This window comes from Camarhynchus parvulus, chromosome 5, assembly GCF_901933205.1.
Source record: "Camarhynchus parvulus chromosome 5, STF_HiC, whole genome shotgun sequence".
NCBI classification, from domain to species: domain Eukaryota; kingdom Metazoa; phylum Chordata; class Aves; order Passeriformes; family Thraupidae; genus Camarhynchus; species Camarhynchus parvulus.
Window position 1 is genome coordinate 46,989,257 of NC_044575.1, and position 121,896 is coordinate 47,111,152.

The following is a 121,896-nucleotide window of genomic DNA, read 5'->3' on the forward strand; positions in this document are numbered from 1 at the left end:
TTATCAGCACTTTTAAAAATTAACTGCAGCTGCAGAAGAGTTAATTACTGTTAACAACAGCAATTGCACACATTATAAGCTTGGTAGCTATCCAGGTGGTCCTGCTAACTTGTCATCTCAGTGGTTGCAATGAGTGGTCGCAATGAGCATCCCAATAGATACTCTCAGAGTTTCCTTTTGTAAATTCTTGGGAGTTATTAAACCTTCCTGGCAGTCTGGAATTACAGCTTTCACTGAGCAGAGTTCAAGGTGTGCCTCTGCACCTTATCAAGCCTGCTGCACACACAGGTACTCTTCCAGCTGCCCTCTCTCTTTGAACACGAATCTGGTCAAAGGTGTCAGCCCCAAACCCAGAGCACAGAGCTGAGCATCCACCAGGAGAACACGTCCAGTATCAAAGGCCAATCCACCCTGTCAAAAATGCCAGTTGAAAGGAAGCTCCCAAAGCCCTCTGCATGGACTGTCCTTTGGAGCAGTCCAGTTTGTCACTGAAGCAATGAAATCATCATCCAGGTGCTTTGAAAACCTCTCATAAGGTCTTGCTTCAATCAAAACACACTCAGTTCACAATGCTGCCTTCTTTTGTGGTGGCAGAAGCTGTTTCTCCCTCCAGTACACGGATGTGGATGAGATGTGGTTCAGCAAGAATAGGAGCAGCCTGTGGTCCACAAGTTCTGCCAGTCCAAGTGGTGGAAAATGAAAACTTCTGCTCCATACCTGGCCAAGCTATCTACCCAAGTTATGGTACCCATGGAGAGATGGGAATATCGAGCCGCTTTCCTGTTCAGAAGCCTTCAATGTTCACAGCCCAGTATACAAACAAAAATATCAACATCTATTTCAGTTTCTGTTACTGGGCTGGTCTGGGAACTGTCTCAAAACTCCCACCAGGTGTAGCAGGTCTGCTTGACACAGGCATCATTCAACTGATTTCCTTGGCCACCACAGCCTAACCTGACAGGGCTTGTGAGCACTGAGAGGGCATGGTGTCTTTTAAGCCTTCCCTGGAAGGGAAGACTCAGCATAGGTGATGTCACACAGAGAGCCTCTGGTGATCTGAGTTTACAGCTGTGTGGATGCCCCACCTTGGTTAAGCGCAAGTATTTCAGTAACATCTCCCAGACAGCTCTTGTACTTTCAACTCATCAGAAGAAAAATGAAAGGTCAGTGTTTATGTCTTTGATGTGATACAAACTGGAAACCCCATTATGTTTTAAACTACTTTGGCACCAAGCTAGAAAAGGTTTTTGGAAGAGAAATTCCACTGTCAGGTGGGTCTTATAGCTCCTCACCACAGAATGTTTGGATGTGACAAAGTCATCAGATCATAACAGTATCTGTGGCAGTCCCAAAGGTCCAGGCAGAGCCATGTCCTATCTTTAGCACCAACTAGTTACATTTTTCATAACCAAAATGCTTGCAAAACACTTTTTAACTGAAACTGGATTTTTGCATTCCTTGTGTAGGACACTTAGAAAGCACAAGGTACAACCTGCCCTCCACACCACCACTGTGTATTGGGAGCTGCTGGTGCTAAGAAGCAGAAAGCTGCTGCTATGGGTCCCAGGGTGCCCAGTGTGAGCCATGTGACCATCCACACATTCTGTGTCTTAATCATACATTTGGAGGCCTTGCCTTAGGGGAGGCTTCCATTTTTGCTTTTTTGTCAGAGATGATCAGTGTTTAGTGCATGTGCAGACACACATGGCACTGCCTCCAGATTTGTGTGGAACAAAACCATAATTCTCTGAGAGAAGGCTGTTCATTTGTGCACTTAGGGATGCTGCAAGCCTTGCTTTAGTTATCCAGCCTCAGCTTAGGGGAGCTAATCTATCATCTCCTCACCAAACAGGAGACACATCAGCAGAGACCCTGAAGCTGAACTGGAAGTGTTCCTACAAGAGAATGGAGCAGAGATGTAGATGGAGGGGACAGAGATACAGGAATGTAGGTGGAAGCAGAATTGGGACCCAGCTCATTTATAGCACCAAGTTAAGGCAGTTCAGAAGTTACAGCCTGAGTAAGACACCTGGGTCTTTGCATGGCCATTGATTTTTTGTGACCTATGGAAGTCACTTGGCTTTCCTTAGCCTTACATCCATAAAGCTGGGATTACCAGTGGGACCTTGCACAGCACACTGACAATAACTGCCCAGAAGATGTAAATGAATGATGGTAGCAGCCATTGTGCAAGCAGAATGGATATATCACATTTATTTTTCTACTAACACTTCCCACAATAATACATTGACATTTATAATTCACTTTCCTGAGTTTTTCTCTTGCATAATGTGCAGCATTATAAAATCTTTACAGGCTGAGTACCATTATATGCACATTTACAGACAGTGAAGGAAAGAGAGCTGGAGCAAAATCATGAAGGACTGGATGCAGTAAGGAGCTGAATGCTCCAGCCCTGTTCAAGGAAAGCAAACGCACTGGTCATGCTGAAGCCAGTGAGTCCTTTTGATTTCCATAACATGCTTAAGTGTTTTTCAGAAGGGGCCAAGGGCCCTCAGCACCCAGTAGGGCACTGCATTCCCAGTGTTCCCTGAAGCCATGCAGTGAAGCAGCAGCAAAGTGGTCATATTGTGGGAATATCTCGTCTGGCTTCCTGAATAGGACAACTGAGAAATTGAAGCTAAGAATGAGAGTCTGTCCCAGGTTTTACACAAAGCTCTGTGCACTCCAGAGAAGAATTTGGAGAGCTTAGTTACTGCTGGCTCAATACATATTCAGAGCAAAATTCTTTTCTGCATGCACCTGGTTTGCATGAATGCTAGGCTTGTGTATGCAAGGGAGGTGTGTGTACAACTGAAAAGAGAAGCCAGAATAAAAATTATCCCTAATTTCATATGGCTCAGCAAGGGGAAAACAGCAGCTCTGCACAGACAGGTGTATATGGCTTTCTTTAGGTTCAAAATCTGGTATAGGACCCTGAGGTCTGATATGGTCTCTCTGGTTAACTGGAGTGAGCCCTTTCAACTTGAGAATGATCCTTGTCCCTTTCAACAACAAAGAAGGAACACATTGCCCACTCTATCTGCTAAAACAGAGGGAGGAAAATAATCAGTCATCAATTCTTAGATTTTTTTCTGTGTAGTCCTGCTAAATCCTCCCATTTTTGGGGAGGATAAACCATAACTTTTTGGGGAGTAGAGGGCTATCATGACACGTGGAAAACACGCAGAGCTGGAGAGCAACATTTGGAGATGAAGAGAGCTGACCGTGGGACCAGCAGTCCTTGGAGCTGCTGACAGCCCCACTCAGGCATCCTCTCCTCCAGGGCTCCCCAGAGCAGAGTCAGGTCCTTGAACAGGGCCTGAGCATGACGTGCAGGCATTCAGCAGCTTTTCATACATCTTTATCTCTTCTGCTGTAAGATTCAGTGCACTACACAGATTTATGGGAATTCTTTCCATGTTCACAACTTATAAGTATTAATAACCCGTCCAAGTTGGAAAATAATACACCATTCCTAACTCTATTAACTACAGAAAATCTGGCTTCAGTTAAAATAAGATCCCCTTTAGCAATGCCCAATATCCAATAAATATTATATATAAAAAAAGCCAGGCTGCATCTTATCTGACGTGTGGTAACAGCAATGTTTTTGCCTGAGGCACTGCAAACTTCAGGCTTAAGAAGTCAAAATGACAGGGCACAGATGATCACTTGAAAGTTATAAATTTTAACCTAAAGAGTTACCTTTAAGTCTTTTATTTTTTATCTAATAATGACTACAGACAGGCAAATTCAGCAGGCTCACAAATCTACAAAGAGATACTAAAGTCGTAGATAAAATTCAAAAACTGTTTTCTTAATACCTGGGGTTCTGCCACTGACCTGCAGGGGAAAATGGCATTAACATTTGTATCACTGCTATGTAAAATGGGCTCTGAGGTTTCCAAACAAGCAGTTCCATCCAGTTGGTGATGGTTTGAAAACTATTTGACTTCAAAGTTAAGACTAAATCCTTTGGTCCTCACTCTGACAAAACTCCTGTTGCTGTTAGTGAAGGTCTTTCATTCAGTTAAGTCTTCTACTTTCAGATTAAGGTGTTCTGAGGTACTTAAATGACAGATTTACGTGTTTTCAGTAGATATTTCGTACTTGAATACCCAGGTCTGGACCTTACTGGTACATAAAAACTACATTATTGTGTTAGAGTATCTCAGTATCTTTTGGGATTAGATATGCCAAGAGATGTCCTCAGAGTTATTGAGGAGTCTTTAAGCTGGAAAAGCTTCAGACCAGCACAGCCTAACTAGAGCTACAACTTTCACCCTGCTTTAAACTAGCAGAAGTGACTTGCAGCATACCCTGCCTTAGCAGAAGTCACTTGCAGTCAGCTGCCAAATCTGTCCTATTGAAGGCTGTTGGAGAATACAAATTCCTCCAGCTATTTACTGAGAGCAGCCTGTCTCTGGCCTCAGAAGTTCAATTAACCTGATAGACAGTTAATTAAAAGTTAAAATCAAATATTGTCTCAGGTATTCCTCAGATGCCCTTCACTGAATCCCGTGACCGTTACCACACTTCAGCCTTTTCTCCTCCCCTTTGCCCAGGGAACCTGCAATGCCAGCCCCAAGGACAGTGCTGGGGCAATGGCCTGTCCAGGAGCTGTGTCACAGACCAGGTACAGAAACCATCAGTTAGCTATGATTACTATTTGCTCCACTTCTGGCATCCTCAAGAATTCGCAGTATTCATTCATTCATTCATTCATTCATTCATTCATTCATTCATTCATTCATTCATTCAACTACTTTCTTGCTTTGCTTTGTGTATTAGTCTGTAGGCTAGATGCCATTTTGAAAAGTTAGGACCAAAATGACCCAAAATTTGCTTTTATTTGAGAGTGTGGATGAAACTTTTTTAAAAGGAAGCAAGCTAGTGATGCTATTCATGGCAGCTCATGGACTCTTCTGCACCTATGGATGTTGAATCCAGAACATTATTTGATTACAGTTTTGTCATTCACATTGCAGTACTGGCTGTCTCAGTATTGCTTATTTTAAGGAGATTTTTTCTGATCAGAGAAAGTCAGAAAACTATCTTTTCAGTGAACTTATTTATCATCTTTGTCTGAGAGAGCAGTCTAGTAAGATTAGAATGGCTGAAAATTAAAGTCAATTGAGAAACTGAAAGGTCTCACATGCATACCAGAAAGGAAACTCATTTTCAGAATGAGATCTGGACAGTTATCTCACTCTGAACATGACCTCATGAATTTGGCAGCTCCCGCCCTTCAGCAGACTTTGAACTCTTTGGTGGATCAGTAGCCTAATCTTTGACTTTCTTTTCTTTGTAAGAATGAGGGGGAACCCCCAATAAATTCACAGGATTTTGCAAGAAATTGTCTAATCACTCATTCATCAGACTTCTCAAGAGCTTAAAACTGCTGGGGTTTTTATCCAGTTAATGTGTGTTCTTTACTTATTTTGTTTCTGATTCTTTTTCTCTTTGTACTTTTTGGGGTTTTTTTTGTTTGTTTTGATTTTGTTTTGGTTTTTTTTAAATTTATTTTATTATTTTTGGTGGTTTTGTTGTTTTGTTTTGATTTTTGTTTTGGTTTTTTTTTTTTTTTTTTTTTGGTCTTTCTTCAGCGAGTTGAGTGAGGAAATTTTTAGGGTCCCCATGAATTCAAAGAGAATGGCACTTTTACCCCAGAGACACCATCTTGGCGAGATTTCACTACTGCTGATGTCCCCAGGGCCACCATTTTTAGTTGAAATATGTCCATTTGAAGTATCAGTCCTGTCACTGGCTTTAGCAAGTCACAGCAGGGAAGTGTGCCTCCAGAGGTACTGCCCACATTGCTGCCCCAGTGGTGCTGGGCTTTTCTCCTGGCCCAAAGCTTTCAGACTTAATGAGAAGCAAGTGCTGCACCCTGGCATGGGTTCAGGCACGCCTCACCTTTCCCATGTGAAATCTGGCAAAGAGAAAAGCCTCATGATGCTGCCTTTCCACCTTTGCACCATATAAGCAGCAGCCTAGAAAAACTGATATCTTTCCATATGACAAATGGCAGCTTTCCAGTGAATACCCTAAAATCTTGGTTGGTATTTCCTCTCACAGGTGTGCCGCTTGGGAAAAGAAGAAAAGCCTCTTGCAGCAGCTTTTGTGTGATGTTGTGGCAATGGGATACAGCTGCCTCTCCTGTGTGCCCCACAGCCAGCCCTGCTACACCACAGTGGTCACTCACACATTTCAGGGCTGCTGGGCAGCATGGACAGAGGTCCTCACACCCCCAGCCACTAAGGGCCATCATTCTAACCAAGGGAGCAGGAGATTTGAGGGGAAAACGTTTCCACTGTAAATTGGATGTTCAAGAGTGTCTTGGGAAAGAGCCTGACAAGAAGTTACAGGCAGGGCCAGTGCAAGGGGGGGTTAAATACAGCCTGTTTTCCTCTTAGAGTGTTTGAGGACAGAAACAAAGGGCTAAACGGGAGTCTGTCAGGGTGGAGAAAGCTCTTCTTTTTATTTCCCATTATAGCTTTCATCTGTGAAAGAGGTTTGGCCAAATTCATTACATTCTGAACAGCAGCATAGTTAAGGAAAAGATATTGTGAAAACTGTAAAAATTGACAAATATATTTTTTCATTAAAAAGTCTGAACTAATGGGTTGTTTGGGTCTCAATAAAATTGACATAAATCTGTAAAAGACATGAAAAACAGTAGGAACGGGAGTTTGCTTTGATCAATAAATCTTCTGACATTTGTATTTCTAAGTTATCCTAGAGAGTTCCAGCAGGTTTTGAAAGTCATTAAAGGTTCCTTTCACAAAAAGGGTTTGGATTGTCATTGCCTACAAATAGCTTCCTTTCACAACCAAATGAATTTTAAAGAGTGTCTTTAATTATGACAGTTGTTGTTGTTATGGAGGCCGGATGTGCTTCCTGCTAAAAATGGCAGGAAAGTATTTTATAGTGTTCAGTTTGGGCTCAGGGAGTATCTGCAGAGTATCTTAGGAGTAGGACAGAGCTGGGTAAGCCCAGTGGCTGCCTGGAGCCAAGGCTGGTGTGGGGCTGGCGGCAGAGAGATGTTCTGGCACAGCCCACACCTCAAGCTCCATGCTTGGCACAGGGATCTCCCACCTCCAGCCCCAGGCTGACCACAGAGCCCAGGGCCCCTTCTGCAAGAGCTCCAACAGCACCTGCTCCCAGAAATGTCTCTTTTGTAAACAACGAGTTAAAGACAGCTCCCTCCATCCTTGTCCAGTCCTGGCTTTCCCTTGGGATGGAAAGCAGTAGCTTTCACATTAATTTTGGGACTCAGACTAGTAGTATTTAACTCACATACTAGTTCCATTGAAGTGAACTGATATTATTCACTTGTGCAGAGATCAAATCTCTTGAGAAGCTGTAGAAAAAACAAAGTCTTGCTCTTAATAAATACTAGAAATATCCAGACTCCTTAAGCACAGCCATGTTTAGTAATTAATTTGCTATAGATGTAGCTAGCTGATTTAAAGAGTCAGATTTATTCTGATTAAAGCATTTACTTCTATGTCAGCAGAAGGAAAATTTACTGCCTCAGGAAAACATAAATGTCAAGTGTGTGCTTGAATATACAGAGTATGGTAGATAGAAAGAAGACGATGTTTTCACAGGTCATGTGCTTAAAGGTCAGCAGGGTTAAAGAGTACTTTTTGTGTTGTTTTAAAGCTGCCATACATGAAGAAGGAGCTGTGCAGCTGAAGGGAAAATGGCAAGAAGGAATGTGCTCTAATGTCCACGGGAAGAGCACCAGGCACGTGCACACAAACAATACCTGAACTGGCCTCAAGACTCATAAAGGAGACTTTTATATAAAATCATTCTGGCGCCAGAAGTACTGCTTTTCTGTTCCAATGCACATTGGCACTTCTGCTTTTTCTGACAACAGTAACCATAGGTACTCTTCACAGAACTGCAATATCTCACATCACTATACTTGTGGGAAAAATTGCTACATCCCAATCAATTCCTATCCAGGGAGAATTCCAGTCTCCAGAGGACTAAGCCAGGAATATTTCAAATGCACAAATGAAGCAGGGACATCGGAGAGAAAATACTGAAATAAGTTGAAACCAAGCTCTTACAGCCAGAAATTCCTGCTGGAACTTTGGGAGCAGTCCTGGGGCTTAGCTGTAGGTGCTGAGAGCCATTCTGGACCCCTGAGGGTGCCTAGGACACTTGTACAAGACCAGCAGCAATGACAGAGGGCTCCTGCAAGAGACTCATATCCTTATGGAGTGGTGTCTGGCAGCCACCTGTATTTAGGGACCTGAATGTCCCCCTCAATAACTCTAAGAATGGAAATTTTTAAAGCAGAAATTAGTAGAGAGTCTAGAAAATTCAGGCAACTATAGACAAAAACATCAATGGGGCAAGGAATTCCTGGATTTTGTGTGTTCTGGAGACCAGATCTCACTTTCCCACCACAAGTCTGCCAGGGGCTGAAATCCTGCTCTGTGTTCTCTGTAACTTCAGGTCTTACTCTGCCTAGGCTGCTGCTGCTGGCTGTGGTCTGTTCTGAGCCCTCTCACCCAGCACCTCAAGAGGTGCTTCAGGATGGGGCCATTAGCCTGTATTTACATTGCCTGGTAATGCCATCAAACATTCTGCTTCCAGTCATTAGCAATCCATCCCTCCTGCCTTTCCTCTCCCTGAGGAAGTGCTCACTGAACCTGTCTCATGGATTTCTGCTTTTTCATTATTGTTGTAGTCTCCCCAGTTTATCTTGGTCTTCCATGAAACAACAAACCACAGATATGGTTTCAACCTAGCAGCCTGTTTGCAAGAACCATCCTGGAGCAGGAGCACATCCTTCCCACATCCTTCAAAAATTCACTTAACTTGATTCATTGCTTTGTTCTTTGCTTGAAGCATGTTTCACTTACATTAATAATATTTTACCTTTCACTTATAATTTCAAACACAAAAGTGGCTGCCGTTCTCCAAATAATCATATACATAAAATATTACAAGACTATCACTTTCCAAAGGTCAAGTTCTCTTCTTTCCCTTAATTAGGATTCAAGATTTTCAACAATAAGCTGTTGCAGCAGCAGCGTAGCTCTTTTGTGTTCATTAATTCACATCTCTGCTTTTTCACTTTGCAAAGAGGAAAAAGGAAATGGTTTTAAGTGGGATAAGTACACTTTTTTCTAAACAAAATAAGAAAAGGAAGTTCCAAATATGGAGGAAACAGAAGTGATCTGATGCAGTAAGAATTTACACACAGAGTCCTTGGTTTTTGAAGAGTTTATCAGTCAGTCCTTCACACTGAAGTGGTATCAGCATCTGATGTGCTGTGTCTCATGTGCCTGAATATGCAAGTCAGAGTTCCTTTTTAATAAATTTCCAGCCAAGAAATGGATCTTCTCACACCTAAAATGGCAATAGCAATATCTTGACTTCTAAATAGTTTTTTAATGTTCTTGCAAGAGCAGACTTCATTTTGTGACTGACTAAAATAAAGTATAATTTTTCATTATGGAACTATCCCCTAACTTTTTAGATAAAGGAAAGTAAAAAGGAAAGGAAGTAAATCTGGAGTGTAAAAGGTGTGTTAAATCAGCCACCCTGCCTGAGAGGACAAAGATAAACATAGTGAACAGTATGATTTCCTGTAGCATGATTTTGCTACATCTAAATATAAAAAAACCTCAGGTAACAGGAACCATACCTTTTGGGTCCCACAAGAACCTTTCCAAGGGGCTAGAGAAAAAGGGCTTATAAATATGCTCTTGCAAAGGGGCTTATAAATGTGCTCTTGCAAAAACTGTCTGTTTAAAAATTAAAATTCAGTAAAACAGGGAAAAGAACAAACAGTCTCCACAAAATTTAATATCATACCATTAATAAATTTTCTTTATGAAATTCCTATTTTTCTGATTTCATGTGTATATATGTCTCTAGTATTTCTTCTAAGCTGGCTGTGCTACAAATAAAGGGAGCTTTTGTGCTTTGGTTACATACCTGGACTTCAGGATCTGGGCTAGATGCCCACCTCTGTTGGAAATCCTCTCTGTGTCCCTGAGCAGGTGAATCCACTCCTCCCATTCTTTGTCAGCCATTTGCAGGATACATGGATTTTCCTGCTACAGCCCCTAGTGTAACACCACTGCCACATCTGAGGAAAAGTGTCCATAAAGAGGGACTGGGACTTTGTCAGCAGTTCAAGGTGCAGTAGCCCTTTGTCTTCCAGCCTTGTAGGCACTGGTACCCCCAAAAAGCAAAGTTCTGGCTGATGAGGTGGTGGGTGCAGCTTCCCAACGCCAGTGCCAGCGCTTTGCCAGCACTGCCCTCTCAAGGTGCAGAAGGCTTCTCAGGCAGTGTCCTGGCATTCTGGCTCCCCACTGGCACTTCCAGCCCCACATTTCGAGGTTCTCAGTCCTGCTGAACAGATGACTCAGCTGCCTGTGAAGCTCTACAAAAACCATGTCATTTTACAGCCTAATGTAAACCAGCTCTGTCTCCAATTTACCTTTATATACCAGCCAAAAATGGTGCCAGTTCTGATGGAAGTCAGAGTTCTGAGTCACTGTCTCATTAATTTCTAGATACAGGTTTTAGGTGCTTTAAAACTTTCCTCAAAACCCAATTCCCCCAGATTCCCAGTCACTTTAACATGCCTTCTTTGAAGTCCTTCCAGTTCTTCTAGATATTTTTGGTAGTAGGGTACCCAGCACTGAATGTAATCTTGCTTCCCTATATATTTTCTAAATCCTAGTTCTTAAAGCATTAGGGGTTTATGTGTGTGTGTATATTGTATTATATATTATAGTATGTCATATAATATATAATGTGAAGAATTTGCCTTCATATCAGTGATACCAATTTTATTGGGAGAGAAATATTAGCAGGATTTGATTTTGAGTCACCAGCTGTTTTTTCTTTAGGGTTATTTCTTTTTTATTGGTGTCCCAGTGAATGACTAAAATGTAAACTAAGTTAAGACTTAACAAAACACCAGGATGATTCATACAAGCATAAAATTATATTGGTCCAAATTTAACTGAACTCTCTCCAGAATGCTTTGAGTTTGCTGGACAGATTTCAGGTTGCCATCACAAAAGTGCAAAACCAGACTGAACATTCTCAGCTATCAAAGCTGCCAGTGCCATTTCTCCAATCAAGAGAAATGCCAAACTTGGACAGAGGATAAACAACAGCAATGGTCACAGTAACAACCTCAGTTTGCAAATCTGAGCAAATCATTACTCCAGGTCAGTGATATTAATGATGGACCTTCAGTGGATTTCAGTGGTAATTAGCCCTTACATTCACAGAAAAGAAGTGTCTATATCAGCAGATAGCCTCTGAACTGTGATGGCTAACATGCATTGACTCAGCAGATGTGAGTGCCTCTCTAAGAAAGCTGCGCCAATATGTCCCTAAAATGTAGGTGGTGGGAAGGCTTAAGCAGAGCTATTTCAGAGAGTTGAAGAAATACAGAAAAGTTTTACATGAGATATGAACTTCAATTCTGAATGCCACAGACTCCCTGATGATTCTGGGAAGCCTGCTTAGTCTGTCCCTGGATTGTCCATCAAAATTCCTCACGTTGTCCTAGGAGGAGAGCCATAGGACCCACCAGTGACTGGCCACCCACTGTGACCTTCCTCACTGTTGTAATAACAGTAATTGATTTCAGTGTCTTTGTTTCTGCAATAATTTGTCAGCTTTTTTTTTTTTTTCTTGTTTCGGCATAAAACTTTTCAGGAAGTGGACTGCTTTTCTACCAAGTGAGACAACAGCAAAGACCCCTCACTTGTAGCTCACTTCCATCTGGTAAACGGAGGATGCACAAGAAAACATAGTGAAAGCATTTCTTTCTCCACAAAGAAAGCGCCAGTGAAAGCATTTTGAGTGTGGAAGGTGCCTGGAAAGCAGACACTGCCCCTGAGCTCCATTCACAGGCAGTCAGAACAGGCCTCATGTCCTCACACCCAGTGAGCACGCTGCTGCTGGCCTGGAGCTGGTACCAGCTATGCTTTGGGGGTAACCAGCTGTGCTCTGGGGGTCCCAGGCAGTGAATGGTGAATCAAAACCATTCACCACAGCACAGACCTGCAGAAGTTTTCTTGTGCTGCCCAACACACCCAGAGTAAGAACAGCTTGCTATAAACTTGTTATATGAACCTGGAAAAGGACTTAACAAACTTAACAATGTGTTTTAAGATAGTAGTATTTTGTTTTCCAATTAGCTGAAAAAAAATTCTCTGCTGTCCCACACCTTGTGAAACAGCCTACCTTAAAAGCTCACGCTAATTTTGCACTGGTGTAAATAACAGCAGAGAGTAATAAAAATAAAAAATAATTTAAAATATCACTCTTTTCCAGGCTGAAAACAGAAAACTCCATCCTTCCATTAAACAGCCATGACTGTTAGAATGCATTCAAATAACCTCTCCAGCCCAGTAAAGGGCTGCATGGAGCAAGTATTCTTGTTCAGGCTGAAAGTCTTTCTCTCTACTAGAGATAACAAATGCTGCTGCTAACATCCAGAAGATCAATTGGTGCTGAGCTAGCTATGTTTTTTGAATACAGGATTTGAAGGTTTTAAGCAATTACATCTTAAAAATCCAACTTTCCTTTGTATGCTACACGGTTACATACTATTGCAACCCACTCTGAAACTATTAAGCTAAAGGCAAGAAATAGGAAAACATGAGAACTTTTGAATAGTGAGAATTTGCACAGGGAATCAAAGAGGTTTCAAGTTCACTTAGTGCAGATGTTTCTATAATTGAGACACACTAGAAAAATGCATTAATGCACAAATCAGTCTTTCCTACAGTTATCTGAACCATAAAAAAATGTCCATGGCCAGGATATAATTCCCTATTAAATCCTATAGGATACTTTAAAAAAATAACATAAGTTCTTTTTTCCTATTAAACTCTTCAGGACTTTTTCAGTAGGGGAGTCCACAGGGAGCACAAACAAACCTAAAATCTGTTGACCAATTCACCCCATAACCCCTTTTCATACACTTGCCCACAGATACTAAGGATCTGAATTTTAATGAGGCCAGCTAAGTGCAGCTGGTGACCTGAAAGATTTATTACTCCCATTTAAACCAGTAAGACTTCCTTTGGAACAGGCTCGAGCTCCCTTTACTGTATGTGCCCAGCCATCCATCCAGCCCAAGCTGACACTCCTGCATGCAAAGGCAGGAACTTGCACCTACAGATTTGCTGCTGATGCAAAACACACAGCAGCCTCACAGAGGGACAACATGGATCCTCACAGGCTTTTGACTTCTCAAAACTGTAATGGTTGAAGCATTCAAAGGAAAGAAAATGTCTAGGACAGATCCAAGGCACCCTGACAAGAATGTTTTTTCTGATCTTTCTAAGCATGACATAACTGTCTACTTTTAGTGTCCAACACACATAAATAGAACTGGCGTGTTCTTCTTAGCAATAAACTGCAGCTCCCTACAATCGGCAGGGACCAGCTGTACCCTGCTGTAACATCCTTCAGGAAAGTTGTCTTTGATGGGAGCCCAAACCCCCAGGAGTGACTCCTACCTGCAGGTTGCACATCTGTTTGCTCCCCTCAGGCACACAGCCTCCTGCTGTTATGCTAAATTTAAACAAAGATCGCTCAGCCTCAAATCCAGGGTCAATTAAGATTATCAGGCGCTGGTTCCCAAACATGCCTGCTAGTCCGGGAATGCTTCTCTAAAAGAACAGCAAACACTAGTTTTTGGTTGTTTTTTTTTCTTTCCATCCAGACTTGCCTTGATTGCCGAGATGGACCAAAATAATGATACAAACAAGAAGGAAATTGTGTATCTCTTTATCTCAGCCCAGCAGGAGGCAGATGGATTAGTATGAACAACAAATTACTTTGCAGTGGTTTCCACTAATCAGCCGGGGCTGGGCTGGTTTAGCGTGAAACCATTCTTAGCCTTTTTTGACAGTGCTGGTTCGGGCGTTGGGCAGAGGACTCTACCCGCTAATTAAGAACCTGAAACAAATTGAAAACAGCTGTGAATAATTAGACAATTTAAGTGCCGTTAAGAAGGAATAATTTTTGTAGCCATCGTAATAAATCTTATGCTGTCCGAACCCATACATTTTATGTGAATTTTTTTCTCCTGGTGGGTTTGTGCATTACTCATAAAAGAAACAGTATCCCTTTTGTTTTGATTGGGCCTGCTTAATAACAAAAGAGCATATCACTATAAGTGGAAGTGTGATGACAAGGAGAATAGCCTTTACTTTCCTTAATTTTCAATCGTTGTGGTTCAGATCCTGTGTCAGATTCCTGGCATATGAGTTTGGTGAAAAAAAAGAATTCTTGATTTGCACTGTAAATAATACCTGAACCCAGGATACTTGAAGTTTTTTAGATTTCTCTGGAAAAATACATGTCGGAAAAATACTTAAAAATTCAGCAACTGGTCTATCAGGTTTTTGTAGCAGATAAGCTCTCGAAGTATTAGCTAAGACTAGGGAAATCTATTTTTTTCTGAAATTTTCCACCTTCTTTTTCAATCTTCCAGCTTGTCTGGAATTCAGTTAAAGTGTTTCACAGAAAGTAATTTAAAGATGGGGAGCTTTCATCATGCACGGCCAAACTATTCAGGGCCTGATTCAGCAACCCGTAACTGGCTTAATTATAAATTAGTGCTGTGAACGCCTACATTTATATTTAATTTTATGTCATGTATACTTTTTCTGAAGGCAATGTATCTGCTCACTCACTCAATGGCAACACAATTCTTAAGTCGTTGCAGGATCCAGGCTTTGCTTGAATAATGGAATTACTTGTAAACAGGATATGGAAGGAGCTTTATTTAGAAGCACACTTTGGCTTTAAAGCTGTCTTAGAATAGCACACATTCCTCTGTCATTTTGGTGGACTTGCATCATGTAATTCCAATTTGAACACAGATTCTGAACGCCCAGTTTTTTGAGGATTCATGAGGTGCTGTTCTGCTTTTCTTACATTTTCAGAGAAAAGAAAACAGAACTTACTGTGCCAGGCATGTGTTCACAGTTTTTCAAACCAGCCAGCAGAAATGACGTGGTGAGGAAATTCCTGGTGCCAAGTACTTTGTTCTGCACTCCTATGGCCTAGACTTAAGTACAAAGAAAGGAGAAAGGGCATTGTGCAAAGCCTCGGAAAATGAACCTTATGAAGGTGGCGGGAGTGGGAGTAAGAGTTGAGATCTGTCTTCTCCCCAGCCCAGAAAGTGGCAGGCAGCTCTGCCCTTGGGCTCGGTCCTGGGACAACCCTTGCTGTTCAGCATCTGCCCACACATGGGATCTGTGGCAGTGGCTCTGTTCCTGAAGCTCTCCCCATCCTTGACACTATTTATCCAAGGCCCTGGGGGGCATTTCTTCACCTCTGAATTACCCTTTTTATGGCTTATGCCCAAAGTAGTATGACTTCATCAGGATGTTGCTATGGGATGACTCCTTACTGAGATTTCCATGACCATACTTCTGTCCTTACATTAGCATTTAGATATTCTGCATGTGGAAACAGTGGCCCCACCGGGTTTGAGTGTGTATGAGGAGCTGAAATTTAAATTTCAGATGTTCAATCATCTGACTATATGTAAGAACTATTAATCTACTTTGTACTAAAATGCATTTTTGGAAGTTGTTTTGAAAAATCCAGGATGCCACAAAAGCAGGGCAAATGTGCTGAACCAGGGCAAATATTTCTATCACTGAAGTTATTTCCAACTTTCAAATTCCTTTAGAAAAAGAAAAAAATAATTATTGGGGTTCTAATAATACTTTAAAAACAGTAGCACAATAAATACACTATCCCCTATTTTCCACCCTTCACTTTTAATTCATCTACTTGCAAGTGCATGTATGAATTTTTTTCAAGAACAAAGGTTGAATGTCTTCCCTAGAAAAGAGATGCAGCACTGACAAGGATGGAATTAATAAATTTCCTCTGTATCCAGCAGGAGCAGAGGAAATATCAGCAGAAACACACCTATCTATTCATAGGTGCTTGTCCTCTCTCCTCCCTGATTCCTGCTCTCTTTGGAGACCTAGTGACTAATGAAGATCCCCAGTGGTTTCCTAACTTTGGCCTAGGATGCAGTAGGAGTTTACAGTAGCCAAAAGAAGAATTTGATGTTTCAACAATACAGCCTTTGGCAATACTGAGTTCAGGAAGCATTTGGGCAATGCTCTCAGGCACATGGTGGGATTCTTGGGATGTCCTGTGCAGGGCCGGGAGTTGGACTTGATAATCCTGATGGGTCCCTTCCAACTTGTCATATTCTATGATTCTGTGATAATCAGTTTAGGCAGGAGTCATCAGTCACATCCGTGCTTGGGGCTTGCTGTTAACCCCAGGGATGCCTTCTGGATGGGTCAGTGCAAGTCTTTGGGGGCAAACAGCCAGATACAGAGGGAAGCAGATGCAAATTAAAACCAGCTCCTTTGGTTCCTGTTGGCCTTGATGGAGTTGTGGTAGAGAAGGAGTGGTTTTGGTCACCAAAGGAAATGCCTGTGTGTCTCCCACCAGCGGCACCTCTTGCCCTCAGCTTCTCATTCCATAAAATGCAGCTAATAGTTCCTTACCCCGTACATGGCTGCAAGCTTAATCGACTGAGGTTTATAAGGTGCTTTAGGAGCCTTGACTGCAAGTTGCTGCAGACTTGCTAACTACATTATTTCAAAATAAAATAAACACATTTTATACAATCAAAAGGAAAAGGGGAAAAAAAATTCACCACTCCTTTCTCCCCTCCAAGTCAGCTTCTCAGAATTTCTCCAGCATAAGTTACGCTGCGCTCCTTGCTCACGGTTTCACAAATAGACATAGCTGGTTGGCCAAGAGATTTTTTTACCCTGGTGTTTATAATTCCAATTGGTGTAAAATTTCCTGATGGTTAACACATCCCGTTACAGACACTTTTGAATGAATGACTCATTCCCAAATAATTGACTAGCTTTGTAATTTGGGAAGTAAAAATCACATTTATGAGTCCCTGGGGGGAAGGCCTATAATGTTGTGCATAAAAAGTAGATAAATCATAAAACCTGATTTTTTTTTCATTTGTAAAAGCTTCCATTAGCCTTTGTGTGCACATTAAAGCAATGCCCTCTAAATATGTGCAGCTGCTTTAAATCACTGGTGCACTTTAAAATCAAGTCTTTTTATATCGTGATGTTAAAATTACATGTTGGTTACTGTAATTCTGTCTTGTTTTTTGTGGGACATCCTTGGATCAGATCTGCTTCTGGGAAAACCTCTCCCTTTGCACTAAGTTTTCTAATCCCTGTAAGCAGAAGCCTAAGCATTTTGCAGCCAGTGGAAATGGTGTTTATCAGGTAAACAAGGAAGACAAACAGAAAGGACCAGTCAGTGCCAGTGCAAATAGGGCCCCATCCTCACTTAGCAGATGCATGAATTTTAGACTGAGGTTTCAAATAATTGCACAATGTGATTCTAATGGGATTTGACAAGGGTATTTGATGGCTGCAAGGCAAATCTATTATTATCTACAGAATATCTAGTTACAAATGTAACCCCCCAAAGGTGGTACCAAAACTACACAAAATTTAAACTCCTGAATGAAATGGCCATGCCGCTTGCCTTGCCTCTGAAATCTAAAAGTCCCAGGCACCTTTATGCTAGCAAGGCCTTTTCCCACATTTTCAGAGTACTGTAAATTAGTTTAGTATGCTTGAAAGAACCTGTAATTGTAACTGCTCTTGTTGACACATCAGCTTGATGCCACACAGAGCACGACTGGGACCATATCCTTTGGTTTTGCAGCTACAGTGCATTTCAAGTGCTTGACAGGTCCAGCGCTAAGATGTTCTGAATTAGATTTGAATTACAACTGCTAAATGCCCTTGTCAAAGCTTGTTATGCCTGAAACAAGCCATATACATTTAACTGACTATTCCTATGGAAGATATACTGCTTAAACAAAGACATACTCCAAGGTTTCATACAGAATTGTCAAAATATAATTGAGTTAAAAAAACAACTAAAGCATAAGAAGAGCAATCTTTACTGCCTTTTCCCCCCTTTTCCTTCTTTGAAATAAATCCAAAGGACAATTTAGTGGAGTCTTAGTAAAAAATAAAAAGACTGTTTGCAGTTCCCGCAGAGACATTGAAATTTATACAAACAGCAGATTCATCCATACATTGATCCTAGTGTCAGGAAAGGCCATAGCAGAACTTTAGGATCCTACCCTGTGAAAAACCTTTCACATCACGTTGCTGGCATCGGAGAGCATCTGGTGCTTCAGGAAGAAAATGAACTAAAGCTAGCAGGTCGATGAGAATCAGGATCAAGCCTTGAATTCTGGAGGACTCCAAATTCATGCTTCATCAAATAAGGGAAGCACAATATTTATGCATCTGGACATGTGTGTGGAAGCATATACCTCAATGCCCATATGCAGTATGTAATGCACATATGCAATGTTTATACAATTTAATAGAAACATAATAGAAACTTCCTTCTAACTTGCAGATGCATTTGGGATCACACGCTGGTTCTACAAGACTATAATCATACCTTCTTAGGGTAGAAAATAGCAACCAAAGAGCACAAGGCTGATTTTGACAGTGTTTGAAACCCAGCTGGTGCCATGGAGATGTCAGTGGCTCACAGGGAGCTGCTGGTTGTTAAACCCTGGGTGCTGACACGGGCTGTGTGACTGCTGGAGTGCCCTGCTGAGGTTGACCTGGCTGCAGGAGACAGTGCTGGTTGTGAGCCCTGCAATGGGCAAAGACATGGCCTAAAGCTGAAGGCTGAGAGAAAAGAGGGAGGGCTTCCTGCAGCCAAGCCGACTGTCTCAAACCCTTTCTGCGCACAAGAAGCAGGACAGATTTGCTTAACCTAAACCCATAAGGGCTCGGGCAGCACAGAAGAGGAGGAGCAGGCTATTGCAACTTTTAAAGACACGACAACAACAGGTCTGCATGTGTATGTGAGTTAACATCATCAGCTTCTCTTCCAAATTCTCCTGCATGAATGAAACAAAACATCTTGGGAAAATATCTGTTGCTCCATCATAGATTTCCTGGTTGAATTTGAGAATCACCTACTTCTGGAAGTTTTCTAGACTGGAGGTCAGGTCTACTATGATGTGCTCCCAGGTTTGCCTTTGCTGACCTGAGTGCAGACACAGCCCCTGGAGCCCTCCCTTGCTGCTCCTCCGTTTCCTACAATGGGGTCTGTGAGCACACAATATTTCAGGAGGGCTGAAATTCCCCAGCAGGGAGCCAGCACATGGCAGAGGCAGATGTTCTGAAGGATCCCATACCCTTCCAGCCACAGTAGATGTAGAGGTAGACTCAACATCAGCCCTTTTTTTCCACAATAAGGATAAAAGGCCTTCCTGTGTGTGCCTTGGCCTGTAGGTTGTAGCTCCTCTGGGGGAGAGGCTTTCCATGCCTGGGAAGTGAAGGGAACACCCAGCACAACGCCGTGCCATTTCACCCAGGGCCTCTAGAAGGTACTGTAAGACAAACAGAGAATAATCCTACTTTATGGATAAGGGCCAGACAAAGACCAGGACACTGCTCAGGGCTGTGTTCCCATCTCTGGTGGAGCAGTGGTGCAAACAGACTGGGAACACACAACCAAGATTTCTCCCATCTGAAGCTGCCCTAAGCATTACCTCAAAAGATGAATTCTCCAGCAGCAGCAACTACAAAAAGGTTTCTAACCCCATTCCAAGAGCAAAATGTGGCTTGAACTGGTCAAAACCTGCTGACAGCCTTAAGCAGCATGAGAAACCTGTTTCATGATGGCAGTTGGTTATTTTAAAACTGAGCTGAAAGATTAATGGTGAGATTTTCAAAAAATGTAGGCTCTCAATGACAGGAACTGACAATTTGCTCATGCAATTTCCCATCACTGTGTGTGCAGTAGGGAGGAACGGGTGGGCAAAATGACACACAGCCATTCTGTGCCTACACTTTTTCTGGAAATCCTAGCCCTGAAAAGGCAGTAAGCAAATAAGAAAAGCATTTATATGAAAGGCAGAAAGACTTAGGCTGAGAAATACATTTATATTCTTTGTTAATTTTTTTATTCAATTAAAAGGCACATGCTGATTATTTTTAGCAGTGTCCCCCTGATACAATTCAGATGTAAATCACATTTCTGTAGTCAGCTGCTGCTGTTTAAGCAGAAATATTTTGACACCATAATTATAGGGTTGAAACTATGCTTTACATTAGTGTATAAAACACTCATTAAATTAAAATTCCTCCATGAAATCATGAAAATAAACAGTCTGTCTGAACTAGCATCAACAAATTCACAGGATGCTTCTGCGTTTTCTCAGGGCTGGCCTTCAAGTGACTGTGTTACAAGGCCCTTATTTAACCGTGAAGTGTTAAAGGTTCACATTCTTTTGAAGGTCCCATTCTGCTTATTTTTAAAATTATTGCTTTAATTGTTTTTACAACTTGTAAGATTTTAAAGCTATTAAGCCTCAAAGTTGTGGGAAAAATTAAAATTGTGATTACTACAACTTGCATAAGTCTGTGAGATGCCTGTGGCACTGCATTTTTTTCCAAGCTGGATTAAATAAAAGGTGTCCGTGGCACCATATGTGGCATGTCACATCAGTCTAATGTGGCTGAGAAGCAGGATACATAATGTATACACAGCACCTTGAGGGATGGAAAAGAAACCAAAAACTTGGGATGGTAATGTGTTAGGGGATCCTTCTTGTCCTTTCCTTTGCTCCCCACCATCTCCTTGCCTTTCATTTCCCTCCCACCCCTCATGAACCTGCTAGTCCTGAAGACAGCAGGTCCAACTGTCTGTGCCCAAAACAGGCAGAAGTTTCTGGCAGGAGGTGCCAGGACAGGAGCATCCCAGTGAGGTTCATCCACACTGCAGGAGTGAGAACGAGGGAAAGAGTGCCTTAGCCCTGCCCTACTAACAGGGGGACTCATTTACGAGGTCTGTTTTCATTTGCTTTGCTCCCCAAGGATAAGTCAAAAAGAGGAGTCACTGACCATAGGAAGAGAGTCTCCTCTGGCCTGAGGGTCTCATTAGAGGCACCCACTGATGGGCAATTGCATCAGTCCAGGTTCCTCCACCACCCACCTTGGACAAAGCTTCCTGGGTGGGACCACGGTCAAGACCCCTGAGCCTTACAGGCATTCCCTGAGGATGCTGGAAAACTTGCATATGTTGGCACACTAATCCCCATAAGCCCTGATTGGGTTTTGTTTGTTTTCATCTGTACAGTGTCACTGGTCTCTTCCCAGTGCACAGAGCAAGCTGTGGCTGTGCTGGGCTTGGGAGTGAATGCACGGGATCTTCAAGACGCAGATGATGTAATCACAGCGGTCTGAGACATTTTTGCTACATCTATGTTCCACTGAAATCCACAATTATGGTTGACTTTTCTTTGATTGAAGATATTCCAGAAAGATGGACTGCAATGGTAATTGCACCATTTTATCTTAAGATATGAATCTGAGACTGATCCCTCTGGTCTTACGAAATTACGGGCAACATGTTATTTTCTCCATTTGTGCATGAAACGTATATGCAACAGTGGTTGCTGCAGTGTATATTTAGCCTTAACTTGTCAGAGCCATCAGCTAGAAAATATTTAAACCCTTCAACCATTTTATTAATCGGGATTATGCGCAAGAAAGTCTGTTTCAAAGTGTAAGTTTTAGTACACATTGTAATTTAATAGTAAATTTTTTTTCATGTTATAGTTGTTTTCTTTCAGCTGCTGCATGATGATTGTTTTTTCTGTCCAATATTACTAGCATTACGGTTAGCCCTCCTCTACCACAGGATGACATTTTCCAAGCTGGATAGGAATAACCCTCTTTTCAGACCCTAGATATTAGAGTCCAGTGAATTAAATTAAAGAAAGTAAAACATTTTACCACTGGAAAACATTAATATATTATTCTGGCTTCACATTATCATGATACTTGTGGGGTATGTTCAATGTGATTTTGAGAAATCTTGCTAATAACAACAGAAGTTACCCTTTTATTTTTCTTCCAGATCATTCCACAAAATACATTTAGTTCTCAAATTAGATAGCTGAAAAATTTAATTTTTTTACTTAATATGTTTATTCAGATGAATTATTGGAACTCTTGGTCTTGGATTTTCAGGTTCTAAACAGAATCTCATGATGATTCCTTTGGATTTTAAACACTTAATGCGGTTTCATTGTTGAGTGAGGAAAGAAAGCCCAGAAAGAAGCTCAGAAAAACATTTATTGGTTAATACAATAGGCTTCTCCAGAAGAAGGACAAAGAATTTATAAAATCTAATTTTTTATTTCTAGAAAAAAGAAAAACAGGTCAAAAACACTTCTAGTAAGTTATTAAAAATATTCAACATTAAGTTTCTCAAACACATTATTTTTACTGCCTCTGTTTGGATTACCACAGGATAGGTGTTAATGAACCCTTCTGCATAGTGATATTTTGCTTTCTGTTGATATTTTCTAGTGTCTGCTCACCATTCTTTTTTCTTAAAAACATCACTGTTAGCAAAGTTTGTCTCTACAACAGCCACAGAAGACAAACAGCTGAAGTGAACTCAGGACTTGTTTTAAGAAAAATATTTTTCTAGAAATTATTTGCTGGGACTATCTCTTATAAAAGACATTACATACATAAAACACATTGGTGTAAGGGTGAGTGTAAACTCTGAGGGCAGAGTGACTTAAAACAGTACCTTGTGATGGCAGCATAAACAGACATTAGTAAACACTTGCCATGACCAATGCCCAAATAAATCAGATTACTCTGCAGAACATATGTTTACAGAAATAGTCATTTTGATGAATTTAAGGCACTTAAGATATTTGCCTTACATTTCAGAGCTGTGTGACTGCCCACTGATGTCAGAGAATTTAGCAGCCTGGCCCTACCTCTTTGGGCACAGCTTTTGGAATATTTTTGAGTAACTCCACAAACACAACTCCAGAATCTTCATTTTCCAATGGCTATTCGACCTTCCCATTTCCCCCCTGTGACTGGAGCAGCTGTAGGGATACTCAGGAAACACAGAGCTACTTCTAGTTGAAGACCTATCACTGACCATGAGAACTAAATGTCCAGCCCTGCATCTTTCAAGAAAGGCAGTTTGACACCCATTTTGCATTCAGTTTCATCTGCCTCTTGTCGCTTCCTTTCCCTCAGGAGCAACTCCATTTCTCTTACCCTGTGGTAGGGTGGTCCATTTGGAACACCTCACTTTAACAGTGATGATGGAGACATCTGAATTCCTCTGTGTCCAAGATCAACAGCTGACACAACTGCGACTACAGACTTCATCTTCTTGCCCATAGCTACCCCAGCTGTGGAAATTCAGGAGCTTGTGACTTCCTCAGCTTCCCCATAGCCAGGAAACACCAATATAGCCTAAACCATTGAGAAATATTAGCTCTTCCATTACCTTCTACACATCCTTCCACCTTTTCACATGCAGGGGTTGAAAGAGTGAAGTAGGGACTAGATCCCTGTCCTTATAACACCCCAAAGGATGACTGCTGCTGTGGGGTGGCTCAGGCATCTGGGTCAGCACCACCAGTGGCTCTGCTGGCAGCCAACTCAAGGAACACACAGCTGAAGCAAGCAGAATGAGGAGTTATGACCAATGACCTGCTCATCCTCCCAGCAAAGCAGATTTCTGTAGGAATTAGCATTTTACTCTTTTTTAAAGTTGAGGAAGCTGCAGCGCAAGTCCTCCAGTGGTACAGCCATCATCCCAGCTGGAAGGCCTTGGTGGGAGGTGGAAGTGGAGGTGACAGACAGACAATCTTTGGAAAATGTGAATGTATGACATGCACATGCTCCCCACCATGGTGACAAAGACTGCTAACTGAGAACCAGATCACTGGTAGCAGATTTCAATTTAATGCTCACATTTTTCCTGAAAACTGGAGAGGTGCCTCAGGCTCCTCCACTTCAGAGACCTGGGAAATATTTAGGAGGCAAAAGAGGGACTCCTTTTAGTGCCCAGGACTTCTCCTGGACTTGCTCCAGAGTGGCTTGAATGCCAGTTTCCTTACAAGAACTCTGCCTGAGCAAAGGGCAAGGGTGTCCTGCAACATCAGTGGAGAGCAAAGCTTGAGCCAGAGACGCAGCGTTGTACTGCTTCTCCTCCCTCTTGGCAACCAGCTGTGAGGCAGGAACAAACAACTCAGGCCTTGGAAACATCCCTTACCTCCACTGTGTCCCCAGGGGTTTGGAGGGTGCTGGTTGCAGGGAAGGTGCTAGACAGTAACTCCTGAGCATAAGGGATAAAACCTCCGGGGCAGCACCCACAAAGGGGCCTCTGGCTGCCCTTCTACCAGCAGGCTTTTGGCAACTAGGTGCTAATGGCCATCTTCACCTCAGCTGACTGTCCAATGATGAAGTTAGAGCATTAACACTCAGACCCACGCTGAAAAAAATCGGTGGAAACATTCCTTGGCCTTGCTGGCATCTAGAAGTCCTTCTCTCCACCACCTCCACCTCCCTCAGCCTCTCACTCGCATGTCCCCAGGCACACTTGCAGCCTCTGATTGCTTTATTGGTTCCAGGGGAAGAACTTTACTTGTTCTTTGCACAGATCTCTCTGCCTTCCCCTACCTCTCTCTTTCTTCCCATCCTCAATTCCTGAATATGTGAGTAGTACTAAATAAGCAGCACATCAAATGGTTTTGAAGCTTCCTCTGGCAAAACCATAAAATCTGCACTGGTAAAATATATATATATTTCTGTCCCAGATTCCCAATCTGTTTCCTTTAAATCCAATAAAATTTATATCATAGGGCTTAAGGGCAGAGAGCTTCATACAATTGAAACTGATTCAGTAAATGCAAAACATAAAAATAAAGTATTGGCATTCGGTATTCCTATGCTTCAATACTGCTTTGATATTTCACTATGAAACTTAAACTGGGCTGGGGTTTTATGCATTCTTTTCCCCCCTCTTTTGTTCCCCCACTTTTTCCTTTGAATTTCATCTCTTTAATCATTGGACCATGGATCAGAAATTCTCACAACTTGTTTGTGGATGGCCAGAGTCTAAAGCAACAGCTTGTTTAGGAGTTATTTCACCATCTGTTCTTGCTTTTTCCATTAGATGGCTGGTTTTACACAGAGATTCATTTTATCGTTCTCTCTGTAGTGCATCATCTTGTTTCATTCACATACTCACACAATTGCTCACTTATCTTCCTGTTTGTGCACAGTACCTATTTGTACAGGGAGTGCACATACTTCAGCAGGCAATATTCCCCACTGACTTTCACCAGGACCACATGTAACTCATGGGAGCCAGGGCTGGGATTTCCTAAAATTGTATAATAGATCCAAAGTTCTGGTGGCTGAAAGGGGCTGCTATGATTATCTAGTCTGACTTTTGATATAACAAAGGCCATAAAACAACAAAGACCAAGAAGCAATTCCTGAGCCAAACAAAAACCCTTTGGCTAAGCTGGAAAATGTTAACAGAGTTCTCCAGTTTGGGTAATCCACTACAGCTTTGGAGAAGTTGTTCCAGCAGTCAGAGGTAGCTGGCCTCTTTTTGTGGAGAAAACCTCACTGCCTTCTAAAGTTTCCCTCTGCAGACACTGATTTGTATTCCCTTTGCACTGATAAAATCAAGACCTATCTGATACACAGAATTTTCTCTCCATAATGGATTCTGGGTGTGCTGGTGGCTCCCAGAGGAGAGAGCAGGCACCCAGGCTATCCTTCTGAGCAGCAGTGAGCTGTTGGAGTTGTTCTTCTTTCATCTACAACCATGCCCAATTTCTGTCTGACAAAATAAATAGGTTGCATTGCTTTCAATTTTTTGCGATAAAGCAGGTTTTGAAGACCTTATCAGCTCATACATTTCTGAATATTTCTCAGTCATTATCCTGCAACAGACCTGCAAGAAATGGTGTTGCAAAATACTCTCAGTTCTGGCTGAGGGAGGTTTTTCAGCATCAAGGTGAATCACCCATTCCTGCCTCTATCACAGCAAGGTGTGAGCTCTGCTGTCTGAAAGCAAGGACAGATGACCATGTGCATAGGTCACACACTCCTGATCCCTTCACCTGCATAGGAAAATGCACATTAGACTCCACAGGACATAAGTTGATCAACATAAAGTTGATCCCACCCCAGCAGAGAAAGTTGGAATAACTAACTTTTTGAATTTCTTCCCAGCCGTGTTTCCCATGTGTCTAAAATACATTTAATTCACAAGGCTGTGTAATTAATGTTTATTTTCCTACCATCTCCTGCATTCAATGAGTTAAATGTCTCCCTAAGGCTTCCCCAGGCAATTTCAAACAGTCATTTAAAATACTTATATATATATACTAGAAAAATCTTTTCTTTCCTCCAAAACCTGGCATTCTATATCAATATGACAATTTCTTGACATCTTCTCCTTTCAACATTTAATGTGATATAGTGACACCGCTTCCATAAGTAAAACTACCATAAACTGAGTGGATGACAACTCATAGCCTGAAAAGTGAGAGATTTGAGCCTTGCACTGCTGGGAGGGTGAGTGGAGCTGGAGCATGGCAGGGTCAGCCAGTACTTGCCCCAGCCTTGGACTAAACAAGGGATTAGACATAAGAAGCTGAATGGTTTTTAGCTTTAGAAAAACTATTTTTGATACAACTGTTTATCTGTTACTTGGTAAAATTTTCCACCCAAAAAGTGGTATTTGTCAATGAGCTTTTTTCAGAGCATCTAGTGTTTAGCTTCTCAAGAAAGTCTTTGTAAGGGGAAGATTTGTGCTGTTCATTGAGGAAAGAAAAAAAACCAGGAAACTTTATAATTTCTTTTTCTTGATAATCCCTTTACATTCCTGGTTTATTTAATCTTATGAACTGTTCTTGAAGTTACCAAGAACAGCACCTGGACTATGATTTCCTCTCCTGCAGAGTATGTGTGTCACCTTTCTTGTCATACTTGGTGGCTCGTGGAATTTTTCAGGGTTTTATCTGATGTACAGTTATTTTCAGAAATTCATTTTTTCATGTATACAGAGACATTTAGCAATGGGGTCTGAAAGAGACAGAATTCAACTGGAGTATCACAAATTCTGAAGGATCCTTTTAATGGCCAGACAGCTGACCTCTGATTATGGAAAGGAGCCCTGGAAAATTCAGCCTGTTCTGGGGTGTGACTGCCGTTTGAAGTCATATTATGCCTTTTGCTAGAGCAAATTGCTCAACACATCCAACTCTTTGAAGACAACAAGAAATCAGTTTGACAAGTATTCATTATTCTGAAATCACATATTAAAGAGAGTAACATTTGCAAAAGTACCGCAACTATTAAGGGAGAAGAACTTATATGAGGTATAACCTTACCATGCAGTGGGTAACAGAAGCATTAATAGGAAAAACCTAAGTGGAAACACTTGACAAAATAAATTAAAGCACAGCTCTCCCCTGAAAAGTGACTAAAAATGGCATCCTAGGGTCCCATGTTTATTATGTGTTACCAAGGCCAGATCAGATTTGCTCAGTATACAAATAAGGGGTGAAATTCTAGCTGAGTTGAATTCAACTAGAGCTATGCAGATTACTTCAATGGGGCCAGGATTTCATCCTAGGAAACTTTTTTTTTCCTTTTTGAGCAGTCTGTGGAGACTTGACTTGGAAGATCACAAGACTGGTTGAAATGTGAAACAGAAAAATCCTAAAAAATTTTAAAATTCTTTCCATTTTGTAGGGATGAAAACAGGCCAGTGTTTCATTTCTGTATTTTATAGCTGAAGATTTTGCATATGGTGTTTTTTATCAATCTTCTTATCAAGGATATCACTGACTTGTTTATTGGCATTCTTCTCTGCCAGAAACACAGAATTTGGAAAAATGAAAAATCTAAATGATCATGTTGGCATTGATCTTGATACCCTAGTCAGTAAAAATGTCAACACAAAAAAAAAGAAGCCAAATCATGATGTGAAAAAGTCCACTTTTTCTTAATGATCTTTGTCTTGAGGAAAAGTGAAGTTTTGAAAGAGAGGAGGAAAGAATGGCTTTCCCAAAACATGGACTCGCGTTCCCCAGTGGTTTGTGTATGTGGACTGGTTTTTTGGGTGCCTTGGGTGATTTCTCAACCTGCAGCCCATGGAGGCTGGTGGCTGATTGCCCTGAGGGCTTTAAGACATTGTTGAAGCCTGTGGAGAAGGATAGCCCACTGTGCTTCCCCCTCTATGGCACGGATGGGGCTGTGGTTCGGGCTGGGGAAGGAAGTCTGTTTTGCCATTTCCCATGCTGTACTCTTTCTGTGGGTAAAAAGAGGCTCCAGTCTCCAGAGCTGTCAATCTGGCACTTTTCACTAGCACTTAAAAACAATTTCAAAATCTATTGAAAAAATGAGATCCCAAACCTGCTGTATGTGAGCAGACAACAGCAAGAGCCATATCCAGGGCTTTGATTGCAGGAGAGGCTGGCTGGAAAGAGCCAGTGCCGTGCGGATATTGCATTTTATTCTTGATAGCACAGGACCTCGCTGGGCTTCTGTCATGTTTAAGCTGTCTGCTTCCATCAGGGAAAGGTCTTACAAGCACAAAACACATGGTCAGCCTCTCAGCCCTGTTTCAAATTTCTGCAACACAATAAATCCGTTTGTTTTTATTTCTTCTTTCTGTAAACATTTCTCCATCTAACATAGTAACTGCTGTTTATACAGAGCAGTAAAAGCACAGGTCAGAGCACAATAAGATTAGAGTTTTACTTCAATATGTCCAATCCACAATAAAATAAAACCTTACAAAATATCCAGAGGAACAGTTTGGGGTTCTCTTCATATTAATGTATGTCGTATGGGAGGGTTGTATTGGGGCATAATATTTTCCACAGCTGTCAGGACTTATTTAAAAGGCAATATCCTTTTTCTGGGATTTTATTTAGGTTCTGTTTATACCATGTGTAGGATTGTTAATCCCATGATGTATGACTCAGTGGTGTATGATTACTTGAAGGTAATATGTACAAAATGAGCTAAATATTTTGGGATAGATCCCTGGGATTAAACACACTGGGCTCACAAGAGAGGGGCAGTATGATAAGAAGAGGACAGAAAGGTAACTGCAGTCTGCTTTTGTGGGATGTGCTTGGCCCAAAGGCAAACAACATCAGTCCTGCTCAAGTGCATTCCCCATTCTCTGTGGCCCCTGAGCTCCCTTCCACAGGGAGGCTCAGATGCTCTGAAAGTCTTGTATCCTTTTCCACTGCTCTCTGTGCTGTACCCCTCTGGGAAGGAAGGTGCATTTATCCCCCTGCCCTGGCTCTGTTCCATTCACTGGGGCATGTCTGAAGAGGCAGAAACCCTAAAAGGTCAGCTACCTCAGCTTTCATGGGTGAGTTAACCATGGAGGTTGATACAGCATTCTGGGGGCTATTTGACAAGAAACACAAAACATTTCTTATGTCTTCATGTTTAGAGAACATGAAAGGTGGGTTCATTTCGTGGGCAGCATGAATGTCCTGAGATGTGTTTCTGATCAGCTGGGAGTTCTTTGAGGTGGGAAACAGAGGCATACCTAAATCCACTGAGCTAAACTTGTCCCAAGTGTAACTTCAGCCTTACACCAGGAATGTGTTTGGCCTGGTGATTCCACAGGTACTTATTTTTGCCATTTAGTCACGTTCTTTCCAAATGAATGGAAATGAAAGGACACACTAAAAGGCCATAAAGGAGCTGTACAATTAGGTTGCTAATTTTCTCAGTGTGTTTGGTAACCAGCTTGTTTGGTTAGAGAATTTGCAGAGACATCAACTTCACTACTACCAAACTCTGGGTACCCCTGGAAAAAGATGAAATATGAAGAAATATAGACTTGTTGAGGTACCAATAAGCACCAGAGCAACAAGGTGCTACAAGGCCAGAGCCTCATAAGTATTTATGTGCCTGGAAAAGAAGACAGACTCCCAAGGGGATTGCTTTACAGCGCCCACATGCCTGACTCCCCCAGGTCATGCAGGGGTGGTTGAGATGGGAAGGAAGAGCTCAGACATCTGAGTAAGATGCCTGGTCAAGAGATTTAGCAGCTGAGATCCACCTGGATATCTGTGGTTTTGCCATTTTAATACATAATATAGTCAGCTTTTGAAGGGTATAAAGCAATACAATTCTCTTGAAGTAAACAGGACCTGAAAAGGACTTAGTTGCTGGGTGCATGACCAGGAGATATCAATGTGAAACCTTGAAATCTCTGAGACCTTGGCTCATCCCAGCCCTGCAGTTACCTTGAATGATGCTTTTGAGCTCTGGACACCCCTCTAATCTTACACAGCTGCATAAAACTACCAGGAATAGCCTGATTGCTGTACAGTGTTCAAGGTCTCCTACCAAAAGGCACACTGAGAGAGGTGCCCCAGCAATGCAAGGCTGCCCAGGAGGCTGGGAGGAGGCTCCAGCCCCAGCCACGGGCAGGCAAGGAAAAGGGAGGCAACAGCAAAGAAGGAGGAGAGGGGGTGACCCTCATGGCAGAACAGGCCTGCTTTGCTTGAGATTTAGGAGGCCACCTGGAGAAATTCCCTGTGTGGGGCTGGAGGGTACAGCCCCTGCATTGCTGCTCTGGGATGATGCACAGAGCAACACGGGGGCAGAGGGAGAGAAAGCATCACCCCTGGGAAGGGCCCATGAAATACTGGGAGAGCCAGTATGGGACAGCAAGGGACCAGGACACTGCTGTTTTACCTCAGCATGGGGGAGCTGGGGAGGATACGGCCTGTTTCAGAGGAAATAGATGGGTTTGAAGTGCTTTTATCACTTCAAGCCAGATTCAGAAGTATTTATGTATCCCTAGGTAGAGATCTGAAACCTGATTAGAGGGAAAGGCTGGAAGGCATTCACTGCAGCACAGCTGTGGTAGGATGTATTTGTGCATTCCCCAGGTGGAAACTCATGTTCAAACTTTGCTCTTATCGTGGAATCATGTATTAGTTTGGGTTGGAAGGCACTTTTGAGATCACCTAATTCCAGCCTCCCTGCCATGGGCAGGGACAGTTTCCACTGGACTAAGTTGCTCCAAGCCCTGTCTGGTCTGGCCTTGGACATTTCCAGGGATGGGACATCCACAACTTCTCTGGGACAACGTGTGCCAGTGTCTGACCACCCTCACAGTGAAGAATTTCTTCCTAATATCTGATTTAAATCTACTTTCTTTCACTTTTCTGCAACAATTAACTCTTTTCAAGCTCAAAGGGGCCACATGGGCAGCCTTGGCAGCACGGCTGAGGCAGGAACGGAGAGGAGGCTGTGAAGATCTGTGGGGAGAAGCGGGGAGGTGTCTAGGACAGCAGGCAGGGTGCTGAAAGCTCTCCCTAGGCTGAGCCAGGTGATCCAGGCAGTGGTTTCACCACCAGACCCCTGCACACATTTACAGGCAGGGTTCCACCAGCAGGGCAAACAGCAGCCTTGGTCACAGCTGAGCCATGACTGCCTTGATGGAAGACAGCTCTTAATGGGATGAGTTTGGTGACTGCAATTTTCCTCCCAGCTGTCAGTATGAGACTTACTCAGCAGGGAAATGGCTCTTAAGGAGAGTGGCAGAGCTTTTCTCACACAGAATATTAAACACAACTAGATGCCACCTGGGATGCTACCCAAACACCTGTAGGTGAGATTCCAACCAGCACACATTGTGCTGGCCACTGGCAAACCAGGAGGCACCTGCTGGTTCCTGACACAACCTCTTCTTCCCTCTTATTCCCACATGCTACCCTGCATTAAAAAAAAAAAAAAAGAAACAAAATGGAGAGTAAAATTACTTTTCTCATGTTGAAGTGTTTGCTGGAAAATTACAGGGAGACAATGTGATTCCAGAGAGGGGGCAATAGGCAGTGGGATGAATCCTTCCAGTGCAGGAACAGCAATGAATCCTCACAAAACTGGGACAGTGACTTAAAAATAATCCATGGGTTTCATTTGCCTAAAAATGCAGGGCAACTGCTGCCTGCTCTCCTGCTTTTCAACCCTGAATAATGAGCTTGCTTCCAATCCAAAGTTTTCTGTGTCACCATGACATCTAGAAATTTACATTTCTTCATTCAGAAGTTAAGAAATATTGATTGTTCAGGCTTTCTTTTCTTTTTCCCTACCAACACAGTGGGGCATTATGCAATATACTGGATATCATGATATTGGGTAGCTTTTGACATCGTGTCTCCATTAACATACAGCCACAGTTAGAAAAAAAATTGAGAAATCTTATGTACCCTTCATAATCTGACAGACCTATTCCATTTATCATTTCTATGGGCCAAATCCTGAAGACATTTGTTAGCTATGGATAAGATTCTTGTTTATTTTTCAGTTCAGATAAAAGACCTTGTCTCAGAGCAGGACCTTCTGCTGGATGCTGCACAAGCCTTCCTTTTAGTTTAGGGAAAAGAACATTTACACAGTGTTTTCCAGGCAAACACTGCCTCGCTCTGCCCACGCTCAGAGCAGACTGGATGCAATGGGGCTGTGTTAGCACAGTGTGCTATCTGTCCTAATCTACATTTCAAATAATTAATAGGGCTGCATAACCATAAGTTCTGGTCAGGACAGGCCATAGCAGAGAAAGTTTGTGTTTGTACTGTGAGATGTTAAACCACTTCAGAAAATGGACAGAGCAGGCTCAGATCTAGGCAAGATCTACAAGTGGCTTGCAGAAGCTGTTAGTTTAAGTTGGTGAAAGATGCAGGATTTTCTGCTGCAATTTAATATTTTTTACACATAAAAGAGGCTGAAGACTTTCTGAAGCCATAAATGTGTCTGGTGAAAACCGTGGAAATTGATGGAAGTTTTGTCTAACCTTCCTGTAAGCACTGTTTGATGATGAAGGCAAGGCCAGAGTAGTACCTGGTGTAGCTTGTGGTTATCTCTTTGGAGTTCCACCACCACCAAAACCACACGGTTTCTACAAAAACCCCAGCACTTTCCCATGCCCCATGTTCCCCCTCCCACTGTACTCTGGAGCTGACTGCCCTCTGAAGAGGAACTTGTCTGGAGAGCTGATATTTGGAAGCTGACACTGTGACCAGGTTTTAGGCCCAGTCTGAAGATGCAGTCCCCAGTTTTCTGCATTGTGCAGCACAGAAAAAAAATTTAGCTTCTGTGTTGGCATTCCTGAGACAAAGAGGTTCTATGGTGTGCCTGGTATCCAAGGGCAGGGGCTTTCCTCTAATTCTCATTACTTGTGACAAGCTCTGGTTGCATGTAAATAACTCCTGCACACAATAATGCTATTATCCAGTAGTGTCTTTTTCTTGCCTTTCAATATCATTGTCAAGTTTATTTACATGGCCCCTTGCTCTTCAGTTAACACCCTTCCAGACATACTATTTTCTTGCCCTATAATTATCTAGCCATTGTAAGGCTGAATTGGCAGACACTATATTGTAATTCTGGCACTTTTAGCCTAATTGGGGATAACTACATCAAGAGAAGATGGTCAGTGGCAAATGAGCACTTTTTTACCCTGAAAAGTAATAGTTAGCTCCTGCTTCAATCATTTTTTGACAGCTCAACATTTTTATATTTTTTGAATATACATTTCTACAAGGAGAAAGCTATTACCAATACACCATGCAAGCATGTCCTGTCCATAAATCTATATATTTTTTTTATTATGGTACAGCTTCACAACTCAAAAGAGTGTGGGTGACTTTCTGCATTAATTTCAGTGGGCATGTCTAGCAATGACTACAGCCTCTCCACCTGGTGAAGCAGGACCAAGAACTGCTGGACATCCTGCGGGCCACTAAAGGGTCATGGAACAGCTCAATGGACAAATCAGGGAAATCACTGACTTTTTCTGGGCTCAGGAGAAACATGTGATAGCAGCAATGTGAAAATCTGGGACTGCTGTCCCTGGGATTAAAGAGGTTTTTCTACACTTTGCAAAGTATTTCATCTCACTCATGACATAAGGGCCTTGGAAGTCAGGCAAGTCTGGTGAGATATTAAATATTCAATGCCTTGTGGTGACAAATGTGCACTCTGAAACAGCAGGGGCCATGTTTTGGGGCAGCTTGTTTTGTCCTCTCTTTGTGTTGGTGTGAGCACAGAGCTCAGTGCTGGGACGTGCCAGTGCAAACATTCTCCATGACCTATCCAGCATCCCAGACAACACACATCCCCATGGGCTGTCAGAAGTGACTTCAGATCCTCCAGAAAACTTCTCATGACACCACAAGGCCCATTGGATGCAAGAGACCTCCTGCCCCTCCAAAGTCTTTCTTCTCACCTCAGGTCAGCTTCAAAATCCCTTTGGTCTGTGGGAAGCCAAAGCACTCCCAATGAAACACTCTTCCATTTCACTCTTGTGTTGGTATCTAGTGCAATACAATAAAATGACTCAAATCTTTCATAGGCCTTTAATCTTAGAGTTTCAACCTTCACATTTGTACCTCTACTAAATATCTTGCTTATTCCATCTCACAATTTCTGCTTAATCCATCCATTCAATACACCCTATAGCAAATATTTTGCCCTGTCATCTCCTTGTAAAGAGAGGGTGTCAAATACATGGCCACCTCATTGGACACAGCTAGGGAAATAGTTTAGTCTTCCCAGTGGAGTAATTAGAGAAATCATCCCACCTAGCTGGTCAGCTCCAGCCACACACCTAATCAGCCAGGCTGGAAGCAGGAAACTTGTGATACACATGGACTGAAGGGGAAGGACATGCAGCACATGTAGTCATACATGGAGAATTCATGTTTTTGACACCTGTGCTCTCAAGGATCCTGCAGTGGGACTCAGTCTGAGAAAAGTGGCTCTGAATACTGGGGAGCTGTTAAAAGGCCTGTGATGGACTCTCCTGGTAACTCCTCCAGGGGAGGCAAACCTGTGAGCTCAGCTGCGGCTGTGTGCATTGTGTCCCTGGTTGATAGAATTGCTGTCATGCTTTGAGCAGCAGCACTCCAGCTGCAGTCACAAGCAAGGAGTCTTGCCCACCCAAACAAGAGGAAAGTTATCCACAAAACTTCTTTTGGGCCAGTATTTGTTTAGTATAGTTCAAAAAGCACTGTACTGCATTGTATCCCACCACATGCCTGCTACAAACCCTGAGCAAAAAGGATCTGATGACCCAAAGACTGGAGATTCCTCCTTCCCTCATTTTCTTGAAGTTTCTTTTTGCCCTACTTAGATTTTTGCTGCATGTTAAAAAACCCCAAATTCTCCAAACCAATAATTGTCTGTTGTGACAATACTCTAACTCAATAACAACTCTGGAATTTAATTAAAATCTCTTATTTCAGTCCTTCTGTGTACAGGTTAGTAATCCTTGAACTTTTCATGAACTTTTTCGAAGAATGAGGCACTTTGGCAGAGGAAAGAATGGAGATGAGTAAGCTTGAGAAGTGCATTGGCATCACTGCTCTTGCTGTGTCTTCAGTTCTTGAAAGGGAGACAAGAAAAGGAACTTGACCAATATTGACAGACAACACTCATTTTTGCTGTGGTGGCAGTGCAGGAATTGTTTCTTGTCTTTTTTATTTAGTACTAGGGTTTTAATGGGCTCTCTTATTTTTCTTCTTCATCTCCATAGGGAAGAATATTTCTTTTCCTTTCCATTTTATTTCCATTTGCCTCACTAAAGGAACTCTTCATAGAAAAAAAGAGGAAACTACAACAGAACTGTTCATCCTAATGTGTTTCTAGCCTGGTTCCACGTTTATAGATGAGGCTTAGCTGTGCTTCTCTTATGTGCTTTAATTAAGTCAAAGAATAAAGTCCCACCATACCCAATAGAAACCTTTGGCTTGGAAGTGTGACTGGAGGCATCGAGGGAAACAAGGCATTCAGTGGAACAAGGTAGTTAGTGCACTAATTAGTGTCCAACATCTGCATCAGAAGTCTGAAAAATGTGATTTTGAGCCTGCTCCTGAAAGGACATGAGCTGTTCTTTCCTCTGGGCTCAGCCACGTGTACCTGTGCCTCGCTGTGCTCACAGCAGGACTCGAGGGGCTGAGGCCATTGGATAAGGGAACTCATCTGACTGACCTAAGGAAACACAAAGCAAAAGGATGGGAAAATCCAGTACAACCAGTATGTCTCTAGGACGATGAGGAGGCAACAGCTGGCTGTAAAACTACACCCAGGTATATAAAAAAATAACATTTAAAACATGTGATCTATGATTATTTAATGCTGTGCATCAGCAGAATATCCTGCTAGCATAGAATAAATTCACTCCAGAATTCTCCTGCCTCAGCTCACCAGAAAAATTGTGTGTTTAAGTTCTCAAACTCAAACACAAACATGTTTCTTTGAAGAGTGAAGTCTGCTTGGAACTCATAAAAAGTGGTCTTGCATTATGGGTTTTAATATTTATTTTAACTTTCTGAAGAACCAGAAGAAAAGGCTCATTTATCAGCGGTGCATTTCAGCAGGAGAAATTTGCTTCTGTAGGGGTGTCTGGCAGCTGCTCTTAGGAGGAGAATGGCAGCAGGTTTCCAAAGCTTTGCCTATTTGTACCAGAGGTCTCAGTTAGGTCAGGGTACCTTGCTTGCTGAAACAGGCTGCAGTGAGGTTTCCAAGCTGACACTACTAAAATGCTGTAGGAGAAAGAAAAACTGTCTGACTTTTGAACTGAAATGAGGCTTTTGATAACTGCAGAAGTAAAATAAGACATCCTATTCATCAGTGGTGTTCAGGTGGGTCACAGTGTAAAACGCATTTCAGAATCATTGATTAGACATCTGCCAGAGCAAGGCAAGCAAACCTCATAGGAGAAGACATTTTTCAATCAGTAGTGCTCAAAACACTGCCCATGGAAGCTGTTCCATTACAAACAGCTCTGTTTCCTCTGCTGAAGGTATAGTGGAAACATCTCATTTTTATTTAGCTGATCAGACAACCATTTCTTTGCAAAGTGGAGTGTGCTATAAGACATGCAGAATGAGGTCTTTAAGAAGTTATACATTTTCTGGGACAGTTTTTAATTTTAGACGTCTGAGTCTTATTACTGTCCAGTCAGAGCTTGCTGGCACTTGGGGAGTGCCAGCTTCCTTAGTGTTTGAAGTGACAACTACATGAACTGTGACATTTTAAAAGCATGATGTCTGCTAGGCATGTCTCAAAAGTTGTATGTGTTTGTTAAGCCCATAAATCTTCATGTCCACTTGTTGCATTACAGTTTTAAATTCAGATTCTAACTTTTACTTCTTTTTGCCAAAAAAAATGTATGTGCCAGTGTTTAATATTTCACTGCAAATTTATTAAAACTGGGAGAACTCATCTTGAGTCAGACTCTCAGGCAGAGGGTGTGTCTATACTGCAGCCTGGAGGTGTGACTGTGGCTTGAGCAGGCAGCAGGAGTAGCTCCCATCTGGCTTGCTGGGGACTGATAACAGTGCAGTGATGGCAGCAGAAGGCTGAGGAGCCTATGGAGATCTGGTGTGCACCTTCCCATCCTTTACAAGCACTCTGAGGCTGCTGGCTTCAAGCTGGGTTGGAGAGTTTTCATGAGCTGCAATCCCCTTTGGGTTTCTTCACGTGGACAGACAAAAGCAGAAGGAGACCATATTAGAACTTCTAATATACTGTATTATACTTTGAACTTCTTTCCTGTGCAGTGACCACACACTGGAACAGAATATCCAGAGAGGCTGTGGAGTGACCCTCACTGGAGGTATTCAAGAACTGTCTGGACACATTCTGTGATTCTGTGCCTCTTGCTGAGCCCATCTGATTAGAGGTGCTTCAGCTCTTTGGTAGAGGAGAGTAAGGGAGCAGCAGAGGCTCTGGGATGCCTCAGGACCTGCTGGGTGAAAAGCTGTGAGGTGGCAGGAAGAAGAAGGTACAAGAAATGCCCCTGGGGCCATAATATCTCGTGTGTAGACCATTCACTCTGTTCCATCCTATGGGGCTGGGCCAAGCAAGCTCAGAACAACCAAGAGGAGGCACCTTCTTACCCAGAAAGGGAGACAACCTGGGATGATGCTGCTACAGCATGTAGTGATGGCCAAAATATAAAAAAGATTCAAGAAGGAATAAAAATTTTAAAAAGTGTGTATTAATCCCTGTGGTGGGGACATAACCTGAAGCTCCGCTAGGAATCCACACAGTATGAAGCCCCATGATTAGTTGGTTTGCCAAGAAGGATAACTCTTCACTCACTCCATTGCTTATGTTCTTTCCCAGACACCTACAGACAGCTGCAAAAGTCCCTCCTGGCAGGGCAGCCTCCCAGTCTGATCTGTTCTGACAGTTGCATGTAGTTCACCCTCCAAACAGACTGGCTTCCTCCATATATATGTTTTCATTTCTAGTGAACAACTTGCCAGTGAGACAAAGTGACAATGGACCATTTGTATAATGGCAATCTACAAGAGGGACGGATCTGGGACACAATAAAATATTGTTTTTTACATTGTTTGAACAAGCAGTTATTTTCCAGAGCACAGAAAGAACCAGGGTGAGTGCTGCTCTAATAGCTCTAGAATACATCTGCAATACTGTATATTTAACAGAAATGTGCTTGACAGAATGGGTCAGACCAGTGGTCTACTGTCTTCATCAGTAGTTATTCCCAAAGAGTTCACAGGAATGTGAGAGACATCCCACAACAGACCACTAGAAAATAATCTATTCATAAGAAAACCATCTCCTTAACTCACTTTGTTTAATGATGTCCTCCCTACTTTGAAGGCTGATACCTTTTCCACTTTGAACCTCTTATTGTTCATATAAATTCCTAACCCTGCAGAGCGGTTGGCCTCAGTAATACTTCCTGGCAGAAAGTTCCACAGGTTAATTATGTGCTAATTATTTCCCATGTTCCCTTTAAAATACCTGCATCCAAGTCAAAGAAAATGCTCACCTCCCTTTGGTTTCAGTGGACTCAAGGGCTCTCGGCCTTGGCAGCTGGGGGTGGCACTGACAAGGTGGTAAGGAATCCAGCTATACATGCAGCTTACATTAAATGGAGCGTACTCCAGCTGCCCTCATTTTTGATAGAGATCTGAGCGCTGCAGAGATTTAAGGTTCCCCACAGTGATCCATCACGGCTCTAGACACAAGCAGAGCTGCATTCTGGGATGTGCAGCTCCCCGTGGAGCATTTTTCCACTCCAACAAAGAAGTCATTGTGTGTGTGTGTTTGTGTGTGTGTGTCGCGCGTGCGGGGTGGACGGGGAGCAGGGAGCCAGCCACAGCACACTGACTGCTACCTGCAGGAGTATTGAGTAAATTCTTCTGTCCCATCCTCAAGGCAAATGGTTAAATGCTTGCTTGTGTCTGACATGAGGATGCTGAGCTGGTGCTTTGTTTCGTGCCTTTGTGCAGGTCCAGTTTCACACCACACCTATTCTGACCCACTGAAAGAGATGGCCCAGCTCTCCCTCACCTGTCCACTGCCAACCATTTCCAATGAGTTCCTTGTGCTGGGACCACAGGACCACTCCTACACTGACACATCAGCTCGCTGAGTAACCCGAGCAGTGGGGCAGCAGCTGGTCCCGGTGGCACTGCCATGGCTGGTGTGATGGGAGGCACACACTGGGAGCACATGGGCAGAGGTCTCACAGAAAATCACAGCCAGGGCACGGGAGATTGGTGTCAGCTCCTGAAATTTTTATCCAGTAGGTCAGATGAGGAACCTGATCCAGCTTAAAGCTAACATGACCTTAAAACAGAAAAATACCTAAAGACAAGCTGTGATGAGAGTAGTTCCCTTGCTCAGCTCAGTGTGCAGGGGCAGGAACACAGTGCTGGGAGGGCAGGAAAGCAAGGTTGGATGTCAGCCTACACAGTGATTAGATTACAGGGATTGAAAAATGATAATCTTTTTCACCTTTGAGTCCTTTCATTTGGGAAAGTCTAAACATGCTACTGACACAGCCAGCAGCCTTGGGTTTGCACAGCATGTTGTGCACAGATGCTGGCCCCTCCGTGAGGCTGAGGGCTCCCAGCACAGGCTGCACTGATCCCATGTGCCCTCCACAGCACAGGGGCAGGATGTGAACGGGAACATGAGATCTAGCAGGAGTCCAGATAAGGGGAGCCTTGCAAAGAAAAGGAAAACAAGCAGCACAAGAGAGTTTAGGGACATGAAATCAGAAGAGAACGAGGTGAGCAAGAAGCAGATTTGCTTTCCAGGGTGCTCAAGCTTTATCACAAGAGCTCTGAAACATCATATGTTCGCTTGTTCTCTCCCTCTAGGGACAGTAACTGCTCAGACATGGTGGGAGGTGACATCTGATAGCCTGGAACCTCTCACCCAGGTCTGAGAGGCTAGACCAACACAATGGCCCTGCTAGACAGGATGGGCATTTTTTGCAGACCAGAACACCAAAGCTATTATAACTGTGCTTAATGTCACCAGAGTTTCAGTCTTATCTTAATGGATAGGCTGGCCCTATTTTTAGAATCAGTCAAGAATCTAAGATCAGCTCAAAAACCAGTTTCCTCCAACACCCAGTTACATTGCTCTGACTTTGAGGAAAGAGAATAAACCCAGAGACTGAAATTTCAAAATAGAAACACATGAACAGGGATATTTTAGGATATAATTTTCACAGGTCATGGAGTGCTTGATGGATGTGTCTGATGTGTGTCAGAACTGCTGGCTCCTGATCCAGTAGCCATTTCCTTCCATATTTCTAGAGGCAGAATATTTTTTTCCACAGTCTTAGTGGTACATTAAGGATGGCAGCAAAGGGACAAAGACCATTGGCTCTGTACCTATTGGACCTTTCCTGGGGAATGGTCCAATGACAAATTTACCCATTCCAGCCTTAAAGACAAAGTCTGAAAACCCGGCCTTCATTCTTTCCCTCTGTAAATGTTGGTTTTTCCTAGCAAGCCAAAAATCATAGCACCTAAATACTTGGGAGAGAACAGTCATTAGAAACAGTATAAGCACTTTTGCTACACCTTGGCATTAGCAGTGACTGCACTGTTTTCTTTTGAAGCTTCCGAGTGGCAGGAAAGTGGATATAAAAAAAAGAAGAAATAGTTAGAAATTGTACAATATTCAAGCAGACTGTAATAATGTTAAATACCATTTTAAAGCCCCTAAACTACTTTAAAAACAACAAAAAAGGGACTGATTTACAATCTGCTTCACAGCTGAAGGGTGGAGTCCAGTAGGAATATTTGCCTTTGGATATGCTATTAAAATGACAAAAGTATATTAATCCAGTCTTGAACCTAACTGCCAACATTTTGAGTGTATCCGTCTGTTAACAGTACAGCAGAACAGTCAAAACAGACTTTATTTTAAAAAGGATTAAAAAGATGAAGGCACCACTAAGACAGAAGTCAGTTATTCATTATAATACTTTTTGCAGCAGTGCTTCACTTCAGAAGCTGGAGAGCTGGTGGTTTTTCCTTTGTCGTCAGATGTTTGACATGCAAGTCATAGGAGAGCAAGTCCTGTACACACCCACTTACAGTGTGTGTATATATGAGAATATATACAGGTATATATGAACTAAAGATTGAATTAGTAAACTTTTTTACTTGGGGAGGAGGCATGAGGTATAGACACAAGTCCCAGCGCACAGAGAAAATCATATTTTGATCATGGTTCATGGGCACCATGATAGAATTAAGTCACCAATCATGAACCCTCTTGTGACCAGCTTATCACAATGTCAGCAGCTCATGGGCATGAAGGAAGAGAGCAACTACCTTCAAAGCCATGGAGCAGAGCAGGCATGCTTGAATTGAAGTGTTACATGGTGGGGCACAGTCATGACTGGCAAGCAAAAGGGGGAAGAGCAGCCTAACACCAGCAGCTCCCACATTACACTGCCCTGTAGGAAGAGGTGAACTGCCAGAGCAAAGGGACTGTGAGAGACAGAACAGCTCAGTGACTCTCTGCAAAACTCAGCTGATCAGCTCATGGTGCTAACAGCCTTGCTCAAAATTGCTAACAGGTTGCAGTGATTCACACCACACAGAGTACTGAGAGTGAGCCGAGGTGTCTCTTATGGAAACCATTACAGAGCAAACCACTGGGCCCTATCTTGTCTGCATAAATGAACAGAGCTTGACTGAGTCAGCAGAGGTTCCCCTTTTAACATGAGCAAAGAATGTGCCCCCCCTGCTTCAAGCCCTCAAAACATGCCAAAACTGTCACCTTTAAGATCTAAGTGATCAAGATTTGCTCTTTACCTCCCCAACAATTCTTTCACCAAGTCCCTCAACAGAGGAGAGCAAAATAAATTGAAATATTCCAACCCATACTTGAACAAAAATTAAATCATAAAAACGACAGACTTACAGCAAGAGAACAGATTGTGCTTGACTCTTGGTACCAAACTCCTCCTCAGTGAGAAGTTTGATTTTTGTCTGTTTCGCAGGCAGTTGTAGACAACGTGGTGGAGACATAGCCCTGCCCCAGCACCAGTACCTGGCAGATGACACAAGGCACATGACAGCAGGAAAACACCTTTCTGTATGTGCTGGGATCTTGAAGAACCACACCGCTTACTGTCCTCACCATTGCCCATAGCTTGTGACTAAATAATAGCATCCAAGGGTGTCAGCAATAGCTTTTCACTGTAGGGATTACTCTAAAAATTAGTGAAGAAACCTTCCCTTCACCATGTAACTTCAAACACAAAAAGCAGAAGTCTAAGGGCATAAGCACAGGCAATTCTAAAATAAAACAATTTATTATAACAAACAGCTCCCCTACACACTTGTCCCAAAAGTACTTGTTGGGCATCCCTCATTGTTCATGGCAGAATAGGAACATTCTGGGTTGAAGACAAGTCCTGTCACATTCTTTTGTTTTGCTTCACTGTACAGAAAAGCAGCCCTCCTCCTCAGCACCATTCTCCAGTTAGCTTTCTTCTGGCACATCCCTGTCAAATTCAGGATGACACTGACACCTCAGCTATCTCAGTCACTCAGCTCCAAAATGACAGCTCTCACTTTAATGACAAAAGTTTATAATTATGTGGTAATTATCTGTGGCTTGGGCTTCTGGGTACCATCCTTACATAAAGCAAAGGAAAATGCTGGTGAGCTCCAGAGCACACTGAAGCCAATACGTCTGATGGGCTGAGGCCAACACTATGAGGTTCAAGGCCAATTGCTGCATTTGGCCACAACAGCCCCAGGCAGTGCCACAGGCTGGGGCAGAGTGGCTGGAAAGCTGCCCGGTGCAAAAGGACCTGGGGGTTCCCTCTGACAGCAGCTGAACCTGACCCAGCTGTGCCCAGGTGGCCAAGAAGGCCAATGGCATCCTGGCCTGTGCCAGCAATGGTGTGGCCAGCAGGACCAGGGCAGGGATTGTCCCCATGATTGTCAGCACTGGTGAGGCCACACCTCAAATGCTGTGTTCAGTTCTGGGCCCTTCACGACAAGAGAGACATTGAGGGGCTGGAGCATTGAGGGCAACAGAGCTGGGGAAGGATCCAGAACACAAATCCTATGGGGAGCAGCTGAGGGAGTTGGGGGTGTTTAGCTTGGAGGAGGGAAGCTCAGAAAGGACCCTACAACTACATAAAAAGAGCTTCTAGCTAGGTGGGGATTGGTGTCTTTTCCCAGATAAGAAGTGATAGGACAAGAGGACATTGTCTCAAAGCATAGGAGGTTTAGATATCAGGAAGAATTAGTTCTCTGAAGGAGTTGTGTATTTGGCTGCCCAGGAAATGGTGGAATCACCATCCCTGGAGGGGTTCAAGAAATGACTGGACATGGCACTTAGTGCTGTGGTCTAGTTGACAAGGAGATGATCAGTCCAAGATTGAACTTCATGATCTTGGAGGTCTTTTCCACCTAAATAATTTTGTGATTTTGTGACTTTCACCAGCAGTATCAAAGAACCAGGATTTCAATCCATACTCTAGCTCAGCCTATAAACTGGGCTGGGCAAATTACTTAGCAAACCATTTAACAATTTATTGCTTTTGAGAGAGTTACTTATTTTCCCCTGCCTTTGTTTTCTCCTCTGATAGAACACTCAGAGCTTTATAAACCATAAATAGCAAGTTTTGAAAGCACTTAGAGATCTTGAGATAACAGCACTCTACAGGTGCACGGTGTATTTATTCTTAACACTTCAGGCCAGCAGTCCTCAGCCTAGGAGCTGCAAAGCCATAGCTAACAGAGTTGGGTTGCAAGTTCATTGGAAGTACAATGGCTCACAAGTAGAAACCTTGACATGAACCTAGAAGTGGTATTGGGAATGAGGTCATGAACCTGGTGGTGAAATCAGAAGAAATGTCCATCAGTTTTGCTAGTTCCAGAAGAGCTTAAAATAGCAGGCTTTGTGCTGATAAATATGTTTCCACTCAAGGCTACAATGCAAAGTCCCACAGACGTGCTTTTCTGCTGAGCTCTCCCTCAAGAACAACAACAGAAAATTCTGCCTATGCCAGTGATCTACTCAATTAGATTTTACTTCAATATGTGTTAAGAGATTGGAACAAGATTTTAAACAAATGTTTACCCCCAAAAAGAGCCTTAACAGACTCAAACCTGTATTTCCCATGTGTATACATCATCCAAATAATAATAATAAAAAGTCTCTGGGACATACTGTGAATATCAGTTTGGCTACCAGCTTTACTGCATGGAAAACTTCCCAGCAGGTGGTTGTAATCCTTCTAGAGAGGAACAGGGCTGGATCAGCAGCGCCTTGGGGTGTTAGGTGCCCGTCTCTTATTGGATATACACTGTGATAATCTAAGCACAAAACCATTGCTTCTTGGGTTACTTCATTAAAAAGCTGACGTTTTGGGTCATGAAGCCATGTCTAATCTAAGCACTTGGTTTGCATTTGGTTTAACAATGGCAAAAAACTGTTGTCTTCAGCTTTTACAAAGCTCTCTGGTTTTTCCTGGGCATTGGGCTCTCTCTTTGTCCTAAAAGCATATTTCATTTTCCAGGGACATTGTGTCCTGGAAAACATTTTTCATAGGGCAATAAATAAATAAATAAATAAATAAATCTCCCTCTCCAAAGGGTTTTCATTTGTCACATATAATTTATGCCCACATAAGATTCATTCCTTAAAATAAATACTGAAACCTCAGAGAAAGCCCTTGTTCAGGTCTGCAAAGGGAAAAAGTGCCATGTAAATGGGAGTGGTGGTTCAGAGCAGCCTGAGCCCCAGTGGTACCCTCAGAGAGCAGAGCAGCAGAGCAGGGTTTTTACTGGCCTCTGTTGTGTCTGTTGAACTGTTGCTCCGTCTTTAGTGAAATCTCAAGCAACAGGAATCCTCTATTAAAACCACCTGCACAGTTTTGTCAGCCGAGCTCCGTGCTGTCAAATGACTTAGCTTCTTAAGCCAATACAAGTCATTAAGAAGAAGGTGAATTAGAGATTTAGACGTTGCCGATAGTAACTATCTCTGATCAATTGATATCTTCCTCTGATAGAGCAGCGCTCCCCGGCCGCCCCCTCCTCTGCCTCATCCACAGACCCCGACCCCTGGATCTAATTACGGCTGAGGAACACCAGGCCCTCGTCAGCGCTGAAAGGCCATCAGTAGACCTATCCATTAATAACTCTCCTGTGCGCTGTACATTGTAATTGTCAGACTGCAATTTACAGTAATCCTCCAATGCAAAAACTTAAATAGCTGCAGCTGATTTGAAATTCATACAACCAGTTGAAAGAGAGAAAAACAAGATGCACGGGTTAAAAGGCCAAATTGTGCAAGTGTGTGCGCTGAGTGACAGACATTTTAGTACTAGCCTGGGACCATATTTTAAAAGGTCACTGAAAACTTTTGGCTTGGGCCCTCTGACAAACAATGAACTTTCCATATATTTATTTGCCATCTCTTTGTTTTTACAGCAAGCAGAATAAATGAGTTAAATGACGTTGTGCGGGTCTGCACATTGTCAGCACAGGTTATAAGTCATTATTAAACTCCATCAAATCAGACCAAACCCGGTCTAGGCAATGAGACTAAAAGTTATTTGCATTCCTTCTGTCATAAAAAATCATATCCCCTTACCCAAGACTTTCGTTTCTTTATTAAATGCAGCCACAAGAGTATTTCAGGTCTGGCAATGTGAGCTCAGGAAAACCTACTCTGTATAACTCAGTGTAACAGCTTAGAACCGATTCCACTAAAATGTCCCAGTTGAGTGTATCTGGGCACTCAATCAAGACACACATATTACTTTTAAATAAGATTAGCCTTTATATTTTGCTGCTTAAGTTAAAACTTTTCATGTCATTCTTTCATTTTATGTAAACTCCAACATAATTCTGTTTTAGAGAATACTTCAAACAAATTAAAATCCTCAACTTGAATGTGTCTAGCAAAACTCACCTAATGGCATAGCAAGCTGTTTGGTGACACTAAAGCACTTTTAAATAAGATGAATTTTCCCTGCGTTGCCCTGGCTTTGTAATTACTGCTGCTGAACAGCAGACGCCTTTGGTTACAATGGCAAAAGCAGCGGCTTGTGCTCTGAAACTTATTTGACAAATAACTTACAAGTGACCTGCAACATCTGTTTAAAAAATCGTCCTTTCCTATCTGCCTCAAGTCGAGTTCAGCATCAATTATGAAATGCAAACATATCATCTGGGGCCAAGGGCAGCTTTTACACATACACAAGGCTCGGTGTGGGGAGGGGGCTGGCTGCAGGCGCCTTCCTTACACCATTCAGGGGGAAAGAAAATGTGTGAGACTCCATCCCAGCTACCAGCTTGCAGCATCACACCAGTGAGATCCAGCGACACTCAGCCACGGGCCTGATGCTGCGGTGCTCGGCTCCTGGGCACTCAGGAGGGCATGAGCCATGGTGGGGTGGGACTTGGAGAGCTGGGCAGTGATGACTTTCAGCCCCCCTGGACATCAGCTGGAGCAGTAGGAGCACAGACCCTCTGACACCCAGCCATGAGCTCTGCTCATCTGGAAGGTGCCAGCAATGGCCGTGGAGGTGTGGGAGTCACATCCACCCCTCTGGAGCTGAAACACCTACTCAGCAAGCAAAGGACTCCACACTCCAAAGAACACCAGCAAAAGGCGTTCATAAAACTAATGACAGCCTGGTTTACACTCACAAAATCCTACAGTGATGGAGATTATGCTCTTCAGTCTCTAAAGCTCTCCTCAACCCTACCTCTCCATAGTTTAATACTGTGCTGCTTGGCATAACATCAGCTCAGGCTGAGATTTAGCTTGTGGTACAAAAGCAGATGGAAGAGTGGAATAGAGCACTTCTCTCTTCTTCAGAGATTGGAACAATTTTTCAAGTTCTTATAAGTCTTTTTATGTGGAAGTCAGTAAAAAATATAAATGAGAAATTCTGACTGTATGTAATCCCGAATTACATTATTTTGGATCTGATTTAAAAGCTATACTACAAGGTTTGATCCAAGTAACATGTGCAGTACAGATATCCCTTCACATCAATAAATATAAATAGTTTAACTATTGAATATAAACTTTTAGAGAACTATTTCATTATTGCAATCCAAATAGTCTGCTTCTAACTTATGTGAAAGCACATGTAAAATACAGGTTGAACAACAGTGAAAATATTGATTTCTGCAGCTTTAAAAGATATTTGCTTGTAAGAGATCAAAGGCAGATCTAAAAGCTTACTTGTGCAGGTCTCTTTTTCTCTCTGCTGCTTTTTTCATTTACCTTCTTATACAAGAAATCAGCCACCAAGCTCAACCATCAAGTGATAACATTTCTGCAGCTAATTGTAGCATATTGGAGTCTAGTAAGGAATATTATTAAACTGTCCTATAACTCACTTTTTGTGTGAAAAACTGGGACTTGAAAAACACCTGCCCAAACAATTCATAAACACACAGCACAGCAAATACCTATGGTAATTCAATGGATTTACAACCGTCATATTATATTAAACATACAGTATCAAAATTTATCACCTATTACACAGATTCCTGTTTTAATAATATCTTGTTCTTGTACTATTGCACCTTCTCTCCCAAAGGATCCCAAAGCACTTCAAAATCATGCATACAGGAATTGCTTCATTCGCTGTGGAAATACAGCTGCCTCTGGGGTGGAGTGGGGGTTAGAGGAGCAGAGGAATTGTGCACATTGTGCTCAGTCATTAGAAACACTGACACACAGAGATGATGGCTGGGGATGGGGAGCACAGAAAATTATACCCAGGTCTCAGGAGCGTCCTATAAAAGGCATGATCACAGTTGCAGGGGAGAGAGGTGTACAGGCAGCTGTGGCAGAGCTCAGCACAATTTGGGGCATTCTTGCTCTAGCCATCACTGGTGAGGAATCCTAGCAGCACTGCAGGGCCAGCCCTCAGCTCCAACCTTCAGGCAGTGGGTCATGGACAGGGATGAGCTCCCTGTGGTGCGGCTCTGGCTGGTGAAGGGGTTGAGCTGAAAGTTTGAAGGCTCTGTCTCCAGTATCACCACCTGCAGTGCCCAGATCCCCCAGAGATAACCCCAGCTGTGTTTCTAGGAAACCACAAGAAAGTGGGAGTGTACTGAGAGATATCTCTGTGGTGGGCAACTGGATGAAATTGTACAAAAATAATGCAATATTAGAAGAGATCAGGGAATGCATGGATGTTTGCTAGGCTGTTTACTCAGTTAGAAGTAGCCTGTCAAAGACTGCTGCTACCTACACCACTGTACACCACCTACACCACAGGAGCACTGCTTGTGCTCCTCAGCTGGCCCCAACTGCAGCTTCATCTCCTTCGTACCTACCATAATTGCCAAAGCAGTCTCTGCTGCCTTCATGTCAGCCCAAATCTCTCCAGCTCACCATCATTCAGGACCTTCTCTAACCCTCTTTGATCAAGGCGAGGAATCAACTTCTGAATCGTTAGGTTTAGCTTTACAAGGACATCAAGTGAGAAGCTTAAAACTGGCTTAAAACTGAAAATCACTACCAATGGATTTACTCCTGCCTACTAGACTACTCTGGTTCTGCCTGTTTCCACCATTGCCCAGCTCTTCCCCACAATGCTCGCCCCTTTCTGGGGGTGTTATTTGTCTGCTGGGTTGCCCAGGTCTGTTTCCTTTCCCCGGTATATTTGAAGTGTCTCTGAATCTTGGCATTTCTTCCAGCATATTTTCAGTCTGCACCTTTCTCTATTTGTTGATACATTTCAGGGGTTTATGCAGGTTCCCCATCACTCCTTGCCTCAGTGATTGCAGTTTCTGGGATTTCCTGACACACATCAACACACTGTATCCTATAGAAAAAGCAGCTGCTGTATATCTAGCACAGACTATGTACTCACATCTAGTTTAGTTCCTACAGCCTGTGTGCCATAAGGCTCTGCTGTGGTTTATTCAGCTGCTGCATTAAGTAACCCTTCACCTTAGCTAACCTGCCAATAAACCAACATCACTTTACAAGAAACCTTCCACAGAGGTTGCTGTATGGTTATTTTACACTGAATTCAACGGCTTGCAATTAAATGTTGAGTAAAATAAGGATTTCCCTCTCAGTGTGCATGCACAAGGATGTATGTTTGATTCAGCCCTGTAAGGTGGATGGGGAAGGTCCCACTTGCCTTTCCCTGCCTTGCTGTACTGCTGAGAAGAGGGGAATTCTTTGGGAATTCAGTCCTCCGTGGCAGGCAGTATTTTCAGTGCTCCATGCAGGAGCCCTCCTAGCTGACAGATTCCACAGAAAAAGCAATTTTTAAAGCCCAACAAAGGCATTTGGTCCAGCAAAAAAATGCTTACTAAATCTTGCACAGATCCCTTCCCATCTCCACCAGGAGCAATTTCAACACCACTGTTGAGGCAGAGTCCCAGGAACATTTGCCCCTGTTCTGTGTGAGGTTTTTTGCTGGCACAGCCCTGCACAGCAGCCAGTTGGCCAGACAGGGAGCACAGCTGCCTATGCCATGCTTGTTTGTATAATGAGCTCTCTTTTGCCTAGAGCACATGTACTATGTAAAGCTGGGAAAAAGGTGCTGAGTGTTGCTGGCAGGGACATAATGCCCTGCTATTTCAGCTAGAATCACCCTGAAAGCAATAATTTCTTAACTTGAAATTGGTGCTGCAAAATAGCATAAATTGGTATAGCTGTGTGAGAATAGGGCAGATCTTGGAATAGGCAGAGAAGTTGTGGATGCCTAGTCCCTGGAAGTGTTGAAGGCCAGCCTGGATGGGGCTTTGAGCAAACTGGGCTGGTGGAAGGTGTCCCTGACCATTGTGGGGCAGGGTGAAACTACACTTTAAGATCCCTTTCATTCCAAACTATGACTCTCTAATCTTAACCATCAAGCTCCTGAGGCTCTACTGAATTCAGGGGGGGTTCCATTCAGACACTTTAGACAGACAGGTCTTGTCCAAAGTCATGTGGTGACTGGAGAATGAATACACAAAAGTAAAAAATTATCTAAGTGGCTGTAGTATAAGAACATGGAAGCAGATGTCTGTGCTTAACAAAAAGTGTTTGGTGCTTTTTTCTAATATGGTAGTGAGACAGACAACACATACAAATAGCTCTGCTCTTCTCTTGGTGTTGCTGTATAGATGAGAAGCTAAGTAAAGTTAAAGCCTTACCCCAAAAGTGATGTGGAAGTGCCACTCAAGTACTTCTGTGAAACTACTTTTTTAAAGGAATATACAGTTGAGGACTGGACTGGTGATTCTGCACTCATGGAACTGAGTGCCTCAGTTAGGTAAGTCTGCAACTTGGCACCAGTTTATTACAAATGCTGGAGAAGCGGCAGCAGTTCATCTCCCCTTCTTCAGGCCAAGTGACTGTAAAGAAGAGAGGATCATCCTCACCTTGGCAAGAGATGAGAGTGGTCCTGGAGTAACAGGTGATTCCCTGGCCATGCTGCACTCTGATGAAATCTTGTTTTCTCTTTGTTCCATCACTTACCCTGGAAGAACATTTCCAGCTTCAGGCTGCCTGTGAGATCCATGTCACCAGCTGAGTGCCATCCCAAGGTTAGGGAGGAAGGAGCCTCTTTCTCATTCAACTCACCTCATTTTGAGAGGGTGATGTCAGGGCAGGAAAACCAAATGGTGCCCTGCAGCTCCACTGACAGCACAGAAATGGGAGGGAGTTAGCCCTGGTGCTGTCTGCAGAGGGAATGCCTGAATTGTCATAGAATCATTGAGTTTTTTTGGGTGAAAAAGATCTCAAAGATCATCAAGTCCAACCATTAACCCAGCAACACTGTGCTCACCACAAAACCATGTCCCCAAGTGCCACATCCATGCCTTTTGAACATTTCCAGGGATGTGATTGTACCAGTTCCCTGAGCAGCCTGCTCCAGTGCCTGACCACTCTTTCAGTAAAGAATTTTTTCCTAATATCCAACAACCTGCACAACTCAAGGCCATATCCTCTAGCTCTGTCACTTGTTACCTGGGAGAAGAGACTGGGTTATCTCAGAAGCAGGCAGCGAGTGAGTGTGTCACATTTTATTGAAAAGCTTGAAAAAATAGCAGAACAGCAGAGGCTGCCTTTGCACATCCCTGTGTTTCTCACCTTTTGCTTAACATCTGGAATTTACAATTATCATGTCTGAAGGACCTTTGTGTTAAATTCTAATGCACACAAGTTACAGACCCCAAGTGGATGTCTTCCCAGTGACTTCAGTGAGAGCCAGACAGGAACTCAGAACTACAGGAAATTTTCAAGCTAACAGAAGAAAATTACTTCAATTTAAAAGCTAGCATGAGACTTCCAATAAAATACACATAAAATGTAATGTTAAAAATATAGTATAAGCCAGGTAAGTGGAGATGGTTAAGCAGCAAAGTAAATGATACTGTTTCCATAAAACTGGGAAAGATCTTGGTTATTTTACTCACCAAAATGAAATTATTGTTCACATTCTACAATAAGGAAAGACCTAATCACTGCTCTGAGGAAAATAAAACGTGCTTACATGTCAGTACTGCCTGTGTCCACTGACATGGAGATTTCCTCTAAGGAACAGATCCTGCACCTGGACTCTGGCAGCAGTGCTAAGGGAAGCCCATACATTCACCAAACCCACTCTGTGTTTTTGGATTTGGAATTATGATTAGCCTTGTTACTGCCTCTTTTCAGACAAGCATTGTCCAAAACTTACTCCCCTCAGTTTTCAAACTCCTTTTTTTGGTATGATCTTACTTGAGAGTAATAACAGCTAACCAAATGCAACTTATTTCAACCGATGCCATTATGAAACACATTTTTTGTTGTAATAAGGAGATGAGAAACCAGTACCTGTAGACTCTTCCACAGATAGACAGGTGTATTCTCTCTTCAATTCCTATGAGGTGAGCACTGAGGATTGTCAGAAGGATAGAGAGCAGAGCTTTAAACTGGCATTGAAGAAGGAAAGGGGCAAAACCAGGCTCATCAGTGATGAGTAATTGAATGATTTGCCAGAACTTGAGAAAAGGAGCACTAATGGGATCTCTCAATGTGCTTCACCAGGCATTGGCTAAGCTGCACCACACCTGAAATGTTTCTACAGTAATGCAGACACTATGAGGAGCAAATGAGGAGCTGAAGGCTTTGGCCTAGTCCCAGAGATTTGACATCACTGGCATAAGTGAAAACTGGTGGGATGAGTCTTGTGACTGGAATGCCCTGTTGGAGGGTTCCAGGCTCTTCAGGAGGGACAGGCAGGGCAGAAGAGGCAGGCAGTGGTACTGTAGGTAATAGAAGGGATAGTAGAATGTATGGAGATCACAGCTGGCAATGGCACAGTTGAGAGCCTCTGGGTAAGAATCAAGAAGCAAACAAATAATGTGGGTGTCATCATGGGAGTCTCTAATGGACCTCCCAGCCAGGACAATGGCAATGACAAATTATTCTGAGGAACAAAGTGTCATTTTCAAGTCAACTTCCTTTGTCCTTATGGGAACTTCAACTTGCCAGCAATCAATTGGGAGTATCACACAGCTGGTACAACCCAAGCCAAAAGATTCCTAAAAAACCTGGATGACTTTGTGAAACAGGTCCTAAGTGAGCCAACTCAGAAAGGCACCCTCCTTGATTTGCTGCTTGAGGATCTCACAAACCAAGTGGAGATTGGTGACCACAAAGTGATCAAGTTTGAAATCTCTGGTGACATGAGGAAAAGCGCCAGCAAAACCTCAGCTCTAGACTTCAGGATGTTCATGTTACTAGTAAGTAAAATCTCCTGGGACAATGTCTTTGCAGGTGCTGGGGTCCATCAGTGCTGGTCATTTTTTAAGCATCACCTCCTGATGGCACAAGAACACACAATTCCCAAATGCTGGAAGTCAAGCAGGGGAGGCAAAAGGCCAGCTTGCCTGAATAGTAATCTCTTGGAAATAAGGCAAAAAAAAGAAGCTGCATAGCCAGTGGCAGCAAGGTCAGGTGACATAGAGGAACACAGAGGTGCTGCTTGCCACTGGAGGGAGAGAATCCCTGTGGCCAAAGCTCAACTGGAGCTGAAGCTGCCAGAAGTATGGAGGAAAATAAAGTTTTTTCAAACATATTAATGGCAATAGGCAGTGTAGAAACATCAGCCCATTCCAGGATGAGGATAGCCAACTCACAAACAGGGACAGAAACGAGGCAGAGGTGTTTAATGCATTCTGTACCTCTGTCTTCAGCATCTGTGATGGACTAAGGGGGTCTCAGGTGCCCTCAACTGGAGGACAATGACTGAGAATGGTCAAACCCCAGTCAACCTTGAATTTGTGAGGGATCTGCTGCTCCAGCTGGATCCCTATAAATCTATGGGGCCTGATGGGATTCATCTAAGAATCCTCAAAGAGCTAGCTGATGTCATCACAAAACCTCTCTTTGATAATTTTTGAGCAGTCTTGGGAATGCAGAGAGGTCCCAGCTGACTGGAAGCTGGTGCATATTGTCCTAATTTTCCAGAAGGGCAAGGAAGACCCTGGAACCTACAGGCCTGTCAGTCTCACTCCAGTGCCTGGTAAAGTTACGGAGATTATTCAGGGAAGTATTGAAAAACTCCTGAAAGGCAACACAGTCACTCACTGGTCACAGCCAGCACAGCTCCACGAAGGGGAAGTCCTGCTTATCAAACCTGATTTCCTTTTATGACAATGTAACCTACATAATTGATACAGGAAAGCCAGTAGATGTAATCTTTTTGGATTTCAGTAAAACTTTTGATACTGTCTCTTAAAAGAGTTGTTCTGGACAAAATGTCCAGCATACAGCTGGATAAACACATCATGGGATGGGTGAGCAACTGGCCCACAGGTCAGATACAAAGGGTTGACATCAGAATGGGGACCTGTCACTAGTTGGGTTAGACAGGGCTCCATGCTTGGCCCTGTGCCTCTTCAATTTCATAAATGTCTTGGATGCAGGACTGGAAAGGATACTAAAGTTTGTCTGCAAATAAGTTTGCAGACAAAAAATGCCCCTGAAGCAGAACCTCTACTGATCTTACACCCTGACTTTCTGGAGAACTCTTTCTGCTCCACAGTACTACTCAGCAGGGGATGGACCACTTTCTGGCAGACACAGTTGAGAAGGCCATCCCTCACCTCATTTTGCCACAATTAACAGCATATAATGGCATCCTCAACCAATTTTTAATATTATGATTTTCAGACCAATTTTCCTGCAGAAAATTTGGGGGAAATTTTCTCATTTGACTCACTTGCTAGAACTGGGGAGGTGGAGGATGTGTTGTCATCCCTACTAGCCCACACACTGGAGCCTGAAGGGCCTGGCCCTTAAAGGCACCTTTTCCAAATCCCAGAAAAAGCTATCACCATGCCTACCAGCAGCCTAGCAGGCTTTTCTCTATAGCTTAAGATAAAATGTGCAGTAAAAGACGCTCACTGCAGATGCCAAACAAGTGACTGCCCCATTGTGAAGTTTTCAGAAAGGAAGACTCCTGACCTTTGTCTGGCAGGTCTGACTTGTCTCCATAAAAGATACATGACACTGCTGCGCCAGTCAAAACATTCTACAAACACACTGCCAATATTCAGGATAAGCATAATACTAACAGAAACCAACGAAAAATAATGAAATTGACGTTATTAATGTTGAGACTATTAGCTCAAATTAACATAATATTTTTAAACCATGTGGCAGTCATGCAAACCTGTGTCAGAACCCTTGTGCTCTGGGGCTTCCCAGCTCCAACAGACATTTTGCAGGTATAGTAGTCAACACAGAGATCAAATTGTACCACATACACCATCATTTTTAACTTGAGTGTCCCTTAAGAGTCTTCACATAGCTCTGAAGACAGTTCATTCATCAGAGGAAAGAGACAGGCAGACTTGTCTTTAAACAAGGTGAAGAAATATTGTTTTCACAAATGTTTTCACATTTTTTAAAAAATTTAGACTGAACAGCAATTTTTTTGTAAACTCTGGAAGATTTATGGAGATATTAACAGGAATTTTAAAAAAGCAAAACAACAATACAAGGTGAACAGACCATAACTTTATTGGAGATATACTCAGCTACAATTATTACAAAAAACTATTAAAGGTAATTGTGATCCATAAGGTGCAGATTGCAAACTTCTGCAGCATGATTACAGTATGAATGAATTACATTTTATGTCCCTTAAAGACAGCTGCAGCATGTGATGGTAAATATTTTATTGTCCATCAAATTATATTTGTTATTCTTTCTACTTGATTTTAACCATCTTTTCAGTCACACTATTTACAATAAAAATGCCTGCAATTTCCAATTATTGTTCACAAACATTTTTCTCACCAACTTGCTGCTGCAGGAAATTCTGAGTGCATCTACAAAGCAATTAATGTAGTCTGTGGTTGCCATTTAAATAAAAGAGGGAAAACCCCAAGGATTTTATTGGATGAAATTCATTTTTAAGAATTGTAGTTAGCTTTGATAGAAATTAATTTTAACTGCTAGTGGAGTATACTACAATGACCTCTAGATATTTGCTAACATAATTCATATTGAGTTACAGCTAATATTTAGATTACATTTGATGGTCATGAACTGTAGTGTTTAAAGTTGAAAATCTAATATGAAAGTAAGGAAATTAACTTCTTGAATATTAGAGCAACTGAAAAAGGATCAATGTCAGTAATTAAGTACCGAAAATCAAAATGCTTCTTGCTTCATTCATATTAAAAATACAGAGATTTCCATGAGAATGTTGTTCATGGGGAACCCCATCCAAAACAAACCCAGAATACTGTCAGAGTCAAGTGCAGTATCACAGCAGACCACAATGCTGTTTGTCATTTTTGGACTGCATGTGCTGCTGTGACTGGGATACAAAAAGTTCATGTTCTGTACAGATAAATGCATAGAATATGTAGCATATGTTATGTCATATGCAGTAACATAAACCCCCCACATTTTCCAGTTGATGGTTCTGTATCTGCGCACATGGAGGAAAAAATGAAACTCTGAAACATACATACAAGCACAAGATCTTCAGATATGTAAATGAATGCAGTTCCATTGACTAAAATGATAAAACATCAATTTGCACCAGCTGAGGATCCAGCACCTCATCCCTGGGCCACCACTCTATTCCCCCCCAGCACTGAAACTGGTTCTTGTTCAAGTTCTGCACTCGGCAGTTGCAACATACTACTGTGTAATGAGACTTAAAAATACTAGTTTGTTTTTTTTTTTTGTATGGACTTTAGCAGCATCAAGCTGAACAAACACTTCAGAAGTCACTACTGAGCACTGAATATTCAGACTGGACAGATTTAGTTGAGGTTGACCAAATTACTAGGGGCTGTCTTCTCCCAAAAATTACATTATACATGTAAAATGTTGGTTTGTTCAGAGATAATTACTGGAGTGTCAGTCAGAGGTCATTCTAATTTTAATTACTTCACATAACAGTAAAATGATGCAGTAGAAAAATAATAGCTTTAAAATACAATCAAGAGTTGTTGCACATCTTTGTTGTATTTTTTCCACGTACAGTAAAAATGCCACAGACGTTACAAATGACCTATTTAAGTTGTGCAAGTAAATGACACATTGCAGGCATTAAAAACTATCTTTTTCAAAGTCATTAAATCAGAACAGCAGCAAGGCCAAACCACATTTTTCCTCTCTGTTAAGCATTTTTTCCTTGAAATGAGGTAAAGCATGGTACCAAGTGCAATGCTTATTTGTGCTACATGAACAGAACAGCGCAAAAAAAGCCATAAAAATAAAAACGCAGCATAGTTAGGAGGACTGTTTAAAGTACAGTATAACAGGACTTAGATAAAAAACCCCAAGGTTCATGCCAATTAACCCCCACACCATTTATGAGGAGCCTGTGTGGTTGCTTTTGAAGATGGGCTGCAACAGTCCGCTTACACTTGTGCTTATAGCATGTCAAGTGATTTCTACCCCAACCTTCAAATGATCAGATTTAGGTCTTTAATAGCGTACACTGTCCAGTATCAAAATCATATCAACTGTAGGGTAAAACACACAGATGTGGAACATGGAAACTAATATGGATTTTCTGCCTCAAAGGATAAAAAGTATTTCAATGAGGTCACACTGGAGAAAATCGCGGCATTTAAAACACATTTAAAAATGCATCAGCAGCAGCAACTACTTTATAGTCAGCCACTACACATTTCAGATGTCCAATTCATACGCTTTATCTAGTAACAAAGTGATCATTAAACTGTTCTGAAACACAGAGTAGGTTCAGCTGATTTTGTCTGCACCCAAACACTCCAAAACCACTTCACTGCTAACAATTACCTGAAACCCCTGAGAATCTATAACCTTGTAACAATCTGTAAGAATTTTAGGCATTCAAAGAATAACTGAAATTTTAGCTTTTCATAATGCAACTAAAATTACTTAAGACTTTCTAGATGGTCTGATTTAATCTGCTGATTGATGTGAGGCCAGAAACACAGAATTGTTGACATGAGTAATCATGTATTTTCACTGAGAAAATTCAGTCCTACTACAAAGCCCAAACTACAGCTTAAATCAGTGACCTTTTTTAAACAGCTAATGCAAAGCAATTTACATTTGAGAATTTGGACTGCATGTTTTTATTGTTCCATATCACCATATCATCTACCTGCTGTTCTTATACCTCCTTTTATGACTGAAGTACCAAATACTAGACTTTTTTATAAGCTAGTATTTTAATTCTTAGTTTGACTCCTACAACAAGCAGCTTTCAAATACAAGAACAGTCCTTTTCACAGACTGAGAAGTGACTGAGATAGCAAATACATGAACTTTTGAAAACTGTATTTCAGAAAAGCTTAATGTCTGCCCCTTGTCACTAAGGCATTTACTTTATTTTTTTGTTAAGAAAGCAAGAGCTGACAGTTTTTGTTTTGTTTTAGTGTGCATTTGTGAGGAAAGGAATAGGGTTTAAAAGCAGGAAATACAGTATTTGTTTGTAATTTAGTTCATAAGACACAGCATCAAGTTCAAACTATTGTGCTGGAAAACGTTAAAACACCTTGCTCTGCTTTCTCAAACTTCAAGCATAATTAACAGGGCAAAATTGCAGCAAACCTCTACTGATACTGGTGGGAATACAAGACCCACAGCTTTTTTTAAAAGGTAAATTAAGAGGTATTATAGTTACAGTGCAAAAAATTAAAATTTCAAGCATAATATATAAACATAGCACCAAAACAGAAAAAAACCCAATGCATGCAAAAATAAAAAGGAAAAGAAGAGAAAAGAAGAACTGAGGTATTTAAGTGAAGAGTGCCTACAAAAATCTAATTAAAGAAGTATAGGCAAAGCCTAAAAAATACAAGTATGATTTCCCCCCACGCTCCCAGTAGACCAAAACATCAATGAGCTAGTTTCTCTAAATTAAGGACCTAAATCACAGATGTATCAAAAGTACGGCAGTTATATCTCAAACATCAACTTTCATGTTATTTAACAGCACAGCTTTGGTAGATGAAATATGCATGCAATTCTGAAAAGTACAGTAAGAAATTTATGTGGAAATATCTCTAAGTGTAAAGGTGCTCTGTTTGTTAAATACGTAACCAATTGACTATAAAATCTGCAGCATATCTTAGGTGTGATATGTCTAAGGTTGTTTTGTTAGTGACAGTTTGCACTGTGCAATTATTTGTTGCTGTTTCCAGTATTGGAACTATCTAGCTTGCAGGTTTGTGTAAAATTGGAATTTTAGCCAAAGACCATATTTTGTTTATGGTATAAAAAAAACTGTAGACTAACCACCTCCTCAGAATTGTTAAAAATAACCTAATTACATATATATGAATATAATTTCTATTATAATCCTGTAATAAGTCACAGCTATAGTAATGAGTTGTACTGTAAATATAGAGCTGTATCATTGTAAAATGCATAAGAAAATGAAGGGAATGTAAAACAGTTTGTTCCAAAAAAGATCAGAAATTAAAGATTATTAATGAGGGTTTATTTATTTTTAAGGCAAGAACCTTTTTTTATGCAAGACTGTGTGGCATAAGGAAACCGAAGTTCCACTCTACCAGTATGCCAGCCATTTCAATTAAAATCTGTCCCTAACAAATAAGTGCAATAATGATTGGGAATGCCATCTTAATGTAAAAAGACGACATGGAGAGAAAAAAAAAAGGAAAATAAAAAGGAGAATACTGGCACACTTAATCTTTCTTATACCCAATCATCCAGTACAGTTTATCAACTGCTTTATGACTGGCACTAGTGCACAGATTGAAGAATTCCAAGATTACTATATATATAAATCTAGCAACTGCATTAGGCATAAGCTCCCTGGCCTTCTAATACTAAGCAAAGCTGTACTGACAAGAAAAGTAAACCAAAAAGACCTGACAACAATTATTCTGAACACTTGCTAAATGTCATCATTAAAGCACTCTCGTGATTAAACAAAGCAGAAGTGAGGAAAGAAGACAAGATTGTGTTTGCGCAAAAAACTATAACTACAATTAGTTCCAAAATTTTATACATGTTAAATGTTTTGTAATCTATTCTGTTATCAAACAAACTTAAAATTCTGTCTTCCAATTTGTTCCTCTCAACATCAACTTTTAAAAATTTGCTTTATTTGTATGTTATTTTTTCCCCATTTCATTTATTTTTAAGAGGAGTCTCAGCTGTTTGGGACCTGAGGTTGATTTGCTTTGAGGCTTCGTAGTGCTCTTCTCGCAGCTGCAGATTTGGCAATCCTGTAGCTTCTGCCAACACCTTTAAACTTTCCCTTTCCTACAACTTCCACTGTAACTCTGACCTTCCCATCGTAAGTTCTTTCTGCAGGACTGCAAAAATATATACAAGAATTACTTACTGCCAAGGCAAGGTAATGTGAAATTAGAGACCTACATTCTTTTTTTCTACAGAAGTTAAAGCAGTAAAATTAAACAGAAATCATTACATTTCTCAGAAAACTATGTAAGGAAAGAAAAAAAACCCAAAAAAACAGTGCACACAATGATGATTAGGTTAGCTGCTTAGTGCAAAAGAAATTACAAGCACTTTGTGACATTTAAAAATTCTCTGTAGCTCATGAAGCACAATTTAGAAACACTTTCTGTCAGTGTGTATGGAAGAAAGCATATTCTTACCTAAATTTGGCTGTCTCTGGCTCCATTTCCAGCAGCTCTCGCACTGGGGAACGGGGCACATTAGCAGAAAATTTTTCTATTCGATAAAAAAAGTGAAAAACAAAGATTAGCTTTGTTCTTTTCATAGCAGATGGCACTTTATTAGTAGTAATTTCATGAAAGGGCAATACCTATTAGTGGCCTCATCATTGGATAGTACACTTGCCAAACCATTTCCAAAGACATTCCACTATCCATATAAATGGCACCAGCAAGGGACTCAAATATATCCCCCATGGCCTTTGGTACTTCAATGTCTTCCTCTTTTTCTTCATCCTCTTCAGATCTTCTGAGCTGTTGGCAATTGAAAAAAAGACAAGGATGAGAGGGAGAGAAAAGGGGAGGGGAAAAGAGAGAAATGATTGCTTCACTTACAGTAAAACAAAGGTCTTCAGAAATGTAAGCTCTCCTACATCTATATCCTGTGATGCTTCCTTTAAGTTTCTAACTGACAACCTTCCACAGCAAAACTGTTGCTTTATTCCCTAGTGAAACCAAGCTGCTGGTTATATCATTTTTCAAATATGGAAAAAAAAATCCCAAACATCAATGTGTACAGGATACTTTCATACTTTGTGAATTCCTTCTGTGATAATTCTGTAGGATTTCATCATAGGTCTGTTCTTCCCAATTAGAACCAGACTTCCATCAGTTAATATCAGAAAGCTACCCATAACAAAGGAAGAGTTAACACATCATATATATCCCAAAAAGAGACTTTCAAAATCTCTTTAAGTCCAGTCTCTAGATGAAAGTTGCATGTACCTCTCCTTACCTTATTTACCCCTGAAGACAAGCATGAAACAAGCACTAGTAAAATAAGACATTAATAAGTGAAAAACACCACCACCAGACTGAGCTAAAAGACACATTTAGGTGTTTAATGCAGCAGGCAGTGTTTTCTTCTATGCTACCAATTTAAGGCAATAATCTATTCTCATTATCAAAAATTAACTTTCAGTGCATGTCTTAAAGGTCTTGAGCTAATCAAATCCTTTACTAAAACACTTTAAACACATGTAATATACATTTGCCTAACTATAAACAAAGTAACTTGAAAACAAAGATTTTGACCATTATGCTACTCTGCCTGAAGAGAAATAAGTTTCTGTCAGTCTTCTCCCCAGCAGCTACACTCTCACTCAGTTTGGGGGTTAAAATCCAATTCAGTTCTCTTAAGAGAGTGACCATAATACTTCATAAATGTGTTCCACCCAATATTTCTACCTGAAATAAATCAAAGAAGTAGTCAGACCTGACACATACAGCAATACAAACGGGAATTTTGATGTTAAAAACCAAGTCCAACTGTTTTGAATGGGGCACTTCATACCAAGTGTAAACTGAAGCACTTTTGCATTATACTGAAATAACAGAAGAAGAGAAAAACTAAGAGCTGTAAGGCAAGGGACAGATGTTTCATGAGTGAGATTTGAAAAAACAGAAAAGCAGATGACGTGGAGATACACATGGAAACCAGCCTAGCTGGCATGAACTGCAGAAACAAAAGAGTCTTACATTAAACGATGAAATAAGAGTTTCAGTAATTCAGTGCCAGACCAAGATAGGGAGCAGGCGAAGGGAGAGTGAAACAAGGATTTTATTTGAAACAGCTATCACACAATTTGGTTGCAACTTTGGTGAAAGTTTCTTTTTGCATACTTGCAAGAACTGAAGAAATCAAAAAACAACACAGTAAGCTCTGAAAATAAGTTCCTAGCCTATTCACTCATATTGTGGAGAAAACAAGAGAGATAAGAGTTTAATCTTCTAATGTGAAGTACTTTATATTACCTGAACTTCAGTGGCATATTTCTTATTCCATGTTTAATGAATTTTTCCCTTAAAACATTGTTTTCACTTTGCAACAGAGTGCAAGGGATGTGAACACATATGTGACTGAAATATTTTAATTACTAAAGTTTTAAATTGTCTGTCAGGGAAAAAAAGCCTACTAAATACAAAAATAACATGCTTACTCAGTGCTGGCATGTTGTCAGACAGAGTACTTTTAAAAAGACTGGTCAGTTTTTCAGAAGACAAATTATTATGGACACCTATTGGGTAACACTTTTAAAGCAGGATAATGAGTAGTCTCTGTCTTGCAGATCTTGATTAGAACTTGACTCACAAGGTCCTTGTTCTCACAGATTTCTTAACCACCTTACATAGATGAATTACTTTTACCACATTCTCCCAAAACTAGAAGTTCATTATCATCAGCTTTCCTGCACAGCACAAAATATGACCTGTATTTGCAGATCATCAGTGAAACTATTTTTCAAGTGGCTCACTTGAAAGACGCATATAATGTTTCCCTGGCTAGCACAGAATGCCTTTAAAGAGCATGTCAGACATACTTGAGTATAGTGCAGCAACATCTCCTCCAGTAGAAATCATAAGAAAAACAGCAGAAATCTCCTGTCAGTGTACTACATTTAACAATGCCAGCATTGTGCCAAGGTAGTTTTGTTCATGGTGTTGTAGGGATACCCTACCCTGAGTCAGCACTACTTGATTTAGCAACTCTTCACCACAATTTCATATTGTAGTAGTGCTTCCTATCAGCTGGTGAAAGCAGCAAGCTAAGTGTGTGCCCCACATTGTTCTAACAACACAAGACCAAAAATAACAACTAAAATGAAGCACCACAGAAAAACCTAGAGGCAAATGGCTTTCAAATTAGTTAACTGCTGTAAATTCAAATTGATTTTATACTTTCTGAAGGCTGTATTTTACTTTGCAGATTGCATCCTTTTACTACTCGGAGCCTGCTTGTTTGGCTGCTGTATGCATAAAACATTACAAAAATGTTAAGAAATCCAGTGACATGCTTCAAATCAGATACTGAACATATTTCTTCTACTTCCACTAACCTCAGAATCCATTCCTTGCATTTCATTCTTTTCCATTTGAAACTGCACAAAGTCATCAATAACATGAAACAGTTCAGGAGAGACAGCTTTGAAGTACTTGTGGTAGTCATACTTTACAGCTAATGATGCAAAAATGGTATTATTGACTAGAGCAGATCGCAGGTCAGTAAGAACTCCTGGAGAGTGTTGCCGTGGGTCTTCATAAAGGTGCTTGGTTATGAGGTAGTCCAAAATTGCATCTCCCAGGAATTCTAAGCGCTGGTAACAATCTTAGAGCATTGGAAATAAAAGAATGTACAACACCACAATTAAGTTTAACACACACATTTTTTCCAGGCTTTCTGGATAAGAAGTCTGGTACAGTGCCACGTAAATTCCACAAACTAACCAATGGTCAGAGAAGACAATCTGTTTTTTTAAAAGAAGTTTCCTTGTGTTTAAAGAGATTCCTAATGAAATACTAAAAATATAAATCTGGAAAAGCAGGAGCTGTATCTAATAATAAAGCCAATTTTGAACAAAATGTTAATTTGGTAGGCTAGAAAAATAGCTGTGTTTATAATCAATTACTGTTTTTACTCAAGATCTTCATGTCCTGAGAAACATCAAAAAGTAAATTTAAGAGATTCTGCCAGCAGGCTGATCTGAACACTGTAACAGTTAAAACTGAAAAAAAATAAAATTAAAACGTAAAAACAATTAATACAAAAATCAATGTATTAAGAGCAGGGGAACACAAAATCTGAGATTTTGGTCTGATTTGCCACACATTAAGACACCTTCAAAAAAGATCCCTTTTTAGGATATGCCTTTTAATCTGGAAATTAAAATTGTCAAGCCTTTGCTTTTTTGACATTTGACAGGGGCCATGGGAATAGAGAGCTAAGAACATCTATTTTTAAAACACAAACAAAAGCAAAAACCAACTTGAATGCAAATACAGGTAGGTAGGTTGAAAAGGAAGAAGACAAACTACTAAAGAAGTTACCATGAGAGTGAACTGACTAGTACTAAGTTGCTTTTATAGCAGCTGAACCTATGACACTGCCAGATCTCAACTGCTAGCTATGCCCTAAAGAGAAAAAAGTTACAGGTAACAGCTATTCACAGCTGTCTCACTTGGTAAACAGAAATGAAATCAGAAGTTTTCCTACAGTTTCACCAATGTAATTTTAACTGGACACTATGCCTCAAGATTTCTGATAGTGTATATGATTTATTATGTATGTCTAAAAATAAAGAAATAATTTACTTTCAATGCATTTTGTGAAATATTTGTAAAAGGTAAATACATATGTGGGTAATATCCCCTACAACGAAAAACCAAAGGAGCGCTTCTGTGTTTTGTCAGAATTGTTTCTCAATGCAGTAGCATTTAAAAATTACTTCTTTCTTTAAAGAAGGCAGGGTTTCTCACTCTTTGGAATAAGGGTCCAATTCACTATGGGAAAAATTCAGACTGCTGACTGCAAAGAAATTTTCCAATCACTACAAATAGAGCTGGAACTTTACCATGGTTTGCTTTTGATTGCATATTATTGTAGGAAAATGCAGGCAAGGCTTTAGAATGAACAAATATTACATCAATTAGTATAAGCAAGAGCAATTAAAGATCACAGAAATACAAATTTCTACTGCTGTAAAATCTTTTATGAGATCATGTACAGAAACATTAAACGTTAATCTGAAACTAATATTTAGTCTGATTTAGACAATTACTTCAAACTTTGACTTTAAATATTTACTCAATAAAATGCCTACACTTAAATTAAGACTTTGAATTCACAGCTTCAAAGGGAAGTCTCCACATTCTGCACTCCTACAGATTAATCAGCTAATAAAAGCTGTAGTCCACAGTTCATCTTCAGAAGTCTTCACAGACAAAGTGTAAAATTCTTGGGATTCAATTACAGAACAAATTTGCTAAATATATTTGGAAAGTATGACTGCTATTTCCTGAAGTACATGGCAATTTTCCAGAATTCTAAAAGAACTTATTTCCATTAAATGAGGATCTAAAGTCAGTCATGCCCAGCTAGTGATAGAGCATATATCACTGACGCTGTTTCTCAAAACTTGATGAAGCCTCAGTAAATATAATTTATCTGCATCAAGTCAAAATATGAATAATCAATGGGATACAAATTGAACAAGCATCCCCCTCTAAACAGTAAGCAAAATACTATTTTTAAGACACTGTATTCCAAGACTATTGTAACATGATGTCTAAAAAAAGTCTATACATGAGAACACAAGATACTACTCCTCTTGCTTTTGCAATATGGAGAAAAAACTATAGAGCTTTTTGAAAACAACTTACCAGTAATGGTATTATAATGGTAAGAGGCATGAGTAAATGCCTGAAGAAGATAAGCCTTGTTCTTAAAACTGTAATTTATTTTCTTCTCAAAGTTTTCAAAACCAGAAATAAGGTGATTCAGGGTTTTTTCAGCATCTGGGTGATCAAACATACACCTTGGTGGAATCTTCAAACAGCCATACTCCAGGTCTTTACACAGAGAGGGCTCTGAATTAACTACAGAAGCAGCAACAGAATTTGGTGAAAGATTTTTCTGCTCACTGTTACAGTTCTCTCTGGTAGCACACAGAGTGCCTTCCCAATCAGTCTTTTTAATTACAGGGAGCACCTTCAGCCCCAATGAACACAGGAAAAGCTGAGCAGCTCTTTCACCACAGCTGGTCAGATAACAGCCCAACAGGGCCTCCACACAGTCTGCAATGCTCTTGTCAGCAATACACTGCTCTGTATGCAAGTCATAGGAGATGGACTGCTTTCCTGCATCAACACCACAGTTTTCTTCTGATGGATTCCAGAAGCCCACTACAAAATCATCCTCTTCAACAGCCTTGCTAGGATCCAGATAGCACATAGCATCCCAAGAGCTATAGTCAAAATCATCAAAATCTGATGAACACTGAACATTACCCATGGATGACTTTTTGGGTGCTTTCCATTCATAGTTTGAATCAGTGGTTGAAAAGTGTGAGAGTGAAATTTTCTTCACAAAAGCCCCTGATCCCATTAACATATTATCAATGAATTTGATATGCTCCTGATCATACTCCAGAAAATCATCTTCAAAGTCTGTTTCTTCCTTGGGCAACCTCCACATTAGGTCTTCATTCTCTTCATCATCATTATAATCATCAAGTTTACCATTAGCCAACATGTTTTCCTTTGTCTATGAAAAAACAAAAAAAAAATGGTGCTGAAGAGGGAAATGAGACACTTTTACTGCAGAAAGATCAAAAAAGCAGGATTTGAAAAGTATCTCCTAATAGTAATACTGCTTTTTTTATTTTCCTAAGTACATTGTTTGATCAGATGCACAATACAACCTCAACCTCCACAAGGAGTAATTGTCCTGGAATACAAACTCTTTGTTTCTAACCTACAACAGTGTGTGTTTTACACACAGCACATGCTGCATTTCGTAGGAATCTGTGCTTGTACTTGAATGTGAGTGACACACAATGAATTTTATATCCACTAAATATTATACACTTGCACATCAAAGTAAACAGAAAATTCTAAATTAACAAATTTAAGGAAGTATAAGAAAGTTCTGGATGCACCCTTCTCTCAAGCTGCTAAGTAAGGCTATTACAAATGTTGAATCAATGCAATTTTTAAGATTTTTTCCTACATCTTTCTACACAGAAAATTAATTCAGTGGGGCTTTCTTGAGATTTTTGTGTTTTTTTTCACAAGCTATACTTCTAGCCCTAACTAATAGAAGGCAAAAATTATCATCAACTTTCTAATACTTACATATACACCCACAACAGCAAAATTAATGACATCTTATGTCTTTTCCCTCCTCATAATGAACAAAATTGGTACGGACTGACATAAATTAGAACTTGAACACAAATATTCCCAAACTATATAATTCTTTACAATTTGTCATGGCCCCTATCCAGGAAAGCACTTAAACACGCTTAGCTAAATGCACTGGTAGTCTCACTAACATCAAAAGGACTATTAACAGGCTCAACACAGCAGCACTGATGTCAGCAGAAATTCTGCCACTGAACTTGATAGGAGCAAGATCAGATTCAAAGCACTTTCCTGGACTGGGTCCTGAAAGCCAACAACATTTTGAATCAAGTGAAACAGCCTCTATCTGCCCTGAACCTACGCATGTCATATTACAGGGCTCAGTCAGTTATCTTGCAAATCTGTGAACCAGATGCTACCACGGGGGATTTTACCCTTTGGGCAAAATGCACACCCATCCAGAGGTGTGGATGGGTGGCAGCTGTAAGGGGCACTGGGCAGCACTTAAAACTGCCTAAGGATCAAACAGATCTCAGTGTTCCTCATCGGGATGGACCAAGCTTAGTCAGGTTTAGTAATGAGAGGAAAAAAAAGTGGCTATAGAAGTTCTTAGTTTAGACATTCTGCTAAAAGAATTTCTGCTGCTGTAATTCCCTGTCTCACACACACACAGCAGGGACTTCTGTAACTTAAATTGCTCAGAAAAAGATATCAAAGCTGGATTGGAGATAGTTATTTTAGATAGTTGCAATAATATAAAACTTAAAATAAGATTAATTTAACCAGACCCAACAAGGACAAGTGCTGCTTTTTTCTTGTTACACACCACCTGTCACATTTACTATTGAAATGAAATAGACGTATCTCTGAATGAGACATGTCTATATGGATGCTCCAAAACAGATTTTGGCACTTGTTTTTACAAAGATGGAACAAATTCTAAATCACTTTTTACTGTGGTTTCATTCCAAGTTTCTTGAAATGAAATTGTAAGTAGCAGGACAGCTACATGAACTATCCTAACATTGTCTGTACATTACTTCTTGTACATTAGAAAAAAATTCTAAGGGATAAGGATGAGCAATGGCTAAAGGAAACAGAAAGTAATTCTGATCATTAATTCTTCTGTCATTAGCATTAAAAAAAAAATCAACTATGAACCCCAGAAGAATGATTTTTTTCTTAAATAATACCGGACTAGTTTTCAGGAAGTTATTGCCAATATACATTAAGTGCTTTTTTAATGTACTTTTGGAAATCAGCCATTTGATAAAATGAATGAAGAAAGATTCTTCCCCTCAATAAAGCTTGATAAATATTAACATTTAACTACTATGTTTTAGTAATAATTTGTCATAATGAGATCACTAGTTTAAGTTATACCATCAGTCCATGGATGGAAAATGAAATTTACATCTAGGAAAGCAAAATATCTATTTGTCACAAACCCCCCACCCCCACGATTTAGCTGCATCACTCTCTGCATTTTTGTCTGAAATCGTATGTTTTATTTACAAATAAACAGTGACTATCACAGAGGAAGCGGTCACTGAAACTTGTGGAAAACTGAAACCTTCTAAAAACCAACAATTAGCTCCAGTCCCAAATGTACTATCTCATTTGCCAGAAAGGTACAGCAGGAAGTCTCTTTGAAATGAAATCTTGGCACAGTACAGAACCACAATAATCAGGTTGTTTTATTCTGCAATAAACATTTATTTGCACATTACATCCACCTAACAGTACTCTCATGTGCCCTCTGGTGGTTCTAGAGCCTGAGTGTGGTCTTTAGAACCGGGAAAATGAAAGAAGTCCTTGCACCTCTCATTCCCCTAAACTCCAAACCAGTCTGAAACACTCCAAGGTCATGTTACTGACTACTGACTCTGTGATCACTGGTATATGTGAACATGTCCTCCTATTCCTAGAATGTCAGAAAATAGTGTGAACCTTTCCTCATCAAGATTTCTCATTGTGAAGCATTTGATAAGACAGTGAGGATGTCAGACAGTGAGACAGCTTAAGCCAGCACTGTATTTGACCTGAGAAGCAGCTCTCAGCCATACCCATGGTGTAGCCACCAGCCATCAATATCGAACATTATCTCAAGAGAGTTCTATTCTTCAATCTGCCTCAGCACTATGAAAAACACCAACTCTTTTTCATATATTCTATAAAGGTGAACTCATTATTAAAAAGCAGACAGTGTTCTGCCTGAACATATTAAAGCTAAAGCAGTGTGGTAATACCACTTAAAATTTCCAACAGAAACTTCTGAAAAACTCCTGGGAGCAGGCTAAATATCAGCAGAAAAGCTTTTCTTCTCTGCTTCTCCATTAATATCTACACTCAATACTAGATGATGTGTAATAAATTTCCTTACTTCAGGTTCTGGTTAGAATCAGTTTTCCTCTCATTTTCTTACACAGAAGTTTTAGAAAGAAAAGAAATATATGGATTTACCTTCTCTTTGCTGAAAACAGCAAAATAACTGAGGGTGGTGGGATCAGGCAGGGGCAAAAGAATACAGACACACAAAAGATTACTTGTCAACATAGTTAAATAAATTCTTACCATTTCATCTTTCTCCCACTTGTCAGTGTTGCTCTTGTCCTGATTTACTATGTAACCAGGAGGAAGCCAGTTGACTGGGGGATCAAAAATCGACACCACCATGCGACTTGGCAGTCCTTTCTTTTTTCCAAGGCGATACAAGTTACAGTTGCTGACCTTTAAGAAGAACATTCTGATAAACCTTTGGACATACATTTACATAAATAGGCAAAAAGGCAAAAGGAGCAAAAAAATGTTACGAGTCAAGCTGGACCTTATATTATTATGCATTTTCTCAAACTCTTAAAAGGGGGTTCAGTTTTTGTAATACAGTAGAACAAACACAAAGCAAGATACACATCCTCCTTTCTTTTTTTTCCTGAGGCCAAGCATAGTAGGTGTGACTGTTTCAGTTAAAGAAATTTAATATATACCAACTGATCTTTTTTTCTCTTTTTAAATGCACTTTGCATGTTTTAAACTCTTGAATTTTGAACTTGAATATTCAAACACTTCTTTTATTTGAACAGTGCAACTTATTTGGCCCTCCTTATTTTCCAAGACTAAACTATACAATCATTTCATTTTCAGAGTGATGCATTTTATTAGAGGTCAATAGTCAATGCTCTGGCATTTAATTGAAATTATTACATTCATTTGGAAGAAAAAACAAAAAAAAGTTTTTATGGTGGATTTTTCTAGCAGCAGCAGAACTAAAGAGTCTGCTCCCTACTGTTTACATTTACTCTAAAATACTTCCACAAGTTTTATTTTGCAACAGTTCTGTAAGATTTCTTTGTTTCATTTTTAAGTAAGACACTAAAAATTTCAAGAGAAGTATCTTCTTGAGGAAACAAAGGAAAGTTCAAGTAAAGAAGCAAACTAAGGCTCTGTGCTGCTAATGCAATCCTTCATTCAAGCATCGCTGTTAAAGAGCTTCTACTCAATACAGCTCTAAAAATTCAGGGCATCAAATGTTCTCACTAATCCAGAACTTTTAGTTTCATCCAATCTGTAATCAGCTGGTTCAGATTTCAAACTGAACTGCAGAAAACAGTTTCAATCAATCACAGTAATGGCAACATTAAGCCCACAAACCTGAATTTTTATTCCTAATATGCATGATAATGTATAATGAACAAAGCTGTGGAATTAAATCAACCTGCTCCCATTCGACCCTCCAGCAAAAATTTCATTTATATGGCTTGTTACAGTATGCCTTTTACACAGTATGAATGGATTGTTTCTACTCACTTTTTTGCTTCTCATGTATGACAGCCGTCCCTCGTGAGCATCAGGGTAAGTGCAAAACAAGTATGTAGTGATGGCATGCTTTAAAAATGAATCACCAAGCATCTCTAGCCGCTCCAGATTAAACCCATCACTAGCATTTGAAAGAGTCAAAGCTTGAAGAATGAGACCAGGATTAGGACCGAGAGTTTTTGAGGAGTACCCACTGCAAGGGCTCTTTTCAGAATCTGCTCTGTCTTTTGAAAGATTAATAGCTTTTGAAGTACTGGTGGTCACTGCCATTATGGGGCATCCATCTGAGGTAGATCTGTTAGCATTTCCATCAAGGTATTTATTACTCGGTAGAGTACATTCATTGCTGGGCTTGGGCTGGTTCTCACTGTTGTATAAATTCTGAATGGGATATGAGGTAGTTGGTTGTACAGGTATGTCCTGCCTGCAGTAATTCAGCTGATTTCCTTGGCAAAAGTCTCTGTTAACTAAATCACAATTGCCATTGGCAAGATTTTTATTATAAGAAACACCATTAATTGCTGCAAGTTCTACCGAGACATCAATTTGGAGTTTACTGGGTGACTCATTGAGCAATGTTCTGTAACTCACAGACATTTGGTCATGGTTTTCTGCAGAAGAGGTTCTATTAGCACCTTGATGTGCAGCATTTTCAGGGACTACAATTGTGCTGTGCTTACAGTAATTTTCATTCTCTACTACAGAGGAGTTAGGAAGAGAGATGAAGGACTTGCTGTCAATAGACTTTTTCCATCCAAAGTCCAAGTTAGGATATCTGTAAAGATAAACAGGAGGTTTGTTAACAAAAAATATTAGCAGAAGACAAGAAGACTCTACGTGCACATACATGTTTAAAAAAGCCACAGCCTTTTGAAAAGAACAGTGACTGCAACATGCAACTTCACTTCTCACAATCAAATATTTTTAAACTGTGTTTCACTCAGAAGAGCCATGAGTCAAACAGGAGTTAACAGTTTCATAATCCATGCAGTAATAGTTGTTTCCACCTTGTAAATTACACATCATATTGAAAAATACCAATTGAAAAAATACATGCCTGAAATCTGCAGGAAGTGATTTAACCCCTACACCAGCATCAGTGGCTGTTTGAGCTCTTAGTTCCTCTGCTGTCAAAAGGCAGTGCAGGCGGTAAAGGATGCTGGGGAGGCAAACAGCTTTTCTCCACAATGATGCTGGAATAGGATGTATAGCACAGAGCTCAGGAACCAGTATCTGGGAGAGGAGGGGGAAGAAAAGAATATTCCTTGTAAAGCTAGCCATCAGATAACTATTAAGAGAGTCCACTTGAATTAGATGCTTCTATTTTACCTGTTTATTCTGCAAACTTTCCCACTTTGCTTTCCTCTTCTCAGCACTGCTTAGTGGAAGTGCTTTTCCCTTCTGATTCAAATGGCGAGGAGTCAAAAGATTAAGTCTAAAAACCATGTGAAAATACTGTGGTGTAAGTATATAATTAATGACTAGAACTTACTAGCCTAAACTTTCTTAAGTTTCTTAGTATTCAATTTAAAAGTGCTGTGAAGTGACAGCACCATTACCTCTGGGAAAAAATCAGATTCACTTCATGGTTTTTGTTACACGAGTTAAGTATCTCTCAAGAAAAAAAATAAAAATCAGTAATTATTTTGGAAGACACAAATCCTCAGCTTTATCCCATATTTTAAAGAAAAAAAAAAGCATTTTACTGTCAAACTACAAATATCAGACAGAAAATATGACTGTTGTTACCTTGAAGATGTGTGGTCCACATCCAGCAGTGGCTGGTTAAGATTGGTAAGGTCAAGATTATACTTTGTTTTATAATATTCAGCAAAAGTTTCATATTCAGGGGAAGGGAATTTACTGAGTGGAGTAAGGTCAGTGTACACATCAGCTACGTAGAATCGATGAGGCTGATCAAAATTTCGGTATCTAAAAAAAATAATATTTTGGCATTACACTAAAGCTTTTGTTAAGTTCTTCATGTTCTAACATGGTCAGGAGATTAACAGTTAAACAGTGCACTTGAGATTTTTGGTTAATGAGGGCTCTTTTTGTTGTAGAAATCATTTATTTAGATAACTCAAATGCTAAATAAGAAATGTGCTTTAAGACAAAGATTAATAAGGTCAATCTATAATCTGTGAAATTCCCTCTACAAGATAAACATTTAAATTAAATGGAGGATTTAAGTCTTCAATATATAATACAAAATCAAGCTCTGGACAACAGTAATGCTAAAAATGATAATTTCTTAATTCAAAACACCTAACAATTAAGTTTTATAATTTGGCTTTTCAGCATCTGCCCTCCAATGTGAAATTCTGCATCAGTAGAAACTTAAGTTCCTCTACATACAAAGACTGTACTACCTCATGTCTAAACTGGTATTTTAACCAAGTCATCCTCTAAATAAAGTTAAAATACAAAACCTTAAATACATAACAAGGTAAATTCACAAGCCTTTCAAGGACAGTGAAGTTCTTGCATTACAGGCAGAATATTAAAAATAAAGCCAGACTGTAGCAACATCTTTTTTGTGGATATCTTACTAATATAAGATTAACTACTGATTTAAAAAAATCTTTAAATGATTTGAAACGCTACCACATACCTTCAGACTAAAAGCATACAGTTCCTAAAAAGCAATTCTGCTGCAGATACTAACATGCCCTTATTACAAGTGCTTGTGTAAATACAACAGGTACACACCTATGCTATGTACTCACCGTGGAATGATAACTGCATCCTGGTAATCTTCTAACTTGAAAATAAAAGGCATTTCTTTTGTATATTGTGTACTGGGAATGCCTGTACGTGCCTCAGATTTCTCAATGTCTTCCATAAACTTAAAGTCAATGTCCAAAGTGCTGGAGTCATCAACTTAAAAAGGAAAATGCATAACTCAGTTTTCTAGGCTGAACTTTTCTGACAAGCTGTAAATCACAAAATTTTTGCTCTTACCAACATTTAGAGGTAGAACACAATAGGCTGAATCAGCTTCTGTAGGTTTGAACTCTAGTGCAGGTTTCTCAAGACGAAGAATATGTGAAAAAATGTACTGGTGGAGTCGTGTTATCAGCTCAAGCATTTGCAGTGACAGAGTAAAACCAGATTTCTTAAGCTCAATGGATATTGTAACCTCTCCAGAACGAGTATACACAGGAAAGTGAGGAATCTAAACAAGAACAAAATCGAAAGAAATCACAAAAGAGAATCCAAAGTGGGATTCCTTTACAGAGTACTGTCTGTTTAGTGCAGATTCTGAGGTAATGCTTGACTGACCCTACAGCAAATCGGAACAAATAGAATTTTGAACTGTGATGATCCTTCAATTACAGATAAGACTATGAATGTTAAAGAACGACTGAATTGGTTTTCTTAATAGTTCTCCTTGTGTTTTACAGCTCTTCTCTTTATAAAAGCTAAGTAGAAAAGGAAGTATTTTCTATTATGAAATAAGAAATGTGAAAATCAGCAATATTCCTGTAACATCTTCTTATGTGGACAGCAGAAAATACAATCTGAAAAAATCTTCCTCAGCTGAGTCTCACCAACAGAAAACGCCTATTAAAATTTTTCTAAAGCAAGAGGTGCCAATTTCAATTAACATGGCCCACTTTTTCTGCTGCTGCTGCAGACTAGGAATGTTGAGAGAATTTGTTACCTTAGCTTTTGTATAGATAAGGTAGCGCAGTGCAGGCCACCTCCATAGCTGGTATGTCTACCCCTATTATACCTCATACCAAAAAGGAGGGACATCTTGAACTTGACAATGTAAAATACTAGATTTCTAAACCAAAAGTTCAGTAAAAATAGATGGTTCCATCCCTAAAGACAGAAAAAGAAGTGGTGACATGACTGAATGGATAGTGTTGCTTATTTTCTGGAGGTTACAAGCATAATTTATGGTCATTTCCAACTCTTCACTCTGTTGGGTGGGGAGTAAGTGGAAAATAACAGGTTGCAAGGCATGCAGAATAAGGAAACAGATGCCTTACTTGAGGTATAGGTTTGGCTGTCAATATGCCAAAACATCTTGTAGTATCCTCAGGAGGATATAGCTTTCGTCTCCTGAAGTTGAGCTCATCAGGTAGAGGAGTCGTTAACACCATTCCTATTACATACAAGTAACAGGGTTGATCAGGTTTGGGATAACTATCCCTCAAACACTCTGGAATCTGAAAAAATAATAAAAAAACCAAAACATTAACATGACAAAAATCAGCAAAGTCCACCTAGTTGTTATTCTCTGAATAAGTCCTCTTAGGTTTATTCGGAAACACATTGCTAAAAATAAGGAACAAAAAAAAAATTATTCTGGGCTCAAGCAGTGCTTTTTTTTTAATGCAAAAATGTTTGGCCAGCAGCCTGGCATAGCAGCCATGAGATTTTCTTTGTTCTCAGTAGGTGAGCTGGGGGACAGAGGGTGGCTTCTCATAAGACGACTTATCAAAAATTCTAAAGGAGACTTACTAACAACCTGTCCTATTGGTCCCCACAAAGTTCCTGTAACTTTTCTAATAGATACTGGAGCTCAAATGTCTGCCCCCAAAGCTGAAGATGCCTCTTCACATGGAATCATTCCCTCAAATAAAGGTATATTGGTGGTGGGCGCACTTGGATACACCCAGCATCAAAAGATTGCTAAGGTAAGGTGCTGGCTGCTGGTGCCCCCTACCCCCCGTGCTGGTCCCACTGCTGTGGCTCTGGGAGGGACTTCACCAGAGAGACACATCACACTCTGCCAGCCAGCACCATGGTAGTGGTACCCCCTTTCCTGTGCTTCTCAAATTATTCTGGGCATTCTCCTACTTTCCTATTTTCTCTCTTTTCCTCCTCTTTTATAAAATATAAAGTTGTATTATTGCTTTGGAGCACACCATTTAAGCTTGTTTGTACTTTAATCTTGCTTTCAGGTATGCTTAGAACCTTCCTTTCTGCAGTAGTGGATGGAGGCAAAACATGCCTCTCCTCACTTTAGGCAGATTGAAACAAGCTTTGATGCAAATCTCTGCATTTAACCAGTAACACTAGAGCACATTTTATGTCCAAAACCTTTGGAACTTAACAGTAGAACAGGAAAAAATAAAGTAAAACGGAAAGTGTGCGTACTCAGGAAAAAAAAAGCTTGACTGAACTTACAGCTTCATTAACACAGATTCTTTTTCCAGCAGAATTATTTAAAAGTATCAAAAATGTTTTGATACACTTGGGACAAACACACAAACAAAATTCAATACACTGACCCTTCATCCAGGTACTAGACTATCTAAGTTCTCTCATTACAATTCTAGCTGGCAGATGTGAATACTTGCAACAGCCACAAGCACTTTTAATTCTGCTGCTCATATTTGTCATGGATGTTAAACCATGCTTCATGTTTGGTAGAAGTTCATTACTTTGCAGGTCTCAAAGTGATCCTCCTGTTTATCTAAAACTAAATTGCAATACATGCAATACATGGATTTTAAAGTTACACTGCAGTAAAACTATGGCCTTGGCTTAATGGAAAATTACTCACAAATTTAATAACTACATTAAACCCAAGAGGATCTTGCAGACCTTAAATATTTGCCAAAGCTTCTTTTCCAGATGTGAGAAGCTGGGACAAAGGCAAGGGAAAGTATTCTTAGATTCCCTATTAAAAAAGAAATAACTGAGAATGAATGATGCATCACTTGACAAATCAACTCCTCTGAATGAGATACCATAATCTTGCATTTTATGAATCACTCCTACTCCAACAATCACTGGTGAGGTAAAAGGACAGAGAAAAGCATCTGCAACAAGAAATACTGTGCAAAAATGAAAACTGTGCATTTTTGTGAAATGCAAAGATTATCAGATTCTATATGAGTTACCTGTTCCATTCAAAGGACCTAAGACAGAACTTGTAACAACTGCAGAGAAAAAAGGAAGGTTCCAGAGTAGCTGCAAAATACTCTTACAAAGCTTATTTTCTCTTAAAGTATTTCCAATTCCCCCCCCAAATACCATTTAAGAAGTCCAATTTTACAATCTGATGTAGTTGAAACCTGTTGCAACAGACTGTGAATACATTACTTAACACAGAGCTGTATTTTCTTGTGTGACCCTTTCAACAGATCAAGTATAATATTATAAAGTATAATATTTAGAACTATTTTAAAAGTAAAAAAAAAAATACAGGTACACTTAATTTGATATTCTAAGATTTAAACCAGGAATTATGAAATTCTGTGTTCAACCAGTAAACTAAACCAGGCATCCAAAAAAAACCCCAAACATATTTTCGTATTTAGCCCAGGGCACATCTTTAGTGTTCAATTATTTGTCCTGAAAGCCAGTAATAAGGTAAAGATTTTACAGCTTAGTAATGCAGGACTATTTTTTTCACAGTTATTTTCATACTAGGCAAATAGGTGTTTGCCAACGAGCCCTACAGAAAGTGAATGTTCTCTGAGCTTACAGGCATGCTTCCAAAGCACGTGGTACCACAAACTCTGGCAGCACTGCAGGCTTCCACAGAATTAGAACACCAGAATAAATACAAGACTTCTAAAAATTTCTGATGAGCTAAGATTAAGAGTTGGCAATTTTGTCTTATTAGTACATAAAGCATTAGATCAGAGATCTGGACAGCAGTAAGTGATACTAACAGCTTTAGGATAGCACTGTCTTCGTTTTGTAGAGCCTGGCCTTCCTGGAACACTGGTTTCTTCTTCATCATGTAAATCAAGTTCCTCCTCATATTTAACCGTTTCTTTACCAACTGGCATCAAATGATCATCCAGTTCACCTGAATATTACAACAGAGTACAAAGAAATAGCATTACGAACAATCAAATCTTGGTTCCTTCAGATGCTACACAGTAGTGAGGCTGCTTGTGAAAACACCTCACATGTAAGATTTTAAAATACATGGACATGCAAGGGTCCAAAAGTGCAACTTTAGGGAAAGAGCGATGAAGACTAAATTTTGGGAAAAAATGATCATTTTTAGTAAAAAAAGTCTTATATTTAATTTAAAAACTGAATTCTTTAACGAAAATATCCAATAATTCTTTTTGCCCAAAAGTGATCTTTGACTGACACACTTACTTTAAAATCACTCATATGGAGTAGTACAAAGGAAGAGAGAAAATTTATATTTCTCTATCATTCTAAAAAGTAAATTACTGCTGTTGCATGTGCACTTCCAACACTGGGTTGAGCCACCATCAGGGTACCATTCGTTGGGTATATTTGTTGGTATGAATTCAGTGTTCAAAAGGTTTAACTCCGAAAAAAAATACAAACCCCAGACTTACAATTATTTTTTGCTTAAAAAATACATAAATACTTCTGCACTTCATTAAAAAAAACCCACTAACACAGAATTATCTTTAAAATGTTCCACAATTAAGAACATGCTCCATCATCCTTACTAGATAAAAGAGCTGAAGTAGTCCTGCAATGTTCTATTTTTGGACCATGACTTAGAATACAGTAGAGAAACCAATAAATTTAGGGTTGTGTATTTTACATTTTGTCACAATTCATTTAAAAAAAACATGCTCTTTTGGCCATAGGATGTGATCCCTAAACTATAATCAGTATCCTAAGACACTTCTCCCCTATTAAGCATATTCAATACAAAAATCTTTGTCTCTTGTATTAATGCTCCTTTTGCTGTTTAATACTAAATTTGTTAAACAACCAGATTTCCCTGGAAAATTTAACTTACAAGGTGTACGCTAAATTAGTAAGTGCATGACCACATCACAAAACAAGGCAAGTGAAAGAAAGCTGCAATGGATGGCTACAGAAGAAGGGCATGTACGTATACAACATCCATATAATATGCAATTTCTCAACCATAAAATATACTTTAACAAAGAGGTTGTTTTTTCAATTCTTACCAATTTTGTGCAGTTTTTCACAGCAAATAAGAGCGACAACTCTCTCAGCCAGTCTTGCACAACTCATTGGAGGGCCCTATAAACATTTAAACACTTTGTAAAAACTTTGGTCTACTAGCAAGTTACTTATTGTGTTTAGCTTAACACAAACATTTGAAGCAAGCAAAATTTTTGTAAAAACCACATTGATGGCAGTTTTGTGAAGATATTCAGGCTTGTTTTTCCATAGAAACCAAAATTACAAGCACTCAACTATACTACTGATCAAAACCAATAAAGAACAAGTGCATGAAACAACAATGTACAGGGGAGAATATCTAAATATTTTTGCCTTTGGCATAAAAACTAACTGCTGAAAAATGAATTATAACAAAACCAGACAGTGATCCAAAACCAGTTAGAGAGTACAATACAGAAAAAACTAATTTTCATTACCAACAGTGAAACTAAATCTAGAAATGGCACAGACCATTCTTATCCCAACATATTTATGTATTCCCATGATTTTCCTTGCCCAAATACCTACAACAATTGATGCTCGAAGAGGTGAGTTGATTGGCAGGTAGAGAGTAGAGTAAAATGTATGGTCAGGTAGTTCCCAGGTCTTACACTTGGGAGCCAGGTGTGTAAATGGATCACTTGGTAATCTAGCGCAGTACCTGAGTGCACAAAACATTTTACACATCATCAAAATCTGCAAATTGAAACCTGAACACATTTCAGTAGAACCTTACCTTACTGGTATGAATGCTAGAGAAGATGATGTACACTGTAAAGGTACACTACTGACTGATATTCAACTAACTTCTGAGCAGAAGACCTCCAAGTCCTTTATTATAAACCTGGTCTCCAGAATGGTCACTCCAGCTTGTAATGATGCACACTGCTGTTTCCTGCCAAGTCCCAGGGTTCCCATTATGTCTCCTGAGTTTACTGTTGTCTTACTCCTCCTATTTATTTATCATGGTTTCTCCTCCCACCTTTCCTCCCTTGTACTGACTTCCCTCTCTCCCAGCTTGGTATTAAATGCCAGTATCCTGATGTTAAACTGTGCTGGACCTCTTAACAGTTCAATGCCACATATACCCAGCTGCCAGACAGCCTTTGAACTATTCACCATCTGCCATTCCTGCTTCAAATCTGACTGCTTTGAGAGGCTTTATTTACCAGCCAGTCCATCAAAATGGTCTGCATCTCAAGAATTTAGCTTCTACTGTAGTACTCTGGCAATTGCATCACAAGCTTTACTTAAGTAAATGACATTCACTGCTTTTCACAGTCAACCACTTCATGACACCAGAGATAAAAATCCGTCGGTAAAACTTGGTTTCTACCAACCCTCTTTTATTTATGGGCCTAAAAACCATTGCCATGAGGACTTTGTCCATAGCATTCCACATGACTATAGTTAAATTGACTGATCCACAGCTCCCTGGATCTTCTTCCTTGTCTTTTTTGTCTTCCTATCACTGAGAACCTCCTCTAATTACCATTCCCTTACAAAGTTGGTATCTGAGTAGCTCCCATCATGTCTGGTGGACTTTAGTTACTGTGGTTTTGTTTGTAAAGATGGCAACAGACTGCTACCACATAGGTGAATACTAGAACTGAAGATTTAACTACTGTTTTAACAGTTTGTTTATTTATTTTTAAAACTAGCTTGACAAGAGCAAAAATGCAAATTTACTACACATTTTGAAGCTGAATGTTTTCAGAGAATTTAATTAAACAAGAATCAACATCACTACATTTATTATCAGAGCTAGAACCTCTGGTAGGATAAAGATAAAGAAAGCAAATAATCCCTTCAAACCTCAGTGACCACTTCCCTTAGGAGAGAAGATTCTGTCAAGGTGCCTAAGAGGAAATGTGTATAATGCCCCACGCATCCATGTTGCAAAATGAACTAAGAAGCCTTTTGTTCAATGGTAAGTAAGAAGTGAATATACCTCTTACCTATTTATGTGTCCAATAGCAGTGTTAATAGTAACCCTTGGACTGTTCTCATCTGGCCTCAATACATAGGGTGGAAAGACATCATCATCATCAACAATGGGTTCAGTTTCAGTTTCACTGGCATCAAGAGATTTTGAGCATTTGTTTCGGAGGATCTTAACATTCCAAGAAAAGAACACGATGAGAGGTTTTTTCCTGAAAAAGTACTAAGATACACTTAAAAAACCCCAGGCCCATTCCTTTGACCTCATACCTTCTCAATTGCTTTGTATGTCTTAAGATCTTCTTCAAAACTTTTGATTTTGTCTGTATCTGCTAACATAATGTAATTGGAAATTGGTGCTCTAGCTCTTCCTTTTGACTGCACATAGGAACGGTACTCTGTGGGCAAATCAAAACGCACCACCAAGTTGCATTTTGGTATGTCAACACCCTCTTCTACAATACTAGTAGCAATAAGTAGGTTGGTCTCATGTGCTCGGAATTTTCTAAGAACCTGCAAAAGTAATGAAGATAAATTTTACAAGATGTGTTTCCATCATGAAATTCAACAAAAAGCAATTAAACCAAGATGAATGGCTCAAACACCCCCAAAATATGTCCAGACACGGAAATACAAAACTACTACAACGAATCTTTTCAGAAACATAACAAGACTATTTATCAGAACCAGCAGATTTCTAAGAATAAAATCAGGTATGTGGAATCACATGTGTCTAAGAAGCTACTATAACCCCTAAGAATGGAGAAGATCCCCCCTATTTACTTACAAGTTTTCAGTTGTGGTATTAATGAAAAAACAAATTATGCTTTCAGGACACCATCTTTTCCCAAATATTCCTGAGCCTGAAGCATCCTCAGGGGATAGAGCACATTCTAGAACTGGCACTTCTGATATTTATACTATATGTGAAACAATACTAAGGAAAAGTGTGGTGTCTGGAGCACAACCCAGGCAGGATGAGCTTTAAATAATGTAAAATCAGGAGTTTTAACATTTTAACATTCAACAATTAACCGAATTCATATTTAGAAAAGATAAATATTAAAATCAGCTAAACTACTAAAAATGTCAGTAAGCCTGACATTCTTTACATTCTTAACATACTATTATACTACCACAAACACAATGCAGAAAAATTAGAAAATGACTAGCTATAAACATGAATTTATATGAAGTCTTAATTTCTGTTTGTGTAATGTGACACAGCAGTGTCTGCAAACATACTTTTATTGTTTTACAAACAGCATCTGGATCTCCAATAAGTAAGCATATTTGTTAAAAAAAGCTATGAACTTCCAGTGACTGTGCCCCGGACTCTGCCTGTTGATTTGTTTTGTTTTCAAAGGCACACACACACACAAAGGGTACTGCCAGTTTAAATTTTTTTTCTTGAAGTTACCTCTTCCTGTTTTCTAAATTCTACTTCCATCTGCTTGTTACGAGGCTGGTTCTTGCCAATGCCATGTCCAGTTATAAAATTGCTACTGATGTAAGCCAGTTCTGGATCTTGCTTGCCAGCTTCTTTTATCAACCTAAAAATATTACACTTGTTTTTAGAAGTTACACAACCTACAAAATGGAGGAAAATCTATTATTTTAAGATCTATATTAAAAGGAAAAGTGGAAGCATGACAATTAAGTCATGTTAACACATAAATTGACCGCAGTCTTCTCAAAAACCACTGTAAGGTTACCACAAGTGAGACTGCATACAGAAACACAAGGAGAGCTCATGCATTTTGTGCTTCACAAACATTTCAGACCTATCATGCTAAAAGTCTATATTTTTAAACCAACCTATTACTCTTAAGACTCTCTGTTGTTAAAGCACTCTACTCAAAATTACTTTGTTCGTCTTTTTTTGTAGGTCCTAGCTGATTTTAGAAGAAAGACCTGTATCTGCTTCTTCAACAAAAGTATGTTACTTCAGAATAAGATGTTAACTTCTAGGTTAAAATGTAAGATTGAAATTCTACTTAATACTAGAATATCTATTCTGTTCAAGTATACCAGTGACAAAATGTTGACCTGTTTTTCTCAAGAGCGATGCTCAGCCTACACACTGACATGTTCACTACTTGTGAAATTAATCCAAATAGAGGATGTAATACAATTCTTTAAAAGGAGTAATTGACAGGGATGTGAGGAACTTTCATGATCTCACTTTATTTCCACTCAATTTATTCTTTATGTTATAGAAGCAGAAAAGGCTGGCTTCTGCAGTGATCTGATTTCACACAACATAAGGTAGAAGACTGCTCACCTAAATAATACATGAAATCTAAAAATGAGGCATTTATGGATTTAAAATCACAATTACAGTGTGCAATCAAAGTAAGTATGCTGAAGCATCATTAGTTGATCAGTTTTCAGGATGAACAGAATTTGGAATTACTCAACTGAAACAGGCTTGTGAACAGGAGAGCCAATAAAAATCAAGCTATTATATACAACAAATAATCCCTTGCATGTGTCACTATAACCATCCCACTATTATTCTGCTCAAAGCACATCCATCATGTCCATTACCAGGTGCTCCCCACAGCCACAGAACAGCCTGTCTCTCTACACCTCAAGCAGTAACTCAAGCCTTTCCCCAAAAAATCCCTAGCATTTCTGTCTCACACAGAGTAGATGGATGCTGTTCCAGTCCCCAGCTATAAGCCTACCATCTGCCCAGCAAGCTGCTGCCAAACCAGAGGGAAAATGCAAAGTTCTCCCTGCTCTTTCTACCCTTGGGAAACTACTCAAGTCTGGCGCCCTTTCCTAGTCCCCATTTTAAACAAAATTTATGGGAACATAAAAGACCTTGAAGGTTTTCCCCCTTTGCAATCTGTTAAAACTGGAATGAACAGGGAGATAGGCAAGAGGACAGAAAACAGGCATACAACTTGCCATCCTTAGGGAAAAAGACTAGAAGGACCCTCTTGTGTGAAGTGCAAACGGTATTTGCAGTTACATTTCTGTATGCAGTCCAGGCTCTTGAGACAGACAGTCTAAGAAAGTATGGGTTAATAACTGGACAGAAATATATTTTTATTTCTTTTTCAACATGGCATTTCTGTGAGGTCATACAAATTGAGTACCTACTAAACATCTCAAACATTCTTACTTTAGTTTACTTGTATAGAAATGGACAATAAAAAGCACGTGGATAAACACTTCATCGCAAATCTTTGCCAAGTTTCTGAGAAACATATAGGACTCCAAACTTGTGACTAAAAAAAACTATTTGTGGTAGGTAACAGGTCGTGTTTTTCAAACAGGTAAGTTCTGCTTTTCAAACTTCTGCTTTCAAACCCTTCTCTTAAGGGAGCTAAGAGGCACTTACAATGCAAATGGAAGGGAACTGGGCTTTAGAAAATGTCTTCTATTTTGAAAACAAGCTTATAGGCACCAGAACTGAACTGTACGTATCAACTTAAACACTCAGCAAGACACTCCACCAAGTGCAATAATAAAGACAGAAAGTACAACTCATGCCATGAATTTTGCCCTTCTTTAGTCATCCTAGATTTCATAAAATGGTATTCTAAATATTACCATAATAACTGTGTTTTAAGAAAAATTATACTTCTGTTTTCACTCGGTTCCATTACTGGAAATAGATGTGATACATTAATTCAAACACTCATGACTTTCTCATTCAGTAGAGAGTCTTCCCCTTATACAAAACCTCGAAATCAAATGCACTCTGCTGAAGAAGGCCTACAGTGAGCTTCTCCACCAAAGGCTTCCAGTCTGATGGCCAATACAATATCAGGTGTTCTGAAATCAGGTGCTACATGAGGTAAAGGAGCATTTTGAGATTCTGGCAGCTAGCTTTCAGAAGGGGACAAAAAGTTACATATAGTTTTATATTTTGCTACCAATAACCTCTACTAAAGGTGCCTAAGGCTCAAAGATGGCAGAATTTGATCACCTATTTAATCTAGACTCTGTGTTCTGTCAGGCTCAACAGCAATTAGGATATTGTATAAATAACAGAATACAAGAATGAATGCACAGTGGAAAACCAGTATGATTTAAATCACATTCATAACTGAACAGAGAAGAAAAAAGTCTTCAGAATTCTGTTCATTCCCTATGGGGTAATGAAATACTCATTTCAGCTCAGCAAAAGACTGTTAATGTCATTTCTTCAGGACTTATTAATAGAATATGTTCATTATGCTGAACAGCTTGGTTTGCCTCATACTGCAGATTTATGCGAACATACTTAAAATACAAAAAAGGAAAAGATAAAAGTTGACAAAAGTTGACATAGACAAGTCTGCAGAACAAAGAATATGTTATGCACTTATTAACTGGAGCAAAAATGTACCAACAGAGGGGTCAGATTTAGAGGTATCCAGAATGCAATGAACACCTGGCACAGGACATTTGCTACACTATCAGAGAAACCTGAAAAAACCTGAAAACTAAAACCAGGATAGGTGAATCAATCATGTCATTCACAGTTTGTGGCAAATGGCTTTTAACAATTAAGTGCTATACATAACTAACATGTATCATATTCAAGAATAGGAACTGATAAAGAACTACAATATTGCCAGTTGGCAAATACTCCCACATTCATATTTTTCTTGGTAGAGACTTTAAGAAAGCACTCAGTGTTTGACTACGAAAGTGCTTTATAAACATCAACTGTGAAAGCAGTACTGGTAAATCTTGAGAGATATGTGTCCAAGGGTAAATTTGATTTTCTCTAGACTTGGATCATATAATATTGTGATTTAGTAGGGTAATGGTGAGATTTCCAGAAGTATTGAACTCAGTAGGCTAGAGAAGTTTTCAACATCCATTGAAAATATAAATCTAAAGACCAATTACAACAAATCAGTATATGCTTATTTTACAGTTTTAGTACAGTATTTAACAATTTGCCTTCTAAAAGGAATCAAAAACTCAGGTCTGAAACAAGTCCTTGAGTACAACTTTCAAAGACATACACTCTTCTCATATGCTTTAGAAATATTCTGTATGATCTCCTAAACCAACTTTATGAAGAGAGTTCTTAAAATACAAAGAAATTCCCTACATATATTCATGATATTAACATCCTGGCAGCTAAGTCTGCCTTTTTCCTTCAGAATATATATATTTTGTTTAATAAAAAGCTTTACCTATTTAGAACAACTGCTGTGTATCTTCTTTCCACAAAAATAATTCCACATAAAATATTAGTAAAGGGAGATGGGAAATTAGTCTCTGGCTTCTCTTTCTCCTCAATTTCTTCATCCTCATCATCATCTTCAGAATCACTCCAAGATACGTAATTATCCTGATTCCTATTGTTATACCATTCAACACTTTCAAACTGCTGCCGTTCATATGGTTTGTATTTGCGCAAGATTTCAAGCAGCTTTATTACTTTTGGGGTCACAAACTTCAGGTCAAGTGAGGCAGGCGAGAAGTGCTCTTCACAGAGTGCATGTATTTTCCTTAGGAAAGTGTCTGTAAACAATAAAAATTTCCTGTGCAGCTCCTCTTGTTCATGTTTGATATACTTCTGCAGCTCTCTCACCATCATCCCAGCTACCTTATCTGCACACCACGGTCCCAGAACAACCAACACAGCTCGACAGTCTGACAATATCTACAACAAATGAATTGAAGTATCAGTTCAAAAAGTACATTCATGAACTATTCATTTAAGACTATGGGCTTTTTTTCTCTTACAGCACAGTCTTTGTAAGGATTATGGCAATTTTTCTACTTAAACAAAATGCAGAAGTCTGTTTTTCTTATTTAGATGACCTTGGGAAATTTGGTGTTTCTAATGCAGCAAGTTCCCCCCACTTAAATTATTACCAATCAACTTCAAACTGTACATTTCCAAATCTCCAAAAAACCCCAAACCTAATCAAAATTTTGTCATTTTGTAGAACTGCAATTTGAAATTTATAATAAAAAGAAGAATGCTTTTTGAAGCAGCTAGATAAACAAAACAAAAATTCTTATCTTTACTACATAACACAGAACTAATAAACAGTTTACTGGGCATTTATACTTTATTTACTACTGACAGCTGGCAGGGTTTCAGAAATATATAACCAGAAATTTGCACAGTGGCCTTAAGGTAGCCTTAAGAAGTCTGGCCTAGGAAAAACAGAGCACAGTGGTTTGTACGTGTGGGTGGAATAGTAAAAAGAGAAAACCATATCCCATTCATAGAAAACAGAGTAGGCAGTAGAATACCATCATAATCTTATCTTATGAGAACTTGTTTCCTCCAGAAGAGTGAAGTTGTCAGACAATAAACTAGGAATTCAGAAATGGGGTACACAGATAACACTATTAAAAGGACTTATTGTTTGGATGCCCTATATTGTACCAGAAGAACTACAATGGTACCATAACAGGACACTGGTTCAGCTGCTGCTTTAATTTCTCTTCCTTCTTCCCTTCTGTGAGGAAATAAAGAACAGGCTATCATCCTCTTGATGCTATCCTATCCTCTGTGGAGTTTATTAGTCCTAAGACTTAAGGGCAAAACTATCTAGACTAGTTGTGACTGCAATACAGAGGTTTGATACTCTACACTGCCAAGACATAAAGCACCTCAGTCTGAAACTTGCTTCTTTTCTTAATATGGATGTCTCCATCTTCCAGAGAGCTCCTGGTTTTAAAACAAGCACAGAGGGTTACAAGCTTTAGATGCAGAGCAGTTAATCCACTCTTCTGGACTCGGCAAGTCATGAAGATTGCCTCCAGCCAGCATTCCTTATGTATTTTAGCCTATTATAGTTTAGCACAAAAGTAACCAGGACTTCAAATTCCCATGCACTGTGACAGGCTGCCTTATGTACCATCTTTCCTTCTGGCACAAATAATATTTTATAGACAGTGTCAGAGTCCTCACTTTCTGAGAATGCTAATGGAAACTGGAATATTTTGGGCTGAAGAAAGAAATACATTCTCCAAATTTCTAATGGACTATTACAGGAATAGCCACAGTAGTGACCCATTACTGACTTCTTGTTCAAAGACTTACATCCCTACATAGTTGTAATTTAGCAGGCAATTCCAAACCAGGAAGGCCAGGCAGGGTTAAAAAGGGTACCTGGGCCCCCCGTGCAAGAGGTCCCTGCTAAACACTCCATACCTTCTGGATCATCCTCTGCAAAAGGTCAGGACACCACACGGGCAAACACAGAGAAAGTCAAGCAAGACTTGAGATTCAAATTCTGTTCCAGCAAGGTGTGACACTAGTTCAACATTGTTCTAAGATAAATTACAGACACTGTACATCTCTGGCTGGAATTTTTACCTAAATTCTTCCTTTACCAACTTTTAATACAACAGGGAACAGTCTAAATTCTTCCTGAAGCCTTATTTCCTCTTATGTACTGAATGGTTCAAAGGTCATAGGAGACTGTGAAAATGTCAAATTCTTGACTTCAGAACTAAGGACCTAGAACATCAGGGTGTAGAATTGTTTTAATGCTTTAAGCAAATCTGAATCTCAAACTAAATGGAATTCTAATCAATGCCTGACATTGAAGCCCCACTTATTTATGGCAACAACTGCATGCTAATGAACACAAAAATCAGAAGTCTTTTTGCTTCAGATAATCAAGAATGGCTAGCTAAGGAGGTTTCAGTTATGTAACATACATGGCAAAGATAAACAGTAGTACGATTTCTATTCCCAGGTTTCTCAAATTTCTTGATATCCTTACCTGCTTAGAAATTAAGGTAGAATCTCTTTCTTTTGAATGTACAGATATGTTGCAGTCATTCAGAAAAGCAAGTGCTTCATCCAATTCCTTTAATAATCTTCCATACAACCCACTTTTGTCAGTATATGGTCCACAGTCTACAACAATCTCACATGGCTGAGAAGTATATCTTAATGAGGGCAAAGATCAAGTTAAACACAGCTTCTGAAAGCAGAGCTATTTCAGCTCTTCAGGTTATACAGCACACTCAACAGCAACATGACATGTATTCAAGAACATTTCTTTCCCCACCATGAATCAATAATTATTAAAAATTATACAGTTAAACACTTCAGAAAAACCTCCACCTCCCAAAATACTGACTAGATACTGTTCTAATACACTCCTAAAAAGAAGGCTAATCTCGCTATTCTCATTTCAAATACTGGAAAATTTAAGCAAATTCTAATTACTTCATCAATATCTTCATTTGTTTTTCAATAGTGCATTCTCTTGCTCTACAAAAGAAAACCAATCTACATAAAGTAAATTTATGTCTCTAAACACATTTACACAAGTAAAGTAATTATTCTTGAATGGCAGCAAGGGAAAATTCTTAAAAGGAAATGGTTCAGACAAGTTCAAAAAAATGCATTTAAAACATTTATGCATGGACAAAACACCTGTTCGATAACTTTTTAACATTTATTTGAAACTCAACAATACAGTACAGGTGGTAGGAGAAAACATGCTACATAGCAACCATTTCACCCTACTTTCCCCTACAACAAGTTGTTGCATTATCATCACCTTTAGTTTAAACAACACTCACAGGATTCTAGATTCTGTAACTCACTTGCTCTGTTATTTAAGTATTTATTACTTCCTCTCCCTCTATCTTTCATTAGCCTTTAAAACCCGGGCTATGCATTTGAGGGAAAGAAAAAAAAAAAAGGTAACTTCTCTTGCATCAAGAGCACATTGTACTGGGGATGCTGCCACATTTTCCTAAATAGTGACACTATGGCATACACTGGGCGTGAAACAGTTACACTCCACACAAAAGAGTGCATTTTAAAAGTTCAGAAGTATTTCATGAAATGTCAGGTTTTTAGCTCGGTGGTGTATTGAGGGGTTTTTTTTGTTGTTTTGGGTTGGGTTTTTTTGTTAGAGGATCTGTTCTGTTTTATCTTTTGTTTTGTTTTTTAACAAAAGAAAATCTCTCCCTACCAAGGCGAATCAGCCTTTATACTCAAAAGTCCTAAATGGAATATCAGCATCATATACACACAAACTTTTCTAAAATTTAGGAGACTAAATACTGCTACTGGTTTACTCCTCTATCCAAAACGAAAATGCAAGCATCAATTTACCCACAATCATTTTAAAACACACCTGTCCAAGACCACCAAATCAGTTGCAGTTTCAGCATTGCTCTTCAAAATTTTCTCCAGTTTCTGGATCTTCTCCTCTAACTCAGCAGGATCACATTTCCCATTTAAAATGGAAGCTGTTAATCCCAAAATTCGAGGACATGATGGATAATCCTCACAGATCTGTGAAATAAAATCAAATTAAACTATTTACAAAAGGTATGCTGTTAATCTACCTGCAAATTTATGATGCTTAGGCTGGAAACTTTTATTTCAATAGCAGGTGTTGCAAACGGAACCAAACATTAAATTAACATTTTCTGTTCTACTGACTGGAAGTTAAACAGCCATCACATTTAAAGGTAAGTATTTACAACATGGAGAAATGGAAACAGTTAGCATTAAACAGAATACTCTTGTCATACCTACAATACATAACATAATACTTCCACACCATATAAAAAGGCACATACATTTGAAAAGAGATTTGGAAAGATACTTATTATGCAGGTATCTCTCACTTATAAGCCAAAAAGAACATGAAGCCAATAATATTCTGGAAAGACTCCCAGTAACACCTTTAGAGATCAGCATTTTTAAAAATAATAAAAATTGATTAGCATATCTCATTCCCTAACTCAAATATTTCATTGATGAATTTTAAAAATTCCCCTAATTCAATAAATTTAGCTTCTCTGTTAAAGACAGATTTGTCTTTAGTCCCCATGGTAAAATACAGTAAATACATTATTCTTCTACCATACAGTATCACTGAAGTCTTAATACAGTAATTTCACAGTCCCAGGAACATGCTAACATTGGTTCTACTAATATCTTTTTTTGGTTTCCAATTCTCCAGCTCTCCCACTCACTTTTCTTCATCAACCAAGTATATTAAACATTCATGCAATAAATGCACCTTCATAATCTCACGGTATGGATGATCCTGGATTGCAAGATGGCACTCATCAAACACCAGAAGATTAATATTTGACAGGGATAAATACTCATTTCTCAAAACAGTCAAAGCAACATGACATGTCATAACCAGAACCTGGATTGAAAGGAAAAAAATGTCAGTACAAGAAAAGTACAAGCTATCAGAGGTCAGGTGAAGGAGGAATTGTTTTCTGCAGGTCTTGTGAGGCAGCATTGGCAAACACCAATGCCTATTGATACACCTACACCAGGTAAGGACAAGAGAGACTAAAATGTCCTCTACTGGAGAAAGCCATCTCTCTGAATGGAGGTGTATTTATGTATTTGTCTGTATCTCTACAGGCACATGCCTAGTTAAAAAATGAATACAACAGACAATCTCAACAGCAACCAGACCACACAGAACAGGTGTCATTAAATATTCCTAATAAATTAAGTTAGTGCCCTTATATGTGTCCCATCATCATGTCTCCAGCAAGAATAATAGTTCTTCATAAGCTCTTAACTATTTGCAGCTGTAACATAAGCAGGAAATTATCAGAATTCTTTTTAAAGAAAAACTTATTTCTTGTACACTAACACATAAAAATTGAGTTTGTTGCTAAAATTATGAAGTTTTTACACTCACTTTGAACTTCACTAAGTATAGTAACACTTTCTTCTGTCAGAGTTCCTCAGACATATTCCATAAAGAATCACCAGAAAGTAAACCCCCAAACCCTAACATTTAATAAAATTTTAATAGCATTTAAAGTACGGTATACACACTCAAAATTTCTTCTGCAAGTCAGGGCGATTGAAAACAAAGGACTTAGAGGATGGCTTTTTAAAAACAACCTGAAAACACCTACAAATATTTGCCTCAAAATTAACATACAAATATTACCAATATGCTCGATTTCTTTTTAAAAAAGACTGAATGCATAATTGGAAGGAATCACTTTTGATCCAACCTAACTCTCTGTATGCTTTCCTTACAGTTTTTACTTAATACATTACCTGATGCTTAGAGAATTCCTGACTCCATTTCTCTTTTGTCCATGATTCAGTTATCTCCAAACTCGAATACTCTCCCACTTTAAGGTCTGAATGTGTCCTGACAGCTGACACTTGTTGAGCAACTTGATTCGCTTAAGAAAGAAAAAATAAATCTCATTTAAATAAAGGTATGCTCATACTTCAATTTATAAAATGTGTGTCATATAACCTAGCACCACATTTCATAATGTGTTCTTTAGCTTAGACTAATGTTACACCGTGTGTACATGGCAACTGCCTCTATGCAGAACCACATCAAGGAAACAGAGTGCTAACTAAATTGCACTTCAGATTCAATGTCTTAACTTTAAATTAGAAAACAGAACATGTTAGATATATATAAACAGATTACATTAAACAGACAATGGAAACAAAAGATGAAATGCATCACATCCTTGCTGTTGAAGGCTTTACAAAGAAGTTTCTTCCAACTTTGCTTTCAAAGAACTTCTGTTACAGAATATTCCACGGAAGTAATAGCAGTGTGTTTAGGAACATTTCCCCTTACCCGAGTTGACCAAGAACACAGTTCTTTTTCCATTTTTGTTGAAATCTCCCCTGATCTGATAGGACAGTTCTTTAGTGAGTAGTACTGCAATAAAAGTCTTCCCTGAGCCAGTGTTTAAGCAGACTATTGTATTATGATCCAAAGCTGCTTCAAGCAGTTCAACCTAGGTTAAAAAATAAGAATGTCCTTACTTGCAGTAATGCAATAAAAAAGCTGACAAAAAATAACAGAAGTGATAAATAAACTATAGACAAGTACAAGTCAATAGTATCACTTGAAATCTGTCACATGCCATGTAATTAACAGGTCTCTTTCATAACAATGTGTTCTCACAATCCTTCAAAAATATTAACACACTATATATAGCTCAGCTTTTAAATCTAAAATCCTTCAGTACCACAATCTGCTCTCAGGTAGCTTTCTGAATGTACCTTTTCAATAGATGATTCTGCCACTACATACATGGTATGAAGAAAGAAACGACAGCTTTTAAATCCAATTGCACACATCAATTCAGCCCAATAAGCAAGCAGACTAGCTGAAGGTGATCCGAGTTTCTCAGTAATGCTAAAAAAATGCTTCTGGGCACCTATGCAGTGCAACGAGAACTGGTATTCTAGAACTCAGTTTTCCTTAAAGTGAAAAATCAGAGTATCCTGATGGGGTCTCTGACTTGAGAGGGCTGCTTTGACCAGGATGTGAACCAAAAATCAAAATCAGTATACCATGTGGAAGACAAAGTGAGAGATGGAAGGAGACATGATGTATGCACAGAATTGAGAGGCACAGTTTATTTGTCCCCAGCAGCATTCTGCAGAGAATGGCAGAACACTCAGCTTAAAAGCTGTTCTGCTCATTAGAGCAAACTTAGAAGAGGGAAGGGGGATATAACAAATGTCAAACAAAGCCAAACTAAAGAATTAGCTCCCAACAGGTGGAGCTGAAAGAGGCACATCCTGACAGTGTGCATCACAGCACATTCTCCACCTGCTCTTGTTCTTTTTCCATTAATTAACGGATTTAATTGTACTTTTCTTGATGTTACTGTATTAGTACTACCACTAGTACCTGATATTTTCTTGGCGTGTAAATGTTATCATGAATTGCTTCTTGTTGCCATGGTAGTCCAAAAAATGGACCCATTGGGGAGGAAGCAGGGGTCATGAGCTGCAGTCCTGCCATGCTGAGGGATTGCAAAGCAGGGCTTTTCATTCATTCATCCAGTGTTTCTTTCATTGCATTTTTGCTCCAGCACAGCCTACTATGAGAACAAAATGAAATGGTATTAGATACACTCACAATCTCAAGCAATACGACAAAATTTTTATCAAGAAAAGGATATTACTTGATTTTACTTACAGAAGTGTTTCTTCTCATACTATTTTCAGCAGAAGATGTTAATTTTAAATTTACAGGCACTTCTTCACTTGAAGATGTGTGCTTATCAAAGTACCCCAGAAATTCAAAAGGAGCTGTACTTTACAGGACAATGCTCATTACAGGCATTTGGATTTACATGCATAAATTTTAATATGAAGTTCCATTTATGGTCTGACAGAATTTAATTTTAAATTTAAGCTTTAAAAAGTAAAGCTGTCTTAGCTTTATTTCAGGAAAGAAAAACACTAAAATTTACAGCACAGGCACATGTATCAAATTTTCCATTTTTCTTTCCAACCAAAAAGGCCTTTGACAAATTAAAGGTTTAAATACACAGGAATTTTATTCTAATTGCTAGGACAAGAACAGAAACTACACAAGAATGTCAGTATTTTCAAATCATCAGATTCTGATTAGATTATCTTTTTAAGAACTGGCAGAAGCATTATAGATAACTGCTGATGACTCTGGTACAGACTAACAGAGAATGGAATCCTTACCAGGTTAACCACCAACTTCCATAAAACACTGTAATTCATAAACAAAGCATTCAGAGCTTCATGACAACTGAGCACTGCAGAACACTTTCCCACTGAGGCTATGAAGTCCTCATCATCAGGGTGTGTTTGTGTGTGCTAAAAACATCTGCTATTTGTCAGGAATTATCAAGGTTACAACAAACAAGACTAAACAAAAAAATTGCCAAGTAAAACAAACAAACAAACCCCACAACATAAAAACCTTTAGCCTGGGAAAGTGATTATGGCCTGATGATATACAAAAATATTGCTGAAGTATACAGAAAAATACTATGTGAAATCTAAGAAATTTTGAATACTTCCTCCTTAAACTGGATACATACCCTGTTAAAAAACAGTATCTTCAAAAGTTAGTTTTCCTCAAAATTTCTACAAGCTCTATATTAATTTTAGCATCAGTATGGGTTGAGAAATGCATAAAATTGATGATGCATTACTATTTAATAATTCATTAAAAAGGCATGAGGAAAAGCTAATTTTCATTTTATTGCATTGAAATGTTCTTGCTTTTCTATACAAATAGGAAAGTTGCTAAAGTTTTGCAGACGTGCAGTAAGGAATAAAAATAAATAAGAGAAGTATAATACACTATCTGAGAGAGAACCAGTAATGGTTATCAGAAATAACTGAAGAGAGAGTAAAAAAAGAAAGCAGTACAAATAAATAAAAAATGGGACACTCACTAGATTTCCAGAGGTCCCTTCCAACCCTAGTAATTATGTAATTCTGTAATTAAGAGAAGTATTCATAACACTGTTGTTCTGTTATTTGTTAATATTTTTAAATTAAATATTATAATCTGGACCATGTCCAGACACTGATATTAAACTAGCATTAAATAATTATAGGAAGCCTTAAAAAAAGAGATTAAACTAATGACCTCACTTTCCATCTCAGGTAAACATTGTAAAATAAAGAGAAGGCAATACATTGAACTACATGATCACTCCTCCTTCAGTCAGAAGTAATTTCACTTTACAGTAAGTGGTCAGATAAAGCTTTGTCTCAATTCATTTAAGTGGCAGGGGAAGCCCTGATGGACAGTGTGGTTAAGCTGAAATAACATTATACACACAGTTCCATTGTAAAAACATATTTATCTTTTGTAGACAAACATCCAGTAGTAAATGCTACTTAGTGAAAAGGATACATGTAACTTCTTGAATTTAGGATCAGCAATAAACATACTTCCCCCTCCATCCAAAATGTTCCTCTTTAATATACAAAGTGTGTTGATACCACTAGAATATTGGCTGATATTTTTATTTGGGTGTCATCAAAACTGTCATAGTGAGAAGATGCTTTAAAATCCTAAAAACACTCAAAAGAACAAATAGGCATTTCCACAGGACATAGTAAAGAACATGCCTGACATTTGATGTTTTTTCAGTTGCTTTAGGATGATCTCCAAATTCATAGCAACCTTCTCATTTACTTTTTACTCCTGTAATGTAAGCTACCATTTGAGCCCAAGTATTTCAGATTACCTAAACAGTTAAAATGAATCAATATTGCTTTATTTAGCTGTAAATAAAGGAAAACAGTCTACACAAACCACAAAATCAGTATTATGTCATTATTCATTTCAGTTGTAATACAAAAAAAAGGCTCCTGTAGATTCTTAAATTGTTTCTATACATTCCAAAGAATGCATACAAGCACATGCAGGTTCTAACAATGCAACTATAGCAATAGTTTTATAAAGTGTTCTAATCTGGCACAACTAAAGATGTTTTGGTTCATTCTCTCCTTGGAACTAGTGGCTGTTCCTCCACTAGGACTCAAAAGCTTTGGCTCATAGGATACACCTGGCAGGAAAGATACAGTCATCATAGAATGGTTTAGGTGTTATACAGCTGCATGTAGCAATCTGATCATCCTTGACATTCTGATCTACTGAGCGCTCACACATCAAATGTACTTGATGTTTATCAGTATGTGACTGATAGATTAAATCAGTCACGTGGCAAGGACAGTAGCAAGACACAGAGTCTTCTGCAGACGCCAGCAGAAAACATCAGAAGACACTGGGTACTACTAACTTTAGTGAAGCTTTTGTATGAACTGAGCTTAGGTGCAGGAGAACAGGGGAGAAGGGAGAAAAAACAGGGAAAGGTGTCGTCCCCCCAACATTCCCTTCTCCAAGCTTACAGATGAAGCTCTCTTTAATATATCTAGCTCCTCTTTTTGTATTCCAGTGAGTGGAAGCATGAGTTGGTAACACAGACAAAAACATCCTTAGAATCATAGAATAGTTTGGGTTGAACCTTAAAGACCATACAGTTCAAACCCCTGCAGTGTTTGAAGAACACAAAGGTCTTTTGCGTGACTACAGTAAATCATGCTTCTCTACTTGCACAGAGTAACTGGTGAAAAACAACTAATGTTTGCTTTGTTTAAAATAAGACCTCACTGTTATAATAATTGCTAGAACGGACCAGGGAAAAAATATCCAAACATTTTCCATAGTAAAAGCTGAAGCTGATTCCTCAATCATTCTTGTACACAAGCCCAGCCACTTCAGTTATTTATAAATCACTTTGGATGAGCAGCTCCTCCTCTTTGTTTTCTGCTCCCTCTGTCATGTGTTTCTTTTTCAAATGATAAATACAACTTTTGGAACATATAAAATAGCTATATCACAATACCAGAAGGGAATTAAGGAGAGAAAACCAACCTTTTTTAAAAGGCTGCTAATAAGAAACAAGTACAGGATCCAATATTACAAGTAATTCACTTCTTTTGCTATGCACCTAGTAACAGTGATACCAGTTCAGCTACCCTGCTGTAAGAAGCAAGAGGATTTATGCTTACCTATGGCTCCAGCATTATCTGGAAAGATGTGAAACAACATATACTCTAAACTACTACTTAGGTTTCTGTGTACCAAAACAGCATTGTGTTGAAATCATACCTGGGCTGAGCTTGCATGAGTCACAACATATTTGAAAGAACATATAGAGATAGGGAATTTAAGCAAAGTCAGGTAAAAAGAAAAAGTTATCCACCCAAATCAATGTTTCTTTCTGCTATACTAAGATTTCCTAGTTCTGGTCCTCATTTCTATGATTTGTATTGGAAGTATATAACATCTGACAAGATCAACGTCAACATTATTATGGGAGTAAGCCAGAATAATGCAGTAACTGTATCATTCTAGAGTCTCTATTTCAATAGCAAGGAAAAAAATTAAGTTCTTCAATAAAAGAAAAGCTGAACAGGATCATCTAGAAATAAAAAGGGAAAGCGCACATCTACTTGAAGAACAGATTTTAAATTGAAAACATTTGAGATGCAAGCACATATGTTCAGAATCTATGGACAGAAAACTGAACATGAGCTAACTGAAACTAGCTAACAGTGAAGGATAACAAAAAGCCAAACTAGTCCTGCTCAGCCAGTGCTGGGTAATAAAGATACTTTTCAAGATGTTCCATCTTTGCTCACTGCATTATTTTGAAATCTGACAGAACAAGAAATTGTAAGAACTTGCTGAAGTTGAACTTGGAGCGAGAAACACCTGAAACAAATCATACTTCCCGTGCCTCTAGACTAGTTATGGAAGCTGGATAAGGCTCAAGCTTATTTGCTCTACTTAAATAATAGAGAAAGTTCTAGTTTCATGGCCACCAATCTTGACAGTTTTAAGAGCAGAATACACAACCTTATTTTAAAGCACATTTATGTGAACAGATCGTGAACTGCAGAGCCAAAATTAACCCCTTATTCCATCATTTAAAGAACTGTTTTTCAGAAAAATATACAATGTTGGAAATGAAGTCAACAACATACAATAGCATTTTTTCCAGTCTTCAATAAATCTGGAACTGTGGGGTAGACTTTTCAGTCACATGACTAAATCCAATTTGAAGCCATCCCCTGGCACACAAAAGGTTTCATTCAAGGTTTACTGCACTAGGGAATAGAAGCCAAACCAACCAGAGGCTTCACCTGCAATGAGACATCCTGGATCCAGTCATGCTTGGAGGCCAGTTTAAAACACTTATGGAATGGCACTGAGGTGCACAGAGAAGAGACTATTGTCCTGGGGATGCAACTTTCAAGTTTTTACCACCATTTGTGAGCATACTTTGTGCTGTATTCACAACTTAATGATTATAAAATGATAATCATCTCCAATTAACAACAAAAATTTCTTACTGCCATTTGCAGTGTATTTAATTTGCTTTCTATACTGATTTGTAAATTTGTACCTAATATAATCCTTGTGATACAAACATTATTTCTGATGCTTTAGAATTTCATCTTTGTCCTGGAATCTCTAATTTATCCTCTAAAAACACCCTCAGCATCATCCAAAACAAGTTAGCCTCAAGAGGTAAAAATAATCCACTTACTCTAAACCACAATTTTAAAAAAGATATTAATAGAACCTTGCTGCTTGAAAAGTCTCTTACATGAACACTTGAACATAGAAACTGCATTCAGACTCTTCAAGTGCTACATGAAATATTAACTTGCTGAATGATCTAACACAGAGAATTCTTACTTGGGTAAAGAAGGACCAAATAAAAAGAAAAAAATGTAAAATACTACAAATACAAAATACAGAGAAGAAAATGAATATAAATGTTAATATACAAAATGTAAAATGTCACTAAGAATGTTCCATACCAACTTACACTGTAAGCATTCACAGGCAAGAACTGGTGAACTTGCAATATTTCTATGTTGTCTGGTTTCTAAGCTTTTTTTCAAAAGAAATGTACTTTTTAAAAGGATTTGACTTTTTCAGTGACAGCCCAGAAGAGCACATTACTTCTTCCAAAAAAGAAGCTTATTTTGTTAATATTACTCCTGCAACTTCAGTTCTCTTAAGAGAACTTGAAAATCCCAAACCAAGCACCCTCAGTTTTATATGCCAAAAAAAAAGCCCACAACTCAAATATCAAACAACTGTCAATATTACTCAGTAAGATGAATCAGGAATCTCTTTTGTATTGTGCTCTCTTTAACACAGAATGTATCTTATGAGACATTCTTTCTCTCTCATCCTTCAAAGATCTTTATCCCATGCATTGCCTAACAGCAATTTTTACATTTGGTCTTACAATATTCTTAAATGAAAAAAAAAACCGAATGTATTTTAGATATGCTCCTTTCCAAGAAGGGAATGCATAGACACTTACAAAACTCAAATATAAGTATTCCTTTAAGGATCATCTCACTGGTTTCCCTAGCACAATCAGAAATATACTTTGTGAATATTCATTTTGACTGCAAGAATTCTATTTTTTCTATTCTTCTGATACATAACCAGTGACACATTGGTCTTTAATAGCCTACCAAGGCATACCAGCACAACAAGAGCTGCTTTCTGTTGTCCAGGAAAAATTTCATTACAGAGCTTATTAAAACAAAAGTTAAATTGAGGCTCTACATTTGGATGAGCTGATTCTGAAGCACTTCTACAAGCAGTGCAACAGTTAACAGGTGAAATTCCTGGCAGACACCTCCTAAATGTCTGCTTGTAGGAGAGAAATTGAGTACAACATGACACTTAGCAGACTCAGAAAACCCCTTAAGTCCTTCATGAAGTGTTCAGTATGACCAAACCTGGACTTGGGGCAAAAGCCCAATGAACACTTTGTGTTGCGATCAGTCCACCTCAACCAACAGAGCCAGAAAGTCAGCATTCACATAGAAGTTGTGCTGCTGCACAAATGCAAAAGGATTATGCCAATATTTATCAGCATAACACACACAGGCTGCAGGGCATTTACATGTAAAGCAATACAATGTAAAAACAAAAATCAGTTTTGTAGCACATCTCTAGTGATACCAGCGCATGAGGCACTCAGAATAAACATTCAGAAAGGGGATGTTTCGGCTTGAAAGAATACAGTCCTGCAGCCAGATTCTGGAACAACTTTCATTTTTTAAAATGATGTGTACAAGGCCAGTGCAACAATCCTGACTATGCAGTTGCTTAATCAGCAGCGTAGAACCAGCGCTATGAAGACTCCTTTCACCTCCCCAACACAGATGACAAAAGATAAAACGTGAAGTATATGGATCTAAGATTCAAGGCAAGGTGAGCACAGCTGAACTAAACACATTTCTGTCTTCCCTATGTTATCAAAGCACATTTTTCTGCTATGTAGTTTTAATCAGATACCCTCTTTCCCTATTTTTGCTGCACTCATATTTCAAACTGAAGCATACTATTGAAACTAAGACCTTAATTTACCTGTCACATATTTTCCTTACCATTTACTTTCTATCTCCTATCTGGAACAACATATGAATTCAATTCTAATTCTAACCCCTTGTGCCAACTCTTTTTTTTTTAAACTGATCACATTTCACCAACACAACCGCACTGGAATATAAGATCCACAAGAAAAGCACACACACATCCTTATAAAAAACTGAATAGATTTCTAATCATATTCAGCTTCATAAGAAGTATCAGGGCAAGAATTTAATGCTAAACATCTAAGCTTCTACTAATAAAATGAAGTAGCTACTTTCATTTTTCTTTCCAAAGAAATTCAGTCAAGTTCTATAAACTCACATATGGAAGTTACTTTACTCTATGGTTCTGAAGCATCTTTAAATACAAACCAGGAGAACACAGGGCAGTGATACATCAAAATCTGCTTCTCCCATACCACAAAGCACAGTCTTACCGTTTTAATTTCCGCAGTCTCTGTGTTTATGCTTCCTGAACTGCATTTTGACATCATGATATCAGCTTGTAGAGTAATCACATAATTTGTAAGCCTTGACTATTAAAAAAAAAATAAGAATAAACCTATGAACTATAAAAATTATTTGAAAAGGGAACTACAATAGCAAGATTAATTGTGGTTAATTCAGTTGCTTAAAAATATGTATATGTGTTGAGCCTACAACACAACTTGCTGACAGAAACAAACCACTAAGGTTCACTCTGAACATGAATTATTTTAGTTTACTATCAGAACTTAAAATTTAATAGATAATTAAGTTTAAATGTGCACATACTTCCCCAGTCCTATTTCCAGGTTACTTTCATTAATTACTAGCTCCTGTGAAAAATACATGAGTAGAGTGATACCATTTTGCTATGTTTGTATAATTGTACTGCTTTTTCCATCCACATGTATTTTCACTTTGAGTTAAGACATTAAAAAAATCAGAGTTCAAGCTTCTTTAAAATGCTTACATTTAAAACTGGAAGAAATACAGTCAACTCATGAAAAAGCAGCAACCATTTCTCTTGGTGTACACCAGTCTTTTTAGTAAAAGAAAAAATACTGTGCACTTAAGATGGTGATTTAACCATAGAAGTAAAATTCAGAAAGATTCAGAAAGACAAATTCAGAAAGACAAATTCATGACAGTGAATTTCTAGATATATTAGCCAAACACAAATATTATATATTTATACTGAACATATTATATATATATACACATATGTAAAACTAGAATGTAAAGCAAAAATAGCATATTTCAGCAGATCTAGAGTGTTCTTAAAGCTAAAAATTTAAAGAAATTGCGCAATACATACACCTGAAAGTGTGAGTTTTGCCAGACCTAAAGAGAGATTGTGAAGCCAAATTTTTTAAAATCAACACTGAAAACTTAAACACAAAATGGATCTTGATGAAAATTTCTCCTCCAAGCAATTCCATAAAGTTAACAAAGAGGACACTCCCAAGATTAGTTCAGCATGTTCATTTTTACCTCAAACGCTGATGCTGAGATTTTCCAGAGTCTCCAATCCTGTAATTTTGTTTCACCCTAGGTAACCTAAAAGGTAACATAAAGAGAGAGCGTTTTACCATGAACTGTCATTAAAATCAACTGTGCCATGTGGTAGTCTGCTTTCTTGCATCTTAATATTTAGGTCTGTAGCAAGAGCACATGGTCCTTCAAAATCTAATTATCATATGCCCCTTTCTAGCCAGGGATACAGTCTGTGTCTGAAAGATCAGCCTTAAGTGCTCAGGAGATATCTGCATGTTTTGTTTTATCTGCTGAAGTAATTGCTAGCTAAGGCCAATTAGATTCACACTTTTCACCCCCGTGCTCCATGCATGTTTCACCTAACACAGTAGGGAAATCCAGAAGAAAATTATTATTCAACACATTTAAGAGAGACATCTGAAAAAATATATGTTTTTCCAGAAAACAAAGTAAACAGCTACTATTTTATTTTACAAGAATACAAAAGGAATGCAGCACCAAAAATCTGATGGATACTGCATTCATGTACAAAACAGACTGACAAAAAATGAATTCCCTGGGCTACATTTAAAATTTGTGCTTGCAGCATACATAAATATAACTTTTCAGCAAAAAATACAGCAAATTGCTTCTAAGATGTAGTAAGTAGAACTTAGATTTATTATAGCATGTTCCTGTTATGTCTAGGTTATTCATTTATTGACTGCCTCTAAACATGAACCAGAATATACATATTCCACTGAACCAGAAAATAACCTAACAACAGAAAACTGCCACATTCACGGTAAAAATATAGAAATATACTCCACTCTCTATATATCTGCAAGAAAAGCTGAAGGGAACAATGCAGCATTTGGACACCCCAACAAAAAGCAAACACGAACAGAAAGAAAGGTTCAACCCTTGTCAGTAAAGCTACTGCCGCATGTGTGGCTTAACAGAGCAAATTTACTTTACTGCCAAATCGCAGACGGCAAACACAAAACACAGAGACCAGCAGGTAAGATCTGAGAACCAGAAAAGAATATAAATCTCATTCTCCACCCGCACAACCGCTTCCTTCGGCACACGGAAGCCAAAGACCTGGGCTCCAACCAATGGATCGGCGGGCAGGAGTTCCAGCAGGCGTTTGAATGCCAACCTAAAACCAGACAGGCCACATTCCTGGGATGCAGTCAAGGTCTAGCACAAAACAGCCGCGTCTATCACATTAACATCTCAATGGCGCTGCTGGACCCACCCAGACAAAGCCGGGTGCGATCCTTCCCCGGCGGGCCACGGGCACCTGCCCCAGGGACAGCGGCACCGCCGGGGCTGCCCGCCGCTCAACATCCCCCCTGCTGCAGCCACAGCCGGCAAAGTACTTCATACCGCATAAAAAAGAAATTATATATTATGTATAATTTATATATAATATTTGTATATCATTTTACTATATGTAATTCTATATTATTATAACATAGAATTACTATATAATATATATTAATAATATATTATATGTATAATGTTTTATCTATAATTTTTATAATATATAAATTATATATATACACATACATATATATACATACATATATGTGTGTGTTTAATTTTGCTCTATAGTTTCTGGGAATCTTGTTAAAAAAAAGCAAAAAACACAAAAAGGAAAAATTAGTGACATTTTAGACACCTAATTTTTAGCAATGTCAATGTCTTCTGTGAAATAGCAAGGCTTCCCATTTTTTATATGTCATCTTTTATTTTAAGAGCTCAACATTCACGTATTTTATCAACAGGTAGAAGGAAAGAGTTCTAAGATAAGCAGACACTCCTCTGAAACACACCACAAACATAAATACTCAAAGCATTAACATTAAAAAAAAATCAGTTCCTATAAAGACATCAAGAGAAGCATCCAAGAAGTGACACAGCAGGCACTTGTGCAAATCTCCAGTGCTCTAGAAAACTGCAAGCAACCACAAGTTACGTCTGCAAATCTCAGCCAAGATATTCAAGTAATTTGGCTATTTCCTACTGGAACACTACTAATGCAAAAACCAAGTATCCAAAAATATCAGAGAATACAGAATATATCAACAGGTTTTATTCTTATTTCATGGGTTGTAATTCAGTCCTTGAAAATAATCACATTCATATGATACCTAACTTGCTATTAAAAAAGGATGGTCAGAAAAAGGATAACTGAAGTTTACAGGGCAACACTTGCTGTCACTCTATAAGCAACAGGCTGAATCTGAAAGACTATCCATGGTCTTGCTCTTCAACATCTTTCACAATTTGAAATTAAACAACTAGTACCAAGAGCAATTAAGTCATTATGGAGACTGTTAACAACTTGAAAATGAAGTTATTTTGTAGTTAGTTCTGTGCAACTGGAGTCTTAAAATCACATGGTTTATTTAGTGAATAATTCTTAGGCAAATACAACTGAATTCCAGCAGGAACAAAGTCCTGCATGATCTTTAGGGGGTAAGGTAAAAACTTCATTTATTAATAAGGAGAAAAAGTACAGCTGGGCTAGCATCCTGCCTCTATAATCACAGTTGGTTGCTGAGGGTAGGGGGGAAGGGGTGACTACAGAACAGGACTTATCCTTTTCTTCCTTTTGTTATTCCAGCAACTTAATATTTCAACTATTTTTCTTTGATTTATTATGGTACAAAAAATAAAGTTACATCAGAAACCATTGTACAAACTCCCTACTGCCACAGATTAATTTGAAAGCAAAATATTCTTTGACATCCAAGGACCTAAGCCTTCATGGAAGTCAGGAAAAAATTATATTCAGGACGCACACCTCTCTAAATATAAAAAAATCTGAACTATACAAACACACTGAAACACATTTATTGGTTTTAACAGCAATTAGAATTAAATTATGCCACATATTTGAGGGGTTTTTGCTGCACTGGAAAATTGCAGCTTGATGTGTAGATTCTAATTTATGGGTAACTATAATATCAGTATCACAAGTAGGGATAACTGACCAGATCTGTGAATTTATTTATCATTTGCTCATTTACTTGGGTACCAAATTATTTACTTGTGATGATTTAGTTAATTTAAAGGTTATGTTCAAGCTTTTCAGGCACTTATGTCTTTCTACAGGAAGGCAATTAAGCAGACATTAAAGCAGGGATTTCTCTCTTCCCCAATTTGGGGGCAAGCTGTGAGGCAAGTACGGTTTCAAAGCATTAATTATTCTTGCTTTGGATAAGTAAAAGCAGCAGCTGCCTCCTGAATATAACCCCATGTGGAGACTTCAATCCCATTATTTGCATAAACATAAACCCTTTCTCTGCATGGGGCTGAAAGTCAAGCTCCTCAAAACAGGGGCATTCAACAGTTCACTGTTACCAATGCTCCACGACATCCAAAATTACCAAGTTCCCCACATTACAAAAGGCTTTCTCTGAGGTCCTTAATTGTATGATGCAAGGCCAGCAGACATTTGGATTGTAAATCAAGCTCTAAAACTTCTACCAATTCTAAAATGAGAGCTCACATCTACTGCAATCAGCCATATCAATTTATGCACCACCCAAGAACCAGCGTTCAAATTCTAGCCCTAGTTTCAATAAAAACACCAACAAAACAAAAAGTATTTATCATCAATGGTCAATCAAACCAACTCTTCCTAGTGCAACCTTAAAATGTGTACTATATGTTGTACTATATGTTGCACATTATTTACTCCACATTTTACACTTTGTTGTTTTCAATTTCATCCTAAAAAATAACAACTTCTCACCAGTTACACTACTGGGCTTCACGTGGCCTTTCCCTGAAGTGAACTTGTAGGCACACTACTGACATTTTTTTTAATGTGAAGCTGGGATGAAGTCAGTATTAAATTAATAAAAATATGTAGTACAAAGGAACTTTTTTCCTCCCAAATTTAGAAGACATTCAAGACTCTTCAGCTGTCACAGAACTCACCAAAGGAGAGAAAAAAAACCTGCAACAACCAAAAAACATACTTATTTTATTTTATTGAAAGAAAATATGTGAATAACCTCCAAGACATTTCCATAGGCCCACTAGGTTTTTTGTTTGCTTCTTGTTGGTTTTGTCTTTGTTTTTCTTTTGGAATATGTAAGAATATGTAAAGGTGATGATGCTAACCAGGTTGAGTCAACACCCCTGGAGGTGTTTAATGAAATGTGTATGTGTGGCACTTAGGGACATGGTTTTGGGTGGACTGGACAGTCTTACATTGATAGCTGGATTTTAGGGGTCTTCCCCCTAAATTATATAGAATTCTACAATCCTATGAAAACGCTCTGTGGCAAACCAAGAGTGTTGCAAGGGCTCTCACACAAGACACGAAGAGAATAAATGTGCATCATGTAAAATGATGTGACTCAATTCCAAAGTGGAGAAGCTATGGTTATTTCCCTCTATGTAAATACATGAGCATTCCTTCACATTCTGTACAGTTAAACTAATATAAGACTTCAGCAGCTCTTATCAATTAACAACTTTCATCTTTAAATGCAATCTTTATTTCTCAATATTGTCCAATAAAGAAAACATTTGCACACTGGGGTTCAAAAGTGGTGAGAAGCCATAAATATTACATTTTACCAGTACACTACTTCAAGCCTCGTGTAGCAATCTCATATCACAGGTTATCTGTAGCACTGTTGACATTCCAAAACAACTGACACAATACTGAAACTGAATCAAAAATACTCAACAATTTACTTGGCAAAAAGGTAGTGACAGAAGAGCTGAAGTCCTTATCTAAGGTAAAGTGGTAAAAAATACCTACAAGATAAGACATGTTTGTTCTGTGTACTGTCAGTCCTGAGCTATTGGTAGGAAAAACTGGAACGATTTGCACAGACTTGAGGACTTCCTCTTGTGCTAAGTAACTCCTAAGGTTTTTATGTTCAATTAAAGCTTCTTTTTTAATAGATGCCTTAAATCAAATTCTTAGGTTTAGGAGTAAACGTGGAATCCTAACTGATTTTGAAAAATAAAAATATTTAAGATCTGCAAAATGCAATGTGGACAGCTTCTTTTCCCTGATTTGTGGGGTCAGACGTGTCTAAATATTGACTGAGAAGCTTTATATTTTCTTTCCTTCTTTGAAAGCTTTTCATATTGTGATCAACCATGAAAGCTGGAACAAGGTCAAACATACTTCACTGATGACAGAGGAGGTGGTTTAACCAGTTCATAAAGGTCCCTTAGCTCCAATCCTGCTGCAACTAAGCACCACTAAACCTTGCAGCGCAGAGATCCAAATCAGAAAACAGACCCATCCCTGATTCATCCATGAATCTTGCACAGTAGCAGAACAAATTCAAGACGAAAAAGAATAAATTGAGAAAATAGGTGTCCTTGAGAAAGTTCCCTGAATGTATATTGATAGGTATCCTTCTCTTATGCCACATGTAGATTACAGTTCAGTGCAGTATTAATCCAATTTTCTACATTAGCTCTGCTAATACCATATAGTGCTGAATACTCTTAATTATGTGGGTTAAAAAATATATGTAAGTTGTTCCTGCTCATTGAATGCTAACAAAAGCTCTAAAACCTGAAATAAGCTTCTTTGCTACAACAATCATTAAAAAAAAAAAGTTTGGGAGGCATGAAGGTGGAGGTAACTTTTTACCTTTAATTTTCCAGAATGAAGTAAGAGCTATTCCTGCATATATACAAAAGCATTCCCAGATATGCAAATCACAGGATTGTTCCAGACATTAAAGCAGTTGTAAATACTGGATATAGTATTTACTGAATACTCATTTAATGATTATAGAGGCAATTTAGAAGGAAAGAGAAACTAAATTATTGTTAATTCCATTTTTATATTATTATCTAAAACTACTCAGGCCTGAGAAATAATGTTTTAAAGGAGTTAAATCCCTGTAAATGGTGTAACTGAAGGTTTCTGACACTATGTTGGGTTCTGGAACCAATATAACTAAGTTAATATAGTACTAAACCTGTCAATTAACTCTTCTACTAAGTACAGCTCAGAATTAATATATTCCTAAACTCTTTTTAATTCCAGTCCCTGTATTATTGACACAATATTACATTAAAAAAGACACACATATGTACACGACCCTAGTCCAACCATTAGTTGAAGAAAGTTCCTTTCTTCTGTAATATTAACAGACAGTCCTGTAATTCAGTCAGTCGTGAACTGCATTTTCAGAGCAGAACACAAACATACAAGTTTGAGTAGAGACTCCTATCAAAAACAACAGTGCAGATTTTGCTGTACTCAGGATTACTGGCTCCATAAATCCTGGTTATTAAAAACCAGAAAATACAAAGTGAAAGAAAGAATTCCTTCCTGTTCTTACCACATTAGCTGTAGTTTGCATTGATTTTGCCAAACCACCAATTATTATGCCTGGTATCATCTAATTACCAGAAGTACAGTAGCTTGATTGCAGCAACATTAAGTAGCAACATCAAGCAACTATGAGCAAAACCTCAGAGGTGTTTTCTTAATTCAATAGTTCTCAATTTTCAGGAAAAAAATGCAGCCAAATTCTGTGAGGCTGACTTGCAGCTGCATTGGCAGAGCCTGGACTACCTCCCCTTTCTGCTGCTGCTGTGCTCAGCTTCTACTCTGGATATATTAAGACCTCCCAGAAGAACACGGTAACAGCCTGGCAGGTACATTCCTGGTGACTGACAAGGAATGACCTGGGAAGGACAGAAGAATGAGATAAGCAGTAGAACACATCTCCTCTATGCTGAATGGGGGAAACAAAATTCAAATTCACATACCAACTCACACAGTTATCACTGTATCATTCCTCCAGTCTGGGCAGCTCTGCACACGTATTAATTCTTTCACTTAATGCTGAGTACTGCATTAAGAGTACTTTCTTACCCACATTTATTCTCACAGAACCCTGCAGATGACCAATTCCAGCAGGTCAGACTATGTTTCTCCAGAGGTCAATCAAGCCCAGACTCTCTGAAGACATCCATGAAGCAGAACAGAAGTGAAGGGCAGCTGTAATGAACACTCAGACTGGCTGGATCAGAAGAAACACTGGGAGCATGCAAGCGACTAAGAACTCAACCTAGTTATGAGGGAATTAAAGGAAAGGTGCAAGATTCTCAAAGCAAACCAAAAAACACGAACGCAATCAAATATCTGGAAAAGCAGAGATGCTTCAGATTTAAAAAAAAAAAAAAAACAAACCAAAAACCCCAAAACCTTACTATAAGTCTTTATATACCAAATCATTTCTTTTATCAACAAGGAATAATCAAGCATTTTAAAGTTAATTACTCCACCATTAACATGTCAATACAGCAAGTCCAATTAAATCAGAGGTATTAACATCCCCGATTTTGATGCATACTGGTAAGCATCCCAGATTTATACTAGAAAAGCTTAAATCTAGGGTTCTTACAAAACTACCCTATTAGTTGGGAACTTACACTGTTTTTATAGTTTTCCTTAGAAATGACTGCATCCATATTGATATCGTTTAGGCTGATTCACAACACAGGCATCTGACTAAGCAGAAGAATAGCATCACAGCCATCAACATTGCAGCAATCACACCATCATCCTTATTAATTGTTATACTGAATTATGTAGAACAACTTTCCCCCTGCATACTCTGGTGTATTTGGAAAGAATTTATAACTCAATTAATGCAAACTTATACTACATTTATACAGTTGAAATTATTCAGAATAAATATTTAAATACAAGTAACTTTCAATTTCATTGACTAATCATTTGCTTTCATCAGCTAATGAGCAGCTTATTTGAGTAGGCATACATAGATGCATTAAGATGCCTAAAGAGGCAGATAATTGATGACTTCCAGAATGACTTAAGCAGATTATGTGCCTAACTTTCAATGGAGATTTCTCTCTTCTTCCTCTGTGCTGCTTTCTCAACACTGAACAGGAAGTCTCTCACTTCTCTTTAACTAATGATTTTAAGAAATTACCTTTTTCATAATTTCCTAATTTACAATTCAAGCTACTTCAAATACATACTAAAGCTGGTGAAAAAAAAAAACCCAAACCACTAAAGCAAAAAAAAAAATCCCAAAAACTAACATCTAGGCTTCTAAGACTTGTAATAGGAAAGTAGTTTTGAAATAAAATTTTAAAGGTATGTCATTTTTAAGTTAAAAATTAAGTTTGACCTTGCTGCACAGACAAGACATTAGAGAAACTGAGACTAATCAACGAAAGCAATGAAGTACATTGAAAAGGAAGAATGCCTTAAATCCTTAAGAGCAAGCTGTCACTGAGAAGAGTGACCTTATTACTCCTCTTTTAGTAGGACTAAGCACGTGGCATGTGCAGAGGTTTTACATCCCATCATTTCACCAGATGGGTATTTCACTTTTACTTCCTCAAATATACTAACAAAAATCTGTAGCTGGTTGTACAATTTTTTCTAAAACAATCAGAGAAGAAATTAATTCCTGATGTAAACAAAGCACAGGAAAGATTCTTTTCATTTTATCACTTTTTTTCCATTTTCACTCAGCAGCAAGACAAAACACTGTATAATAAAGGCTTCCTGGTGACAGCTTACCATGCATTTAGTACAAGCACTGTTACACCCCAAAGCATCACTCTCACTCTCTCTTCAATCTACCTGCTGCCCCCACAACTGTTTCCAAGTCATCTGTGACCACAGCTGAGTCAGACCATAACAGAATGAAAGAAATAACACAGAATAAATTGTTTCTTAGATGAATTAGTCTTGTTAAGTGTTCCATCTTAATTACTGCACTGATTATAGTTAATTTTATTCAAAAGTTGTTCATATCTCAGAATAGTACTTGCTAAAGAAGCGTTGTTAATACAACTGGTTTTTTATTTAATTTTCATAGCATAATTTTCCCCTCACTTTGTTCCTATCCTGGATTTACTACAGCTGATTTTCATACACAAATCCACAAAACTACTGTCATAACACACTTGTTTATAACAGCAGCTATTAACAGCAAGTGAGAAAGTATAAAGTTGAGAAAAACATGGTACAATTATTTTAATTAATTGGTGAGAAGTAGTAGTTTGAGATTAGTTTTCATGAGACTGTAGATCCAATCTGATGACAACTAGTGCTCAATGAAGGAACCCCACTGTCGCTGCTCCTTCCCTTCTCTAACAGCTTTGACACTTGTCTGACTTTCTGGAAGAAAAATAGCTCAGGACAATATAACCAAGTGGTATTTTTTTTTCCTTGACCTAGGCAAGTTTTCTACTGGCTCAGCAAGCTGAATTAAGTAGTTGACATGGATCAGAGGAGTATTAGAGTTGTCATGAGGAGGAGGTTGTCATCCACTTTGACAGCCATTTGAACACCTTCATTACAGAAAACAAGGAAATTGGATTCAACAGGTTTTTTGCTGCAATTTAAAATCAGACACCAGCTTTTCCTCTCTACTGCCAACTGCTGCTGAACCGTGTTACACTAAGATCAATAAAAATTCCAAACCCAAAACTACTTCTTGTGTGGTCCAAAATTATTTAAATGGTGCCAGAGGAAACACCTAGAGGCAGCACACTGCTGTAAGGGGATGAACTGATAAAGGGTTTTAAGAACTCCTAATAGCTGGTAATGTATACATTAGTAGCATTAGTGGCATAGTACTCCAAATGCCTGCCAGAGATCAGCACCTGCTTCATCATTATGCCAGTCACTACATGCTCTAAAATTGTCCAATAATTCCTTGCAGATCCTCATCAGCTGAGATAACAACTGGCCAGTAGAGAGTTTCAACGAATCATGAATTTTGTCACTAAAAACTCATCCTGTACTCAGTTTAGGCAACACATAGTCATTAGAAGACCATTTTCCAGATAACTTACTATTAATCAAGGTAGGTTTAACTTCTTAACTTCAACACCGCAAAGCATTAACTATGCAAAGATTACAACAGGGAAAATTGCTCATCTCCTGGAAGTTGATCATACGTTTTTCAAAGACTCAGGGAGTTCATAAATGTCTTTGGCATTCTTCCAATCCTTTTTTCAATTAAATACTTGAAGATAAAAATGCATTACTTTCCTAAAACCTACACACTTTCTCCTCCAGAGCTTCATCACCCATCATGCCTCAAACCCATTGCTTTCAAATCCCTCAGTAGGTGGTACAGCCACACTTCTGTAGTGGAAGATTTAATTAACTCAGAGCCTTTGTGACTGATTGCACAGTAAACAAATCAACTTATCTATTCACTATATAAACCTATGGATATACTGGGTATACATTTCTGGAAATACCTGGATATATTTTTATTTTTTATTTATAATCTTTGAAAGTATACAGACAGTTTGTTGTTGCCCTACCACTTACAGCTTGCTATCTTTCTTCAGCATCAGTGAAATCCTGAGGCCAATGCTGATAGAGTTCAATATTCTTTAGAAACAACAAAGAAAAGAGAAAAACTTTCCTCACATGCTTTTTTTACAAGTTGTAAAAAATTGTGAGGCAGTCCATGAGACCTTGCTGGCAGTAACTGTAGAAATAATGAAAAAGATACAAAGATAATCCCATGGCTCTGAGTAACAAGCTTCTGTCACTTCCCTTTTGCAGTCTCTGCCATTCACGCTGACTGTTCATTACACAGGTAGAAAACATTCATATTCCAATCTTCCTCCTACTTTGTTTCACACAAACAGGAAAGTATACGCAGCAAGAAGAACAAATGACAAAAACACACACATCATCCTGAGGACTCAAAAAACACACAGCAGAAACAGAGGTTTAAATGTGTGCTTGTTTGGGGTATTTTTGTTTTAAGAAGCAGTATACTTTTTGATGCTCATTATCTATCTCCAATAGTAATTTAGTTTCTACAGTCTTGGAAATCATTGAGATAGCACTATGTTAGACAGCAAGAACCATGAAAAATTATCTTCAGTAGCTGAGGGCAAAGGGAGAACCATAGACTTTTTTCCCCCAAAACAAATTTTGAAGTTGTTAAGAAGGGATATGACCTCTGTTATGTAGTAAGTTGACAATATGGGCATTTAGCTTTAGTTGAAAGATGGCAAAGGTTGTGGGTCACTAAAAAAAACTGACCAGACTTTCGCTTGTATTGTAAGCACATTCGTTTTGTCTTCTTCCAAAAACAAAGTCTAGTAGCTATTGACCATGAAGATACAGCAAAGCACAAGTTTGCCTGCTCAGAAATACACAGCTTCAGTGAGGAATTAAAAGTCTTACTTAAGATTGATCCCAGACACTAATATCCTGAATAGAGAAGATATACTATAATATTATTAATTCATAAAACCCCAGTTAATAAGTCAGATTAAATACATTAAATGTTCTAAGGTATGCAGAATAGAAATATTTGAAAAATGCCTTTTATTTATGCACTTGAAAGTTAAACTCAAAAGAGGAGGTAAAAACAAAAATACCTGAATTAACTTGCCAGAATTTAGTGAGAGAAGTTAGGTCTTCTGTGGTTCGAGTGCTGTCTAGAATTCAGATCACCTCTAGAAGTTTTACTACAAACTACAAGGCAACTTCACCTTTAAATAGCTAAGCCTTTTTCATTCCTTTTGGCTTGAAAAAAATATACAGCAGAAATACCATAAAAGGCCAGTAACAGTTCAAAGAAAGCTGTAAGAAACTTGGTCTAGATCAGAAATCACTTCCTAAGGAAAGGAGATTTATGCAATCAATAAGTGGGCAGGTCTAAAACTCCAATTCAGTTTTCAAAAATGAAATTCCTAAATTCTTATATTTAAGATCAATTTCTTTACTGCTACCCAGCTACTTATTAGCATCTCAGATGAGGAAAAGGCTGCTACATGGCTTGACAAATTACCAAGAATCAGAATCCAAAAGAGGACACAGGAACCAGAAATCAGGTTTTAATAACTAACAATAAGGGGTTGGTTCAAACATGCATTTGGGGTCGGGGTTTTTTTATGTTTGTGTGTGCATTTGCACAAATGAGAAAACACAAGGATATTGATATTTAAAACAAATACAAAAATCCCAAGGCCAGCTAAAACAGTCCCAACCTGATGAGCTCTGTTTCCAGCAACCAATCCTTCAAGTCAGAAGCCACCATGTGGCTTCTCAGATCTCTCACACTCATTCAATTAACTCAAAGGAATGAATCCTTTATGAAGAAAAACAGAATATTTAAAACATGGGCAGAAACTGATCCTGCCAGCTTACATCACAGAAGTACTGAGTCACTGACATAAAGGGAAGAAAGAAAAGCAAACCAAGATTTTCTGCTACCATTAGCAAAGATCAAGAGAGAACTCCTTTGATTTTCTGTCTTGGTAAGAAGGAACTCACTAGTAACACCCATGCCAACCAAAACACAGATCACAGACTGGCACTTCAAGGAAGGACCACAACAAGCAGCACTGAAGTCTCTTGGATCCAGGAGTATTTACAACAGGAGAAACTGGAAAATATTGCCCTTTCTTCTCTTTCCCATCAGAGAACAGCCTTTCAATATCTCCAGCTGTGCAACAATGCAAGTAAATTCCTTGACACAAGTTTCAGTTCTCGGCTTCTGGACTGTATGATTTTGAAGGTAACAAATATAATGGAAAATTGATTTAACTAATGCAGTCTGCAATACAGAGCAGAAATAACAAGGGAATTCCAAATATACTACTCAACATGCAAACTTGAAAAAATTATGTTACTAGATAAGCATGCAAGAACTACCAAAACCAAGAGTTTACCTAATATAATGACATGGCACACATTGAAGTGGGCACTACTCTGTTCTCTAGATTAAGTCTTCTAGAATGTTTATTTTAGTCCTAAAGCCACCATACCCCCAATCAATACAGTTCGAACACCAAAACTTGAAATGTCAACGAAGACTGCAACTTCACCTAAAAAATGAACTTTTAGTTTTTACTGTATAACAAGTTTCTTCTCTTCTGGTTTATCACAATACATATGGTACTCACAAAAGCATGAAAGGATGAAAAAATAGATGTCAGGAAGGTGAAAAGCAAAATCATGCTTTCTGATCTACTCCAACTATTCTTAGCCTTCAGGACATAGCATTCTAAAAACACATTCCAAACATTTTACAGAAGCTCCTGTTCTGCACAACACTCTAATTATACTTTTCCTTTCTTTAAAAGTAGCACTTCCTAGAAGTATCTATATAAATAAAACCAAACTCCTGCTATCAGTCTGAGGAATTTACTAGAACACAAGAAGGTGATGGCCAGAGGCTGGTTACAGTCAGGTACTGGGACATAGGGGACACCTTGCTGCTCTGCCAACAACCTACCAGGCTCAGCATACTCCCTAGTTTGTATTACCTACACGAGAGGGAAAAAGGTCAGAGAGAATTATGGACAACAGAACAATCTATCTCAGTATTCTGAAGTTCTACCTGCTGCCTGATAGTGATGCCTTTTCACTGGCCCGAAAATCATGAGCCAGACACAGATGATTAAAAGGGTTTACCTTTACAATGTAACAAGGTCCTTGTGGTGCACAACATGCTGGAAGGAAAGTGCTGAAGATGCACAGGTAACATAAAGCAGATACAATTTTTGTATGTTTAGAAATGAGCATAACCTACAAGAATCCCCAGTTACAGACATAGGTGATGGCAATTCCCCCTGGTTCTACCCTTTTCTTAAACTCCCCCTAGGATAACAACTAAACTTTGTTCATGAAAACGTGTCTTTGTCATTTTGACCACAGTTCCCAGAGGACCTAATCTTGGACCCCCAGGGCTTGGTGCCACTGGGGAATTTCTTTTGTCTTTCTGTCCAATGGAGTAGGTAAAATGCTAGCTACAAATACAATAATAGGCTACAGAGCCACAAATATATATGTAAAAAATAGGCAAAAAAGGCAAAAACCGCTCTGGTATCAACAGATTAACCTATGGCCCAAAATAAAAAACCTTTCTGTAGTCTTAGCACTTACTGTAATGCTCATTGACCCTAAAGCCCTAGAATCCTTTTCAAAATCTTCCTGAATTCTTGCTCTCACTTTTATTCTAGAGTTTATCTGAAGAGAAATCAAATTATCTCAGCTCTTTTATCCATTTTGCTAAATAACTCCTCGCTCTTTTAAGAATGCACGTGTTTTCATTTGGTTTTGCAGTAATTTGCATTCAGTACAGATAAATGCACATTTAGTCAGTTCATACTGAAAGCCAGAACGGGACAGATACACTCAGACTCTGAGCACCTGTGCTGAAGCAAATCCATACACTTTGCTGAAAAACTGGCAAAGTACTTTGCACATTTTTGACGTGGGAAAGGAGAAACATCTATATGTTAAACAACTACATAAAAACCCCATGAAAATACATCTGGTTTTGAACTGCAGGTTTTAGGTTTTTCTCATTTGTATGCTACAGATGATCAAAGTATTTAATAAAATAAAGGAAAAAAGAAAGTATAACTCCTAGAAAAACATTAGTGTAATAAAACAGACAAAACAGCTTGGTTGGCTTCCTCCTACCAGTGAGCAGTGGAGGACATGTATGGAGCTGTGTAATTACAGGGTAGGCAGAAGTACCTTCCATGGAGCAGCCACCTTGGTGTTTGCCAAGACTGAAAAGATACTCTGCTTTTTAGAGCCTTGGATGAATTTCACTACGAATGAATTGTTTCAACTGTCTGGTAAACTTCTGGCATTCCAAATAGACTGATGCACCACGTCTGTCAGTTACACATAAAGTAAAGGAGTATCACATTTGTGTTCAGTCTGTAGGATACAGAAATCCTTCAAAAACAGGAGAAACAAGCAAACAATCAACACTTCCCTCTTCTACTTTCCTCATGACTCCCTTTGTGATGTTTGTTATCCCTTCATTGGTATGTCCTTCCTTGTGTGAAAAGCCCTAGTCAATTTTCCATCTACACTTCTCTTAGCCTAACACAACCTTCTAAAGTAGAAGAAAATACCCAAACTGCATTTTATATTAAACATATGGACTGAGAAAAGATTTATACAATCAGATACTGATGTCACTGCCTTCTCAATTAATTGTTAATTCTCGTATTAATCGCTTTGTGGCTGCCAAGTACTGACCTACCACTTTCACAGAACTGTATCATCAGGATGCTTTGAAGAACAGCAGTAGCTAATTCAGGGTCAACACTTCTGAATAATATACATATTTTTAATGCTACCAATTAATAAAGTAACAATCCAATTATTAAACATGTAAAAAAAGCACCTTCCAGCTGAAAACTGCTAGTAGCATCTTCAAAGCTCATCGACCACAGTACGGAGATAGACAGTAAGAAAGACTCTCCTAAGAGAGGAACTTAGGAAAATAGTTATGAAATTAATTTCAGTTAGTGTCTGTATGAACTTGCTAAAACAAGCACCACCTCCACCTACAGAACACGCACGTGCAGTCAGAATTTCAGCAGAGCATCCAGAGCGGCTTATTTAAAGAAAACACATAAAACACAATAAAACAAGGCAAACTGAGGGTCTGCAAAGGTAATTGTTTTGATTACCACGTTTACGGAAAGAAAACTGAAGACAATCTTCCAACATACACACTTTCACCACTTGAGCCAACCACCTAACTTGAAGACCAAAATCTTAACATCAAAAATACTCAAAGCTGATCTGAAGTGCCAAACATCCTATGGACTGTTAGCAGTTAACCGAGATTCACTAGTCGCTTTGAGAGTCACTTTTATTGAACACCAATTTCTGATTAAACATAATGCACACAGAAGATACCTTTTATTTTTTGTCAGATATGAGCACCACCCCCCATTTTCTACTCATGCGGGCTACATCTGTATTACCTAACACAGCAACAAAGTCCTGAGCAAAAATGTATGTCTTTTAACCTTTCACTTTTCAACGCACATTCACGCAGCAGAAGGTCTGCCTTTAATCACGCTGCCTTAATTTACCCTGGAAAAGGATGGAAAGGAAGCAAAGAAGAGCCAAGACGTTTTTACACCGCCTTTAACATGAGCACTGCTGAAGTTTAAACTCCTTCACTACCCGCCACTGCTTTCCTGGGACGCGGCGGGAGGGCCCCGAGCCCCCGGGAGGCTCCGGCGCGGCTGCCCGGGGGGCGCCGCTCACAGACAAAGCCGAGCGGGGCCGCAGCAAGGCCCGGCCGGGCGGGCCCCGCCGGCGCCGGGGGAGCTGCCCAGGCCGATCGCGGGGCCCGGGCGCGGGCGGCCACTGGGGCGGAGGCGGGGCAGCACTGCCCGGGCCCCGGGAGGGAGGGAGAGAGGGAGGGACGGGCTGCCGCCATCCCACCCCGCTGGCGGCGGCGCCGGGGCCGCGGGAGCTGCGGCCAGCGGGCGCGACACACCCGCGCTCGGCCGCCATGCAGCTCCCGGCGCGCCATCTCCTACCTGCTCGGACCGGACCCAGCCCGGCGCTTCTCCCTACTACAGGCCGCGTCTCATTGTGTTCCCGCCGCCGCCATTTCCCCGCCGCCGCCGCTTCAGTCCCCGCAGCTGTCAGGTCCCTCCATTCACCTGGGCCCGGGACGGCCTCCCCCTCCCTCCCTCGCCCCTGCGCTACGGCCGGCGCTACGCAAACGGAGCGCCGCCCCCGCCCCTCCCGCCCGTACCAACAGGGGCCGCCCAGCGCCCGCGGCGCAACCCCGCTCCGAGAATTCCGCCCTGCGCAGTCCGCACGCTCCGCATCCCCCCACGCTATGAGAGGAAGCAGGCGATTGGCGGCCGCAGCCGGGTAAAAGGTGAAAGGTTCGCCCGACGGCCAATGGGAGGGCGGGATACAGCGACTGCCGGAGAGCCGCGGGCGCTCACGTGCGCGCGCGTTCCCGCCCCTCCGCCGGGGGAGCGGAGCGGGCGCTCGGCCGTGCCCGCGGCGGGCGGGTCTCGCGTGCCGGGGCGGGGGCGGTGGGCGCGCTGAGGCGAGGGCGGTGCCCGCCATCTTGGGTGGGAGGCCTCGGCCTCGGCCTTCTCTCCTTGTGGCACTGAGGGTCACGGAGTGCCGGATCTGGGGGAATGGGGTTGTTCTATCGCACGGCAAGCCCTAGGGGAAAAAGGTGATCCCTTTTGGTGATCCCTCCCTCAGCAGCGCTGAGCTGCTCTCTGTCAAAAATCCCACCTTTCCACACACTGGTGGCTATTTCCATAAGAAGTCACCTCCCTGCTACAGGGGAAGTGTTACTTTTCTCCTGGGGAACCTTCAGTCCTTGCTGGTGCACGGCCCAGAAGGTGGAAGAAGAAAGGACAGCTGAAGGTGGTTGGGTTGGATGGGCTCCCAAGGCAGCATCTCTTTCTGTCACTGCATGAGGCAGATTGTTGCCTGGCTGGAGCACTGGTCTCACTCCAGTACTTTGGCATTGATCTAGTAGATGTTACTACTGAATATATTTAGATGTGCCCTGAAATGTCTGAAACTAAACAGCTGGTGTAGGGTGAGGTTTTCCCACCACCAAAACCCTTCAGGCAGAGGTGAACGAGTCACATTTGTGTTAAGCCAGGGGACCAAGTGAGAGTCTCCTGTGATCTCATGTGCTTGCACAATGACTGGATGGTGATCGACCTTAGTGCCTGATAAAGAAGATGACCATGAATGCGACTGCTGGCCAGCCACTGCCCTTGTAAGCTGTGTGGAAGGCAGTGTGTTTTCAGTGGAAGATCAGTCACTGCACGTCCAGCTTCCTCCTTCTATCTGCTCTCTACCAGGGACTTGCCATTGTAACACAACTGTGCCTGCAAAATCAGTATGAAAAAATAAAGCTGACTGGAGCACTCCTAAGATTCGTTTAAAACAACCCAAGTAAAATTACTTCAGATTCAAAGTGATCTAGAGGCCTGGAGTATTATCAAATTAAGTATTTTCTTGGCACAAACCTCTGCTGCTGTTTTGAGCACAACTTCGTAATGCCTGCTGTTATGTTGTTAAATGGTACAGTACTGGGTATTTTTATAGGATTGAAAGGGCATCCTTCTGTTTTTTTATGGATGGAAGAATAATTATATCCCATGACAAAAGCTGAGAAAGAGGAGCAGCTGTTCAATCTTATCCAGTGGGAACTGTCAGAGCATATGGGTCTATTTTTCCAATTTTAGCTGAAGTACTGAAGGAAATTGGCATTCTTGATTCCTTCCAACATGAAATAGAGCAGAAAGAAACCCTCCTTAGTGCAGGCCATGGTTAAATAATGAATTTTATCCATTTCAAGTAGGTTCAAAGAAAAAGCAAGCAGAATACTTAGGAAACAAAATAGACAAATACCAGGATAATTCTGGAAGTTATTTTCTTATAAAATCGGGTGTCTTTCTCCACAGCTATTTCCTCCTTGAGCCTGCCGGCTGACAGGAGTTTTTGATATAAAAGCACAGGAGAAAATGTGTGCTGTTTCTTACAATCCTGTCCCCACTACCCTCTCTCTATTCTAAGAAACAGATATTTGATGTCATATATTTGTGTAATCAGACCTAACCTTCAGAGTTTAACCCCAAATAAAAAATTTACTTTCATGTTGATTTCACAAATTCATTACAAAGATTTTTAAAGTGAGATGAACTCGTGAGATGTGAGATGCAACTGAAAAATTCCACATATTTCAAACTGGTTGGCATCAGAGTTTGGTAAAAAACCACACAACCAACCATAAAAACAAAACAGGCTGTGGGATGAAAAGGACACGCTGCCCAGCTATTAAAATCTGGAAAAGAATAAGTTACAATGTACCAAGTAACAGCCTTCCCCATATCTGTAGTACTATAAATACTGATATTTACTCTATGGAGTAACTGTTGTTAGACAACAAGAAAATAGAGACATTTATCTCCCTTTAAAAAAAAATTAGTAATGGATGGGGAGTGGAGGCTTTTCTGTTTTTTTCTATTGACTGAGATTAAAGAAAGATTATGTTTGGGTTAGAAAAGAGGAAAACTGACATTAAAAATCACTTTGTCACAATGAATTGTCTTTGTTCATGCTACAGAACTCTCCAATCACACTAGTGGAAACCAGGCATCTCAGCTCCACTCACATCAGGGTCTAAATGGACTCTGGAGAGATTCCTTCCTGCGGGACAATGGTGACCTCTGTTGTTCCCTGCTGCTGGTACCAGCCACGGTGCCTCTGGCCTCCTGTCACACCCTGGTTCAGTGAGGCACTGTGACACAAGCTGCCAGTTCCCGAGGCAGTACGTGCCCAAGTGTTGCATTCTAGCTTCTCTGGCCAGGAAAGGATGTGTCTATTCTGCACTCCACTTGGGAAATTTTTCCTTGAGGCTTTCCTCTCAAGAAGCCCCCAGTCTGGCTACCAGGTTTTCCAGCTCCTAGCTGTGAATCACTGCTGGAAAGAGCAGTTGAAAACGTTTTAAACCATGGTGCTTTTTATAACGCCTGCAATGTATTATGAGAAAAAGCTGCCGATATGATTATAGAGAAGGAAGTTGGAAGAAAGAAGATTCCCTTTCTAAACCTGAAGCTTAGATTTTAACAAGGTGTTAGGTTGCATGAATCTTTGTCTAAACTTAACCCTAAAATGCATTAAAAAAAAAAAAGGCATGCTTTCCCACTTCAGTGACCCAGACTGCGTAATTCCAGGGATATTTTCCTTAGTGCAAGAGAAACTTCAGTAATATTTTCTTTTTTTACCTCTTTAAATTACTGACATGAGGATATGAGCTGACATAGTTTGGAAACTGACCCCCTCTCTCCTGGCAACATTTCCCAGGCAAAGTTCCCTGCTTTTTCCTTGGATTTCTTCAGACAGATGATCTCCTCCATCATCTTCTACTTATAGTCTCTAGGGTATGTCTGTCACAGTGACACATCACTAAAGAAACTAAACAAATTTAAATCACTGATAAGGAAGAAGGATGGAGAAAAATAAATGCTCTGTTAGGAAAGAAATCAATTTTTGACCCTCTATAGCCACCAGTCGCTAAAAAACCACGGAGAACAAAATTTGTCAACTGCAAGATTTGTATTCAACTCTGAGCTTTGAATTCTGTTAGCTGTTCTGGAGTGCCTCACAAAGAGAGAATATTTTTAAACCAAAATTGGCTCCCAACTCCTCTAGAAATAATTTTTGGCTTTTTTTGATGCCATCAAACCTACAATGGGTTTG

The 121,896-nt window shown here is 39.4% G+C and overlaps 1 protein-coding gene across 4 annotated transcripts; it reads right to left on the reverse strand.

The window, feature by feature from the left end:
* Nucleotides 1–55,248: 55,248 nt before the first annotated feature.
* Nucleotides 55,249–118,455, reverse strand: DICER1 (dicer 1, ribonuclease III). 4 transcript variants are annotated; one of them, XM_030950164.1, is made up of 29 exons: nucleotides 118,406–118,455; nucleotides 101,865–101,930; nucleotides 100,826–100,924; nucleotides 93,322–93,514; nucleotides 92,254–92,416; nucleotides 91,707–91,837; nucleotides 90,688–90,822; nucleotides 89,791–89,951; nucleotides 88,417–88,585; nucleotides 85,858–86,330; nucleotides 82,131–82,263; nucleotides 80,981–81,223; nucleotides 80,728–80,882; nucleotides 79,298–79,430; nucleotides 78,772–78,847; nucleotides 77,530–77,669; nucleotides 74,890–75,069; nucleotides 73,853–74,066; nucleotides 73,618–73,771; nucleotides 72,638–72,820; nucleotides 72,218–72,323; nucleotides 71,946–72,121; nucleotides 70,880–71,663; nucleotides 69,647–69,802; nucleotides 65,591–66,473; nucleotides 63,271–63,539; nucleotides 60,526–60,688; nucleotides 60,356–60,431; nucleotides 55,249–60,049 (listed from the first exon to the last, which is right to left on the reverse strand). In XM_030950164.1, exons 4-29 carry the CDS (start codon nucleotides 93,463–93,465, stop codon nucleotides 59,884–59,886), a joined length of 5,766 nt encoding a protein of 1,921 aa, XP_030806024.1. In that variant the 5' UTR covers nucleotides 93,466–93,514; nucleotides 100,826–100,924; nucleotides 101,865–101,930; nucleotides 118,406–118,455; the 3' UTR covers nucleotides 55,249–59,883. The 4 variants fall into 4 exon arrangements, with proteins under 4 accessions (XP_030806024.1, XP_030806025.1, XP_030806021.1 ...); XM_030950165.1 differs by lacking the exon at nucleotides 118,406–118,455 and adding an exon at nucleotides 118,185–118,337 and having other exon boundaries at nucleotides 93,322–93,511; XM_030950161.1 differs by lacking the exon at nucleotides 118,406–118,455 and adding an exon at nucleotides 118,185–118,337.
* Nucleotides 118,456–121,896: the final 3,441 nt, after the last annotated feature.

Excerpts from the sequence above, each read along its gene's own strand:
- DICER1 (XM_030950164.1), bottom strand. The coding sequence starts at position 93,465 with ATGAAAAGCCCTGCTTTGCAATCCCTCAGCATGGCAGGACTGCAGCTC. Across the intron at positions 74,067-74,889 it reads CAGCCAAACCTATACCTCAA|ATTCCTCACTTTCCTGTGTA; the intron begins GTAAGGCATCTG and ends GTTCTTGTTTAG. Across the intron at positions 73,772-73,852 it reads TGTTCTACCTCTAAATGTTG|TTGATGACTCCAGCACTTTG; the intron begins GTAAGAGCAAAA and ends TTCCTTTTTAAG.